Here is a 144,179-nt window from a genome sequence, read left to right on the forward strand (position 1 = left end):
TCTTAAAGGAGCAGTGTGAAGGATGTTAGCGGCATCTAGCGGTGAAGCTGCAGGTTGCAGCCGACGATGGTTGGTTGGTTTAGACATGAGGATCCGCCACTCAGAGGCAGAGAAGCAGGACGTGATTTTACCATCCTAGGAAAAAAAGAATCCACCTCTTTCCTGCATGTAGGAGAATCTACGGTGGCCGTGAAACTGGTGAAAAAATGTGAAAGGCTCTAGAGCAAGTGTTCAGTTTGTCTGTTCTGGGCTACTGTAGAAACATGGCGGGCTCTGTGGAAGAGGACCTGCTCCCTCTGTAGATATAAAGGCTCAGTCTAAGGTAACGTAAAACAACATTCTTATTTTCAGGTGATTAAACACTAATTAAAACATATTTATGAATATTATATTCCGAGTCTGCCGAGTCTGTTCCGCCTGATGCCACTAAATTCTACACACTGCACCTTTAATGAGACTGTAACAGGCCATTAAGAAATGGTTAATTGATTAATTGATGAATTAAGAAAATAATAATGTGAATAATGAACAGTTGCCTTTAAATCCAGCTGTGGTGCTGATGTGTTTACAGGCCTTTAGTTTAGATCAAGTTGAACCTTTTTATTCTGACAGTCAGAGAGTCTCTGTGTTGTATGTTTGTATATTTGCAGCTTGTTTACATCTTGTAATTTATACTGATGTTCATTAATGTGCTCTGTCCCTATCAAATAAACAAATAAACAAACCAATAAATAAATAAACAAACACGATACCATGTATGTGTCAATGCAGTGACTCCAGTTTGGTTCTTTCTTGCATGTCGCCTCCATTTACTCTATTATAAAAAAGATACATGCTTGAATATAGAGCACATATAGTACAACATCCTGGCCAGCCTATTGATTGTGAATAAAAGATCAATATTCTATGAACAAGTTGAAACAGTCTTGTCATTTTGAGTTATTCATTGTTAATAATGTAATAAAATAACTGCCACTAAAGATGAAGATGTGAGTGTGACAGAATCAGACGGACTCAGAGTTTTTGCTTCTCTATACGGTGATCAAAACACCAAAAAGTTTATTGCAAATAAAATAGATATAACGGCGCCGTAAAAGGACCGCCTGCACAAACACAACCAGAGAGAAAGAAAACATTTCAGGTACATTATGTTTCAAACGATGAGGGGATACTGAACTTCCACTGAGCTGAACATGAACATGATCCTTTCTTCTTTTTTTTTTTTATTCAGTTTTTTTTTTTACATCAAAATACAAAACTGTGCATTTCTTAATAAAGCATCAACATCAAGAACATCGAGCTGAATGACGCTGAAAACTTCCAGTCAGAGCGGCTTTTTCTGCAGCGAATCACGACGTAGAGATTTAAACTGTAACCAATCAGACGGCAGTTTAAACACGTCAAGGCTCTTCTGTCTTCAAACTGAACAAAAACCGTAAAATAATAACCGTTATAAAAAGAGGAGAAAATTTATTCAGAGTGATTATTATTATTTTAACAGCAAAAATTATATTAAATATGCCGTTAGGCCAGCTGTCATGTAAATCTATGGATGTTTAATAAGAGCTGAAACGCCGTCATCACTAAGCCAGTTTCTCCCAGTGGTCACTTGTGGTATTGCAGCAAAAAATCCCCCCTGACGTCTGTAAAACTGTTGACAGGACGTCTCGAACTGCAAACATCAGTTATGACTCTTTCTGTTATGAATGTTTTGATCCATGGAGGTTTTATATTTGTAAAAGTTGTGACGTCACCACAATGTAAAAGTCTGTGAGCCGAGCGGGAACTTAACAACACAGAAGATAGAAACTGTTGTTGGTGCCAGGCGAGTTCTTATTTCAGTCCAGTATCCAGCTCTCATTACACATCCATGATGTTTGAACTTGTCACGGACGAGTAGCGGACTCAGACGTCCCGTCTAAACGAACGCAGCAGTTCATCTTAACGAAACGCCAACAGCAACAGTTAGACGTCTTCGTTTGGAGACGGAGAGATATGAGCTGGTGGATTATTCAGTAGTTTATGATCATATTTCCTGTCTGGACCTGCTGTTTTGTTTCAGTTACTGTGGTAACGTACTGATGATACTGACGCTGCTGTTTGGTTCTGATCTGAAACAGGAAGGAAAACAACAACAGGACTTCCTGTCTGTCCGTCCTGCAGAGGGTTTCCTCCTCTTGTTCCTGAGCTTCCTTAAACCCATTAAAGGGTTTTTAGAGAGTTTTTTATTTGAGGGTCTGATGACAGGAAGTTACTGATGTGTGATATTTGTCTCTACAAACTAAACTGACTCGACTCGTTACAGTCTGAAGAAAAACCGCCTCGCATCACATCGCTGTGGCTCATTCTCACAGCTCATTGGACGAGGAGGCCGCAGGATTCCGCCCTTCACGGCCTCTCCACCAATAAGATTTGAGAATGAAGACTGGAAGTGTTCAGCAGAGGAGGTTCAGTCTGCCTCCTCCTCCTCCTCCTCCTCCTCCTCCTCCTCCTCCCTTTACTCCTCTCACAGGCCAGAACTTTAAAACTGAAAACAAGCGTACAAATGATTTCACCAAAACTTTATTTAGCAGCGCAGGTAAACGCTCACCTGCCGTCGGGTTAAATAACTCAACTGTTTAGACTGTGAGGAGCTGAAGAAAACATTTGGTCCCTGTTGGTTTCTAACTACAGCCGTCGTCCATCTGAACCTTTATTTATCCTCCCAGGTAGAAGTTTAACACACCGGCCGGTGTTCTCTCAATGTTTTAGTCTATTTAGAACAAATCAGCCGTGTTCAAAAGCACCTTTAGTTTAAGATTTCTGGATGTTTTTATGCTTCCAGGCAGCCGCTGGTTTCCATTCACAGTCTGAATGTTTCACAACAAGAAAACTTTGATGATGAAAACAGGTTTCAAACCTCTGAAAGCTGTTTGATGGATTTAAAAACAGCTGAAAACTGATGGATGATAAACAGGAATGTTAACTGTAAATGATCAATACTTTGTTTCTACTGACACATTTCCAAAGAAGAATTTCATGTTTAATGTGTTTGTTTTTTCCAGTTTTCCAGTCAGTTGTTGGTTTCCAGTCTAGAAACCAACATGGAAACTCTTTAACTTGAGTTTAGATCCATCAGGATGAAGCAGAAACTGCCTGTAGAGCTGAAATAATCAATCACTTAGTCAAGAGAAAGAAATGAATTGGCAACTATTATCATAATCAATGAATGATTTGAGCTCTAGTGAGGATTCGCTGCTTTTCTTTGTCACAATAAATATCTTGTTTAGACTCTTGGTTGGATGAATAAACTGTTGATCTCACTGCAGACTGTCACATGAAATATTAATGTCCCTCCCTTTAAAGCAGTGTTTCCAAACTGAGGTGTGGGGACCCATTAGGGACTCCTGAGATAAATCTCAGGGTCACAAGGTCGTTAAAGGTCGTTAAAGGTCGTTAAAGGTCATAAAGGGGTAAGAAAGAAAAACACTTTTTCTGTTGCACAAAATAATGTTTATTTTTTTGTATTTAACTTTTCACCTCTTTAGACCTAAAAAAAAAAAAAAAAAAAGCATAAAATTAAAAAAATCTGAGAAAGAAAAACCAGACGAGCAGACACAGTTTGACTTTACGGGGAGCGAAGCCACGAAGGTTGAGAAACACTGCTGTAAAGGAAGTCAAACTGAAATAAGAACCGTCTGTATCAGACAACAACATGACGAAGCTGCTGCGTCTGAGCTCAACAAACACGTTAAAGGTCCATCAGTGAAAAAGCAGTTTGATCACTGCAGGTTTTCAGATTGATATTCTCACCACAGGCCTGATTATCTGTTATTTCCTTTCTATAAGCTGGGATAGAAACCGCTGAACTGACTCACGTACAGTCAGGATTCAGAAGTGTGTTTAAACACAGAACCAACAACCAACCGTATCCAGATAAAAACGGAAACTTTTACCTCAAGTTTTCATGGTAAAATTCTGGCCTTTCACAAAAAAAAAACTAAAACAGAGTCAAAGAAACAGAAGAGAAAACGCGGATGTGAGAAAGCAGAAGGCAGAGTGACGAGCAGCCCGGCAGGAAGGAAGAAGCCTCCAGACCAAGAACAACTTTCCAAAATAATAAGCAGGAGTGGTGCATCAGTTTCACGATCAGCTCCGATAGACGAGATGATTTAAATGTGGTTCTTTGTCTGAAGGCTTCAACGTGAAAAGAAACAAGAAAACCACTGAAGCACCTGTTTTACTGTGTGATTTCTCCACTTTTGAGGCTGTTAAAAGCTAAAACAAGCGCTCCATTCAGACGGTTTCCTCGTCTATCTGAGCCAACGAGCTGCAAACACACAAGAAGATCAGATCTGCCGCTGCAGCTGCTTTGACACTATTGATTATAGAAACACTATTGATCCTATAAACGGACATATTGCTCGGTGTTCCTGTGTGAGTGCAGCTGGCAGGCGGACAGAGGAATCATGGAGGCACCGAGTCTGAACTGTTGTAACCTAACAACCTTTAATTACAACACCGCCGCCGGTAGCACGGCAGCAGCCGTTACCACGGAGACCAGCAGCCGTTCCCATTGTTATCAGAGACAAACACGTTGGCAACATGAGCCCCGTTCCCCCGGCGACAAAGAGGAAGCTGGAGAGGCGGGAGAGGGAGGGGCTTCTGTGAAATGTGGCGGCAGCAGGCTGGATGGGGGGGGGGGGGGGGGGGAGGAGGGGCAGGGCGGGGCGGGGAGGAGCAGCGATGGATGCTACTGGTCCTTCTTCTCTGAGTCTGACGAGTCATCTTTAGTCTCCGCCTCCTCAGGAGAGGTTTCCTCGTACCTGAGGAAGAGGAGGAAGAGGAACACAAAGAGGAAGAACAGACAAGACAGGAAGAGAGAAAAACACACGAATCACTGTCATGTTACCATCAGTCAGCAGAAATCTGTTCACTTCAACATGAATCATTTCTTTAGTAATGAGTAGTAAAGTCCCACAGTCAGCCTGAACACGCAAACACCTCAAACAGCTGTCAGCAGCTGGGGGGGGGCGTGTCTGTGTTTGATTGACAGCAGCTGGGGGGCGTGTCTGTGTTTGATTGACAGCAGCTGGGGGGCGTGTCTGTGTTTGATTGACAGCAGCTGGGGGGCGTGTCTGTGTTTGATTGACAGCAGCTGGGGGGCATGTCTGTGTTTGATTGACAGCAGCTGGGGGGCGTGTCTGTGTTTGATTGACAGCAGCTGGGGAGCGTGTCGGTGTCTGTTTGATTGACAGCAGCTGGGGGCATGTTGGTGTCTGTTTGATTGACAGCAGCTGGGGGGGGGCGTGTCGGTGTCTGTGTTTGATTGACAGCAGCTGAGGGGGCGTGTCGGTGTCTGTGTTTGATTGACAGCAGCTGGGGGGGCGTGTCGGTGTCTGTGTTTGATTGACAGCAGCTGAGGGGGCGTGTCGGTGTCTGTGTTTGATTGACAGCAGCTGGGGGCATGTCGGTGTCTGTTTGATTGACAGCAGCTGGCAGCCTACCGGTGTTACGAGAACCAAACCAGCATCTAACAGGTCTGAAGTGACATCTGCAGGTATGTTTACATGCTGTTTAATGTGCTGCAGCTGAGCAGCTAATTAGCATCTAGCTGCATTAGCGGTGGATGTTTGTTTGGTGGCTCGTTCAGCAAGCTACAGGACAAGACGTGTGTTCATGTTTGTAAGTTAGATAAGAAGGAGACTTTAGCAGGAAGCTAATGTGGGTCGTTGTTGAGTCTGTGGCTGTTGTGTGGTGTAGCAGAATGCTATCAGGCTCAGTGTGACCGACTGCTCTGCTGATAACAGAACGACACGTTATCACTTTATGCAAGTTCACCAGGATGTGAAAAAAAAAAAAAAGAAAAAGATACTTCAATGCTTGAGACGTGTACTATGAACATGAATTTCCAAGAAATTAACATCTATTTATTATTTGATGATATTTCTGCACACAATTTAAACATTTCTAAGAAAATATTGTGACAGTAACTGAGTTTATGTAAAGAAGCCCAAACTAATGAACAGACGGAGGGATGGACGGATGATGGAACCGGTCTGGTTAGGGGGGCTGTTTACCTGCCCAGGTGAGAGAGGAGGGGGAGTGTAAAGAGGGAGGGGGCGGGGCCTCTACATGGAGGTGGGCTGTAACCGACGGCGGCGAGGGGAGGAGCCTGTCGCCATAGACACAGCATCCATGGAGCTAGCCAGGCTGGCGGGCGAGCCGCTGACAGTTGGGAAGGAAGTGAGCCTGGGAGAACCAGGAAGAACTTCCTCTGACGACTCATAGCTACCCACGGGGGAGACAGGGGGAGGGAGGAGAGAGAGGAGTGGATGGGTAAGGAGAGACATGAAATTAAAAAAAGTAGGAAGGTGGAAAAGAAAGAAAAAGTAAGGAAAGGGTGATAAAAGAAGAGGAAAACAAACAGGAAGGAGACAGACAGAAGAGAGTGTGGTAAGTTTTTATGTTAAACTCTAAAGTTAAAAAGCTACAACACAACTTCTGCTAACACTTGAGGAAGATGAAGAGGATGAGATGGAGGATGAAAAAGAAGAAGAAGAGGAGGAGGTGGAGGAGAAGAGAGAAGACGACAGCGAGAGAAAAAAGGGAAGAGGAGGAAGAAGAGCTGAGGTGACGAGGTGAAGGACTGAACACACCGACAGGAAATCAAACGAGAGCTGCTGTCAATCAAAGACGTCACAGTGATGAGGAGGGTGGAGGATGAAGAGACCAGACAGACGGAGGGACCAGCTCATCATTTCAGCTCTGCATTAAAGGATCATTCTGATGATTTTCTATGTTTGTTTGAAGAGTTTGGTCACGTTAGTTTGTTTAGAAAGAAACTAATAACAGCATCATGTTTTCAGTCTCCAGAGAGTAGTTCTGTGTACGGCAGACGCTACTGAGCATGTGCAGGAACGCTGTTCTGTTTACAGCTTGTTGCGCTGCAGATAAACAACCTCTGACTTTGTTTCATGTCTGCGTCAGAGTCTGAACGTTTTTTACCTGATGATTCTCACACTCAGCTCTCCAAACGTCAGATCGACTGAATATGTGAAGAATTGGTAACTAAGCTCCCAATCATCACATGACAACCGGGCTGCGTGGTTGCTATGGTTACTCACCTGAACATCTCTGTGAGTTCCCCTTTGAGCAGCGCTACGATGACGGGGAAGCCGACGCAGGCTGGAACCAGGTAGAGCAGAGCGGGCTGCAGACAGAAGACAGGAAGTCAGTGTTCCTCCATGACGGACTGATCAATACTCAATACTGACTGATTCTAGACAGTCTGAATAAGCATTAATACATCGACTCAGTGGAGAGTCACAACGTGTAAAATATCTTCATTTAAGGATTAAAACCAAACAGGATTTATCAAAGATAGAAGAATTAATGTTAAATATCATCAGACACAAATCATTATTCACAACAGATGATTATAACTTTAAATATAAACATCATAGTATCGTATCTGGAAGAGGTTACATGACTGTGAAAACTACAATATCAATTAATATTAGAACTGATATCAGATGTACAACTATCAAAGACGTATTTGCTTTGATTACAAAATGTAAAGTTTTAGGAAATAAACAAAATTGTCTGAGTGAAGAGAGTGGAGTTATATTCAGCTGTAAACTCGAGGTAATAATGACAATAATGACATAATAATAGTAAATATGACAAACTGCTGGATCACGTCTGAAAATTAAAGTTGAAGATATCAGATATTAATTCTCCATCTCTTCTTTGGCTGCTGAGCTAATGTTAGCTAACGTTAAGGATTAGCTAACGTTAGCTAACGTTAGCTATCATTATCATTTCACAGACCAGCCCTGAACGTCCACAAGATCTAATTAAACAGTTCAAACACCGACGGAGACGTTACTCTGTTGGACTTTTGAACAGAATTAATACACAACAAATAATAAATAAACATTGAAACAATACAGACTTCCTCTTTCTAACAAACCATCTTTGTTTGAGCGTTCAGACGCCTGTTTGTCATGTATGTTTACTAGATAACATTCACTTTATAGTTCCGCTTCCTCACAAAATGAATAATAACTTTTTTATAATAAATAAATGCTGCATAATAATAAATACTGATAAAGCTTTTAAAACCTTGAATTAATTATGTTGTATTATTAGTTGTTTTTTTTTAAAAAATGCAACAAAATACTGAACATACATATATATATTTATTATAATATTATTATATATATATTTTTATATTTCCAACCCTCCAACTAGAAAAACTGGCGGCTCGTAGCATTTCATGTACTGTGAAAGTCTAAAATTGAAGGTCAGAACAGGGATTTGTACCAGTGACCTTCTAGTGCATGACCTTTGACCCCTTGCCTGCTCACCTGTGCATGTTTGAAGGTGTGCATGACGAAGATGGTGAGGCCCAGTCCGAAGATGTAGGCCAGGAAACTGGAGTAGAAATACGTCCTGCTGTTCTTCTTCAGGCTGCAGGAAGAAAGACGAGCATTTAACCAGAAAATCTGACATCATCATCATCATCATCATCAGAAGAAGAAGAAGAAGAAGAAGAAGAAGAAGAAGAAGAAGAAGAAGAAGAAGAAGAAGAAGAAGAGGGAAGGTGAGGTGTTACCTGACGTCGAAGCGCAGCAGCAGGGCGATGAAGATCCCTGGGATGACGATGTCGCCCAGACCCAACATAGCGAAGTTACTGGCTTCAAGACCTTTCTCCAACAAGTCCTGAGGAAACACCACTGGAGAGGAGAGAGAGTCACTCCACTGATGATCAGCTGATCAGACTATCAATAATAACCACGCTGTGACCGCCGAGGCGGCGACTCGTTTAGCAGTCGGAAGGAAGAAGACACAAACTCAAGTCTCACATACTTACATTTGATTGGTGCTTCGAAGGACTTGGCAACCGTTACCATGACGTTGGTACCGAACACCTGAGGAGGAAGAGACGCAGAGGATGACATCATGGTTTGAGGTCGTTAAGTGATTCAGGCTAACGTGCTGTTATCTTGAATAACGAAGGTGATCAGCGTTCAGGTGGGTGTGTTGGCGACCTTCCCAGCATGCACTGTGATTTTCTGTGTTATTTTGTTCTTCATTGTGCTCCACAATGTTTCCACTGTTGAACAATCAGATATTAGTGAGCGTGGTGAGACTGTGAGTGTGTTCGGTGCATGTCGGTGGTTAAACTCAGAGACTTGGAACGGCTTCGTAGCTCTGCTGAACATCCAGCTGCCTCTTTTGTAATAAGATCTAATAAACAGGAAATGGATAAAAGGAGGCTGAGAAGAAGATTTATGAAACAAAGGAAATTTGATCCAGAAGACACTAAACTATCAGCCTGGAGGCTCCGCGAGCAACAAGTTATAAAGATCCTATAACATAAAATAACACAACTAGAAGGAATCCATTTGAAATATATTACTAATCACTAAAAACTGAGCAGTTCTTACATTCATTAGACGTCGCTGCTCTCAGCAAAGAAAACAACCACAAACTCTCCTCTGAAACCTCCCCACACACACACTGCATCCTCTGCATCACACAAACAGTTACTGCATTTGTGATGAACTCATGTTGTTATAACCTTGAACATGTAGTAGAGAGTCGCCTCGTCTCAGACATCCAGCGCTATATGCTGATGTGTTTACCACTCTCCTCGTCTTTAAAGAGTCTGTTCACTTTGTAACTGACATCTCTTTCAAAGGTTTTCATTAAAGGACAAAAAGACAACTTGGTCTTTGTCGGCTTTTTATTTTCAGATTTCAGATTCTGTTTTACTGGTTAAATATTCAGTTATTTCTTTTCACTTCACTGCTACTTAACGGCTTTCAACAGTCTTAAATGTGACTAATCAGGCCAGTTAGTAGCATCTGAAGAGGAAAACATTTGCTCAGCTGGTCAAAGCTACGCTAGGTTTGTTCTTATGTTTTTGTTGAATCAGCTGGCAGTAGTGCAGAGACGTTCCCCTCTCAAGTTTTAAAGTCTTTCTAACCAATCAGAGGAAGCCAAACAGGGCCCAGATCTCACAGCTGTCAATCAATACGTGAACGTACTTCTGATCTACTCTTCTCCTCATACTGAGGCTCCAAGCTAACGTTAGCTGCTGTAATACGTCACTATGGCTTATTCACAGGCTAGTGAGCTCCCATTCCTGCACTAGTCCAACGAGGACGAGCATGTTGTAGCTTTAACCTCAACTTTAACTTTGACGGATGTGCAGCAGTGTTATTTGTGAGTAAATGTGTGTTTATAAAAGTCGTCTCACCCAGAAAACATCGTAGACGAACAGCCCCCCCAGCAGGATGCAGCCGGTACTGACGTTGTTCAGGTGGAGCAGCTCCACTCCGTTCAGGGCGAACGCCAGGCCAAACAGGTTATTGGCTATCCAGTGCTGTGATGTCATAAAACACTGACAGGTTATTGGCTATCCAGTGCTGTGATGTCATAAAACACTGACTGGTTATTGGCTATCCAGTCCCACATAATGTCACATGATCTACTATCACAGCAGATATTCTATTGGCTCTAGTTCTGTGATGTCATACTGCACTTTTAAACCTGATAAAGCTCGTCGGAGTGATAACAGACACTCTTTTACCTTTTTGAAGAGGTACCAGACTCCCACCACGCTGCTGATGACCAGACACACCAGGTTCTTGGTGTCAAACTCATAGTTGACTATTTCTGCAGAGAGATGATGAGAGACGGATATTCATCTTCAACGGTTCAACAGTTCTTACTTCCTTCTAGTGTAATGTGTCCCGGTTTGGAGTTCAGTCACTGAGCTCAACTGTCCCTGTTATTGCAAAAATATTCCCTATGAAAACTGTCTGCAGAGTTCTGTAGATCATCCAGAGGAAAGAGGTGTTCAGACAGAAAGAAGCTGACTGCTGGACTGTTTCAACTGACTGTGTGTGTGTGTGTGTGTGTGTGTGTGTGTGTGTTTCATGGCCTGGTGAACGGTGCACCTGAGCAGCAGGTCTCACCTTCTTTGGACTCTCCGGAGCCCTGAGTGAAGAGCAGCTGGTACTGTTTGTTTGGGAAAGAAGCTGGAAAGATTGCGGACATCAGAGGACTGAGAGACAGAGACGAGAGAGAAGACAGTTACCGACATGACCCGCAACACCCGAATACAACTACATGACGTTTCACAACACATGCATGTGTGTGTGTGTGTGTGTGTGTGTGTGTGTGTGTGTGTGTGTGTGTGTGTGTGTGTGCTTCACCTCATGGTGTGAGACAGAGCCAGGACGCCCAGAACAAAGAAGTAGACGGACAGCAGCAGGTTGATGTACTCCTGAGAAAATACCTGCATCAAAACACAACAACAGATCAATCAGGATGTGAAATTATGGCACAAACGTCTGGACACAGATTGCTTTAATGTGGGAATGTAATAAAATTAAAGAATTATGATCATGTGTAAGCAAACAGGTTCTGATATTTACACACATTTAACGCTTCCTAAGCGCCTAACGGACCGACAGCTGAGGGTGAATATCATTAATAAAGTGTTAAACCGACTGGATGCAACAGTGAACACAAAGCTTCAGGTCCGTCCTGTAGGTCCTGGGGGCCGCCGCTCTGAGAATACACAAACCCTAAACCTAACCAGACCTTCACCACAGCGTTGTCACATAGTCAAGTATTGTTAACAAGCACGTCAAAATACACCAAGATATTCAGGGTTAAAGACGACAGACGGAGACTAATCTGAACACTGAACCATAAATAACGGCAGCGTGTCAGACAATGATAACGTTTATTACAAAGCAGACTTTTTATATATTATTAAGGTCTTCTGCTAAATTTAATAAATCAGCAGGTATAAAAATGTGTAAACTGCGTCATTAAGGCAGACGAGCTGGGAAACATCACATTTATTCACATGAAACTAAAATTAATAGTAAATTATGTTCAACTTTTGCAGGATGAGTTAGTTCCTGTTTATGAGTCATTAGAAGTCATAAATTATCTTTCAGAAGCAGATGTTTACGTTAAATTTAACAACATGTTAACGAAGGTTAATGTGATGATATTCAACGACGTACCAGTGTGAGAGAATTAGTGGCATCTAGTGGTGAAGCTGCAGATTACAACCAAATAAACATGTGATGTTATAATTACACAGTTTGGCCACTATGTGTAAGTGTGTAAATCCTAAACACTGCACCGTTAGCTGATAAATATTTACTGTGACATATGTTTTGAATGCAGGACTTTCACAACAGAACACTATTAACATCATAAAATAACTAAACTACTCTTTCCAGTCAATCATTAACATCAGCCGAAATGAAAAGTCTTCCTTTAGGAGTCAAACTGAGTCGTATGTTGTGATTCAGGAGGAGAATCTGTGCAACAGGAAGCTCAGATCTGTTAAACTGAGTATTATGTTAACGGAGTCTGGACAGTAAAACCAGCCTTCACTGAACTCCAACAACCTCTGAGTGTATTTTCGGAGCCGTGCTGGTTTGTTTTTCGGGATAACGGGCCGTCAGACTAATGGGCTTCCGGTCCAGTGGACAGTCCTCCCCGGTGTTTTGATCCCAGCTGCATATTTCTGGTCCTCAGAACTGGAATTTTAATGTAGCAGAGCAGAACTTAACGAGGAGCGACGGGCAGAGATATGACGCTGCACATAACGAGACGCTTACAGGCAGTAAAGTTACTGGTTACAGTGAACAGAACTGGTTTCTACACACATTCATCCAAAACTGCAGAGCACAGAAGCCTCAAACTGGTTCTTTATTATACTATCATGTGTATCATTAGAGAAGAAGCTAATATGTGTAATTGTGTTATGAGTTCAGCATAAAGACATATTCAGATATTACATTATTTAGAGCACGAGGTGCTTCATTAAGTGATATTAGTCTATTATCAGTTATATGTATTAACACAGAAATGACATTTTAACACTTAACAGCTGTTTTCACATCAGCAGTCGTTCCCTGTCGGTCCTTTAAATAATGATTCCTTCTGTTCTGTTATATCACGTCTAGTTTGCGTGTATTGCGTCTAGTTTGCGTGTAACGTGTCTAGTTTGCGTGTATCGCGTCTAGTTTGCGTGTATCGCGTCTAGTTTGCGTGTAACGTGTCTAGTTTGCGTGTAACGTGTCTAGTTTGCGTGTAACGTGTCTAGTTTGCGTGTTTCGTGTCTAGTTTGCGTGTATCTTGTCTAGTTTGCGTGTATCGTGTCTAGTTTGCGTGTAACGTGTCTAGTTTGCGTGTTTCGTGTCTAGTTTGCGTGTATCTTGTCTAGTTTGCGTGTATCTTGTCTAGTTTGCGTGTATCGTGTCTAGTTTGCGTGTATCGCGTCTAGTTTGCGTGTATCTTGTCTAGTTTGCGTGTAACGTGTCTAGTTTGCGTGTAACGTGTCTAGTTTGCGTGTAACGTGTCTAGTTTGCGTATGTCGTGTCTAGTTTGCGTGTAACGTGTCTAGTTTGCGTGTATCTTGCTGTAATATGAGATTCTTGTAACAATGTGATATCAGTCATATATACAGTGGATAATCTCGCGCCCACCTGATCCCTAACAGAGACGCTGTTATCATCACAGTGAGGATACAGAGAAACTGTCGTCCTGTTATAGCGACTCTGCTGTGACACACTTAAACAAGGAGAAAGGAAAACGCTTTCATGTCGCTTCTTTAAATAACTCTCTGAAGTTTCCGTCCTGTAGCCCAGCCTGAGTAGTCATACAATTGTGGAATATTACTGAGAAGCTTCCTTACAACTGGAAAAGGATCAAGAATAATAAAGAATTAAATAGATAAAGAAAGAAATAAAGAAGCCGGAGGCCTGAATCCAGATGAGAGTTGTGTTCTCACAAACATGTTCATGATAAACGTTGCTGGTGTTTGAACTGCTATTGAACTGTTTTTAAACCCGTAGTGGAATTCGGCGTATGAAGAGCAGGTTTCCACCTCTGCTGCTCTGGTAAAAGGATTCTGGAAGTTACCAGCAGGATGAAGAACTTCCTGTCTCACCTTGAAGAACAGGTAGAGTCCAAACAGAGTACAGCTGGCGATGATGGGGAACCTCGCCGCGTCTCGACTGGTGATGGTCTCTGGCATGTCTGACGCATTCTGCAGAGAGAAACAGACAGATGAACACAGACGGACAGAGAGAGAGAGGGACTGGACCAGTTTCAAACCAGTACAAACTCCATTTAAGCCAGAAACACAGTGGCTGTAATTCTGACGTGTTCATGATGGACAACAGTATGAAAATAAGACCCGAGTTGTAATTAACTGTAATTCTTTTGTTTTGAAAGGAATGATCGTCTTATTTAATTGGAGTTTGATTTGTTCTTTGTCCTGATTGGCTGTTGAGAGACTCTCAGCTGTTTCCCTGAGAGAGAAGCCTGAGAGTCACCTCCATCTATAAACTCCTCTGTCTGCTCCCCCGAGACAGGAAACTGGGACAGACGAGAGGAGGAGAGGAAGAGGAAGAGGAAGAGGAAGATCCTTGTCATTGCGTGTTTGAATATGTTCCACTATGAGTTAAACCTGTTTGCTTGTGGGGTTTTTTTTGATGGACACATGAAGATACGCCCATGTTTAAAGAGTCATAAACGTGTGCTGTAAGTCTCTGACAGCCTCACAGCATCGAGCTCTGTGATTGGTCAGAAACATGTTCAAACAGAGCTGAGAGATTCTGCTGTACGAACACATGCAGGAGGAAATCTGGCAGTAATAAACGTTATGTTATATTTATCAAGTTCAAACAACAAAAACAAACAGTTAGCAGCTAACATCAGAAAAAACATCCAATCTGACAGTTTTCAGGTTGCAATGTGCATTTATCCTTCACTGGTTTTCAAATTAAACGATTAATTGAAGAAAAAAAACCTCATTGATAGATTATTGCAGCTTGTTTGAAGGAGCCTGAATCTGTTTATCAGCTGCGACAATAAAGACTGAAAACTGTTCAGAATAATATTTAAATGATACAAGAATATTATTTTAGACAGAAATTATGAATCATATGGTTCAAAAATATGCTGATCAAGTTTCCCCCAAATTAACTGAATAATTCATCTGTTTATTGATGAGTAGAGCTGCAACGATTAGTCCATTTATTGATTAGTTGAAGTCCAATTTCTCTGATTCCAGCTTCTTAAATGTGAATATTTTCTGGTTTCTTTAGTCTCTGTGACAATAAACTGAAGATCTTTGTGAACAAAACAATGAGGACGTCATCTCTGGGAAACACTGATCCACACTTTTCACCATTTTATAGACAAAACAACTGATCAATTCATCAAGAAAATAATAACAATACTGCAGATACTGAACCTGTGTTTGCAGCTTGATTCATGCAACAGTCAAAATGCTGTTTTATCACACTGAGTCGTTCTTGGAGGTTTATGGATTCATATTTTATAAATGTATTTTTAGAGCCGAGTATCAAAACCTCAAACATGTGGAACCAACTGAAATCAGAAACATGCAGAAAGTTGTCAGATATAAATAAACCTGTTCACTTCAGATATTAAGAGGTTCATTTAAAGTTCACAGTTCTTCAAGTGTGTCTTAAACCAACAGTCAGGAGCCCAAATAAACAGTGAAACCTGTTTTTCTTGCTGTAATCATTCCTCCTGTTCATTCTGACCATTAGAAGATCCCTTCATAATGACCTTACAATGGAAGTGATGGAGGACAAAATCCACAGTCTGAAGCTAATATGAAGCTTCAGCGTCCAAATGAGTCAAATCAAGTAGATATCTTTCAACGTTACAGTCTTTTTAGTGCCAAAGTTCCTCTTTTTGTTACTATACTTCCACCTGCAGCTCAACAGGGAAACACTGTCCGAGGAAACACAAAGAGGGAATTTGATGCTAAAAAGACTGTAAATGTGTCAGATATCCACTTGATATGACTAACTCAGACTGATGAAGCTGAATAGAAGCTTCACAGAGACTTTTAAATGACTGTGTGGACACACTGTGGATTTTATCCTCCATCACTTCCATTAAAGCACATTTGAAGGATCTTTTAATATCCAGTATGAACAGGAGGAATGATTACAGACACCTGACTACTGCTTTAACACACTGGGAACACTGGGAACACTGGGAACAGTTCTTTAATGCTGCAAATTTTTTCTTCAGCAAAGTTCATTCTTGTGTTTCAGCACACATTTATATGTATATTATATAGGAATATAGTTAAATGTATAATGCAAGCAGGATATTGACAAAAGTATTGTTTTGGTATTAGTTTAAAAAAAATCAAAATATTGCATCAGAACAGTTTAGTTTTTCAGGTCCTTCAACTACTTCCTGTGAATAAAGACTGTAGTTGTATCTGATTGAATTCATTAAACAGGTTCCTCTGTGAGTCCTCCTCACACACACACACACACACACACACTGTTATTATATTATATATATATATATATATATATATATATATATATATATATATATATATATATATATTATATTATATTAGCTTCATGCTACACACCTCCAGTGTTCATTACTGTTGTGTTAGTGCTGCAGTGTGTATTTGGTGCTCACAGCAGCTCTCATACTCACTCTGAACCCAGAATCGTAACCATTTTCTCCGAGCTCCTACAGACAGACGACAGACGGACGACAGACAGACGGACGGATGGATGGACAGACAGATGTGCACAGACAGACAGGAGAGAGAGAGCGATCAAAGAGCAGGACTGGAAGCAGGAACACAAAATCAAAATCAACCCAACAAGTTTCAGATGCAGGAAAAAGAACATCATCATTTCTGAGAGGAAAACAGGTTTTAATGATTAAAGCTTCTTGTAAAGATGGCCGACAGTAAGGAGAGAGAGGAAGAACAGAGAGGAAGAGGAAGAGGAAGAGGAAGGATGACACGCAACAAAGTTCAGGCGCCAGATTCAAACCCAAACAACACAGCACATTTTTGTCCCTGCTGGCCACCGTACACTCTCGCTGTGAGCCAATAATTTTCAAGTTCCTTCTACTCTGCACGTTTATATGCAAACACGTCCCAAAGTGGTAAAACTATTTCTGATTGGCTCTTTAAAAATGTAGATAATAACATTAAACGCCTCTGGCAGTTTGTGTTTTACTGTCATTATCAGGTGAAACAAGTCTGGACAGAGACGGAAGCAGCTGGAGAAACTAACTCAGCCACCATAACAAGCTGCAGTCAACACAAGAATAACAATTATTTACCAATTCATTCAATTTGCAGACTTTAAAGGCAGTGCTGACAGTAATCTGAGCGAGTCGAGATGAATCTGACTGAACCTGTCAGACACAAAACTGACAAAACACAAACATACGGAGTAAAAATTAGCTCATAAAACGTCCTCAAATCAAAATAAAGAGCAACTGAACTCATTTTCCATTTGCATATTCAAAAATACATTCAAATCTAACGACTCAGACGCCTTTCACTAACACGTCACTAACACGTCACTAACACGTTGCTAACACGTCGCTAACACATCACTAACATGTCACTAACACATCACTAACACGTCACTAACATGTCACTAACACGTCGCTAACACATCACTAACATGTCACTAACACGTCTCTAAAACGTTGCTAACACGTCGCTAACACATCACTAACATGTCACTAACACATCACTAACACGTCACTAACATGTCACTAACACGTCACTAACATGTCACTAACACGTCGCTAACACATCACTAACATGTCACTAACACGTCTCTAAAACGTCACTAACATGTCACTGACACATCGCTAACACGTCACTAACATGTCACTAAAATGACGCTAAAATGTTGCTAACATGTCACTAACACGTTGCTAACAAGTCACTAACACGTCTCTAAAACGTCACTAACATGTCACTGACATATCGCTAACATGTTGCTAACACGTCGCTAACATGTCACTAAAATGTCGCTAACACGTCGCTAAAGTGTTGCTAACACGTCGCTAACATGTCGCTAACACATCACTAACGCATCGCTAACATGTCACTAAAATGTCGCTAACACGTCGCTAAAATGTTGCTAACATGTCACTGCTCTCCATCTCTGTTCAAATTACAACTTCAAATGAAAGTTATGTAAACAGCAAGTAACAGCAAACTGTCTATAAAATGTCAGGAAACTGCAAATCACATCATATTTTCCTGAAGTGACACAGAAACATCATCAGCTTTAAGTTGACATGTTGAACTTGTTAGCAAACAGCTGCTTATTTACAGAGCAACATTATCATTCATGTGGAGTCGTGTTTCTGTCCAATATTCTCTCTTTTAGCTGTTTCTGGCCTCCACCAACTCCTGAGGGAAATATCTGGCTCTTTATCTGCTAAATGCTCCACTATGTTCACCAGCTAGTCTACAGCTAACTGTGAGCAGGTAGTGTTCAGCGGCTTTTTTACAGCTTTTACAGCGCTGAGAGTGAACCAGAACAGTAAAGTTGCAGCCGGACAGATAAACAATGAGCTGAAACTCACTATAAAGCTCCGTAAAGCTGAGAGGAGCAAATAGTCACATCTGAGAAGCTGGAACCAGAGAATATTTGGCATTTTTGCTTAAAAATGGACTTTGTTGACTAATTGACTTTAATTGACAGTAGTTTTAGTGTCTCGGTCTGTTCTGTTTGAGGCAGTTTGTCTTTATCTGAATCGAGGGTTTAAGAACAGACTATGTAATTTGTGATACTGAGCTATATATATAAAAACTGACTTGACTGACTCAAAAGAATTTGTATCAAATTAGTCTTTACATAATCCTTTAAGGGCTGCAACTAAGGATTATTTTCATTATCGATTAATTTGTCAATTATTTTCTCCATTAATCAATTAGTCATTTGATCTAAAAATGTATAAAATGGTGGAAAATGTTGATCAGTGTTTCCTAAAGTCCAACATGACCTCAAATGTTTTGTTTTGTCCACAACAAACATATTCAGTTTAGTGTCATAGAGTCTAAAACCAGAAAATATTCACATTTAAGAAGCTGGCATCAGAGAATTTGGACATTTTCTTCTTTAAAAATAAAAAAAATCACTCAAAACAATTAATCAATGATCAAACACTTGGTGATTAATGTACCAGTTGGCGATGGTTGCAGCTCTAGTTTGGTGTGAGTTGTGTCGTCAGTCATCATCACCTCCCCGCAGCGCAGAGGATGTGGGACTCTTTTTTTACTGTTACCTAAATCTAACAGTCACAACTGCGCATGTCTGCAAACCCCCCCAAAAACAGAGCAAATAAATCCGCGTTGTACACGTGTCTCATACTGAAGCAGCAGCAGACTCCTCTCAGCCCACACACCAGCTCCTCAACTTATATCCGGCAATATGACGTCACAGCCCGTTAGCACAGGTTAGACTGCAGGTAAACACACCGGGGACACACCGGGGACAGCAGGTAAACACACCGGGGACAAACCGGGGACGGCGGGTAAACACCGGGGACACACCGGGGACAGCAGATAAACACACCGGGGACACACCGGGGACACACCGGGGACAGCGGGTAAACACCAGGGACAGCGGGTAAACACCGGGGACGGCAGGTAAACACACCGGGGACAGCAGGTAAGCACCGGGGACACACCGGGGACAGCAAGTAAACACCAGGGACACACCGGGGACAGCAGGTAAACACCGGGGACACACCGGGGACAGCGGGTAAACACACCGGGGACAGCAGGTACACACACCGGGGACAGCAGGTACACACACCGGGGACAGCGGGTAAACACACCGGGGACAGCGGGTAAACACCGGGGACAGCAGGTGCACACACCGGGCACAGCGGGTAAACACACCGGGGACAGCGGGTAAACACACCGGGGACAGCGGGTAAACACACCGGGGACACACCGGGGACAGCAGGTAAACACACCGGGGACAACGGGTAAACACACCGGGGACAACGGGTAAACACCGGGGACACAAGGTAAACACACCGGGGACACACCGGGGACAGCAGGTAAACACACCGGGGACAGCGGGTAAACACACCGGGGACAGCGGGTAAACACACCGGGGACAGCGGGTAAAAAGTGACCAAAACCGGACAATCAGTTCAACGAATAAAAACACGAGTATTTGATACTTTCGTTTGTTACCGTTTAAAGACTCTGAAGAACAAACATCTTCCGGCGTTAAACACTAAACAGAATATTGATGCAACAAGTTGCGATGAAGACTTTAAACCGCTGAAAATAACCGTTAAATCCAAACAGCTGGAACGTTTTTGTGAACGGAAACAGCTTTTTTTTAGTATGTCAATAAATGTAACACACGCAGCACTTTATTCCACAGTGAACTCCACTTTCTCGGTTTTTAGTTTGAGAAATATATTAAAAATATTTCAGAATCGCCCGGTTAGCGAGCCGTTAGCGAGCCGTTAGCGAGCTAGCTATCCGGCGGAGGCTAACGGCAGTCTGGCTGAAGCGAAGCCTCCACACCGCGGTCGGTTCGGGAGGAAACAGCCGCTGGAGGGTACCTTTGATTTGGAGCAGGTGACGGACCGCAGCGCTCCGAAGAAGATGGGCAGCAGCGCCATGAACACCAGGCTCCCGTACGCCAGCGCCGTGCCCTCCGGGGTGGCCACGAATTTGACCGTGGCGTTCAGCGCCTCGGTCCCGTTGGAGTCCGTGGCGTTCAGGGCGTCCAGGACGGCGGCGGCGACGGCCTCCGGGGCCGAGGCCGGGGCTGGTTCTGCCTCAGACATGGTGGTTCAGAGCTGTAGCTGTGTGGCGGAGACTGACGGACACACGGAGGCTATGAAGCTGAAAGAGTCTCATTCATCCAGCGGCGCTGCTGAGAGTCGATAAGGCCACGTTTCCTAAAGCAGAGAGCAGCGAGGGGCGGAGACCTCTCACTCTGCTGCTGTTTCCGGGGACACAGAGCAGAGAGCAGTGAGAGCGAGACTTCTCACTCTGCTGCTGTTTCCGGGGACCGTTAACAACACTGACAAGCTGCTTCCTCTGTATCAGTAACACAGTTTCCGGATTGTCGCACTTTTCTTCTATCAGTCCTGTTCTCCTGAGGTAGCTGACCAAGCATCCTCCGTCCTGTCCACCAATACCACTCCAGCCCGCTCTGTAATCCTGCTCCTGTTGACCTTCATCTTTAGACAGCTGACTATGTTCATTTGGGCTCCTGACTGTTGCTTTAAAACACACTTGAACAATTGTGAACCCATCCTTTAAGCCAAATAAATAAATAAATGGAAATTTTATAGCACAGTATGTCCATCAGAAGGTTATCTTTGGTGGTGTGGATAATGATTTGAGACACATTTTATAGAAGTAAACTGTTAACTGAATAAATGTAATATAAAATATCTAAATCAGGAGAGTTTGGACTCATGGCTTAAAGATCCCCTCCAGACATATATTAATACTAAATATTGCATATGTCAACGCTGCCGGGAACTGAACTCAGTTTCTCCTCTTATTCTAAACTAATCCTGTTGTTTCCCTTCTTTCTACAGTCAAACAGTCTAACAAGCAAACTTCCTCACTGGGGACAAAATGATTCTGATGATGATTCTGTTTGTTCAGCTGGAGTGAGCCTCCTCTTGACAACAATAGACGATCTCTGCTTTGAGGAACTAGCATTTCTTCCTCGTTGGTGGAACAAGTTGTTCTGACAAACATGCAGCTGCAGCGCTGCAGCAGCGCGCGCAGGAGGACAGACCTGCAAACAGGATGTTTTATACATTTATACACGAGTACCTGGTGACTTACTGCAAACCAGAGCTGGAAAGTAACTAAGTACATTTACTCAACTACTGTACTTTAGTACTGTTGTGAGGTACTTGTACTTTACTTGAGTATTTCCATGTGATGCTACTTTCTACATTTCAGAGGGAAATATTGTACTTTCTACTCCACTACATTTATTTGACAGCTTTGGAGTTACTTTTTTCATGAATGGGTCCCGTTTTATTTGTATTGTGCAGGTAACTGTACAGGTGGCTGTAAACCACTAAGAAATGCAGAACGGTGCCAGTAAAGGCAGAGAAGAAGAAGAAGAAGACTGTAAACATGATGTAAACAATGCAGGAATTAAAATAATTTGCTTTGCAAATGTTTTATGAGGAAGGAAATACATTCAACACATCTGTTGGACCTCCAGCAAACACAGTCAGTTTATGTAAACAGAACTATTGATTATTTATAATAAAACTCCACAGGAAGCTTTAACTCATACAGGAACTAAACAGGTAAATATCTTTTATCTGTCTTCTGATCCTCCAACTTACTTATGGAAGTATAAAATTAAATCACAGGTTAGTATGCATGTAATTCACAACATATATCCACTGATCCATAATCCTGATTGATCCCAAACATCACTTTTATCATTTGTCATAATTCCAATAAGGCCTGAGAAGCTTTTATACTGTAAAAATCAACAGACTTCATATTGTAACATCTTAAGAATTTTAATTTCAACATCAAAATGTTTACTGAATATTAAAAACACACAAACAATAAATGTTAAAACATTCCTGAGATATTCCAGATATTTACATCTGTACATGTTGTGACGACAGAAGAGAGACAAACATTTATACAACGTGTTATTAAAGTTGAATCTAACGTACGTACATTCATTCAGTGACAGAACGAACCAAAAAACCTCCACCTGACAGCAGCAACGTGGACCAGAAACACCTCCATCATAGACTCCTCACTACTTTTATTATTACTGTTCAGAATATAATTAAGGTTGAATTTATCTCCTGAGTAAATCAAGGTCCTCTTACTATCTTTCTCCAGAGCTTTCAAACACATCTCAGTGTTTGGAAGATAATATTTTGTTTTTCTTTGGTGAAAACTTGTGGTACAATATTATTATTACTGATACAACTGATGGATAAAGTTATAATAGTAAGTTGTAATAAACTGGAATTATCTTTTAAAGTCTTTAAATTCTTGTATTTGGCATCTTCTGAAACAAAAAGTATAAAAACATCTTTGATTGAAAAACAACAATCGCTGAGTGTTTGCAGAGTTTAAGAGTCTGTTTGACTCAGATTACAGTTACTGTCACATATCACATGTTCAGATAATCACTGCTGATTGGTTCACTGTTTAAAGGGAAATAAATGTTAAAAAACTGCAGCAAGGAGTCCAAAACAATGTGGAAAATATAAAATCTCTGAAATGAATGAGAGGCAGATGAAGCTGCTGTAGTTGATGATATAAAAGTGATTATTATTATTATTGAGAGATAATAACTGAGTGGAATGAATGAAGGTGTGAATGATGCACTCTGTAACGTTTCAGAGCAGGTTATGATGATTATTTGTCATTATGGAGATACTGGTTTGATCACTGCAGAGAACAGCTTATTCACTTCGGATATGAAAATAAATATGACGTCACCGCCAAAATATAATTCATCTTCAGAAAAAAAACAAACTGAAATATTTCAGCTGTGATTGAAAGAAAAAAGTTTGTTATTTTGGGTAAAAAAGACGGATTTGTCCTTTTATTCCCGTATATAAATATATAATATAATAATAATATAATATAATATATAATAAAGCCAATAAAGTGAAAAGTTTACTGAGCAGGTTCTCTGGATTATTTACACCTGCAGACTCCAGCAGACGATCACAGAGCGGACCGGAGGAACGGCGCCGTCGCAGCCGCGCTGAGGAGGAACAGGAGGGGCGTGGCCTGAAGGAGAAGGGCGGAGCTCTTTAGTCTCACCTCCACAGGTAAGTGGTCGCTCACCTCCAGCACCTGGTGGACAAACAACAACAGGTACGTCTGTGTGCATGTTGAACTTAGGAGGAAATTTTACAGAAAAACTTTTTGCACCAATAAAAGACGAACGAATCGCTGAATTCAGTTATTTGTTAGTTTTCTTCACATCACACACATAACACACCACCACCTCAAGCTGTTTGCACTATAAACACAGTATATATATACATATAGTAGTGAGATATATATCACACACACTGTGGGTGATGTTATGTAATGTGCATAAGAAAACTAACAAATAACTGAATATTTCAATGTAAGTTTCACAGATGTGGTTCAATATATACAAGAGACTTGTTGAGATGTTTCAGTCAGGACCAAAGTGGTTTAAAAAAATGTCTGGTAACGTTACAGCCGTGTAGAAAGAAAGAAAGAAAGAAAGAAAGAAAGAAAGAAAGAAAGAAAGAAAGAACGCAGGCAGACAAACCTTGGTCCTGGTTAGTTTGAACTCTTGGGCAAAGTTGAAGACTTTTGCAGAGAACGGCGAGATCGCCTTCAGGAAGGGCTTCCCATGTACCACGATCCTGACACACACACACGCACACACACACACACACACACACACACGCACACACACACATGCACACACACACACGCACACGCACACACACACACGCACACACACACATGCACACACACACACGCACACACACACACGCACACACACACACGCACACACACACATGCACACACACACACACACACAAACACATACAGAAAGTACAGATACAAATTAATGAAAAAATATTTTAAAAAATATTCATAAAAACATGAAAAATTCACTTCTTTTCTTAAATGTTTCCTCCTGCTCCTCACTTCCTCTCCCTCACATCACCTCCTCCACACACACACACACACACACACACACACACACACACACACACACACCTGTCATATGCACAGCTGGTGTCGTCGGTGACGGTGGTGTCTAATCTGTCTCCGATCAGCCAGGAGAACTTTGTATTGGTGAACAGTCTGATGTTCTTCTTGGTGTGTCGGGTCACGTAGGCGCAGCCGGCGTGGAAATCTCCTAAAAACATCACATTCTACACACACACACACACACACACACACACACACACACACACACACACTTTGCTTTAAGACACACTGGACAAACTGTGAACTTGTCCTTTAAATGCAGAGTAAATGTATTTAGTTACATTAGTTTGAGGTGAATAAACAAGGAACCAGCAGCCAAATCTGAACAAGAATGAGATGAATTTTGCTCTTGAATCAGTCTGAATGAACCTTCAGGTTTCTCTCTTCCTTCCTACCAAACTCTCACCGTGTTGTTCCATTTCTTGCTGACTTCCTGAAAGACGTCGTAGAGCCGGTCGATCTCCTGCACGGCCTTGCCGGGGTCACTGTGCAGAGGAACCAAGATAAAGTCCTTGATTTCTGTGAACAGACGAAAGAAAATGAGAAGCGGAAGCAGAGAAAGAGGAAGAATAAGAATCAGTCAGTATGTGAGAGTTAAAGCCAGTTGTCTTCCTGTTATTCACAGCTCAGGGAGGTTTCTCATCTGTTTTAACTGTCTCTTTGTTTCCTTCACTTGCTGCGAGGAAAGAAGAATCAAGGAAACACGTTTTTAGAGAAAGGAGACGTCTGAAGTGACGTCAGTGTTGGTGAACAGCTGCACAGCTGGATCAGCTGTCAGTCTGCAGATTTAACGGCTCTGATCTTCATCAGGTCACATCCATACGTAGGCTGACACACACTCTCCAACCCGCCCAGGATGATAAACATCTCCAATCAATTCATAATTCAATAAAATACATAGAAAAGAAGCAGGAATATAAAGGCCACACATCAAAAATATCACAAATATCAAAACAAACATCATATATAAACATCAGATTCATCATCACATATGTTCAAATATATTACAAACTAAAGTAAACGGAAACTTAAATTCTTACATAAAGGGTCTCAACACCTTTCTATAAAATATTAACAGGATCATATTATATTTACATATTGTGCAGATGATACTTTTTAACTGCTGTTTTCTAATATTCTTACACTTACGTGATGTTTGTAGAATTATTCTCCCTCAACATAAAGTTTACATGTCTCATCATTTGTAGGAATAATTCAGGGAAAGTTGAAATGATGTAAATGTTCAAACAGACTTTGTTCTCATAGAAAACGCTGTTTCATTTCAACGTGTTTGCTGCTAAAAGACATCAGACTTGTCAGAACGCCGACGATGAAAAGAAACAACTTTGTGATGAATGATGAAAGTTGACGTATGATGTGATATTAATGTTCAGACAAGCTAAAGATGAATTTCTAGTGGACAAATAAAGTTGTTTTGATTTGATTTAGTCTCTCATATCGTCGCCTCCTCAGAACACAAACAGGCAAAATGAAACTTTTCTCTCTCTTGATGATGAACCAGAACCAGAAGAGATGTGAAATAAACTTCATTTGACTGAAGTGTTTTGTTTCTACTGACCAGTTTTTTTGCTGTGGAACTTAACGACAAACGGCCGTCTAACGAAAAAGTCTTTGTTCTGGTACTGATGCTGATCCGTCACGTTGACCGTCTCCGTCCTGTCGGGAGACGAAGAGGAGACGTTCAGAACAGGAAGAAGTCATGTGGTGGATTTACTGGTCTGCTGCTAAATCCAGTTTATATTAGATGAACATTCACAGAGGAGATAAAAACATTTAACAACTAAACTGTTCTTATCTGGTCCAGAGCTGAACATTAAAGGGGCAGTTCACCACTTAATACATCTGTTGTCTGCATTTGAACAAATACCTGAGCAGTTTTATAAAGTACAGTGTGAAGGACTGAAAGAGCTCAAAGAACATGAGAGACTTTATTCTACAGTCTGACAAAATAAGACATCATTTCCAGTTTTTTAAAATCCCAGTCTGAGGTTTGAAATGGAGCAGAGCGCCGTGTCTCACCTGTAGATGAAGACGTACTTCTGCAGGTCAGTAGGAGACTTTCCCAAACTCTTACTGGACACTGCCTTGTAGGTGTAGTCCTCATACCTCCACACACACACACACACACACACACACACACAGATAATTATGTTTATTACTGAGCTGCTAGTGGTGGTTTACTGGTGTACTTTGTCCACAAAATATATAAGCGTCATAAAAGTAGAATTTATCCCAATAAAGTGCTCGGTTATTATATAAAATGTATAATCATTGTCATGCATTACACTGGTTTATGCCTTCAGACCAGTACACATGCATCTGTTAAGAGGTATTTTTGTATTACAGTAACAACCAGTGAACATCTGACATGTTTAAGTATGAGCAGACACACACCGACCACCAGAGTTTAAACATCATAATCACCAATTAATCAGATTGATCTGTGTCAGACGTCACCAGGAGGAGAGCAGCCGCCTCGTTTCACTTATGATGATATTTAAGGTTAAATTGGGCCAAATATGACGTATAAACCATCATCATTAAATATTAAGTATTATTTCCATCCATCATTCTGTCGGCATTTAAGTACTTATATAATTAATATCCACAGTATTAACAGCTTATATTACACCTTTCATCAAAAGTCTTGATCCACAAATCCTTTAATTAATTATGGTACAATTTCATTTTTTTCCTTCATTTCTAAACTGATAGAAAATGTGTTTCTGGTTGAAAGTTTACATCTCGTTACTCTGTTCAAACTGCATTTATCAGCATATTAAATTATTTGTTAAATCATCATAAATTCTGATCTAGTTACTAGAACTGATGACTGCATCTGACTCCACACCATCATTTTAGGTTCAGATTGCTGATGTTGAGGTCTCTCATCCAGACATAATAAATCCCAGTTTAACTGGTAGATATAATTAGATGTAACACTTAATTAAGCCGCTCAGCTGACTGTCAACGAGTTTCAGCATCTAGACAAACTCCAGCCGTCTATTAATACATCTTCATCTTTCTGAACATGACCTGACGTCTGGAAATCAGTCAGACTGGAAAAAGGTTTTTAAACAAAGCATGTTGTGATTTTGGGACCTACAGTATGGAGCTAATGAAGGTCCAGAAAGTGTGTAGCTTAGCTTAGTTCAGAGACAGGAAACAGGAGGAAAAATACACCATCCAGCAACTGCTTTATGTTAGCTAACATGCCAGTCACCAGTCACCAGTCCACCCAGTACATAGGTGGGTTTAGTAGACAGAAGGGTCAGAAACTCCAGCTAACAACCCAGTGAAGCCTTTCTACAAACTCTGGAGGACGCAGAGTGAACATCTGCAGCAGCTCAGCTTGACTTTGACGATCATATTTCAACACAACTGTACCTGAGAGCCGAAGATTTACCGAGAAAAAATAACCAACTGACGGTGAGATGCAGTCCTGGGAAAACAACTATAACAACATCCCTGTCTCAAAAACTCTCAAAAACTCTCATAAACTCTCAAAACTCTCAAAACTCTCATAAACTCTCAAAACTCTCAAAACTCTCAAAACTCTCATAAACTCTGCCATCGCCACTGACTGGTGAAATGTATTCTGGGATATTTGGCTTCCTCAGTCCCAGGGTTTGAGTGAGAACAGGATTCTGGACTTTTGACAACAGCAGTTGTTGGTCAACAAATAGCTTTGATGCTAACTGCTGCTAAACCACAAAGTTTCCTTTAAAATGTCTGGTTGTACAACATGTGACTCAGACAGACTGCGAGTTGTTTGAAGCTGTATTATTTTCAGTTTCCCTCAGTTTCTGTGCTAAACTCAGCTGGTCCTCTAACTGAACAAATCTGTTCCTTTAACCTTTGTGTTCTTCAGGCACATAAAATAATGCTGTTTGGATTAAAGATTAGCAACATAAAGTCAGGATTAAAGTCAGGATTATTCAGTGTGTCTGATCTTTAAGCGATACTCGATCATTGATAAACGTGATGATGACGAGACGTTTCCTCTGGTTGACAGACAGCTGACATGTTATTATAGACATCAGGATTAGTAAAGAGGGTAATTAAAGCTTTAATAATTAAAGGTGATTGTGATGATTCATTTTAATTAGATGTTGTTACACATGCTGATAAAAATCTGTCGTACCTGTTAGTTTCCCTGTTGGAGGCAGACAGCAGAGATATAATATTACCATCAGTATCAATACAGCAGTGATACTGTTACATTCATTATTACACTGGTGCCTTTACTAACTTCAAATAGTGAAAAACGTCAAACATGAAATAAAAATGTCACATTTGATCCTGTATCCAAAAAGGAAAATTTTATTATAAAACACAGCAATATTTTGTACTTTCAGCTGTTTCCTCAAAACAACTGATTAACTGACTGATATGAAGCGACATGATGGAGTCTGATCTCAGTTTGATCCTTCTGTCAAAACATCTTCATGGAAAAGAACTTGGTCTCTTTTTTTCTTATTAAACAGATGAATAATATAGCTACTAAAAGCAAAAACTGCAAAAAAAAGTTTAAAATGCAAAGTGTGTTTGTAAGACTTACTGATATAGACACAGATTATAATATTTAAAGTATTTTCTTCTGGAAGTCTGTTGAGGATCTGCTGCTTAGTGTCAACAGCAGGAAGATAAAAGCTTCAATAAACAGGTTTGTTACAACGTAGTTAAGATAATATGTGACAACAGTCCTCAAGTCAAACATGTTTCCTCCTGCTCCTTCAGCTGGATGTTTGTTTTTATTCATCTGCTGAAGGAGGAAAGTTTCTCTGTTCTCACCTTTGATCTCAGTTTAACACCTGATTTGTGACGTCACAGGTGTGATGTACAGCAGTGCACAGAGGAGGAGACGTCTTGTATCCAGCAGTTCAACTCGTAAAATAAACAGTATTTGCGCATCTTAATGCAACTGAAAAGTAACTGAACTTTTTTTTGAGGAAAACACATAGAACTGAAATCTGTGTTTTCATGTTTTAAAACATGTTAACTGTTGTCATGGTGATAATAAATGCTGTGAGCTCGTTTCAGTCGTCTGTATTTTACATCTGTGTGATCTTTATGCTGCGTTCAGGGGAGTTTTTGGACATTGTGTTTTTATGACAGAGAGCAGAGAGATGACAGGAAATGAGGTTGAGGGACGTTAATATTCATATAAACCAGTAGTTTATACTTTTCTACCTGATGTAAACTAGAATATCCTCTGAAGTCAATGAGTGGATCTTTTTTCTTGATTTAACAGCATTTGGAAGTTTCTTGTTATAACAAATTATGTTACAATGAGAGAAGTTTGTTTTAATGAGATACGTTCATTTTGTGATACGAGATAAAGTGATGTATTGTTATAATAAACATTTCTTGTTACAGAGTAATTCAGTATTTAGTAATAATGAGAGAAGTTTGTTATTATAACAGGAAACTATCTCATTAATAACATGATTAACATCTTGTTAGATCCAAAAGTTTCTTGTTATATAAAAAGCAAAGTGAATATTATTGTGTGATGTGGCAGCAGCACGCCGCCGTACTTCCCTGTTTACGGTTAATTGTCTTTCTCATATTACTTGAATGATGATGAGATGAAACGTTACTCTCTGCAACAGTGTTTTGATGACAGTCGACTTAGTTCGGCTGTAGTTTGAGTCCCGTCAGTCAACTGAACGAAGTTTAGTGTGAAACTGACCAGCTGCAGAACTACTGACATCTTTGTTTAAACCAGTGACTCCAGTACCTTCCACTGTACCTGTTGAGAGACGACAGCAGACTCCTGATGGCTGAACCGTCCGGATCCGTCACATCCTGCAGGAGACAGATATCACAGCGAGCAGCGATCTGCACACACAGAGAGACAGTCAGACTCACAGCGTCGTATCACTGTTACTGTGATTGGCCATGACATGTAAAATGATACTCCAAGGGACGTTGTCCTCCCTAACCAATTAACAACCAGAATGCAATATTGACATCAAGTTGGTCCAATGATAGTTTCCAGATTTCATCTTCAATTCTCTCCACTGTAAGGCAGAGTAGCAGCAGTAGATAGTTCCTTGCGTTAGCCAATGCAACAGCTGGCTTGTTGTAGCAGCCTGAAGGACTCTTTATACATCCATGGAAGGACTGTTAAGGACTGTTGTAAAGCTAATGGGAGAAATGATCTGGACTGTGCAGCGCAGCAGCAGCAGGACACCGCCAGGGAGGCTGGAGAGAGAAGCAACCGGAGAAACAACCAGGAGAGTTTGCTTGTTTGTCATGTTGCTAATGATATCAGACTGGTTAAGCTGCAGCCATAAAGTTCTGTTAACTAACAAACAAGATGACCAACAGTCACAAATGGATGTTATGACATGAATACTTCATCTCCATGATAGAAAGAAGAAGACATCAGATAACGTGAGTCAGATACAGCTTCTCTCTCTCTGTCTCTTTGGTCGCTAATTTCATCTCTGATGGTTAAATGTCTCTGTGTGGCTGCTGTGTGAATTTATCTCCTTAACAAGAATGCAGCAGAAATCATATAATGTGTCACCTGTTGATGTCGTATGATTAGTATGCAGGAGGTCTGGCTGCTTGCTTCTGACAGTTTCTTTGGTTCGTTTTTAAGCTGAGACGTATATTGAGTAATAAACTTATAGTAACTAGAATAACAAGTGTTAACTAGTGGTGTAATGGATTGTAGTTGATCCATGATCCGTACGGATCGCCCCCCACGGTTCGGCAGGCATATGAACTGCAGATTAATTGCAAAATTTAATGTCTCGTTTAAGACAAAGTAAACAAACTGCTGTAAGTACAAGTCATGAACAGACATGACTCAAATCCGTGACACAATACGAACCATGAGTTTTGTGATCCGTTGCACCCCTAGTGTTAACATGTCAGCTTTGTAGACTATATTTTGTATGTCGTGCACATAGATGAGAGTGTGTAAGTCATGTATTTGATACATGCATTAATACTTTCTGATGTGAACCTATATTTTTAGATCTCTGAATGTTTTTAGAGTTCAGTCTTTCTAGTATTCAGCACTGATCTGTTCCTGTATCACATTATAAGCTTTGTGGTACTTTATATTTCTGTATACTAAGAAAATACACAGGAAACATGTGTAAATCATGTGATATATTGTCTGTTTTTGATGAGAACATAAATCTGTTGTCACAATAGAACAATACTGTAAATTTAAATTTCACTTTGTTGGTAAAATCACACATCTGAACCAGTCCATGGCTAAAATGAGTTCTTCTTTGTTTAGACACATGTATATGCTAAAAGTCTTTAAAGAAACAGCCTTTACACCACTCAGGGGTTTTTGTTTGTAAAAGCAAATTGTTTTATTGGCATATAAAATTGCCCCCCCCCCCCTCTGATTTCATCAGGTGGGGGATGATGATGATATAGTTTGATGATATATGTTGTAAGATTTCATGTTTTCCTCCTGTCCTCCCCAATTTTTTGAGTCACCAGCCACCACTGGTGTGTGTGTGTGTATATATATATATATGTGTATGTGTGTGTGTGTGTGTGTGTTCTACCCGTGTCAACGTGTGCATCACTCTGTAGTTTGCTGCTTTCTCATTGTTGAAGTTCTGAACGTTGTAGGCACAGATCCTGAATTCTGCCGTCGCTGCTCCGACCAAGACGGTGAAGAAAAAGAAGAGAAGCAGAGGAAGACGAGGAAGATGAGGAGAGCGCCACTTCATGATTGGACTGTGGAGAAAACAAAGAACACACATGTCATTAAATATTAATATGAAGCATTTGACCAACAGAAAGGAATAAAATAACAACACAGATGATGTTTTCTGGTGGAAAACGTCTACAGACAGTCAACACTGACGTTCATTCTCTGTTCAGTCACAGTCAAAGATTACATATACATTATTGATCCCTGGAGGGTAAATTCTCATGTAGCAGCAGGAGGCTAATAAGTAAGAAAGATAAAAAACTATTTGAATGAAATAAATAAAAACAAAATAGGAAATTACAGATATTAGAGAGATGACATCAAAAAGGCTTCAGACACAATTTACGCACATTACAATACATCCAGCAGCATGTGTCAACTATGAATGAAGAAGGCACTGTGTGTGTGTGTGTGTATATATATATATATATATATATATATATATATATGATTCATAATATGTACCAGGGATACAACAGTGTATATCGTATGTGTCTGTTCATATGGAGACTGTTTTACCTGCATTGTAAAATAGTGTTAGATATGTTATTACTTTTTATATTAGTAGTAATAGTAATCATGATATATGATAAAGGACTAAATCTTTCTAATCCAACGTCTTCACAGCTGCATGCTGCATCTAGAACTGTGTTTCTGAACAATGATGCACATCTGCAGCTGGAACGTTCACCACCTGCATGTGACGCAGGAGCATAAAAAGCTGAAGAGTGTGTGACAGAGTGAACAGAAACAAACTGACAGGCAGGTTTACTGTTTAACAGCCTTCAGAGACTCTTTATAACTCTCAAACTGATCGTAGTGACACAGAAAACAGATTCAACAGTTTAATCCAGTAAACAGTGAACATGTTGAGGATGTTTGGAGTCACTTAGTGAGGAGAAAACTTCATGTTTCTTTCATACTGTTTGTATGAAACCAGCTTTCACTGGAAGATACATTTAGCTGTAATGTTATTTATATGTTGTTTCATTGGTCTGCTGGAAGAGGAAAGTTTCTCTGAGCTCTGTCCTGAGAACGATTCTGTTCTTAGAAGTACGAAGCGTTTCTACGAACGCTCTGACATTTCCGCAGTAATAGCAGTAAGAGTGTTAAGAGCTTCTGAAGATGTTTTTGGTTCCTCCTGCAGGTCGTGAAACTTGTTAATCAATCATCAGACAAGAGTTCAGACCATCCAACTCAGCTATAAACTGCATGTCAGAGTCTGTTAGAATTTGATTAATTATCTTGAACTGCAGATTAATAAAATGTCTCCAGCAGCTATCAGACAACACTGTATATTCACTCACACATGAACATCAGATGTCTGGTGTTTTTCCCAGATGGATGAACTGTGTTGTGAAATGAAACCAAACATGACACAGTGAGTCAGTGACCCTTCACAGGAAAATAAATAAATAAATAAATGACACCATCAATGTTGCAAACAGGAAGAGACACGTAAGTGGAAAAATACTTAGAGACTGATTTAATCTGTCCGAGGCAGAAAGTGACGCTCACTGAAAATGTTTCAAACAAGAGAAACAAACTCATGAACCTCCAGACTGCAGCAAACAGAGGAGAATGATTAACACTTCCTTCCTGTGTGTGTGTGTGTGTGTGTATGTGTGTGTGTGTGTGTGTGTAGTGGGGGGAGGGGGTTAACCGCTCAGTCATTCTCAGCAGGAAGAAGATGACTGATATTAAATATTAACTCAACCTCATTCAGTTCAACAGCTTCATCGGATTATTTTCAAAGCATTAATGGGCGTTAGAGTGTGAATGTGGAGGTGACGTATGACTGTGGCTGAGTGGTTGGACTGGTCTGATGATGATGATGATGATGATGATGAGTGTGAGCATGTCCAGACCTGCAGCACTAAACCAGAGAGAGAGAGTGACAATCCTTCAGCAGCAAGAACCAGTTTGTTGTGACATTTCTCCCTAAAGTTATGTTTAAAAAGGAGGTTCCCAGTGTTCCCAGTGTGTTAAACCAGCAGTCAGGTGTCCATAGTAACAGTGAAAGAGTTTTTCCTTGCTGTAATCATTCCTCCTGTTCATACTGGATATTAAAAGATCCTTCAAATGTGCTTTCACTGGAAGTGATGGAGGATAAAATCCACAGTGTGTCCACACAGTCATTTAAAAGTCTGTGTGAAGCTTCTATTCAGCTTCAGCAGTCTGAGTTAGTCATATCAAGTGGATATCTGACACATTTACAGTCTTTTTAGCATCAAATTCCCTCTTTGTGTTTCCTCGGACAGTGTTTCCCTGTTGAGCTGCAGGTGGAAGTATAGTAACAAAAAGAGGGACTTTGGCACTAAAAAGACTGTAACGTTGAAAGATATCTACTTGATTTGACTCATTTGGACGCTGAAGCTTCATATTAGCTTCAGATAAACTTTAAATACATTTTTTTTGCACAGAAGGAGGACTGTGGATTTTGTCCACAATCACTTCCATTGTAAGGTCATTATGAAGGGATCTTCTAATGGTCAGTATGAACAGGAGGAATGATTACAGCAAGAAAAACAGCTTTAATGTTCATTTGATGACTGTTGGTTTAAGACAGACTGGAAAACTGTGAACTCGTCCTTTAAAAAGGCAACTCCACTAATTTCATTAGCGTGTGTTAAAATAGTATATAAAGCCTTTTGATGATGATGTCACTGATGATGTCACTTGAGTCAGTGTTCAGGCTACATGTGGGCGTGTGGAGTAAGAAGAACTGAGAACAGCAGACCTCTGGAGACCAGCACCAACACAAGTCGCACCGGGTCCAAACTCTACTTAGTCTGATCGGGTCTCGTTTGAGTCTGTATGTCAATATGTTCGATACCCGAGTGGACGTAGCTGCTCTGATCACCGCAGGCGGAAACTGAGTGTTAAGAGCTGCAAAGATTAATCCATCGACAGAGAATTAATCTCCAACTATTTTTAATAATTGAGTCGTGACTTCATTCTCTGCTCAGGACGTCATTACTTCACTGTTTCTTTACACAGCGAATAGTTGTTTGTTGACATCTAGCGCGGCTGAATGTTGTCTGTTCCATTAGAGCTGCAACGATAAGCTGATTAATCCATTAGTTGCCAACTATTTGGATAAATCAATTAATTGTTTTGAGTCATTTTTTTAAGCAGAAAAAGTCCAAATTCTCTGATTCCTTAAATGTGAATATTTTCTGGTTTCTTTGGTCTCTATGACAGTAAACTGAATATGTTTGAGTTGTGGACAAAACAAGACATTTGAGGACGACGTCTTTGGGAAACACTGATCAGCATTTTTCACCATTTTTTGACATTTTATGGACCAAACAATTAATCGATTAATCGTTGCAGCTCTGATTTAGAGGTCAGAAGTGAATGTAAAGGATATTAAAACAGGTTGTCAATCTTTCGCTCAGTCGGCTGCAGGTTTTATTGCTGGTGCAGGAGGTTCAGTTATTTATAGAAATTTGTGTTTGAAGCATTTAAAACATTTTTGTGATTATAACTTTAAATTCACTCCTGGTTCTCAGTCGACCGTATCGTGGATCAGGTCTGGCTGTGACCTCTAGTCAAGGCTACATTAGCTGCTACTAGCATAACATCTGAATCTTTAGAGTTTAGTGAATCCAGTGCATTTTCAGAATAAAAGCTTGATAAAAGATGTTCATTACAATTCAAGCACTGGTGATCATATACACCGGAAACAAACACGTTGTCCAACCACATATGAAGACTGAAGATTGACTGGTTTATATGAGTCCTGCACCAAAACCAGAGCGGCCACGTGAATTATAATTTACAGTTCCACAAATACAAAAACAGAACATCTTGAAATTCAGATGAATTGTCTCATGATGATGGACACAGTGGTGCCTTTTTCTATAAGTCTCTGCAAAACAGAAACCTCCAGATTAAAGAGCAAACTCAGCATTCAGACAACTAAAACAACTCAGGATTCTTCAACTGAAGTTTTCCTGCCTGCAGTTCTTAACTGGAGACTTTCAGACAGTTTCTCCTCAAAACACGTTCATGCTGTTATATTCTGACTGTCATTGAACGCAGCCTCCACAGTTCTGACACTGTGAACAGTTTCAGATGCTGTTCAACAACCCGACAGGCAGCTTGTTCAAAGCAAACTGAGACCTTTAATGCAGCTCTCATCATTTTTAAACTAAACTTCTGTCAACTCATCATTTCAAAAACGTCTTGAGCAGCTAAAGTCGCCTCCGTCTGCAGAGAAAAGGAGGCGCTGTGAGGAGCAGACTGTGTGTTGGATGTATCTTCAGGCTCCTTCACACTTTGGGATTTTGGGGCGTCTGAGACAAAAGTTGACAATCGAGAGAGAAACTTTAGTCGTCAATCTAAAACGGCGTCTCTGATCATACATCCACCACACAAAAAATAAGTTTTGCTGCTGATGACGTCTCTGCTGCGATTCACCGCAAACCCTCAAACTGACATCTGACATGAAATAAACTCACACAGTTTGTTTAGTCTGTAAACGTCTTTGTCCAATTAAGAGTAAATATTGTATTTTATCAAAACTATTTTAAAAAGATGATAAATCTGATTGATGGACATTGATGGAAAACAAGTTGGTCAAAAACATTTGGTGAATAAAGTTGTATTGCGCTTTTATTTTGAAATTTAAACTACACTTCGTGTCCAGTCATGTGACTATACGAGGAAGCTTCAACTAGCAGCTGTAGATACTGGTTTTGCGATCACAGACACACTTAATCATGAAGCTGATACTGAGGGTGACAGCAGTCCAGCAGCCCCTCCCTCGCAGGCCTGGAGGTGGTCAGACCGGTAAAGCGACTTCTGCTCAGAGTTCCAACACTCCTTCAAAACAACAGTCTGACGTCTCCCAGCGGCTCAGTCACACACAACTTTATCTGTGTTTCAACCTTCAAGACTGAATCACAAACTGCCTTTAAGAGTCGTTCTAAAGATGAAGAAGAAGAGCAGAATACATGATTAATAGTTGTAATACTTTATAATTAGCAGAGCTGGAAAGTAACTAAGTACATTTACTCAAGTACTGTACTTTAGTACAGTTTGAGGTACTTGTACTTTACTTGAGTATTTCCATGTGATGCTACTTTCTACATTTCAGAGGGAAATATTGTACTTTCTACTCCACTACATTTATTTGACAGCTTTAGTTACTTTTCAGATGAAGATTTGACACAATGGATAATATAACAAGCTTTTAAAATACAACACATTGTTAAAGATGAAACCAGTGATCTTTGTAACGTCATTATTCCGGCTTAAGTTTGTATTGTTGTTGCATTGAAGTACATTCATTTACTGTTTAGAACGACTAAGTCCAACACTGACAGTCCAACAGTTGCTGCTAAACTCACTGAGACACAAGAACCAACCAGATCCTGAATCTGTCTGCTGGGTTCAAATCATCTGTTGTGTCTCTTAAATCCTGACAAACTATCTTCATTTATTTATGTCGCACCACAACATCCTGTTTCAACAGGAAACGCATCACATTATGAGGCAGCGTACACTTTTACAGGAGGAACATCTTGAGTATCTTATCTGACATTTCCTCGCCGCTTGCTTGACTCGGAAGTCGTTCCGGTCCGCCATCTTGCAAAGCTCCCAGTTATTGGATATCAGTTATTGATCGAACACTGCAGCTGATCAGACTGATCTGATATATCACATGATCACTGAGTGACAGATTACAGATTAAACTCAAGTGAATCACTCACAAGATTTATATTTGATTTATTTTCTGATTCAGCATCTCGTTAAAAATCTGTTAATTAGTCTGATCAACAAACGAACCATAAACAACTTTCTTCATTTATTAGAAGGTTTTTACTTTTCATGATCTGTCGTTTCCTCCGTGAACTTTGATGAAGTCAGAGAGTCTTTCTGTCAGCAGGAAACATTTATATTTTACATCATTTATTGAGTCACAGGCTGAATCCTGAGCGTCGGGTTTGACACTCTGATCATATTCTGGGTTATTAAACCATTAATTCACATGCAGAATATCAATAAATACAGACGCAAGTAATGAATAAATAATATAAAGACATTCTGCCAGTAGAAATGAGCAGGAAACAGCTGACTGACAGCTGATCAGTTGATGCTTCAGAGGAAAAGACGTCTCATCTGACCATCAATGTTTTATAAACACATCTAAACTAAGAAGGAAGGACTCTCCGTCCGTCAGTCACTTGATTTTCTCCGCATCTGTTCATCTGATGGACTTCCTGTTTGGCGGTTGTTCTGCTGAGGAAGCAAAGAGTCGAGTGTGAAGCTGTTTGGATGAGCGATTCTTCAGCAACACCAGAGACCAAACAACCAGCCTGATCCAAACAGACGATCCAAACAGCACTAGTTTCTCTACAGACATGTTTCCTTGTTTCCTTTCCTCACATCCTGCATCTCTCCTGCATCCTCGGTGGGAACATGGATTCAATCTAATAGAATCAGGATGCAGCCGGATGCTTCTGCTGCATTTAACCTGACAGATGATGTAACCAACCAGCTTGTTTCCGCGTGTCAGTTAATGAATTAATATTAACGAGTTTATCTGTCACATCACAACTCAGAAACTCTGATGTGGACGTTTGACTTCATGACGGCCACTAAGTTTCACCTCTTCAACCCTCAAAAATCTGATTGATTAATTAATTTCAATCCTGTTAACGATTATTTTCACAGATGAATCAGTTTATATATAAAAGGTCTGACGTCTTGTTCTGTCTGAGCAACAGTTCAATATATTCAGTTTACTGGTTTTTCACAATTGTTGCTTTAAAAAATGACTCAAACATTTAATTCATGAACAGAATATTTGTGATTAATATTCTGTTCATCAACTTATTGCTGAAACTTTACAAAACTGTAAAGTTTGAAATGTCTGATGTTGAGTTTAAAGACGTGTTTGGTCTGAGAGAATTTCAAACATTTACAGGAGTCTGAATGAACCAGTTTGAGTAACTTCATACTGGTTTCAACACAAGAACAGAAAAGTTTTACAAGTTTTAGAGGTCGAAGGTCATGAAGCTCCAGAGATAATAAATAATAAACAAGATGTATAAACTGATCCAAATACGTCTGAAGTATTTCTGTTTATCATATTTGACTTCATCTCAACAATTTATGATTTCAATAAATGGAAGAAGCTCATATCAGAGTGTATCAGTCAGACCTGGCTGAACTTGTCTGAATGAAATAAAAACAGAAAAAATGTCACAAAAAACAAACAAACAAAAAAAAAACAACGAGAATCAAAAAAACACGAAACAAGAAAACAACAAACACCTGAACCAGACTCACACAGTCCTCACAAACCACTTCAAACGTTTCAACTGTCACACACACACGGACCAAAAACCACTTTAACACACACACACACTGAAGAAACCAGCAGCTGTTACTGGTCCAGTCCCAGTTTAGTCCAGTGTTAGTGGTTTTCTTACCTGTTCAGGTGAGCGGAGAGTCTGTTCAGGTCTGCAGCTGCAGGGTGGAGACTCAACCCGCCGCTGCTGCTGCCGCCTTACATTCTTTACACTCCTCCTCCTCTTCCTCCCCCTGCTCCTCTTCCTCCTCCTCCTCCTGCTCCTCGTCCTCCTGCTGCTCCCCCTCCCCCACCTGCTCGTCCTCCTTCTTCTTCGTGTTTATTGGCGGAACCAACGTTACAGGTGTTTACCGCCACCTGCTGTATCGGAGTGTGTAGATTCATCTATAGAAAAACAAACAAACAAACAAACAAACAACCTCTTCCCTGACCCTGCCTGTATTATATAACCAACCTACTGACTTCTGTATATTATAATAATGTTTCCCATTATTATCGTTTCTTCTGCCAGGTGTTAATTACGTCTCTTCTAATTAATTACTGTTGTCACTGTGTTGTTATTGACTTTTTCTTTGTTCATTTATCTGCTTGTTTGTTACCTTTAACACTAATATGAACAGAAACACAACAGAACTCTCCTGAGATCTTCTCTGACTGTTTATCTGGATGATGAAGCTCTGAAAGCTGCTGAAAATATGGACAATTATCAGTCAATCTGTCATATATATATACATGAACATTAAATTCTGGTACTTATATATAACTAGAACAGGAATTTGTTCAGATGTTTGTTCACATTCATTTTAACATTGTCATGACCACTTTTAGTTGGATTTCCTCTCCTATGCCTCCGTACATTCCTCTTTGTTGATTTAATAACTTTTCTAACCTTAAATCTCTTTCTTTGACATTTTCTTGATTTAAATTCTTTCTCAACATTTTAAAAGCTTGATTTTGTTTTTTCATTCCACTGAAGCACAACGTACCTTATGTTTATACTGCAGCCTTAAAATGCTCTTACATGTATATATATATATATATACATGTATAATATAATATACTGTAATAATATAACACTCAGTCTGCATAGTGAGGACTTTTACTTTTGATACTTAAAGTACAATTTGCTGATTATACTTTTTTGGGGAATTCAGGACTTTTACTTGTATCGGCGTATTTTGAGACTCCAGTATTTCTACTTTTACTTCAGTAAAGGATCTGAATGTTTCTTCCACCACTGTTCATAACATCAGAGAGAAAAGATGCAAATCAAATATGTGAAGATACCACATTTTAAAGCATTATTCCAACCCACGACTCCATGTTTTTATAGCTGCACCATCTCATCACATGTTAAATTTCTGGATGTCTTGTGCATCATTTTATTTATACACAATATTTACACATTCAGAGATTCTGCATTTTGCAATGAGGGAGAAGGAGGAGATTTTGTTTTAAGGATTTCAATGAGATACTTTTAACCTTTTTGTGGTAAAAACATATTAGACAAAGTATTATTCAAGGTAGAGTATTTTATATACATCTGGAGGGAATGCAATAAAACAACAAAACAATAAAAACAACTCCTTTATTGTCACCAAAAGATTGTTAGTTAGACCCTACTCGTCTCTGATTCTTTATATGTATGGAAGCTCATCATTGCCTTAATAATTTGAATTACACTGACAACTTAATTTTCAAATGTAATCACTACTGAATACTACATGTTGAAATTTAAATACCAGTGAATTTACTGTACAGAAATATTTGACTTTGTAAACCATCTTTCTGAATTTCACTTTGTGAAACTCTCAATATTCACTTTCAAGCTGTTCAATTTCAAAAACTTTACTTCAAGTATATATTTATTTTAGGGTTCTTACATTCAGATAGAAAATTCTGATGTTTAAAGTCGAGATTAAATGAAAAAAATACCTTCTTTTTTTTTTTAACCCTTTAGATCACATCTCAGTCATATTGTACACTTATATAACAATATATGCCAAAAAAAAAAGCAAAAAAAAAACAATTTCTTTGTATTTTTATATCAAAATTCAATCATGTTTTCCTTCTGTAAAACAAAATATAACGTGTGCTTACGTAGGTTTGAACCAACCAGTTTCAATATATATAATAATATCATGACATCCAGCCGTCAATCAACCCTCAACTTTTAGCGGCACGGAGCTGAGGTTCATTACGACACGTCCACTTTTCAACGTTCAAATCAGATTCCTCTAAATGTTACGTCCTGTCTGTCCTGTTTCACTCAGAAATACATCACAATACAGAGGTTAGATACTCTGGTTGCTCTGTGTCAGCCAGCTTAATTAACATCTAAAAATTCAAGTCAGGTCAAATTTAAATTTAAAATGTAAAATTCAGATGTGAACATCCTGTTCTTTAGTGTCCCGGATGATCAGATCTGAATTTTACATTTTGAATTTGACCCATGGACTGTATATAAATATGGACGTGGTCACCGTGACGTCACCCGTTGGTTTGCGAACTGCCATTTTGAAGCCTCGAGTGTAGAGATTTGACCGTTGCCATCTTGGATTTGGCCGTCGCCATGTTTGATTTTTGGAGCCAGAAGTGACCATATTTGGACGAGAGGGTTGAGCTGACCATAGCACTAGCTGCTAGCTTGGTTAGCACGGTGCACGGTGCATCATGCTAATGCTAATGCTAATTTTCGCTAGCGAAAAACAGGCCTAAAACCGTTAAAACAAAATGTACACACCGGCAAAACTGATCATCCGACTCACTGATTGGTCTTTTATTAAAACCAAACGCTGAACAAGACGTTTTTTAGGCGACCACAAAGTTCAACTAACTTCAGTGAACTGAAAACACAATAATAAATAGCAACAGCTAGGCCTATATGCAATGGTTACGTTACGTAAGCAACGTTGTCGCCGTGGTAGTGCCTTGTCAATCACAACGTAGCCACGCCCTAAAGCACACCCTGCTTTATCGTCAAATTTAAATTAAATGGGACCATAATTTACAAAATGAACATCATGCTGTATTGAAGAAGACATGAAACTAGTGATTGAGACCATAAACTCATTAGGAAACAGTTTACTGAGGTAATAAATCAAGAGAGGGGTAGTAGAGTCATTTTCTCATAGACTTCCATACAATCGGACTTCTTTTTGCAGCCAGTGGAGTCGCCCCCTGCTGGCTGTTAGAGAGAATGCAGGTTTTTGGCACTTCCGCATTGGCTTCATTTTTCAGCCCATGAGGTTGCCGCTTGATTTGACCAAGCGTAATTTTCTATCTGAATGTAAGAACCCTAAAATAAATATCAACTGGAAATAATTTTTGAAATTGAACAACTTGAAAGTGACATCAAGTGATATTCAGACCACATAAATTCAGAAAATTCAGGTTTTCAAAGTTAAATATTTCAGTGCAATAAATTTCAACATTCAATTTAAATCTCAACATGTAGTATTCAGCAGTTATTTCATTTTAAACTGCAGTATTCAGTTGCTGATGTACATTATTAAGGCAGTGATGAACTTCCATACCCAGCGTGTCCTCGCCGCCCCCTGCTGGACGCAGCGGAACACTGCAGCCTCCCGGGCCGCCTCCTCCCGCAGGCTGCAGCCGGGGACGCGTCCAGGAGTCGGGATAGAGCGACAGGACGGTCCAGCCTGACGTCTTCACCCGCCCGGAGCTTCAGGCTGTAACTTACACCCACCGAGCCGAGATGGAGAAACAGGAGCGGGGACAGTGAGCTTCAGCTCCGGGGTGAGTTTATCCCAAAACACGGAGCGATAAATGAATCAACAGCCGCAACTCAGCGACTGGAAACAAACTTGTTAGCTTGTTGGCTAACTTTGCGGTGATGTGAGCTAACGGTTTTAGCCGTTATTCAGTCATCTGTGTGAGGACACGGTGACAGAAACGGGCTTTAAACTGTTTAGTTTAGTTTGACATTTAAACTTTAATGTCGAGGAGCTGAGATGGATCAACAGCAGCCGGACAGTTATTAGCAACAAGCTGCGGGTGAGTTGTTCAAACCCGGAGAGCTAATTTAGCTTCACGTTACTGTTGTCGGTAACGTGTCAAACAACCGACTGTAAACATCAGATAACGAAGCTGCAGCTTCACAACATCTCATCCACAGAGTCGCTGCCTCACCTGAAGCTCACCTGGAAACTTATTTATCCAACAGAGCTGGAAAGTAACTAAGTACATTTACTCAAGTACTGTACTGTAGTACAGTTTTGAGGTACTTGTACTTTACTTGAGTATTTCCATGTGATGCTACTTTCTACATTTCAGAGGGAAATATTGTACTTTCTACTCCACTACATTTATTTGACAGCTTTAGTTACTTTTCAGATGAAGATTTGACACAATGGATAATATAACAAGCTTTTAAAATACAACACATTGTTAAAGATGAAACCAGTGGTTTCCAACCTTTTTGGCTTTTGACGTCTTACAAAAAGCAGTGTGTAGTCGGGGTCACATTTCACATGAGTTGTTAACAGCTCCACCAAATAGTGATTTTTCCCTCTAAACTTCTCACATGCTTTCATTTCAATAAATGTTCAAATGATCCAATATTTCAGCAAAAATCAAAGATTAGAGAAAAAGAACTTTGTTTTTTCTTCTTTCCTCTCCCATTAATCATCTCACCACCCCTCAGATTTATCTGCTGACCCTTTGGAGGGGCCCGACCCCTAGGTTGGGAACCACTGGACTAAACTAGCTAACTGTATATAAAGTAGTGTAAACTAGCTCCACCTCCAGCAGCTACAACAGTAACATGCTGCTCTAACACTGATGCTTCACTATTAATAATCTAATGATGTCATATATAATAATATATCAGTCAGAGGGACCAAACCACTACTTTTACTGCAATACTTTAACTACATCAAGCTCATAATACTTATGTACTTTTACTGCAATACTTTAACTACATCAAGCTCATAATACTTATGTACTTTTACTGCAATACTTTAACTACATCAAGCTCATAATACTTATGTACTTTTACTGCAATACTTTAACTACATCAAGCTCATAATACTTATGTACTTTTACTGCAATACTTTAACTACATCAAGCTCATAATACTTATGTACTTTTACTGCAATACTTTAACTACATCAAGCTCATAATACTTATGTACTTTTACTGCAATACTTTAACTACATCAAGCTCATAATACTTATGTACTTTTACTGCAATACTTTAACTACATCAAGCTCATAATACTTATGTACTTTTACTGCAATACTTTAACTACATCAAGCTCAAAATACTTATGTACTTTTACTGCAATACTTTAACAACATCAAGCTCATAATACTTATGTACTTTTACTGCAATACTTTAACTACTTCAAGCTCATAATACTTATGTACTTTTACTGCAGTAAAGTACTTCTTCCTGCTTCAGAAGTTCAAATCAGATCGTCAGTAATTTAGTGGTTTTCTGTTCACTATCAACTCTTAAACCACAACAAGGACATTTTATAATTGTTTTATAACATGCAGCTCTTTGTCAAATGTTTCTTATGTGTAATAGTGTGCAAATAAAGTTAATTAGTAATTAGTTTTTGGAACAAATAGCCAGTAAATCATTAAAAAATAAGAGTTATGTATAAAATCAAATCATTTTCTCTCCTGACTGAATTGTTTAATTAGTCATCAGTACATGAATCAGTTCTTCACTCTGCAGAGCTTCGGGTCTGTTTAGTCAGCGAGCTGGAGGGAAGATAAACTCCGCTGATGTCTTCCAGATGTTTGTCTTCCTAAACGGAGACACCTGATGTGTGTGTGTGACTGTAGGAAGCTCAGCCTCCGCAGACCGAAGCCTCGCCGTGGTTGTTTCCTGGCTGCAGGCTGACGGAGCAAAACGCTGCATTATTAATGTGTGACATGATTTCCATTCAGAGCGGCTGCCGGCGCTGAAACCGGAGCCAAGTCCACCTGCTGGTTCACATGTAGACCAGCGAGCAGATACTGAGCTCAGGTCTTAGTCTGAGAAGTACTCGGATACTTTACTGCAGTATTATGAGCTCGATGTATTTCAAGTATTGCAACTGTTTATTCATCTTCTCGTCTCTTCAGGTCCTTCCTCGTCTACGAGGTGGCCGGGTGGCGTCATGGCGTCCCGGCTGCTGGACCGTCTGAAGCGCTCGCTGTTTAAAGACGGGCAGGGGGCGGGACCCGAACAGGAAGCCGGAGGCGGACAGGAAGAGGAGGAGGAGGAGGTAGATGAGGACCGCTGGGAGGCGGAGCTGGAGGAGGAGGAGGAGTGCGTGACGGAGAGGCTCGGGGGGACGCTGTGCTTCGACAGCGCAGGAGGAGGAGGAGGAGGAGGAGGAGTGGAGGACGGAGCGGAGGGCGAGGGGTCGGGGCTGGACAGTGACTCCGACTTCCTGGGAGAGTCGATGGAGGAGGGGCTTAGCAGCACAGGTGAGGTGACGCTCTGCTCGTTAACAGGTCAGCAGGTCGTTTGCTCTTCCTAAAGCTGACTCAGCAAAACCTCTTTAACCATCTGCCAATTAATCAATCAACCATCAGAGAATTAATCAGCAATTATTTTGATAATTGATTAATTAAGTCAGAGACTTTGCTGATTTTCCTTCATTAAACTAAATTAAATACAGAGGTTTGATGACATCACGGCGGGCTGTCATAGACACAAGAGAAACCAGGAAATATTCATGTTTAAGATGCTGAAAATGAAGAATTTTAGCTTTTTTTTCTCAAAGAATGACTCATGTTACGCAGCTCTGCGTGTCATGAGTTGTTGGTTTTGGGTTGATCGATGCCGCCTGTTCATGAGACTCAATAACGAGACCTGAGAGTCAAAAGAAGAACTTAACTGCTGCGAATGAAAACCTGATAAAACAGGTCGCTCATCATTTAAGAGGAACTGAGAAAACATGGCTGCAGCTGTAAACAACGTCTCACTGCAACATTCAACCTGATTATTAGAGTTTCTTTCATCATGTTCATAAATCAGAACAGACGGTTTACATGCAGCCGGTCTGTTGGATCTACACAACGTATCTGTGACTCTGATCACAAATCATGATTGTGAAGAAGGACAAAAACGTCTTGTTGTGTACATATTATTACTTCCATAGTGGACTGATAAACACCAGACCTATAAGACAACATATAAATACAGTATATTGCCAATAACACCTCAGACATGAGGTATATACATGTCAGTATTTATGTCTAATGTCTCTTTATTAACATTACGTTTATATTCTGATGGAAGACAAACTGTCTGTGTCTGTTTTGTACTACAGGCGTCAGCTGACTCATGTTAAATGACACTGAGTGACTGTGTGACACTTCAGTTATGAGGCATCTTCTATTTATAGGTGATGTTACACCGTCCCAACTCTCACCTGGACAAACAGCAGCAGAGAGACTCCCAGGCTGCTGCTGATGTACCATATTATATAAATATATATATATATATATAAATGATGAATTTTATTCAAGTCATTACTTCCCAATAGATGAATCATTGATCATCCTTCTGTTGTTTAATAATGATCATTGACGATGTTTCCTCAGGTGTCAACAGTGTCGTCATAGACGCAGTTCGGCCGTTGTCTCGCGCTACTCTGCTAATAAAGTTACATTTGTTTTTATTTGTCACATGTTCTTCTTTTGTCTTGTCCGGCGGGGAAAGTACATTTCTCTCCATCTCGCTGAGCAGATGTAACGCCATGAATTTAACTGATCAGTTAACTTGATCAGTTTACTGATCCAGAGATCAGTAAACAGCAGAAAGTTCATCAATATATAAAAGAGCAGCAGTTCTCAGTGTTTCAGCTCCATGTAGAGAAAAGCAGCTGATCTGACTTTATAACTACGATTAAACAGACTCAGTCACCTGACCCGTCAGTCACATGACCCGTCAGTCACATGACCCGTCAGTCACATGACCCGTCTGTCACCTGTCTCGTGCAGACACCAGTTCTGTGGGCGTGTCTCCGGTTGGCCCCTCCCCCTCCTCCCTGCTGACGCGGCAGCTTCAGGAGAGCTGGAGGAACCTGCGTGGGCTCAGCGGAGGAGGAAGCCCCGCCCCCGCCGGGCGGCGGCAGACAGACAGTTTGTTATTCGAGGTGACGGACGCCAGTGTGGTGCAAGATGGCTCCTCCAAATACGTGGTGAGTTCAGACGATCAGAAACATACAGGAAGTACTGAAGAAAACTTTGAAAACATTTAATATTTTGAGAAAAGTCATAATATTATAAAAAAATAATAATAATAATAATAATAATAATAATAATAATAATAATAATAATAATAACTTTATTTATATAGAACTTTTCTAAACAAATGTTGCAAAGTGCTTCACAAGTTAATAAAAACAAAATAAAATCCAGTAAAAACACACTCTGAACACTGGTGCATTATGGGAAATTACATAAAATTATAAAATAATGCTCTAATTTTACAAGGAAAAGTTGTGATATTATTATTATTATTATTATTATTATTATTATGAAAAATTACAAGATTATGAGATAAAATCATAATGGTTCTAAGAAAAAGTTTCCAGAAGGTCAAAATTTAAAAATATAAAGTATTTCTAGAAAAAAAGTGATATTACAAGATAAATTATAATGTTATGAGAAAAAGTTGAATTCATAATTCTATAAAATATAATTATAATAAACAACAGAAAAGTCATATTAACAAACAAAACTGAAGTTTACAAGAAAAATTCAGCTTTGAGAATAAAATGTTAAATTACACGTATTTACACTTTCAGTGTTTTTCAGTTTCCGTGTGTTTGTTCTTCTTCTTGTGGGTCATAAACACTAAATTATCCTCGTAGAAGTTTAGAGATGCAGCGAAGTCGTTCCTGTTCACCACAGTGAACCTCGTCTGATTAAGTTTTTCCTCCAGATTATTCTGGACTTACAGGTGTTACAGATTGTGAGTTTTTAGTCTTCTTCAGTCACGCTGGTGTGTGTGTGTGGTTGTACCGTCAGTGCTGCAGCAGCTGTGTGTGTGTGACGTGAACCGTAGTGCACAGCTGGATAAGTGAAAGGTTTGACCTTCTGTTGGAGGACAGAAGTCTTTAGGATTCGTCCTCTGAGGAACATGAATGTTGAGATGTTTCAGACCAGCAGGTGGCGCTGCTGCTGGTTCTGGACTCAGGATCAGTTGGTCTTGTGTCTCTCCAGCTGTACACCGTCCATGTGATCCAGTCCGGCGGCAGCGATAAGACTCCGGCCATCATCACCCGCCGGTACTCCGACTTCCAGCGCCTCCACGCCACGCTGCGCCGTAACCACGGAGACCAGATGGAGCGTGTTTGTTTCCCACGTAAGTACAGGTTACGTCATCTGTCCGAACGTCAAACCTCGATGCTGTTATCAATAAATGTGGGAGGGAAACAACAATTAATATGTTGATTATTTTCTTCATTAACTGATCAGTTGTTTGGTCCATAAAATGTCAGAAAATGTTGAAATCAATGTTTCCTAAAGATGATTATGATTGTCCACAACACAAAGATCTTCAGTTTACTGTCATAGAGACCAAAGAAACCAGAAAATATTCACATTTAAGAAGCTGCAATCAGAGAAATTGGATATTTTTTCAAAAAAAAATGACTCAAAAAAATTAATCAATTATGAGAATAGTTGGTGATTAATGTAATAATTTGGCTAATCAATAATCGACTAATGGTTGCAGCTCTAGAGGGGAACATCAAGGTGTTTCTGCTCCTCTTCCTGCTTCCTGTTTATCGCAGCAGTTATTGAAACTTCCTGTTTGAATCCTCGTAGGAAAGAAGCTGCGTCGGAACTTCACGGCGGAGACGATCGCCAAGCGGAGCCGAGCGTTCGAACAGTACCTGTCTCACCTGTGCTCGCTGTCCGCCCTGCGGGGGGCGCTGTGCGTCCGCCAGTTCTTCTACCTGAGCGACCTGCAGACCGGACAGCTGCTCATCAGGTAACAACACATCATCGTCGGCGTACGGTCAGAGATGAATCTGACATTCAACCGGTACAATAATCCAAAACATGTCAGAAAATAATCGGAACATTAATGATCATTTTGTTAATGTAAAGGTAGAGAACATTAGCCTGTTAAACTTCCCAAAATATGTGGAATCTTTTTTCCATTTAACTCATAAAGTAGAAACTTTCATCTGAACTCAAGAAGCGTCACAAGACCCCGAATTCTGTCCCTTCATGGTACCGATTCAGAGCTACCAGATATCAAAACATGAGCTCCATGTTTCAATAATAAAGTAGGAAACCATGTTGTTGTCTAGTAAAAGATCAGATCTGAACCAGTAAGAATCCAGAGTGTTTTTATCTTCAGTTCCTCTGTTTTGTGCTGAAAGAAGAAACCAGGAGTGAAACGAGCAAAATGGTTTTGTCATGTGAGCAGTTCTGCCTGATGATGTCACAGCAGACGTTACTGTGGAGAAAAAAACTGTATCAAATGTAAAAAAACACCAAAAAACTATTAAAGAGGATTAAAGAGACTAAAGAAACCAGAAAATATTCACATTTAAGAAGCTTTAATCAGAGAATTTGGTCTTTTTATTCTTAAAAAAATGACTCAAAACCGTTCTCTCTGATGTTACATTTATTCTGTTCTCACTCTTTTTTTATTTTCTTGCACAGTAAGGAACCGATAGTCAGTATTGATAACGTACCAGATCAATTAGCAGTATTAGCAGTATCCGTCCTGCTCTGGGAGGACAACTGAAACTAAACAGCTGATCGTTTACAATAAATTACTTTCTTTTGACATTAAAATAACAATAAATTATAGGGATGCACGATATTATCGGCACATCATCGAGCTCTAAAATGAAATATCAGCATATCGGATATATCAGCAGATCCAATATTGTGCATCCCTAATAAATTATATTTGAACCTTTGACCTGTAAATATAAAGTTTATATATGTTTAGTGTGTTTGCTTCTGAATAATTTGGTAAATAAATATAAAGACTTTCTAGTTTTTCAAGTCTTGTATCTTCAGAGTTTGTCTTGTCTCGTTGAGGGTGGGACGTTACCAGGAGGCCTTGGGTCCGCTGCTCAACGCCAAGAGACTGCAACACAAACTGGGCTGGGCGAGTTACTATGACAACCAGGCTCAGACCCCACCCCCGGCCTCCTCCCATTGGTTCTTCACTCTGGTGGGGCTGTCCTGCTGTTTCCAGGAAGTGGACCAGCTGGAAGAGGCTCGGGATCACTGTGACCACGCCCTCCGTGTCCTGACCCCGCCCACTCCGCCGCCGCCAGAGACTCACAGCGGCACAGCAGAGGACAAGCCCCTCCCACAGTCTGACGCCTCACAGGCGCACGTGGACAGGCCACACCCCCTCCTGTTGCCGCTGTTACGGGCGGTGGTCCGGCTGTCGTGGCAGACGGGGAAAGACAAGCGGCAGTGGGAGGAGCTTCTGCAACAGCTGGAGGAGCAGAGGGCGGGGCTAGACAATCAGCCAACCGTCAAAGAGTTCCTGGTCAAACACAACCTGCAGGAAGGCGAGGGGGAGGGCTAAACACACACACACACACACACACACACACACACACACACACACACACACACACACACACGGCGAGTACAATCACTATCCTACGACGGGCGTCACGACCAGTTCAGAGAATAAGGTTGGAATATTTAGAGGAAAAAGTCGTAATCTGAGAAAAAAAATTAATATTTCAAGAAAAAGTCAAATATTTTGTGTAAGTTGTAACAAAGTATTTAAAAAAATGCTGCTTTGAGAAGAAAATGTCAGCTTCTGATTGGACGGTGCAGATCTGATTATATGTTCTTATATAATGTTTAACTTTCTTAACAAAATTATCACATTTATTAGACGGCTACGTCCTTTATTATTATTATATATCTCATAATATTATGACTTTTTCTCCAAATATTTCAACTTAATTCTCTTAAGTCTCATTTTTTTAATCCAAACGTGTCTGATATTCTGTTACACTATGCATCATTTATTCAATCCTACTTTTAGAGCCTGAAACTGGCTCAGCGACGCTCCGATGAGGTTTTTTCACAAGTTTTCCTGCTTTATTCCAAAGTGCGAGTTGCAGCTCTGACTGCACGATAATCCTAAAAAAAAATAATCCCGGAGCCGTATTCACTGATAGCATCAATTTAAGAGTTGGTTTTAGAAATGTGTGACAGGAAAACATCTCAGCACTTAGAGAACCTTCAGCGTCGGGATGATGGTTAGAATAAAGACTTTGTGTTTGATCTGAGCCAATAAAACCAGTTTAACAGACACAGACTGACTCCACCGGTGAGGTTTCTAGTTTTTGACCAATAGAAACGTTCATGTCGGTTTCTCAGTGAACACGACGGTGGAAATATTAAAAAGTTAAAGTAACAATCTTAAAGATCTTCCGTTGCGTTCTCTCTGGCGGCGCCGTGTGGCGGTGAACGGTAACTGCAGCTGTGAAATCTTTGAGATTATTACTTTAAAGTATATTTCTGGATTCCTCTAAACACTGAAACAGATAATTTCCCTCCGTCACTCTGAAGCTGGATTTATTAACAGATTTTGCTGTTTTTTTAACTTTTAGACACAAATCGAGACCAAAACAACTGTGATTGGTCAGTTTAGGCTGTTTGTGTTGATGCTGGTGGAGATCGTTGAGAGTGAAGATATTTAACAATATTTTTATTGATTTTTTAAACAGTGAAACAGAGTTTACAGGCCTCAGTAGACGGGTTACCCCTGAATTCCTCCGGGACCGCTCTGACGTGACTGCCGGAGCTGATCACGGCCGCTCGATTCCACCGGCGCCGCGTTGCAGAAGCGTCCCAGAAGCGGAAGATAGGCGCCTCGTCTATTTTTTTATGGAGGCCGCGTCAAGCAGCACAGAGCAGATCGAGCTGGACAGGAAGTCAGACACAGATACAGCATTGAGTGTCCGGTATATTTTCAAAATAAAACACCCCGTGGTCGTATATCAACAATAAACGTAATTAAGTTTCTGAATGTGGCTCAGAAGATTATTTTCTATGTTTGATTAACAAAACAAACATCTTTGATTTTAGGGACAAAAAAATGATTTTATTGCACTTTTTTCAATCATGAGTCAGCAGGTTGTCTGCATGTTTCCAGGATGTAACAGTCAGTTCAGGATCAGGAGGTTCCTGGTGGTAAATATGTGTTTTACATGGATGCGGTTGCTATGGAGACCTGTGGTTTCACTGGTTCTGCTGGATAAGGGACAAAAATAGATGTGAAGACTTGATTTACATCAGCAGCAAAGAGGTTTTTGTTTCTGATGTGGAATCAATAAAATAATTGATAAGGGACGACACAAAGTTATTAGCACATTAACCTTCACGCAGGGAAAAACTCTACAGCGATGAATTAGATCAATATATAGTTACAGACTATGCACGTGTACAGATTTATGCACTAATCATGTCGATGAGTGTTCAAGCTGCTGATTGGAGGAAACTGTTCACATCATCAATCAATCATACAAAATGTGATAATTGATTTGTTTTGGGTTCAGATATCTTCCAGCGTCCAGCTGAGAGCACTACTCACGTATAACGTTCTGCACAGTTTATATTCAGCCGCAGCTCTGTTACTTCCTGCTTCTTCTTCTTCTTCTCTGCTTCCTGTAACTGGACTGATGAGAGCTGGACGTAGATGTTTGTTTACAAAACAATATATATTTTTTTCTTCTGCTGATCATTGCGAAGCTTCAATGAACTGTAGCTGCTGTTGAAATGATGAAACCGGTTTATAGTTTGATGCTCTGACATGAGTCACATGACGTGTTTCAGCCCGAGATGATCGTTTCTCTCCCGGCGGGACGCAGATGTTTTATCCTCCGGTCTTTCCCTCAGTGTTTCCTGTTTGTCTCCACCTCATTAACAAATAATAGAAGCAAAATTTCCTCCTTAAAAATGTGGATTTTCTGATTTCTGATATCAATATTTCACTATTTGTTGCTCAAGAAAACCCAAATCATTCAATATTTGCCCAAAATAATGTTTCTACTAATCAGACACAAACAGAAACCTCAAACCTTATTTAGCATTTATAATCATTTATAAACATTAATAAATGGTTATAACTCACTATAATGTAGTTATAAACAGCTGTGAGGCTGCAATATAAACATATGAATACAAATATAGTAAAACAAAATGTAATAAATAGCAGATATATTGTTGAGTATTTGTTGTAACTTCATTCTGGTGAGTTATAAACATTCAGCTTTTCATTTACTGCTGCCTGCTTGTGAAATGTTTTTACTTTAAAGGTTTACATCACGTCACTTAAAGACATTTTCATCATTGAAACTGTTTGAAATGCAGTTTGAGCTCCGTCATGTTTTTCTTTAAAAAAGATGTTTATTTCAAAATGACACAAATATCATCTTCTTCTATCAAACTTCAGCACGTTCACCTGTTTGCTGTCTGCAGACATCGAGGTGAAACTGGTGTGAAACTGGTGTGAAACTGGTGGAAACGCAGCCTCTCCGTCATGTCTAGACTCTTTTTTTTTTTAAATGTGGATTGAAGTGTAGCAGCGCTGCTTCATAGAGCTATATACAAGTATATTTTTAAGTGTATTTTATGGAATAAATCTGTTACAAACTCCAGATCTGTCTTCTTTCTTCATTTCTCCAGTATTTTACAACACAGCAGAGACTCACGGAAACTGGTTTTTACATCAGACTGGTGTTTAGAGAACGTTGGACTGGACTGAAGATTGAATTGAATTGTTGAACAGTTTGGTTTCACTGAGATAATCTGTTAGATTCTATAATTTATCTTTTACATTTAAAGAATAATTCTGCTGATTTTCTATATTTGACAACAATGAACTGATCTACTGACCAGTATCGTGTTTGTATCAAAGCTGCACTGGGTCACATGTTCCTTCATCACGTTGGTTTGTTTAGAAACGGCTCCAAAGACTAACAGCATCATGTTTTCAGTCTCCAGAGAGTAGTTCTGTGTACGGCAGACGCTACTGAGCATGTGCAGGAACGTGGTTCTGTTTACAGCTTGTTGTGCTGCAGATAAACAACCTCTGACTGAGGAACTTACAGTGTCGTCGAAGGTTTTTCACTCATTGACGTGTTTTTAATCAGACGGTTGACCAAAAGTCGTTACTGAGTTCAGAAATGAAAGAATCAGTATTGTGATGATGTGACCTTGTTCTTTAAGGATGTTTTACCTTTTATCAACTGACAGTTTATGATAAGTTGACATTACAGGAAAAAGACATCAGTCATTTCAACAACAGATTATTATTATTATTATTATTATTATTATTATTATTATTATTATTATTATTTCAGACATTCTGACTCGTTAAAGCAGGAAGAGCACAGCTGTAAACAACAACAACGATGGCTCCCAGTCAGCATGTTAGTGAGTGAGCACACAGCCGTCATTAATGTTTTTAATATTTATATTGTTTTATAACTTCTGTTATTTTTGTCCAACAGCTGTAATGTCACATGGTCACCAGCAGATGTCGCCCTGCTTCAGCACATCATCATCATCAGTTTTACTGTCAGATTCCTCGAGTGAGACGTTGGAACAAACTAAATATTTTATTATTTACTGAACTAGAAGCTTCACTGCCTTCAATGTTTCTGTTCATGTGACAATAAAAGCTCTTGAATATCTTTGTGGAGACATTTCTAGAAATATTAACGCACCTTTTCAGACAAATGTGATGGCGAACGCTCTGACTTCTGCCACTATTTCCTGTTTCTCTCTCTTCCCTGCAGACACCTTGTGTGTTTTCCTCTCTGGCTGCAGGTTTAATGATCTTCCTCCTCCAGAACAGAGGATGGTCTGAGAACTCCTCACCAAGAGGGATCTTTCTGCCAGATCTTCCTCCTCTATTTGCATTTATCTTAAAGTGAATGAAACAAATCTCTGAGCGTTTTATTTCTTCACTCTACCTCACATCCTTGTTTTGGTTGTTTTATTGGTGATCTGAGAAATGCTGCTTGATAGTTTCAACCTGAAAGCTCCCGACACCATCAACAGCATCTTTAAATCTATAAATATTAAAAGGTTTCGTAGTACAACTTTGTTTTCTTTGACCCTGTAGAGGTCAGTAATGAAGCTCAGAGAATCCAGGACTGAAATGGTGAGATGTGTACATGTCAAGTCAATTTTATTTATAAAGCACCAAATCATAAAAGAAGTTATCTCCGGGCTGTTTCCACATAGAGCAGGTCTAAACCGAACTCTTTAATATACAGAAACCCAACATTCCTCCACGAGCAGCAGCCAGTAAAATCACTTTAACAGGAAGAAACCTCGAGCAGAACCGGACTCCGGGTGGACGACCTGGAGCTGCTCCATAACAACCATAACATCAGCCGTACTGAGATATGTGACTCAGTCAGCTCAGTGAACCCAATTTAAGAAGCGTCTTTTACTTTATAAAATGTGTAGATATGTTATCTACATTTGTAAATACTGACCTCGCTGTTCAATTCATTTGATTAGCAGAGTGGCTTTTTGAGTGGTTCTTGGATCTTTGGCTACTTTTCTGACTAATTTTCTTCCTGCCTGGTCAACAATATTAGGAGGAGCTCCTCTGCGTGGCCGGTTGATGGTGGAGTGTTAATGGTCCCAGTGGTGCTTATGGGAGTAGAGGAATCAGTCGGCTGCTCAACAGTCTCACTCTTTGCCTCTAATCATCATGAGATGGATATGTGACAGTTTGTTAAACCTTTTTAAAGGAGTGGAAGCGCTAACAGCCACATGCACTAACCAGCTGATTCTAATTAACACAGGTAAGAGGACTAATTAGTGGAATCACCTGATTCAGAGCTTTTTCCTGTCATTCCAATTTAATGCACATAACTTTTTTATTGATCAGACTGTTAAGATTTCTTTAGCTGTGTCTCTTTACTGACCAATGTTTGGTCTTTATTTCATGAGTCGCTGCACTGGAAATATGTTTAATGAAAAACAAGCTGACATGTTGAATACTTATTTCCCCCCCCAGTGTATTTTTACCATCGTGTTGTAATGCAGGAGACTCAGATCCTCCATCAGTTTCATCTCTTTGCACCTTTTCTCCGTGACCTCCAAATTATAGTGAGTCTATATTTCTCGTCAGGCTATAATCAATATTCTCAGATGCCTAATCCGTCTGTTGTGCTGTAACTAGAATGCTGATAATGAATAGTCTCTCTATGTCGGTTTCAGACATGGTTGACTCCAGGCTATAGTGGCATAATCTTTTATTTAGGCGAAATCAGCTTGTAAATTGTGTCATAGCCACTGATTGTCTACTATCAGTTCTCTATGTAGTCTGATACTTGGCCTAATAGTCCTACTGTTGCTTTAAGATTGGACCTTCTCTCAGGCTACTAATTAATTATATTGTCATTACTTGACAATATAACAATAATATGTATGATAATATAGAACCACTATGTAGACTATTAAAAAGTGTCCTGATGACTTCTGTTGTGATTTAGTGCTTTATAAATAAAATTCAATTGAATTGAACTGAATTAGATCAATGAATCAAATCTCAGTTGACTGGCACACATTCACGTTAGCTGCCTCCACAAGTCGACGTTAGAATAACACCAAAATAACAAAATACCCCAAACCCAAACAGCAGCAATGTTTGTGTGTAGTGGTGCTGAAATCTCATTAATTAACATATTCTGTTATTTGTTTAGCAGATGTCAATATAACCTGTAACATATTTTACAAACTGCAGATGGTGAAATGACTTGAACTAATTTTCAGTCATAAGATTTTTTTTTTTTTTTTTTTTAATCCCTGCAACAGGAGACTGTGTTGAGTTCAGTGTTTTATTACAGCATGAAAATAGATTCTGAGATATATGGTATGTATTGTTTTCCACAGGTGTGACTCACTCTGACAGCTGCACGGTGATGAAACGTCACTGAGTGGTGCAGATGGAGTCTCATCCTGCACTCAGAGTCGGTCCAGGTGGTTTTTAATGCTGCTGCTTCTCTCTCTCTCTGCACAGCTGACGAGGGTTATAGCCGTAAATAAGCCCCCGTCGTCCTCCACAAAACATCACCATGGTGACAAGGCCAAGAGCTGAGAGATCAGCTGCTGTAGAAACACCGGTTGCTATAGCAACGGTCACAGAGCAGCACTGAAGAGCCAACATGGCTGTCAGTGGAAAATCCAAACTCAGAGCTGTCAGTCAGCGTTCACAGCTGTTTCCTCACACGTCACCCCCAAAGACACTGAAGAGCGAATGTGTCACAACCTTTTAAAACATATATACAACAAACAGCCTCAACACTGAAGGAAGTAGCCTTTCACTTCCTGGAAGTGACCTACTGTTTTAATTACATACAGCTTGAAGCTGCATCGTTTGGAGTCAACGTTCAGCCTGTCCAATCAGCAGACATCATGTTCAGCCCTCAGTCTCTCTCTACTGTTGTTTCATCTGCTGTTATCAGTCCTTAAATATCCAAACAGGAAGCACCTCGACAATGTTGTTTATACTTGCACTGTAAAAAAAACTTACTGTAATTTTACAGTAATTAACTCGCAGTAATTGACAAGTAACTTACTGTAAAATAAATTACAGTAAATGTACTGTAATTGCAATTGTAAAATGAAACAGTAATTTAATGGTAGTGTATCTACTTTTACGGTAGCTGTACGTAACTGTAAAATAAAATACAGTAGTTTTACTGCACCAGACATAATGCAGTAAATTGGATCACAGTTATTCATGTAATGCTGCAAACTTTCAAACCACAATTTAAATTTCAATAAATGAGTACAGGACCAACTCCTTAACCCTTTCATGCATGAATTATGATAACTTCAGTCAGGATTTTTATTCTAGTGTTTTTATTCCTCTTTAGGCATGAAAAAAAAAATTAAACACGCGTTTTTCAAGGAGTTTGTCCAACTTAGTGAACAGATGATTAATTGTCATTTTCTCCAAACATAAAATCAATACTTGGAAATTTTAACAGTTGTATTACTCCTTAGTTGTTATTTGATGTTACAAAATTTTATTTACCTGCAAGGGTCTATTACTATAGAAGGATCAGCAAGATATTCCTGAGCTGTTGAGCCGACAGGCGGCCATCTTGGTTTTGAGTAATTTGTGTTGCACTTACAAAGGCCGGCCAATGGATGGCAGCGTATGGGATGACACACTAGAGTCCACTGTGTTGGCTGATGTGCAACTATACCATTAAAACCCCATGCATATATAAGAAAACGGCTTTTGAACAGCTGTCCGCTGTAGTGACCACTATGCATGAAAGGGTTAAATGACAATTATTTATTGACTGTTGAACAGCAACTACGTTTTAATAAACTAAGAAGCATTGCTTCATTTCACCAAATCCAGACTGTCCAAAGCTTCAAATGAAGAAAATATCAATGAAAACCAAAATGTCACCAAAATCAGAATTAGATTTATAACCTCAAACTGAGTAATTTAAAGGATTAACGGATGTGAATCCACCAAACGAAGGCTGGAGTTTATACAACATGTAATATTTAGTCAAGATCATTTTTGGTGACGTTAGAGGAATTATATGTATTTGTTGACTTAACATGAAATTTTAAGGCGTTGCTTTCATTCATATTTTTAAACATTTCAATAAGGAGAGATCAGGTGGAAGTGCATCATGATATTTATTGATGTTAGCGACTCCATCGATGTGCAGAATCTTCATAAAGTCCACATGAAGGCAGGAGATAGACGGGTCCTGCTGGTGGATCACGGAGGTCACGGAGGGCGCTGACGGGGGAGAACGGCAGCGATGCAACGATATTTAAAGAACAGGAAGAAAGATGATTGGTCAGATACGGTGACGTGAAATAGACGCAGTGGGACATGTATATAGATTAAGTTACATTTCACCTTGTAGGTTGAAATTATTGTGTATTTTGGTGTTTAAGAATTATCAATTGTACAAAAGGCTGAATTAATGTACAACTACAGTTATTATCATCATCACTGCTGCAGGATTTGATAACGAAGGTTCACATTAAGCTGCTACACCAGTCGTCTGTATCACAGTCTGTTTAAGTCGACGAGGAGGATCAAGTTCAGTCTAGTTTTAAAGTTCTCAGACGTGCAGACTGAACGGAGACAGCACACATGTGTGTCTGTGTTTTCCCATCATGCTTTGATTCCCCAAAGCTGCATTAGGCAATATTCTGGGAGCCAGCTGTCCTCTCACACTGGATTTATAAACTCTGTGCAGCCGAGCGTCTCGTCCCTGTTTGTCTCCATATCAGGGCTGAGATGATGAATCATTAATACTAAACTTTAATCCTAAAATGACTTCACTGCGTAGTTTTTGTTTCGTCACAACAAATAGAAACAAACATTTTAGAAATCTCCAAAATTTCCTAATAATTTCCTGATGAGTTTCCTGGAAATAAACGATGTAATTTGGTAAATTATACAGTAAATAACGAGGCTGAGGACTGACAGTCTGTAATTAATGCAAAGCAGCTCAGTGGTCGACACAGTTCAGCACGGAGCAGGATTCATGTTTCCAACAGTAAATGTAGAATTAGGCAAGGAAATTTCTATTTTCTCTATAATTAGTTACCAAATTTAAGAAAACTAAGGAAGACATTACAGATCATTAAAATAAAGTCTTACTGACATCACAAAAAATGAGAATTAACTGTTAAATACCTTCAAATTACTTTTTCCAGGGTATTAGAGTAAAATTAAAGGAGTTGTAAAATAAAGTGTTAGTGGAATAATCAACATGTAAAACTGTTATCTGTATTTAATAATTAATAATAATAGAAACTCAGTTCATTGAAATAAATGAAACTGCAAGTGTGGTTTGAAAATGATGATTTCACTTCATTATTAATAATTATATAATCGTTTTAGTCACTAATATTAATGTCTAAAGAGTCTTTTAAAGGGTCTTTCCTCTGATTTTTACCCGTCATGCGGCGGTTAATGTACCCCTGATGATGTCACAGTGATGTCATCAGGGTTTATTCCAGACTACAAAGTCTCACCAGAAGGTTTTGTGTTACAAAGAGGAGTTTTAAAAGAAAAAGATGTTGCTGTAGGGTCTAACAAAGAAATGCATTGTGGGAAACGTAGTCACAGAAAGTTAAACTCACAGCAGATGTGTTTCAATGTTCACAGTTTACTGACGTTGTTTTACACGAGTTCTGGGTGACGAGATCCATCAGACGTCTCTCGCTGCCACTCAGAGACGACAGTTTCACGCACGTCATGATTCACATTTCATGTACAGTTGTGAGGTCACAGGGTGCATGAAAACAGAAATACATAAAACCTCGTCAAACCAGTCACTCAACGCTTCCTGTCTCATCATGAGCTCATCACACACACACACACACACACACTCATAACCTCCCTTACTGCTGTAAGACGTTACAGCGCAGATGTACAGAAGACCAGCAGTCCAGACTTCATCCAGGACTGGACTCCCAAAACCTGAAAAACAAAACCTCAAATACTAACTTTTACTCCGAGAGAAGAGTGAAAAAAGAAAGAAAAACTTTTTAAAAACTTTGTAATCTAAGTTTTAATCCTCAAGAAGGAAAATGTGAGAAGAAAGTAGATTTGTTTTTATACTTTTACTCTCCGATAACCTCCTTAAACAAAAAGTTCAACACTTTGGAAAATATGCTTTTTCTCTTCTATTCTCACACACTGTAGTATAGACGGTGTATATAACCAGATATAGATGTTAATCAGTGAGCTTTACAGGTGTTAGCAGAGCCAGGCTAGCTGTTTCCCACCGCTTTCAGTCTTTATGCTAAGCTATGCTAACCATGTCCCGACACACAGACATGAGACTGATGTACATGTATCTTAACATCTCCGTTTTGTTGAGACAGAGCGAATAAAAGCCGAATTACAACCAGAATTCCTCTCGAACCTTTTCCAGAAAATCATTTGTAAAAACACAAATAAGTAAAATACAGGTTGGAACAAACATTCAGCGGTTTGTCTGGTGGTTCGCTCTACACATCTCAACAACAAATGATCTAATGATGTTGTTTGTTCAATATTTCAATTTAATGAGCACATTTTCCCATTAGCTCGAGCCCTTTGTTGATAATAACAACTTTATTTGTAAAAAAAAAAAAAGCAGCTCAAAGTTTTTTAAAACAAAAAGGAAATTACACACATCAAAAAAGACCTAAAAGATATAAAATGAAGATAAAAAACATGTAAATGTACTTAAGATGGAAAATAAAACCCACCTGATAATACAAATAATACAAATAATATAAAATAATATAAAGTGAATACACAGGATGCATAATATGGAAAATAAAACCCGCTGACACATAAAATAGAAAACATACTGAAAAATAATAATAATAAAATAAAAACAAAGTTAAAACATAGAAGTTATGAAGTAAAATAGAACATTTATAAAGAAGTGCAGTAGTGTTTCAGCAGACGGAGGTAAAGCTGAAGAGATGAGTTTTAATTTTCTGCTGCTCTCTGATTGTTGGGGCGGTTTCTGTTTTTGGGCGTAATTAACGAAAGATATTTTAAACTCCAGGAACAATTTTTATTTTTTGCCGAATGAACTTTGGACAACAAACAAAAAAAACTGGAACAATCATGTTTTTACCAACTCAGGTGACATATTCATGGTTTTATTTCCTCAAACTTGAACTGTTGTAACATCTTGTCGACCTGCTTCAGCGCTCTTCCCAGTTTCAGCCTCTTTGCACTGGTTACCAGTTTCTTTTAGAATGCATTTTAAAGACTTTACAAACAGACGACATCAGCGAACTCAGTGATGGGCAGCGTTCGGCTCTGAGGTCAAAGGTGATGCAGCTAGTCTTATTTGTTTAAATAATACAACTCTGTCCTGCTGATTTTAAGTTTATTTTATTAGTTTCACTTATTTTGGATGATTCATTTGTAAATTTCTTTGAGCTGATCTTTAACTGTGTGCTTGTATTCTGCTGTTCTTGTGTTTTTTTTTTGCTTTAATACACTATATAAATAAAAGTATCTCATTGAGTTACAGAAGCTAATGACATCAGGACATCTCTCTATAAGCACATTTCCCAAAATGTTGAACGTTCCTTTCAGGTGAATCAAAACAGGACACAAGTTTAGAAGAAGTTGGCAAAATCTCATTAAATGTTTGGAGAATCAGTCACAAAATGTCTTAAAACCTTATTTTTCTTTTCTCCAGCAGTTCTCTTCAGTGTGGGAGGATTTCTGAGACTCAGAGCTTTTGTCAGAGCAACAGACTGAAGCTAGCTGCGCTCAGTTAGCTGCTTAATGAAGCATTTTTAACCCAGTTCCTCGTCTTTATCAATCAAATTCAGCTGCTAGTAACCTGCTGCTCTGACTGATCAGAGTTATTTATCTCCGTTATGTTAAGTAAAAGTCCAGAATGTGACTTCAGCACTTATGACATTTTGGGCAAATGTTGACATGTTTGTTCTATGCTAATCAGGAGTTAGCATGCTAGGTTCAGACTGTAATAATAAAGCTTATTTGCTAACAGTTGATTGTACACTAACATCTACATACTGTACATACAGTAGCATAGCAGGACATTGGTGAGAAGCAGAAGTAATCCACTCAAGGCAAAATAAAGGATATAATATATAAAAAATTAATATGATTATAAAATATACTTTTACATCATACAATGTAGATCGTCCACAAACCAAAATTACACAATATTTTTTGGCTAAACACTACTATCAAGTTAGTATCAAACTTTATATTCTCTTTCTTGCATGGCCACACACACACACACACACACACACACACACACACACACACACACACACACACACACACACACTTCAGGATATCTTATATTTCCTCAAAACCCCAACAGAATATGAAAATAAATGGGCATTTCCTTATATTTAACAAAATTGCATTGAACAGTTTCAGTATTTGACACATTATTACATCATAACATTTAACCCTGATTAACTTTTTTTTTTTTTTTAGATTAATCCACCAAAAATATCCCTCCATCCATATCTTCCAAAGGTACCTGTAATCATATTATTATTATTATTATTGTTATTATTATAGCAGCCCATGTGACAAGATAGCAGATCTATCACCAGTGTAACGAACAGTTGTCCGTTACTCCTCCACTGTTCACATGACGAATCAGATGACAAACTCAATTTAAAACTACCTGAAGTGAATCACTGAGAGTCTGACAGGCTGGATAAAAACATCCTTAAATAAAGTACCTTCATTTGGTTGAATTTGCTGCTGATATCTAATTCTTCTCTTCTTCTAACTAAACTTTAAATGTAGTGATATGTACCTGCTTTAGATGGCAATATTGTGTTTCCACAATAACTGTGAAGAAATGAAACGTATTAAGAGAAGCTCAACATTTTAGGTAAAAAAAGCACAATTTGCTTTCTTGCTGAAAATGAAAAGACAGATACGAGTTGTTGAAGGAGAGTAATTATAAGCACGTCACGTTTGTGCGAGGCTATTAGAAAAGTAATACCTTCACACTTATTTGAAACGCTGTCCTGATTAAATACAGTAAGTGTGCAAGAATGATACCACTCTCATATCTGTGCATCAAATATGAAACTACACTAGATGTTAGCTTTCTTAGAAAAAGACTGGAAGCTTGTGGAAACGGCTAGCATGGCTCTGTCGAGTTAAAAATATCCACCTACCATATTAAAACTCCTTATTTATCTTCTACTGGTCCTTTATGCAGCCCCTCAGTTCAGCCTCTGTCTGAAACAGGCTGTTTTAGCTCCTGTCTCTTTAAGGCCCGCCTCCTGATGAGCCCACTCTGCTCTGATTGGTCAGCTTCAGGAAGCTTCCTCCGGCTCCGGAGGCTACGTAAACAAACTATAGTAGCAGGATTTCACTTCTTTTTCTCCTTCTTTACTCCAAACGTCAACTTCTCAAATCCATAAAAATAATAAATTGTGGTTTTATATGCTGGAATATTTCTAGCAGTTTCCTCCTGCTTCTGGTCTTTGCGCTAAGCTAACCACCTCCTGGCTGTAGCTTCATATTTAACAGTCAAAAATTATAGCTGTATCATATCTTCTCATCTACTCTAAGCAAGAAAGTGAATTTAAAGTGAAGTGAAAAGCTTATTTCACAAAATTTGAGCTTTTCTTTTTACGATAAAGAATCTAGTGATTCTGATTTTTGGCATAGGTCACAACAGACCAAACGTTATGTGCTAAACAAAGATAGAAATCATCTTCAAGCAGCTATAATCAGTAAATGCAGCAGAATGCAGGACTAACTTTTCCAAAATGGAAACTCATTTGCACTCAGTGCCGCATGGAGACTTATGAGCACTCGTGGCTTCTCTTTTATTTACACTCCAGACCTGTGAACACGTGGAGATTTTTAAGTGGTAAAGAGAAACTGGAGAAAGAACAACAGTGTGGTGAAACAGCATCTCAGAGGATTTAGAGGCGGTTTGATCATAAAGGTGCAGAAATGCTCCAACAAGCGTTCAGCGAGCAGAGCCTCTCGATAGTTTGGTCATTTTGAAGAGTCGACCGTGACATTTTATGGCACACAGACGGAAACAAAGGCAGTGAACCAGAAAAAAAGATGGAGACACGTTTCCACAAGGCAACACAACCAATCGTGTGATATTTCAAACCAGTCACAGGCGGTCTGGTGTGTGAAGAATCCGACCAGTCCACCCAGTGAGTGTTAACATTGCAGTTTGAAGTCCTTTCATTTGTTCAAAACTGCAGAAATGAATGTCCGTAGGGAGAGTTGGATCAGAGGTTCTGGTCAGACAGTAGAGTTGGTTCAAATGGAATCAGTTTCTTCAGGGTTGGTAGGATTGTCATATTTATTTATGCTTCATGTTAATTTCAGACTTTTGCCTGGAGAGCATGTTGGTAATTTTCCTCCTGAGTCCCAGTATTAGATTTGGCCACATTTACCTTACTTTCAGTTCTTCAGATGTTAACAGATGTCTGACACATTAAAATAAGTCAGAATCACCGATCAGACGGAGGTCCAGATTCACTACGATAGTGTTGTGAGACCAATTCAACTGTATTTTGTCAATTAAAGTTCTACTGAAGCTTAAATTGTACGTTCAGCGTGTTGGTCTGTATGATGCTGATCATGAACGTCCAGGTGGACGTGTGGACATGTGTAGACGTCCACATGCAGCCCAAAATGTCAAAAAATCTGTCTGTTCTTCTGTCTGTCCTGCTGTCCTTCTGTCTGTCCTTCTGTCTGTCTTGTCTGTCCTGCTGTCTGTTCTTCTGTCTGTCCTGCTGTCTGTCCTGCTGTCTGTTCTGTCTGTGTCCATGTTGGTTTTGAAGTAAAGTCCTGTAAGGGCTTTAAGCTGCAGCAGCTAGGTTATTAACTTGGACTGACTGTAGATCTCTCATCACTCCTGTTTTACTGCATTGGCTACCAGTGAAGCTCAGGATTGATTTCAAGATTCTTTTAATCACTTATAAAGCCTTACATGGTTTAGCTCCTGCCTATATTTCCAAGCTACTAAGCCCTTATATTAGCAAGCGGTCACTTAGGTCTTCCAACCAAAACTTGTTGGCCGTACCACGTGCCAAACAAAACACCAAAAGCGACTGTGCTTTTGCTGCACCCAGACTTTGGAACAATCTCCCCACTTCCATCAGATCAGCTGAGTCTGTTGACTGCTTCAAAAAACACTTGAAAATCTACTTTTTTAGAATGGCTTTTTCATAACATTCAATAAATTCAAGTGTGTGCTCTGGGTGATGACTGTATGCTTGCTGTGCTCGTATGTGTGTGATGTCTGTATGTGTTCTTGAATGTGTCTTTTATGGTTTTTGTGTCCCAATGTCAATGTAAAGCACTTTGTAACCTGTGTTGAAAAAGGTGCTATATATAAATAGTTTTCCTCACTTACTTACTATATGCTAGTTTTAAAATTGCATAAAAGTCTGTGCAGTCACAAAGAGATGCTAGTATTGCCAAACTCACTCTGCAGCTTTTAGGCTCTTTTAGCTCAAAGTTTTGGTTCTTCAGCAGCAGACAGGCTGTTTAGTTGAGTCTTTCAGGCTCATACCAACCGCCAACAAGCTCTTGTCATTTCAGAAAGTTTATTGCTTGATTGTCTGACTTGTTTCTTAAATGTTTTTGGTTGTCTGACTGCTGTTTGTCCCCACTAGCTATCCTGCTTACCTGCTACCGTAAGCTAACCAAGCAAGAGAGCTCACAGACTCGTGAGTCTTAATACTTCTCTATAAAAGATTATTGATTTACAGCAATATCCACTGGGAGCCGTCTTGCTAAGTGTTGCTAATTGGGTGTGTCCTTGATACATATAGCTTTGTCTTCAAAGAATAGTAGCGCCGCAACGATTAGTCAACAATTAGTCGATTAATCGATGAGTTGCCAACTATTAAAACAATTGCCAGCTGTTTTGATAATTGATTAATCATTTTGACAAATGTCCAAATGTGAATATTTTCTGGTTTCTTTAGTCTCCACAGTAAACTGAATATCTTTCGGTTGTGAACAAAACAAGACATTTGTGGACGTCATGTTGGACTTTGGGAAACACTGATCAACATTTTTTGGACAAAACAACTAATCGATTAATCGAAAAAATAACTGACAGAATAATTAATAATAAAATTAATCATTGGTTGCAACCCTACAAAATAGTGTAATTTAATTTATACACTGTAAAGGAAGACTAACGACAACTTTGGTAAAGTTGATAGTGATCCAAATAAAGAATAAAGAATGTATAATTGATAGATGCATTGCAATTTCACTAGTTATTGTGTTCTGTCATTAACTAATTTTAGAACTGGACTTTACACTTTTCAACACACAAATCTTTACTGAATCTGGACCTGAGTGTCGGACCATTGGTTTCTATCGAACAGCGGTGTTGTTTCCCATCAGACAGTAGTAACGGACAGCAGAGGACTGGGACAGAGCTGACTGTCCGTCTCCACTCTTGTCCCATGAGTTAGCAGCTCCTCCACAGTTGTCCAATCATCGAGCAGCTTGCTGTTTCTCAGCCGGTTCTGCTTCATGTGGCTCAGCTCCAGCACCGTCTGAGACGACAACGACCCTTGAACTCCGCCTGCCTGCTCCTCCCCTGCTCCTCGCCTCTCTCTGTGTTGCCGCGACAACGCCAGGTGGCGTCTCCTCTCGGTCCGGTTCCAGTACCGCCCGGCCCATCGTCCATCCTCCCCTTCATCATCACCCTCTCTCTCCCCCTCTCCTCGCACCTCCTCATCTGTTGTGACCTCGCTGCGCTCCCTGGCCAATCGGTAAGCTCGGGCTCTTAGCAGCTGGTTCCTGACTGACTTCTGATTGGACAGCCTGGAGCGGGGAGAGGGTGGAGAACACGGGCTCCGTTGCGGGGCTCCCAGTGTGCTGTAGAACGGAACAGAGGAACCTTTAGGGTTGCCGGTGCGATTCCCGAGAGTCTGAAAGCCTCGCCAGTCTGACGCTCCGCTGGAGCCCGAGCCAGGACTCTTAGAGAGAGAGTCCTCCTCTCTGCTCCGGCTGGTGCCCTGGCTGCTCCTCATTGCATTCTGATGATTGCTCAGACTGGTTCTGTCTATGCTGAGATGACTGCTGAGGGGACCGGTGGGGTGACAGTTACTGGGATAACTGGCCCTGCTCCTCGGCCCCAGCGTGTTGCTGGCTGCACCTGGCTGGCTGTTCAGCAGTCTGTCTGGATCAGGCATGTTGGGGTGACTCGCCCTACGACGGCGTTGTCCTTCACTCAAATCTGTTATTGTTTGACTCCGCCCTGGAGCCTCTATGGTTCCGCCTCCTCCCTGCTGCTGCTCCAACCATAGTGCCCTCCGCTGGCAGGGCTCAGTACGACAACCTGCAGACACGAAGAAGAAATCAGGCCCTGAGTCTTAGATTACATCTGTAAGTGTTTAAATGTCTGTAGCTATCATGCCCTTAAACCTCTTGGGACAACTCTACACTCAGTACAGTGATATGTACAAGCCCCTGTTCAGTACCATGTTGGACCACCATTAGCTGACTCAACAAGGGACCTGTAGCTTCTTGGTGTTAAACAAGACAACAAAAAGACATTGGTGCTTCATTCAACTGCCCTGGGGTAATTGGAAGACTCTCTATCCCATGAACACTGCATTCATATTCATCCCAAAGGTGTCCAAAAGGTTTGTCACAGGATTGTGGTGCCAGTTTCTTAATGTTATCTCACCTGAATGTGCCTCAAACCACTCCTTGGTGATTGTTGTATAGAGCAGTCAATACAAGACAGTAGAGCAGTGGTTCTCAACCTTTTTGGCTTGTGACCCCTTAAAATAAAGCAAGGTCTACCTGGGACCCCTCATCAGACGTTGCATTATCTACCATTTAAATGAAAGGGGACTTATTTTGTTTTGTATAACTTTCAGAAACTTTAGGAGATAAAATACAGTGATTCACAATAAATAAAGCAAACATTTAAGGCAACCTGAAAACAAAAAAATATGTGTCAGAAATACAATACCAATCAACAGAAGGCACAACTTTCAATTCCCTTGAATGAAACGGTGTGTCCAAGCTTTTGACTGGTACTGTATGTTTTTTCTGTTGTTCTATCCTGTGTTAGCACCTTGCGATCCCCTAGATTAATCCAGTGATCCCTAGTGGGGGTCCGATCCTCAGGTTGGATACCACTGCAATAGAGCTCGATCTTGATCAAAATACCTATCATCTTCTTTGAAGGGACACAATGGCCATTAATGGATTGCACTGGTCAATGCTAATTTATGTTTGCATGTAAAGGTTTTGGTTATTGCATGATTGTATACATAAACACCCTGGAGTTCAAGTCTTAGTGGATGAACACATAATCCTGACTTTGACTGTGCTGTTCGGTCAGGAGAGCGCAGGCTGAGCCTGCACAATGGAAACATCAACCATAAGAATAGAAGGCCTAGCTGGAGCCATTTGATCTTAGACATCTCAGAAGAAGTTTAGGGATGCACTTTAAGTTTCAGGTAAGTTTTAGATTTATTTGTCTGTTATGGATTTGTTTTTGATTGCTTGAATATAACTTCTGTCATGTGTTTATCAGTGGTGGCCAATCATCTAGGGAAGAAAGGCTATTAAAACATGTTGAACATAAATTCATTATATATTACGAAATAACTATGAAATAAAAAATGTTTATTCATACTCTGTGTCTCGTTATCATGCCAGCATTTATTAAAAGTGTGTTTTCAAATTGTATTTGGTTCATTTCTGTGTGAATATGTACACTTCCTGTGTGAGGGGCGTCGGCTTTTGGCAAGCAGGTGACCTGATGTTGCTCTATAACTGGTGGCTTCAGATTTTCTGCAGCTCTCTGTGCCCTGGATATGCCCATTTTTATTGGTAGCCTATAGACACACGAGTTTACTGTAATGTCACCAGTGAGATGTGTGCAGGTGGATTTTCAGTGTTTTCAGAACGCTAATGTTATGAATGTTAAGAACATCTGTCATGTACAACGGACCAACAGTAGGAATTATATGCTAACGTTACTTTATAGTTTTCATATTAACATTACTTTATTGTTTTGTTGCTAACATTACTTTGTTTTGATGCTAACGTTACTTAATTGTTTTCAGCTACCGTTACTATATTGTTTTCTTGCTAATGTTACTTTATTGTTTTTTAGGCTAATATTACTTTGTTTTCATGCTAACGTTACTTAATTGTTTTTTAATGCTAATGTTATTTTATTGTTTATGTGCTAATGTTTCTTCATTGTTTTATGCTAACGTTACTTGCGTGAGGGGGAGCTTCTGTGCTTTTGTGCTGCTGGTTGATGTTTGGGACACATTCAGCTACTTTTTCACTACCTGTAAAACTAACTTTGTGTAGTCTGTGTTAGCGTTATCTCTGCTACTTGTTGCCATTTCTTACTGGAATATGAGTCATATGTTTTTGTTTTTGTTTAAATATTGCTTTGTGTAGGTTTGATGGTGTTCACATACCCAAATAAAGTTCAAATTCATTGATTGGCAGTACCTTATTGTTGCTTAAAAAAAAAATCACCAGCCGCCACTGGTGCTTATCATGTGTTGCTTAGCAACAGCAACACACCTCTGGCTGCATAAAAAATGCCTCAGTGTGATTGGGACTATAGCTGCAGGGGGAAAAAGCATCATGGTGCACCTTTCTTTTCGGAGTCCAGTGTGATCACCGACTATGTTGGTGTCAGTCTCTTCAGAGTAGCTCCGCACAGATCACACTAACCATGCTCAGGGAAGTGGTTCAGTGTTTACAGAGCTTTGCAGAGGAATTTAATACTTGCCTTGTTGTGGTTGATAACAACACCTGCACTGTGTATTTCCATACTCTCATATAATTGAGTGAGTAAGCATAAACACAAAATATTCACAGACTTTTACACAGATAAGATCACAACAATTACAATTATTATCCAGTTCAATATCTAGTTCTAATATACCCTCTACTGACTATGGCATTAGATGGATAGTTTATGGAGATTTTATCCATTTTTTCATAAAGGTTTACTAACCAATGGAGGGGGATGGCGGCGAGCGGTGGCGTGGTAAGGTCGGACTCCTCTCAGCTCTGTGGAAGTGAACTGTTGTGGTGGTGCTGTTACCCACAGTGCAGCGGGATGACTGCGGAGCTCCAGGGTGGGTCATCAGAGTTGTCTCAGGGATGGACTCCAAATCCCAGCGTCCTCTCTGCTCTCGAGGGGAATGGCCTGAGCGCAGGTGGTGAGTTTGCCGGTGCGCGTGGCTCCCGTGAATCTTATGCAGCCGTCTGTGCTCCCCGGTGCTGACACTGTGGAAACCTGAGTCGCTGGGCTCAGAGGAGATCAGGGACTCAGAGGAAGAAGAGGAACCTTGAGAGGAGGGGGTGTGGCCCGGCAGTGATGACATGGCGTCTGTTTCGGCTTCAGAGAGCGCCACTCGGTGGTGTGGGCTGTCGGGGCCACATCCCAGCCCGCTGTCGAGCTCGCTGAGGGGGAGGTAGCCGAGAGGACGATCAGGCCGCCAGGGAGGACGATAGTCAGACTGGAGAGAAAGAAACTTTGAATTATTCTTTTAGAAAGTCCAATATTATACAGGTACAAAGAATACACCCAATCAGTAGAGGTACGTGCGAACTCTACCAGGATAAATTATCTACATGAATAAATAAAAACAAGACTAGATCAAAACTTAGTATATGGCTGGACCGTGTATGGGTGTGCAAAACTTTGGCCAGTTTGTTACAGGGATAGTCAGTGGTCGTGTCTATAATGTGAATTCCTGGATATTAAATTATTCATCTGGAGGCTGCAGTGGAAATTATAGATGAAAGTTTTGACAGCATTGGATGCAAATTCAGAGGCTCACCTCTGTCCAGTTACTGCAGTTACAGCAAGCGTACCTACACTAAACTGATACGGCAGAATACACGAGTCTTGAGTTTTACCTGCAAGATTCATATTTTAATGCTGCTGTTCATTGTTTGTGATGTGAAAACATCAAAAGAAATACAAACTTTGCGTCCTGGTATTTAGTTCAGTTATAAAATTCAAACGCACCACAGAGCGTCTCTCCTGCCGGCTGTTGACAGCGCTGTCAGGGGGACAATGTCAGTAAATTTGAGTATAATACGGACTTTGCTTATCCTGTGTAAATGCGACGCATGAAACACAAATGTAGGGGGGGTTAATTTCTAAATCACATGAGATCCCCTGGTAATACTTGTCCCGTGTGAATAGGGTTATGAGTGGAAGCGCTGTAAACACCCCCGATGACGTAGTAGAAAACTGTTCACGCTGATTCATTTTAGAAGAGCAATGGCCAATGGGGAAACTCCAACATTCAGCCGGCCGAGTGTCAATGGTGTAACTTCATCACTCACTCACTCAGTCACTCACAGACAACCGCATGTGTGGGGCTGGCATCGCTGTTGCGGTCCAGCCAAAAATAGAGACAGGATAAGAGAAAAGGGAATGACTGAGAGAGAGACAGTTGATTGAGGTGTTGCTGAGAAATAACACGGTGGGGATACAAATATCTCAAGTGAGCTACCTGTCTGGGGAAATTCTTTGGCTCCATTTCCTCTGTGTTGTAGCAGCCAATCAAACAGCTCTCTGAGTTGGGTTGGTAGGGCAACGATTCTGGACCCTGGAAAAAAACATGTAACAATCAGGACAGAAACTAGTTTTACAGCATATAATAGTATACCGTTAAATGAATTAGAATTTCATTCACAATAGAACAGAATAGAATACATTAAATCACCTGGTAGTCCAGTCTGTCCAGGTGATCTAAGCTGTAGGAGACACTGGGCAGGTAGTTGTTCCCTGGATGCTGGTCATTTGACCCTCTGGACAGGTAGCCATTGGGTGGATAGACATCAGGTGACATCATCATGTGACTACTGGCTGGATACATGTCTGGTGACATGGTCATGTGACCATAGTAGGGCCTGTGAAGAGGAAGCGAATTTGTATGACACAGCTTTGGGATCACCTAAGTTTACTTATGTTCAGATGAACATGACTGAATTTGGTATGATACATGAAATATTAATTCCTCAATGAATATGTATAGTCTTCACCCACATTCATAATTATAGCATGTGTTGCACTGACAGCTGTCTCAGCAGAACAACCTTCCACTCATGAATATTTATGAGAGCACCAAGAAGACTCAATCCATCATGCTGATCTTGCAAACTGAACCTGGCCCCCAAAGCCTTATGTACAAACCATCATCCCTTCAACAGAACCAAGAAAACTTCTACTTCTTTTCATACATTTCACTTGAGTCCATCATTTAAGCCCATTCCCAAACTTTTACAGCTGTCCTACCCTGTTCCCAAACATTTGACCTGCTCCCAGATTCTCTTTGCATTTCACAACTTTTACCCCACTTCTAAACTTTCATCCCAGCCCCAAATTTATACTTTGGTCCTAACTTTTTACCCCAATCCCCAACAGTTTATCCTCAATCATAATCCTTCACCCCATTGCCAAAGTTTTTCTCCATTTCTATTTTTATCCCACTCACAACCTTTTACACCAGATACAAGGCTTTACCTTTGACTTTTGTCCCTCCTGTTAATTGAATTCCCAATCATTTAATGGCATTTAATCAGTTAGGAGTCTTTATCACATGAAGCCTCATTCCCAAATTTATCTGATTCTCTGTCACCTTGGTTTGAATATTTCACCCAGTCCATGACTTTTACAATAATCACAATTGTTTAACTCACTGCTAACTACTTACCCTGAGTTATATCTCATTTACCCTATTACAAACGTTTCGCCATAGTCCCAACCTTTTTCCCCAATTCCTACTTTTTAAATGCCTCCTAAAACCTTTTACCCCAGTAACAAGCTTTAACCCAGTCCCAACTCTTTTCTCAGTTCCTAATCATTCACCTAATTTTCATTTTTAGATTTAACCATTTTCCCAGTACCAGTATTTTACCCTATACCCAAACTTTTACTTGGATGTGAACCTTATAGCTTATGCCAGTATTGTTACCCTGAACCTATCTGTTTGCCTCACTCCAAACTACAGTACCCTCAATCACGAGCCTCTCTCCCACTCACGAACTTGTATCATTGTCCAAAAATATCACCACATTTCCACTCTTTTATTCCTCTCTCCCAACCGCTTACCCCATCTACAAGCCTTTACAAAGTCCATAACTTTAACACTTAACACCCGTTAGGAGCATTTACTCAATATGAGACCTTTTACTGCAGTTCTTAGCTGTTCAACCTGGTTCACCCAAACATTTTCAAAGCCTCATCTAAATCTTCATCCTTTATAATAATAATAACTAGTAGTAGTAGTAGCAATTACTACTGCTTTCTTTATTTGCATGTATTTACTCAAAGCTACTAAATGCTTCACATAAGAATACTAAAACTGATAAAGCAAAAAATATATAAAAACTTTAAAGTTTGTTGCTGTGTCTCCAGTTTCTCCACCTTTACCACACAGCTGAGTCACAACAATCTGTCCAGTTCCCAAACTCTCAACCACAAACCAAACTCTTTACCCTGAAGTGTTTACCCCAGGAGTGGCCCCCGATATGCAGCCTTCCAACAGTACCTACCCAGCACCGTAGCCATCTCCCTGGCCTTCCTCTCCCTCCATCAGTCCCATGGCCCTCAGGGCCTCCCAGTGTCTTTCTGTTGGAGCGTTGCACTCAGTCGCACAACGGGACCGCCGCCTCCTGTGACCCTGGCCCCTTCTGCCGTCCACCTGCACAGTGATTGGCTGGCCATATTCATCCACAAAGTGCAGCTCCTCCCGGTGTCGGTGATGAGAAGGTTCATGAGTCTTGACCTGATGAGAAGGAACACAACATATCAGATGTTGGACAGCACAAGGAATAAAAGGTAGGCTAGAGGAATGCTTTACTAATTTATGTCTTCTCCATGATTGGGGTTTTAAGAGATAGTTGGTAGCAGGTTGTTTTAAGGATCTGAGAAACTACAAACGATCCTGCTTTTTCTGTGCTGTAGTATTGATGAAGAATAGAAGAAGCATAAACGCACAGTGGAAAAGTGGGAGTTTGGCCTCTAATAAAAGGTCAGTTTGTTCTTTTGATCTAACTTTTTGGCATGCCTGACTGCAGTTGTGTTGCACAACATGGTTTATGATTCACACGGTCTTTATATAAAAAAGATTAAGCAATTTAGTAAAGGTTGGAGGCTGTGTGCCAGCAAAGAAGAGATTGCAGGTTTCTGGTCCAGTTAAACAGAAGCTGATTTCAGTGATGATTTCCTCTCATTCTGACTGAAGGTGTGTTAATTAGTGGAAACAGCTGCTATATTGTTTTGCTACAGACCCTCAGTGACTCATAGTATCTTCAAGGGTCTAAGGATCGAGGATGTTTTATTGAGCTATATAAATAAAAACTGACTTGACCTGTCTATATTCCTCAGTGAGATGAGTCTAGCCAAAAGAGCTTGAAGCTACAGCACATATCTCCTCTTCGAAGGAGCCCGCCATGTTGCACTGCCATGTTCATACGGTAGCCGAACCAAACACTGGCTCTGGAGAGAGCCTTTCAAGCAGCCACTGTAGGTTCTCCTGCACGCTTGGAAAGGGAGGGTGAGGGGTATTCATTTGGTTGCAATCTGCAACCTCACCACTAGATGCTGCTAAATCCTACACACTGGTCCTTTAAACATGGGTCCAAATATACTCAGTTACTTTCCACAACTGAATAAACCTGATTCTCAAACAAACAAGCTGATGCTGTAAATTTAAAACAGAGAGCTGCAGAAAAAAACAGCTCTGTAATGTAAAAACCTGAAACTGAGTGTCACCATTCTGTCAACTCAGGACATAAACGGACGGCTCAGCCCCTAAAGGACATCCTGTCATTAAGTCTGCTGAGTCTCAGCGACGTCGTGAACTATAATAGTGATAGTTTGTGTCGTAACGTCACGTGTGAAAGTTAAGATGCAGTGAAGTTGAGGAGATTCAGTCTCAACAGCAGCACGATGTAGGTCAGGATGCAGCAGCCCTCTGTAACCCTGGACTAGTACTGGAGTCTTTACACTCTCAGTGCACGGCCCGAGGCCTCACACACACACACACACACACACACACACACACACACTGACACTGACACACACAGAGAAATCAGAGAGTGAGAGTGATGTGCTGTACCCTGGAGAAGTGTGTTGCGCTCCAGTGCACTTTGACAGTAACACGGACTGATCTCTCTCTCTCTCTCCCTGTTCATCTATCTGTCTCTCCCTTTTTCTCTCACAGTGTTTTTTATGATGCTTTGACTGAAATTTTCACTCAATCTCAAAGTACAAAACTCTTGTTCTCGGCACAAAATCACACTTAGCATGCAAAGTGTTGAACGTACAAAGCTTTCAGAACCGTATCAGACTATTAGATTTGTATATTTTAGTCACAGCATTTGAAAATGAAGCAGTCTTTATTAAATCATGCCTTTAAAAAATAAAAACAGTCATCAGATTAGAGATATGAAGCAGTAATTCAACAAGTAAAAGGGTTTCAAACTAAATTCCATGTAAATATTTTTATAAATTGTACAGAAAGCATTCAAACATCACATGTTATACAAGAATCTCCGCTGCCGTCCACGATGCAAGATGCAGAAAAAGAGGCCCGAATGTCTTTAAACATTCATGCAAAATGACATTAAACACATTCAGCAGAGCATCAAAGACACCAAACTGTAACCAAAGTGTCGATTACTGTAAATTAAACGATTAACTCACTATATGAACACGTCTGTATTGTTTTCAAAAGCTTCCAATTCTATCCAGGTTTGAAGAAAATGTTTTGCTAAAAAAAACAAAATGAAGGACAAACGGTGCATATGGACCTGAATCATGTTACATCTCATGTAAACTGATGTTCCTCCTTTAGTTATTCAGGCTGGTTGATTAAAAAAATATTCAGGAGGACGATAGATTGTGTAAGCTGTGAGCTGGCTGACGTGGAAAGTGAGTCACATCTTCTCTCCTGTATTGTGCAAAACGATGATGATGATGATTTACAGTTTATCATGAAAACTCTGAAATATTCTGTTGTGCAATTTAATTAACTTTATTTTGATTTCTCCAGTCGGTTATACTTATTACTATACATGTTTTGTTGAAGACATGAAGGTCTGGAAATCTGAAAAACATGTGAAAATGTTCTTTGCAGCGTTCAGGATCTGGTTCGTATTATTTTGTGTTGTTTTGTTAAGTTGGTGCAGGCTGGACGCAGTTGCATGAATGACACTAATGATTCAATAAGCTTCATGTTCTCTCACACCAGCAGATTCAAATATTCAGTTTTCATCTCTCCAAACTCTTTCACTTCCATTTCAAATCACCTTTGCACTTTTTCAGGTTTATATTCATAATTAAATAAGCAACACAATGTGATTTTGCTAGTTTATTAATATTTTTGACCTACATAAGTATAGTTCTGTATTGTTGACACTTTAGTTCAGTTACTCTGAAGTTGTACTAATATCATTTTCTATATTATTTATATATATATATATATATATATATATATATATATATATATATATGTACCTGCACCTGGACCCTGGACTGTACCAACCTCCTGCAACAGTGAGGGGGGTTTGTGAGCCTTTTGTTTGCAGTTCATTTTGTAAATCTTAATTAGAGTCGTAGTGTTTAGATTTTGCTCACTTAGTACTGAGTTAGGAGCGAACTGTCTGTGTTGTATTTATTTGTAGTTAATTTAGTTATTGTGTTTGTCCAGCCCTCGTGTTTGTAAAATGGTTGGTCAGCCAGTCTTTTAGCATTTTTTAGGTAAATAAAAACCCACCTTTTTTGCATTCTGTGCCTTCCTGTGAACATTCTCACTGTAGGCTGCAATAAAACATGATGTAACAAAAAATGTGTTCTATTTTAGTGTAAGTGCTTTTTGTTGGTTACTGGTTTTACTGCACAGCTTCGTGAGGATGTAGAGTCGACTTCCACAGGCGGTGCAGAACCATTAGCCCTGCTAGCATTGCCACCCATTTATGTCAAACTGTCAATCTCTATACAATCACATGACACAACGTGCTGCTCCGCTGCCTTACATTCTGCCGACCTCACATCCCAAACACATAATACCAAGAGTGACCTTCTTCTCAGCTCAGACAGATCACACATTTCAACACTGTCTCCTACAAATTACCAAATTACGTTGCGTTATCAAACATAATCTCTGCCTGGATGATGATCACAGTAATGAATGAAGCTACATTTCTATGTGTCTCTGCAGTGGGAGGGAGGAGGTCCGGGTGGATGCAGGACTCTGACGTGAGTCCTGTGTGTGTTCAGGTTTGGTTCAGGTTAGTGAAAGATGCTGCTGTGAGCTTCAAGACACTGCAGACTTTTTCTGTATTAAAAACATAATTAGGAATGTGATTTAGTCATATATGAATATAATTTCTAGGAGACGGAGTTGATGGATGATCCCTGTTGATCCACACTGAGACAAAACACAAAATCAGCATGATTGGACAAAATGTTCAATTCACTGTAAGCCAATCCAGTGTGGATTAGATTAGTTTTAAATGACGGCCTGTCAACCAGTGATGGGAATCTCTTGGAATCTCAGAACTGGATTAGATTTCAATTCTTGGTCTCACAATTAGATTCAGAATTGATTGAATAAATGGAAAGGACACATACTCAGCACATTTCCAGCTCTATATTTATATTCTGGGGCTCTACTGGAATATCTTCACATGATTTCCAGTTAAAAACTCCTTATTGATCTTCTACTGGTCCTTTATGCAGCCCCTCAGTTCAGCCTCTGTCTGAAACAGGCCGTTTTAGCTCCTGTCTCTTTAAGCCCCGCCTCCTGATGAGCCCACTCTGTTCTGATTGGTCAGCTTCAGGAAGCTTCCTCCGGCTCCGGAGGCTACGTAAACAAACTATAGTAGCAGGATTTCACTTCTTTTTCTCCTTCTTTACTCCAAATGTCAACTTCAACAAATCCATCCGTACATGTTGGAGCTGAATCACATCTGAAATATGAGCAACAACTTTCACAACAAAGATTACAGAACAGACACACGTTTGTGGGCGTGTGCGAACAATCTGATGTCATCAGGAGGAGGAAGTAAAGGTAACTTTGCAGATGAATTGTGTCGGTGCGTTCAAGAAACGCCTGAAAACGCAACACCTCAACACTCAAACACTTTTAACCTTCTAAGCACTTTGTTTATTGTTGCACTTCTTTCTTGTTGCATATAGTGTTTCTTATGCACTTGTGTACTTCCTGTTGTTTCTTACTTTATATATTAAACAAAAGCTTCTGTCCAGCACTCTCTCATTGTGCTTGTACCTGGTCAGCTGACTGTACCACAGTTCTTTCAGAGTCACTGTCCTGATTTATTTATGGTTTATTCGATAGGGACAGATACAGTGTGCACGGACAAACTGAGAACAGCTATCTGATGCAAGTATCACAGCGTTTATAGCAGATTCTAATTTGCAACACAAGTGCTTTTGTGAAAATAACTTTGCGGTAAAAAGAAGGTAAACTGAGTACAGCAAGATACAATAAAACACACTATGTTAGCGGTAACATAGCGACAGAAAACTAGACATGACTACAGGTTTGTTGATCTCTTACAAGAGGTGAAGCTCTCCATCAGAGTTCCAGGACTTTTCCTCCTTTCACAGAAGAGGATAAAAGGATAAAAGCGTCTCAAAGGACTAAATGTAAATAACAGAAAACCACAAAAAGCAGAATATGTCCCTTTCAATGACTGAATAGCTGTCAGATGAAGTAATAATGTCCTGAAGTAATAATTGCAATATTTTCCCTGAAATGTGCTCCAGTGGAAGCATAAAGTATAATGGAAATACTCAAGTCCCTCAGAACTGTACATAAGTGCTGCATGTGAGTATTGAGTTATTCTGTTGATTTTCTTAAATTGAATTTATTGAGAGCTGTCAGTAGCGTCAGCATCTTTAATCTGATGTTTTCCTTCCAGTTATGTGTTTTGATCCAGCAGCTGTAAAACATATTTTTTTGGATTTTGAAATATAAAATATCTGGTTCTACTAAACAGACTGATATTGATCTTCTCATTTGATTCTTCATGAGACATTATTCTTTTTTTTTTTTTCAAACTAAATCCTGCCAGACAAGACTTCCAATGATGACTAATCTGCAGCAAATCAGAGTGCTCTTAAAAACAAAAGACAGAGAACAAAATCGTTGTTATGCTCTATTGCTCTGTAGAAGCAGAATAATAACACGTTTCCGAGAGTGCTCCAGCTTCGTCTCCTCAAATTAGTCGTCCGCTGGGAGGTTTTCTTGGAAAGTGTTTGTCTGTTAGCTCTCCTCCTTATTCCTCTCTGCATGTTGTGGTGAGAACTCACATCCCCGGTAATTGTTGTTTTCTTGCGTTTTCTTCCCTTGCGATGTTCAGTGACGAGCAGTTTGTAGCTTAGCTGTGTTTCCATTTAGCGCCACATCTCCTGGCTGAACGCCTCGATGATCAAAAGGCTCGACGCGCTCTTTAGACACGCGGAGCTGAACAGTCTGCCACGACGACAGCAGGACCAATGTTTTCTGGCACATGTTCATCTCCTCGGTACGCCGGAACACACGATTATCTGGATACGCATGTCAGAGGAGCTTTCATCCTCTGGTGCACGTAAACAAACACCTTATCAGATGACCAGCGGACCTCTGACAGGCTCAAACAGCACAGTAGAAACAGAAACACACAGAGACAGAGAGAGCAGCGAGATCATAACTGGATCTGATGGCTGCTGGGTGACCTGATCTGTGAGATGGCTGAAGACAGGCGTCACATACTCTCACAACACAAGACATGAAACACAGAATATTCATAGACTATAACAACATGTAACATATCAGTTTACACACAGTACTGTGCAAATTTTAGATGTTTAGATTCTTCTCCTTAATGCAGCAGCATCAGGAGGCGTCTGATCATCTGCAGCAGGACAACAAACATCCAGCCAGAGTCATAAAGAACCTCAACATCAACCAGAAGAACAAGGAGTCCTGCAACAGATGGTCTCTGATCATCATGGAGTCAGTCTGAGATTAACATGAAGAGACAGAAGAAGAAGAAGAAGAAGATGCAGGAACAACCAACCTGCCGAGAACCTGAAACACTGAGAACTGCTGCTGTTTTAAAGGCAAAGCTGCTCACAGCAGATATTGATTAACTTCCTGCTGTTTACTGAACTCTGGATCAAGTTAACTGATCAATAACAACTATTCAAAGCCTCCTCACTTTACTGTTAGGAACTTTTGCACAGTACTGTATGTGAGACAGAGAGAGAGAAATAGCATTGTAATTAATTGTCACATCCTGCCTTCTAGTGTTTTTTTGGACTCTTTGTGTTTTTGTGTTTCCTGGTTTGATTTCTGTTTAGTCTTTCTGGTCATGTGGGTTTTCTTGTTATATTTGGGTGATGGGTTTGGACTTGCCTTTTGTTTTAGCCTGGCGTGTTGTATTCTTGGGTTTAGGTTCATGGTGGTTCTTGGACGGGTTGTATTTAGAGTATTGTGTGTTCTGGGTTTTGGTTTTCTGTTTTTTTGTGTTCATGTCCTCCTCAACATCAGCCCTGCCTGCTCCCTGTGTTTCCTCAGCCAATCGGCTCCCTGTCTGTTCACTCCCCTCTCCACCTGCACCTCATCTCCTCGTTAGTTCAGTTTCTTTTTAAGTCCTGGTTTTCTGTTCAGTCTTTGTTGGATCTTTTGTTATACCTGTTCTGTCTTGTTAAGTCTGTTCGTTTCGGAGGTATGCCCGTCCTGTCAGCTGTTGTTTGGATACTCACGCTGAAATAAAGCGGTTTTCTTCAGTCCTGCTTTCTGGGGGTCCACACATCCCTGCTACACTGTGACATTAATGTGCAAAATATTCTTTAGTTGCAGCCTGAGAGGAGTCAAGTCAATAAGCTGTTAGCTAATCATCCATCAGAGCCACCAACGTATCATCTCAGGTTGTAGACCAGGAAGAGAAAATTCTCCTTTAATTGATGTGATCATAAAACAAACAGACTTGTATTATACTGTATCTATTAATAATAAACAGACATGTATGGATCCCTCCATATTCCATGTTTTCAGATAAAATCTCGCAAAACAACACAGTCAAACCCACAGCTGGTGGTCGTCCCATCAGTAAACATGCTAGCAGATTAGCTCATTAGCGGTAGTGCTAGCTTGTTGGTCACATGACCCTGGCCTTGCAGGTCATAGCAGTCTGTCTGTTATCTTGTAGTTCAGCTTTATAAAAGGATTTGAATTTCATAACTTAATAATTGGCTTTACAAGACGAAGGTGAAGTATTTAGTAAGGCTGCAATATTTTCATTATCAATTAATCTGTCGGTTCAATTTAATCGATCAGTCGTTTGGTCCATAAAATGTCAGAAAATGGTGAAAAATGTGAATCTGTGTTTCCCAAAATGTTGTCATCGAATGTCTTGTTTTGTCCACAACTCAACAATATTCAGTTTACTGTCATAGAGACTCAAGAAACCAGAAAATATTCACATTTAAGAAGCTGGAATCAGAGAATTTGGACATTTTTTCTTTAAAAATTACTCACAACAATTGTTAGCGGAGCAGTGAAGCAAACACTGCAGCTCCTCACAAAACTTCAACCTGTGAATGTCTGTTCCATGTTTCCAGCTTACAGGACGCTGCGGCAGAGACGCTGCTCACTGCTGGAGACTCTGACTCCATCACACACCAGCGGCCGTTTCCACCACAAACACCGAAGCAGCGACGTCGGTCAGTAAATGACGATGGAAGATGCCTCTGCATGAACGTGGTTCACTGTTTTACTCTCACATGCTTTTCTTTTTCCTGTCAGTCAGACGGTGACCTTCATCAACACCAGTTAGCTTCACTCAGTGGATGAAGGACACCAGTCAGTGATTGACACAGTGAACTGGAAGAAGAGCCTTAAAGGGGACACGTCACGCTTCTTCTTCTTTCTGTCATTTAGTAGTTTAGTAGAGCGAAACTTCAACTGAAGTAGCTAACTGTATATAAAGTAGTTCAAACTAGCTAATAATAATATATATCTAATAATATATCAGTCAAAGGGACCAAACCGCTACTTTTTGCTGTTAATACATTGGTACTTTTACTTAAGTAGGATTTTTGTTTTCAGCTCTAGCTTTCTTTTAACATGTGATCCATTTGTGAGCTGTGAGCCTCTGCTCAGGGTGAAGAACATGGATCTCAGACACGACACATAACAGATAACAAAACAGTTAATATAGAAGTTAAACTGAAGAAAAGCTAAATCCTGTTCAGTCATTTGTTAATTTACATGTATAAATCAATGAGTCAGGAACCCCAAACAGTCAGACTGTCGACCTCCGTGTCACTGTTAGAAACATACTTCTTTATGATGGCGTTCTTGTAATGTGCCAATGTTTTGTGTGTTTGTGTGTACATATATGTGTATGTAACTGTGTGTGCATCGATATACTTCTACATGTGTAAGTATGTTTTTGTGGAGGCATTTATCCGAGCGTATACCTCGTTTTACCTCTTCAATAAATTGTTCCTGGATCTTTTGCTCTGTCTTACTTTATTTTATCGTCTGTACTTTTACTCATTTATCTTGTTTTTGTGGCCCTGTGCAGCACTTTGTTACCTTCATTTTGTAAAGTGCTATATACATTGAGTGTATCGTTAGAGTACGTCGTTACAGTTTTACATCTCTCCTCACACATTTGTAATAAGCAATATGAAAACAACATTTTAATTGGCTCTGCGAGATCTTTCAATTATCTTCATGCATAATTTTTAATTACCAGCTGGGCCTTTAACTCTATAAAGTAATTAGTTTAACGTGGAGAACCTCATATCTTCCAGTATCTCTCTCTCCTCATCCTCCTCAGTAACACAGAGATAATGGCCTCTAGCCTTCAGTCAGCTATTGTCTGGCTGCACTGGTATGATCTAGGTTGGTGGATTTGTGTGTGTGTTGAATGTACACAGCGATCTAACAGAGAGCAGTTCATCTCAACAACCATCAGATCTCGTTATCTCCCCCCCCCCCCCAAAACACACACCTGCAGAAGGTCACTCACCTTGGTCCGAGTGAGACGACAACCCATCCTGACTTTTCCTCGGACAGGTACGAGTTAGGAGGAGAGAGAGAGAGAGAAAGATGGGGGGAAAAAGAAAGAAATGGAAAGAAAAATGGGGGGATGAGGAGAAAGAAACTACAGAGGAGAGGCAGGAAAAGGTAGAATGATGGATAATGAGAACAGAAAGATATAGAGAGAAGAGAGAGTTTGTTGAGCCTCGTTCGCCCACCAGCTCACATCTCCAAACTCTGATAACCCACAATCCCTGTTAGCTGATCAGCTGTCCTCCTGCACCTCAGAGGAAACTACAGCTCCCATGATGCCGCGGTGTAAACAGCAGCAGCAGTAACAGCAGTCGGTGGGCAGCAGGTCCATCGCATTAAACCTCCCTCTCTCTCTCTCTCTGCTCAGGAATCAGAAAGCAGTGAAGGAGAAGGAGAGCAGCAACAACAGGAGCAGATAGGGGCGAGCGAGGCAGAGATGCTGCTGAGAAACTGAAAGAGAGAGAGGGAGAGAGAGAGAGAGAGAGAGACGGAGGAGTGAAGAACAGACCTGTCCTCATCTGACAGTTTCTTCTTCTTCTTTCTTATCCTGCTGTCACTCTCTCTCTCTTTCTCTGCATCTCGGCTCCCTACCGGCCAATCACAGAGCCCGGATGCAAGGAGGAAGGCAGGCGGATGCTCTGATTGGTTGAGAGCAACATCAGTTTAAACATCCATTCAGGGTTTTCTTTCTCTCCTCTCTCTGTGTCTGTCCTTCTTTTTCCTCCTATCTGTCTCTTTTCTTCCTACTCTGCCTTTTCCTCTCGTCACCATCTGTCTCAAAATGCCTTCCTCCTCCTCCTGCGCTTTATTCTCCGTCTCTGCCCCCAACCCTGACTGATGCTGATATTATTCTGTGTGTGTGTGTGTGTTCAGTCCTGACATAATGTGCGTTACCGTGTGATTTGGCTTTTTAGGCTTTGTGTGATTCATGGTTTTTATTTTAAAATGGGCCATGGAATATTCAGCGTGTCAGTAACACTGTGTACTCTGAGTATGCTGCTTATTTTTACTACTGTACCTGTGACGGCTGTGTTTTATTTTAGAGCATCAGGTGTAAAATGTAAGGTTAAAGTGTTTGATGTGCTGCAGTCAAACAGCCCCAGAGGGTTTTATAATAATAATAATAAAAATTTCATAGAACCTGTCATGCAGTGAAAAGTGCTTCAATGTTAAAGGCTTCATATTCTGCTTTTTGTGATTTTCTGTTATTTATATCCTGTTTTGATGTTGGATGTTAAACAGGGTACCGATGTGGCCGAAATTATTGGTACATTTGCCTTTTATTAAAATAATGCACCATTCACCCTGAACAGTGTTGAAATTAAAATATATTTTATTATCAATGCATGTCTATGTTCTGTTTGCAGTGGAACAAAACAAAAAGTAAATAACTGAGTTCATGCTGATTCTACAAAGACAAAATTATTGGTTCCCTTCAGAAGTTGTAAGAAATAATAGATTAGTCGAGATACTTTAAGCAGATTATTGTGTTTTAATTAATATCACAGCTGTTTTGTGCATAGACTGTAAAAAAAATATGGACGTAGCCACCGTGACGTCACCCATCGGTTTCTGAAGAGCGGTTTTGAAGCTGAAAGTGGGCGGCTCCGGCCGTCGCCATCTTGGCAGCGCCTGACTCCGCCTAACTGTCCAGAATGGACAAAGAGGCGGCCGAATGAAGCCTGGTCGCTGAAACAAGCCATCTAGCAGCCAGCAACCATGTCCTTAATTATGGATAGCTTTACAGCTCACTGAAATTATTAAAATATGCACAATATGTTCTCCCTAATCCTTTAAGTATATAACTGGGGACAAAACAAAACACAAACAACAACAACAGATACATTTTTTTTTTAAAAAACAGAGCGAGTCCTCCTCAGATCAAAAGTATTCTATAGTTCAGAAAGTCTGTTTTGTCTTCATCTGTCTGGACAGATTTTGGTCAAACTTTCAGCTTTTCTGTTTTTAGTTTCAAACCTACAAGAAGAATCTTATTTAAAGTTTAACATTTCTCTGAGGTAATAAGAGCATTCAAAGAACTGGACATAGAAACGACATATATAACTGTGTATCATCTGCATACAGGTGTAAGTGGGTCACTTTCACAATACGGCAAGTTTACTTTTTTGTTGTTTTTTTTTAAGATTCTTTTGGGGGACTTTTGTCAATATTTGACAGAGAAGGTATGAATACTGACAAGAAAGATGGGAGGAGAGAGAGGAATGATCAATTAATCGCTAGGTCTGTTAAATATCTAAAATCCAAACACTTTTAATTTACTTTAATGTTAAAATGAACTTCAATGTCTTAACTTTAAGAAGCTACAACAATCAAATGTTTGGCATTTTGGCTTGAAAACTGATTTGAATAATGAATCATTTTTTAAAATAGCTGTAGATTAATTTTCTGTTGCTTGACTGATTGATTAATTGGCTACTTCTACACCGAAGATCCTCTGTAGAAATCAGACTGAGAAGTGCCAGAGGGGGACTTATTCAAGGAGTCTGAATAATATGAGTCCTTCAACAACCTTCAAAAATCACAGAATCGCTCCATCAATTGTTCAGAATGAAGAAACAAGATGATAATTGTTTTTGGTGATGAGCAGCTGAGAGAAACAGGAGGTTGATTACAGAAGAGTGAGAGGAAGCTGGTGAGACGGAGGGAGTTACATAAGTCAAATTAATGCAGATTAATGAAGCTCCACCGACTCCAGGGAGACCTGAATACTCACACACTCACTGACACTATGTAACACTTTGGTACACATAAAACTCACTGAGAAAGTTCAACCTCAACCAGACTTAAAGCTGCATTCATTAATTCTTTTTTTCGTTAGTGTTTTTGGTCACTTAGAGGCAGAAGACTGACCTTGGGATTCCACCGGGCGCGTTCCGGCTCCGACGCGGTTTTGCTCCGTCCTCTGCTCAGCTTTCGTTGATTTGGTCATTTTCCTTGATTTTTGTGCTTCTGCTATGGTTAAGTAGGCTACGTAGTTAAATGGTTTCATTATTCGTCTGTTTTAATTATGTTTATTGTTGATATATGACAAGGAGTCTGCATGGGGTGTTTTATTTTGAAAATAGACCGGATGCTCAACGCTGTTTCCGTGTCAGACTTCCTGCCCAGCTCGATCTGCTCTGTGCTGCTCGACGCGGCTTCCGTAAAAAATAGATGAGGTGCCTATCTTTAGCACAGCGGAGCGGAGAGCCGCTTCTGGGACGCTTCTGAAACGCACCGCGGTGCGCCGGTGGAGTCAGATACGTTGACTAGAGTGGCCGCGATCATGATCATGGAATGTGTGCTCTCGATTTAAAGGACCAGTGTGTAGGATTTAGTGCCATCTAGCGGTGAGGTTGCAGATTTCAACCACCTGAATACCCCCCCCCCCTCTCTCCAAGCATGTAGGAAAACCTATGGTGACCACAAGAATGTGAAAGGCCCTCTCTAGAGCCAGTGTTTGGTTTGTCCATTCTGGGCTACTGTAGCAACATGGCAGCCTCCATGGAAGAGGACCCGCTCCCTCTGTAGATATAAAGGCTCAGTCTAATGTAATGAAAACACAATTATTCTTATTTTCAGGTAATTATACACTAATTAAAACATACTTGAATATTTTATTCCATTTCTGCCAAGTCTGTTCTGCTTGATGCCAGTAAATTCAACACACTGCACCTTTAGTAATTCGTGCTCTTGATTTAACTACTTCGCCTGTTCCCATTTTGTAGAGGACACCAAACACATTCAGTCAGCTGGAAGTTGATGACTCAATGAAATGTGATCCCATTTTAACAGACAACAGGTTTGTTACAAAAATGCTGTTTGAGTTGAGTTTCTAGTGATCTAACTACTATAATATAAACTATGACGATGGTGTTTGGTGTTGCGAGGGCCTCGTTTATTTGTGATAATGTAAATATGACACAAGAAAGAATAAGCTCCAGGAAGAGACGTGGATGCAGGAAAGAAACGCAGCAGAGGTTAGGATGGAAAAACAGAAGTGAAGAGAGAAAAAGAGGAGACAGAAGATAAAAAGTAGAAAGTTAGATAAAAAGGGGTGATGGAGAGGAAACAAAAGGGAGAGAGAGGGCAGCCAGAGGCCACGCCACAATAAATTTACTTTGGCTTCAATGATCTCTCTTCCTCTGCTAGTTTTTCTAACTCTTTCTCCTCATTTAAGCTTCTTCACTGACCTAATCTCTCAGTCTTTCCGTCTCTCTGGTTATGTCTTTCCTTTCCCTCCCTCTGTTCTTCTCAGTCAGTTCCTCCATCTCTCTCTTATTTCTTCTTCTTACACTTCTTCCTCTCTCTGTTATCTCTCTTTCCTCTTAACGTTTTGTCTTTCAGTGCTAACACTCACCCTGCCGGGGGGAAGGTTGTTGGTGCTGTGGCCACCAGAGGCCCGTCAGCAGTACACTGAGTCCACTGCAGTGGGACTCTCAATCTCTGGCTGGAGGACCCAGACAGGGCCGCTACAGTGCTGGCTCACTCCCTGACTTACACAGTAGGAAAGGTCAAATCCAGGCTGACAAATTTACTCACAGGGATTAATATTACATCATTTAGCTAATTTAACTTTAATTCTGCAGCGAGTGACATTCTAATAAACTGCATCAGCTGTTAATGTGCACTGTCACATCACTTTAAACCTGCAGTAACAGATGTTTTGGTTGCTATGGGGACAGTGGACGTTGATATGTTGAACTTGTTAGTTTGGAGGCGTGTTTCTGGCCTGCTCTCGCCGTGGATGGACTGACCTCCTGGGGAAAACGTTGACCCGCACTATACTTGGTTGTACTATAGAGCTGAAATTTGACTGACAGAAAATTAATGGGCCGCAATTCTGATATTCGATTAATTCTTTGTCATTTTTTAATGCAAAAAAAGCAAAACATTTTCTGGTAGCAGCTTCTCAGATGTGAATATTTGCTCGTTTTGTAGTTTTCCATGATAGTAACTCAACATCTTTGTGTTGGTCAGACAAAACAAGTCATCTGATGTTCACTTGGGCTTAAGGGAATACATTGAGTCACTCATTAGGCTGTATGTCCCTTCCCGTCTGCAAATTAACGCCTGGTAAAACTGCTCGTTGTTCTGTGATGGCGGGATGAGCTCCCAGCGCCACACGGTGCATTCAAGAAACGCCTGAAAACTCTGTGAACAAGTTGAGCCCCTTTAAGCTTTTTAGCACTTTTACTGATCGTCTCACTTCTTTCCTGTTGTTTATGGTATTTTTTATGCACTTGTCTACTTCCTGTTGTTACTTACTTATATATATACTTACTCATACATAAGTAAGTATATAAACTTAGCACAAAAAGTAAGGAAATGTGTGTTTGGTAGATTATTTCTTTGTTGTAACGATGCTTCTTGGCAATAAATCTGTTGGAAAGTCTGTTTATTTCCCTTTTAAATGGAGCCACATTTGTAAGGAACATGCATTTGTAGGATGAGCAGCAGAGCTGAGTATGTGGGTTGCGCCCATGAAAAATTTGCCAAATCTTCTCTGCCGATGCCAAACAGCTTATTCTGCCGATGACTCTTGTTTGGTGTTTGGTGGATTGGATGATTGAAGTTTGGAGAAACAAGACATACTGGCAATTTAACAATTTAACTTATCGCTTGTAAGTCACTTTGGATAAAAGCATTTAACATTTTATATACTGAACAATCAATGGATTATTAAAGAAAATAATTACAGGATGATGGAATAATACAACCCGTCCCTCAGTCTGATAAAACACAGCTTTACAACAAATGAGCTCAATAGAAACTAAAAAAGTCTTCAAACTATTTTTTTTAACACAGAGTCCCTCTTCAAGACTTTGGCTATGATTTAAACTTAATAGGCAGGCTTATTAGTGAAGTTAGATGTCTAAATTTGTTCATTGCACAAGGATGTCTAGTTAAGATGGACTAATTTGCTATGAATTCTGGGTAAAACTTTTTCACACCCCTCGGGTCCGTTCACTCCAGCAGAAAATGTTTTCCTTCCGGTATTTTCAAGGAAAAGTTTCAGAACATGTGAAGGACGTTTTACTGGGAAACGCCCAGTGTAACCAAGGGCGACAAAATCTTCCTTAAAATCTCAGTGCTGTACAGACCTTTAGCACTTTGGCTCAATACGAACTGGTTAGTCTGGCTCAGGATAGTTTCCTTGGATAAATGAAAACAGCTGACAACATCCTCACCGCCGTTTCCAACAGGTTACTGTGGTCTCTAAAAAATGTTTCCCTTCTTTTTACTCGCTCCACAACATTGTCAGCAAACCACAAATTGTTGCCATGTTTTGCCGGTTTTTGTCAATGGAACTGATCAGCATGATGCTGTTACATTAATCAAAGAGCAGAATTACGACTGGTCTAACACTTAAGACCAGTCTAAACTCTCTGAGATGGAGGATGGAGCACCTGCCAGAGAGGTTATTGTACTTAAGCAGAGTAAATTTCTAACAAGTTTGCTATTCATGAAATTGCGTAGACCTTATTGATGTGAGGTAAACCTGGGCTTTTGGGGAGCCTCGGGGTCTGGGGCCCTGGGCCAGTCGGTAATCTCACTTTCCTGCATAAACTGATTAACCTTATCGGCTGCATGTTAACACTGATCGTCACACATTAACATGTAAAAATGTGCATGTAATGCAAGTCAATACACCCAAACACATCTGACTAGTCTGAGATCTCTCCTCTGTTGCTGTTCCTGAGGTTTCTTCCATTTTTTTACAGTTACAGTTACAGTTACAGTGGGAGTTTGTGATATTGAGCTGTTTAAATAAAGATTGTTGACTCGAGCCCGCACAAAGTGAAATAAAGAAGAGAAAAGAGTGATAGAGGAGGCAGAGAGAGAGAAGAGAGAAATAAAATCTGACACGATCATTTTAATAGAAGAGCAGAAATGCTGTTTAGCTGCAGGGAAGAGCTGCAACCAACACACACACACACACACACACACACACACACACACACACACACACACACACACACACACACAACCTCTCGGTCTGCAGTTTTGCAGTAAATGTAGCACCAGAAATAGCCTGAGAGCAGTAAGAGCAGTTAGCAATGAATATTTCAGCTGTTCTCTCTCTCTCTCTGTAAATCTCTCTCTCTCTGTCCTTTTTCCTCCACTTTCCACATTTTCTCTGTTTTCACCTCTTTAAACTTTTAATCTTCTTCTGCATCTCCGCAGGTACGTCCTCCTTCTCCTCTTCTCCATCCCTACCGTCTCATTGGTTTCCATTAATTCACTTATATGAAGGATATTAGATGGATCTCAGTATAAATGTAGTGACAGCACTTAATGTCTTCTTGTTTGGGATAAAAAGAGAAAGACAATCATCTTAATTATCTTTTTAATTTACAAAAAAAGTCAAAATAACAAAATAAAATAACATTATATTGAGAATAATTACACCAGATATTTGACTTATCTGGAGAAAACTACCTAATATGAGATAATTAATTCATTATTATGAGAAAACGACTCTGTTATTGTAAGATAATTAACTTCTTGAGATAAGAAGACACAGAAATATATATTATTATATATTATTATTATTATTATTATATAATATTTATTGTGGCCACAGCTGCTATCAGCTCCAGAAGTGACTCAAGATAAAGGAGTGTTGACATGATAACAGGTTAATGATCTCAAAAAACTAAACGTTTTCTAAAGGTAACAAGATTATTACGCCGTTATCTTGAGAAAATGACCTTTTCATGTTGAGAAATCAAATCTTTTGTTTATTTGTGAGACATTAAAATGGGATTAAAAGACTTTCAATAAGAGTCATCTAAAGTTAAGTTTAGTTTGATGGGAAAACAAACAGAACCACAAACATTGTCAAAAAGAAGAAATGAGGTTTATTTCTTTATTAATCTTATATACAGACATTTACAGCAAAGTTATTGAAGATATGGTAATTTCCTGTTGTCTAAGACAGTGTAACAGAGATGTGTAAATCATTAGAGACTCTGTCCAGTTGTTTTTCCAGTCTGAGCGAGTATACGGTGTACAGTAGATATATATTTGTGAAAAGATCAAAGAAGCAGGGTGTCAGCTTTCTCCTGCATGCCGCTAAACACCTAAAAACACTTAACGATAAAAAAAAATGTCTCTCATTAATTTTTTGCTTTTATTTGATCTTGATAGTGGTTTTTCCATGAGATGATGATACTGTCTATCTAAGAAATAGAAATGCACTGTTACCACCTCCGCTCTGCAGATACAAATCATCAACTGTCAAACATGAAGAGGCGATCTGAGAGCGCCTGCTGTTGTTCAGTTTTGTGAGTGGCCTCTCTTTGCAGCACTCAAAACCTTTTTTTTTTTTGGTTTTCAGTACAAAAGCAGCTCGGTTTGATGTTTCTGTTAGCGTGTTCACAGAGTTCACACGCTGAAAACTTAAAATCTTAAAGTCACATCAAAACTTTTATGCTGTTTCCTTTTTGATAATCTTTGTGCATTTTCAGACTGTTTCAGTACGTTTGTTAATCGTTCTGTGATGGTTTTATTAGCGTTATAGACTTAAAGCCCACTCAGGTAAAATGTGCTTGGAATAAAGACACTTTAAGGGGTACATTTACTTTACAGATCTGAACACTTACATGTTTCCTGCCCAATTCAGTCTGCTCTTCTATTAAAGGAACTATTTCTTGACGGACAACAGTGTATCCATCCACCCAGCGTCTCAAGCTACAGCACAGGTTGCCAGATACAGTCAGCGGCAACTTTGTGATGAAGAATTTCCAGGCAGCTTGGGTCTCTCTCCTGGCATACTGAAACAATACAACCTACACATTGAATGAACATAAACCCTGTTAAACCAAACAAGAACAAACAAGACTGAAGATAAAGAGGAAGTCGTCTGAGTCGTGGTGCGAAACTGGAAACGAATCGGTGAGTTTGGTGGTTGGGGTGTTTCTGGGGGGTATCCAGGCAACTAAAATCCAAGTTGTCACAAAGCTGCACAACATCACTGCAATGACTGTTGTTCATCAAGAATTAGTTCCAGCACATAACTCCTCAAATACACACCTGGAGTCAGGATGTGGTTAGCTTAGCTTAGCATAAAGACTGGAAGCAGTGGGAAGGAGCCTCGCTCTGTCCAAAATTTAAAAATACACCTACCAACATCTCTAAAGCTCAGTGATTAACATTCTGAATCTCGTTTGTTTTGTATACAAACAGAGATATACAAAAAAACATTTTAGGGGCAGATACATGTTGGGACGCAACAGCCGGTGCTGGACTGTTGTTTATGTAGAAATAGTTCCAGCACGTACTGTAACTCCCTAAAGTCACAAAAACTATCATTTTTACTTTTCTGTTTGTGCAAGGATTAAACAAACGAGATATAAAGTGTTGATTAGTGAGCTTTGGTAGGTGTATTTTGTAAACTAGCCTCTTTATGCTAAGCTAGGCTAACTACACCCTGATCCAGCTCTCTACTTAACACCCGACGGGGAGACTGACGTTGATCTTCTCATCTCCCTCTCAGGCAGAAAGTGAACAAACATTGATTATCTGATGGCTGCTGATGGAAAAATCACAACATCTCCTAAACCCTCCATTCTCAACCTTAAACATCATTTTTCTTGTATATTTGTTTACTCTGTATGAATACAACACATCTAGTGTTCATCAGCGACTGGTATCTTACTGGCAGTAATGTTTTTGTATTCCAGGCAGGTTGAAGCAGGTTATGCACACATTATTTGACCCAGATCTCGGCCCAGACTACATGCAGATGTTGTGAAAACAGCAGCTGAATTATTCATTGACCCATTTTGCTCTACAGGGGGATAGATGAGAAAGTGTTTGTTACCACAGGGCGGATTAAGAAGGTAATGTGCAGTCAACGCAAGAGTGATGAGGTGAAGTGATCTTATTGTCTCCTCTTCTTGTACTCCCTCCTCCTCCTCCTCCTCCTCCTCCTCCTCCTCACAGCCTCAGAGTTAGCATCCCAGTAAGACAGGCTAAAAGCAGAGAAGGTGAAGATACTGAACCACCACTAGTTTCTATGTTCCTGTTTGGTTTTCTTGCTACATCTTTCTCCCTTTCTCCCTCCTTCTTATCTGTAGTTTCTTTCGTCTCATCCACCACCTCCTCCTCCTCCTCCTTCATCTTTTCCTCCTCCTGTCCCTGTTTTGTTGGGAGGATTTTTGGATGGTGGGTGCCTGCGGCAGGGGTGGCTGGTTGTGAGAAGTCCTCAGAGTCCTGTGAGGAGAGTGTGGTGATGACCGGCTGGAGGGAAGAATCAGTGGTTGGAGATGGACCCTCCTCCTCCTCCCCCTCCTCCTCCCCCTCCCCTTTAGGCGGGGCGGAGGGATCAGATGTTGCAAGAGGAGGAAAAACTGTCATATCCTCATCCTCATCCTCATCCTCATCCTCTTCATCTTCGTCCTCCTCCCTGTCAGCAACTAGAGAACACAAGCAGCAGAAAATTATTTTTTACAACCTTTTTTGATCGTCTCTGGAGCTCCAACTAATGTTTATGTTCATTATCAATTCATCTAAGGGCTTATTTTTATTTGTGTTTTCATTATTTGTAGTGCGTTATCTATGTGATTCCTGATTTCCTCTATTTTTGTATAATCCTCATACTAAATTGTTTCAGATCTTCAACCTGAGTAAACACAAAATACAGTTTTTAAATGATAATTTTATTAATTGAAGCAAAAAAGTTATCCAACACCTGTATCCCCCTAAACTTAATAGCGGGTTGTGCCACCGTTAGCAGCAACAACTGTAACCAAACACTTCCAGTAACTGGAGATCAGTCTTTCACATCGCTGTGGTGGAAGTTTGGCCCACTCTTCTTTGCACAGCTGCTTTAATTCAGCCACATTGGAGAGTTTTCCAGTATAAACTGCCAGTTTAAGGTCCTGCAACAGCATCTCAATTGGGTTCAAGTCAGGACTTTGACCAGGCCACTCCAAAACCTTAATTTTGTTTATATTGAGCCATTCAGAGGTGGACCTGGTCTTGTGCTTTGGATCATTGTGTTGCTGCATAACCCAGCTGCACTTGAGTTTCACATCACAGACTGATGACTGGACGTTCTCCCTCAGGATTTTCTGGTAGAGAGCAGAATTCCTGTTTCCCTCAATAATGGCAAGTAACCAGGCCCTGAAGAAGCAAAGCATCCCCACACCATTACACTACCACCACTATGCTGGACTGTAGGTGTGTTGTTCTTATGTAGAATGCTGCGTTTGGTTTATACCAGATGTAACAGCACCGCTTTCTTCCAAACAGTTCCACTTTCGACTCATCTGTCCGTAGAACGTTCTCCTAAAAGGTTTGAGGGTCATCAAGGAGTGTTTTGGAAAAACTGAGATGAGCCTTCATGTTCTTCTGGGTCAGCAGTGGTTTTCAGCTCGCCAATCTCCCATAGATGCCATTTTTGGCCAGTGTCTTTCTAACAGCAGAGTCATGAACACTGATCTTGATTGGTGTGAGAAAGGCCTGCAGATCCTTGGATGCTGGTTTCAGGTCTTGTGTAACTTCTTGGATAAGTTGTTGCTCTTGGAGGAATTTCGGAAGGTTGGCCACTTCTGGAAAGGATCGCCAGGTTTTCTCCATTTGGAGATAACGGCTCTGATTGTGGTTCTTTGGAGTCTCACAGCATTAGAAACGGCTTTGTAACTCTTCTCAGTCGCCTCCTTCCTCATCTCCTCTGGTTCAAACCTTTTAACCAACTTCACATTGCTGAAAAAGTTTTATTTAAGTGATGTGTAGATTGAGCAGGGCTGGCAGTAATCAGACCTGGGTATGTTTAGTCCGACTGAACCCAATTATCAATGAATTTATGTAGATTAGTGGATTTAGTAACTACAGAGTTAAATACTTTTTCACACAGGCCCAGTTGATGTTGGGTCACTTTCTTGTTTGTATAAATAAAATGATCATTCATTCTGTTTACTCAGGTTGTCTTTGTTAACTGTTGTTTGAAGATCTGAAACAATTTAGTGTGAGATATATACAAAAACAGAAGAAATCAGGAGGGGAAAACATTTTTTCACAGCACTGTGGTTGTGTTTTCTGCATTTGGTCATATTTCTGTATTAACAGTGTGTATTTATTGTGAGTGAGAACTACAGAAGGGAGTAACAGAGCAGTAAAGAGAGCGTGTCGTACCACAGAGGTTGTTTTCACATTTCTGGAGGTTATCAGGACATTTGGAGCACCAGTCACCTTCAACATATGGCCTCTCCTCTTCATAGTTTCCTCTGGATATGCACAAAATCAAACACATATTAAACACACACTGATACATCATGACTTCATACTTCTAAAGAATATACTAATAGAGTGACTGAGGAGTAATATCTTTGTTTTAACCAAATCAAAGAGTTTTCACAACATTTACATACTGGACACACACTATGTGAGGAAAAAACCATCTCTGTCCACAAGGGGGGGTGCTTGTTGTAGAGGTGAACTGGTGGCAGCAGGATTGATAGTATCAGCAGCAGTAGCAGTAGTACTAGAATGGTAGTAGTTGCAGTGGTGGGGCAGTACTATAGAGGTAGTAATATTATACACAGTAGTACACAGTAGAAACAGTAGTGGTAGTAGTTGCAGTGGTGGGGCAGTACTATAGAGGTAGTAATATTATACACAGTAGTACACAGTAGAAACAGTAGTGGTAGTAGTTGCTGTGGTGTTGGCAGTACTATAGAGGTTGTAGTAGTACTATAGTAGTAGTACTGACGCTGGGTAGTAGTTGCAGACCAGGAAAGTGACTCTCTCCCATTCCAGTCCTTCCATATTGTTACAGACATGGAAGGCACAGCCGACTCTGTGTGTGTCTGCCCACACCATCTGTAACACACACACACACACACACACACACACACACACACACACACACACACACAGGTAAATTCAGGTAATCCAGTCTAAAAGTACATATGTGTGTATAAATACGTGTGTGTATTTCTCACCTGTGTATAGTGTCCACACATCTTATCTTCATCACAGCTGTTGTTCTGGTAGTCATAGTCCAGACGTTCTAAAGCAATCGATGACATTAGAATACATTATATACTTATAAACAAAGAATATGTGCTCTACCTCTAGTGAAAGATGTAAAAGCAACAATACAAAATACAATCAAAATTTTACTGAAGTAAAACTGAGGAAGTATTATCAGAAAGTGCACATAAATATCAAATAACTGCTGCTATGGATCACATCACAGGGACATCAAGGGGTCCCTCAAGGATCAATATGAGGCCCCCTAATATTTACTCTATACGTAACATTTATTTTCCAACTCAGGACTGTAATATTTTTTTTTATTTGGATGATACCATCTTGTACAGCAGAACAAGCACCTCTCTGACCTCCAGACCTCTCTGTTTGATTTAAAACACGTTCTAAACTCAAATAAGACTGAATGTGTTCATTTTTACAAGAACACAAACGGTTGATGTTCTCGCAGCTAATACAGGCTCTAAATGGACAACTAACTGACACAGTACAGCACTATAAATACTGATTGTCCTACAAAACTCATGTTGAACTGTCACATCTTGCCTGGACTTTGGGTGTTTTTTTGGTCTTATGTTGTGTTCTGTGGAGTCTCCTGGTTTTGCACGGCTGTTTAGTCCCTTGGTTCATAAGGGTTTTCTTGTGTGATTTGGGTGGTGGGTTTTAGAGGACTGCATCATTAGTTTGTTGGGTTGTGTGCTTGGGTTTGTGTTTGTGGTTGGTTTTGGATGGGTTAGTGTAGATGGCATTGAGTTTGTTTTCTGGGTTTTTGTTCTGTTTCCCTTGTGTGTTCATGTGCTCCTCCACACCTGCCCTGCATTTGGACTCGTTAGCCCTGCCCTGCTGTCTTCCCCACACCTGCCCTGTATTAGCCTCGTCAGCCCTGCCCCGCTCCCTGTGTGTCCTCAGCCAATCAGCTCCCTGTATGTTCATTCCCCTCTCGAGTTCTCCACCCATCTCCCCACCTGCACCTCATCTCCTTGTTAGTTCAGTTTCTTTAAGTTCTGGTTTTCTGTTCGGTCTTTGTTGGATCGTTTTGTGTTGTTTCTTCTGCTAGTTCTGTTCAGCTCTGTTTGCCTGTCCATGACCATCCACAATTAAAGGAGTTTTTCATCATATCTGCATTCCGGCTTCTGCGTTTGGGTCCACTCCTGCTTCCCCGAGTCTGACATTGAACATCTAAACTGGTTTCCAGTAACACCTCACTACTGGAATGAACCGCAACACAGCTTGAAGTCAGAGACACTCGTTCATCTGAGGGACTTTTAGTTTTACTGGCTGAATTTTTCATAATGTTTGATGATTGTTTGATGATCAGGTCTTGAGTATTGATTATGAACAACGGCCCCTTCCAGAGTGTTATACTATTATAAATTACATATATATGATTGTTGATGCATTAACTTGAGCTGCTCGATGTTCCACTTTCTTCACCAGCTAGTCTCTAACTTTGTCTGTTTGCTGCTGAAGCTAAAACTTATGTTGTGCTTTTGTCTCAACACGGAGGACCAGCTGCTGAAGTGTTTGTTCCTACAGATGCTGCACTCTGATGAATCCAACTCACCCAGAAACCATTTCTCCAGAGCCACTCGCAGGTCCAGAGGCCCAGTGCCGGCGAACAAATTCTCTCCGGTGTCCTCCAGTTCAGGGTTGTGGTTCCAGATACATTTAGCGGCGTAACCTTCTGCGATCACCTTCAGGCTCGTGTCCCATTTCTGCAGAGAACCAGTGAAAGTTATCATGATTAGTTTTTGCTACAAAAACTCTGGAAAAATGTTCTCTGAGGTTCAGAGCAAATACACCCTGGAGCAATCAGTGAACTGTGGGTGTGTTTACATGATGCTGTGCTTCTTGCTTTCACACCTGTTTAGTTCAGTTTGTTTGGGCTGGTGTGAAAGCCGTGAGTCACACTGTAGACCCGCCTCTTCACATGATCTCTGATGTACTTTGTTTGTGGTGTGAAAGTAAAAAAAAAAAAAAAGTCATTTCGAATTGTTTGTTTAATTTGAAGGTCTTGTTGTGTTTTCACCAAATGTTTTCAGCCATCTTGTCTTTATCAGAGTGAAAGCGAAGCAAACAGACCACAGGATGGTGTGACAGCAAATAAATGAAACCAAAAGCCAAACTAACATTAAATCCATCTGCTGACGATGAACTGTCAAGAATGTGATCTTACAATCTGTACGAGCAACATACAGATTTATCCAGAGCTGGAAAGAAACTAAGTACATTTACTCAAGTACTGTACTGTAGTACAGTTTTGAGGTACTTGTACTTTACTTGAGTATTTCCATGTGATGCTACTTTCTACATTTCAGAGGGAAATATTGTACTTTCTACTCCACTACATTTATTTGACAGCTTTAGTTACTTTTCAGATGAAGATTTGACACAATGGATAATATAACAAGCTTTTAAAATACAACACATTGTTAAAGATGAAACCAGTGGTTTCCAACCTTTTTGTCTTTTGACGTCTTACAAAAAGCAGTGTGTAGTCGGGGTCACATTTCACATGTCTATGAGTTGTTAACAGCTCCACCAAATAGTGATTTTTCCCTCTAAACTTCTCACATGCTTTCATTTCAATAAATGTTCAAATGATCCAATATTTCAGCAAAAATCAAAGATTAGAGAAAAAGTCCAAAAACTGAAAACAGATTTGTGTATCAGAACTTTGTTTTTTCTTCTTTCCTCTCCCATTAATCATCTCACCACCCCTCAGATTTATCTGCTGACCCTTTGGAGGGGCCCGACCCCTAGGTTGGGAACCACTGGACTAAACTAGCTAACTGTATATAAAGTAGTGTAAACTAGCTCCACCTCCAGCAGCTACAACAGTAACATGCTGCTCTAACACTGATGCTTCACTATTAATAATCTAATGATGTCATATATAATAATATATCAGTCAGAGGGACCAAACCACTACTTTTACTGCAATACTTTAACTACATCAAGCTCATAATACTTATGTACTTTTACTGTAGTAGTGTTTTCCATGCAGGACTTGTACTTGTAATGGAGTACTTTTACTGTATTGGTACTTTTACTGAAGTAAAGGATCTAAGTACTTCTTCCACCACTGGATTTATACAAGATCATTTAGTCTAAAACCCCCCTAATACTGCATGTGGACTTTATTTAGTCACATTTTTTACATTTTAAAATGCGCCCAACCCTCCAACGAGGAATTTCTAACTACAAAGCTATAAAGAGTTTTTTTCCCCCCAATTAGGGAGTAGAAAATCCCAAACCCCAACTTTTAAGTTGTAATTGAATCCAGCATAAAGAGGCTAAATCTTTAAGTCTTTTTCATCATGCTGACTTTTATAAATCATCTCACTTTGTGGAAAATTACACTCAATGTGACTGACTGTCCTTTCATGTATCGTGTGTTGTGCTGTAGTGATGTAAGACGCCCGCTTTACATAAAACCTAAAGAGAATTCACGTGTACATCTGTCGTGTTCACACAGGAAGTGACTGAACTCATGAATTGAAATGGATCCTTTTGTGACTGTTTATTTCCTTTTAAACCTGTTTTCAGTTAGTGTGATAACTTGTAGCTGTATCGTTGTTTTACGGCCTGTACAGCTCTCTAAACCTCAGGGAATGTACTGCACACATACTGTAGGGCTCTTTATTAGATTATTATATAACAAGTTTCATGTCTCTTTATTATAATATCAGATCTTTGGTGCTGTTGAGATGGCGGCGGGATGATTTCTGAAGTTTTATGTGACGTTAAAATGGATGTTTGGCCTGTGAGCTCGCTAGTAAAGTTAATTTGACGGCCACGTTGTTGAAAATGATCTGACATTTAATATCATATGAAGGAAATGTGGAAAAAGGCAGGAAAAGGAAAGTAAAATATCAATTTGGACGAGTAAACGCCACATTGTCTCTGACCCTGACTCCCATCGCTCACAAAAGCGTCACTGTTATCACCTCGAAATCATCCAACAAAGCTTCAGATAATATTCTTTTGTTCTGTTTTGTTTCACATTCAAATAAAAAAAACCCTGCAGGATAACTAAAAAACCACAGCAGGCTGCATAAGAGTTTATTTCCTCATCACTCACGTATCCCTGACCTGACCTCTGACCTTGACCACAGCCTGACACCCACCACGCTGCCTGCCTGAGGGACACGTTTCCTTCCCATCATGCCTGTCATCATGTGTCATCCCTGAGTGTCGATTGATTCGATCTCTAACAGGACGAGTCGCCAAACATTTTTTAAAGTATCGTCTCTCAGCTCTTTAGAAAAACACAGTTTGGGACGATGCATCAGGTCTTTAGCTCCGTCCTTGATTGTGCTTATAATTTTCATACTGCAACGTTTTTTTTCAGGATATGTGAGATCCTGGTAGCCAGACAAGTGTCAGAGAACAGTCTTATCTCCTGAACAGCCCTTTGGTAATGTTACACAGATGATATCATTCCTTTTGGAAGACAAACTTTGGCCTCAGAGTCTCAAATCTAATTTGTTGCTGCCAAATCGGTTTAGCAGACGGTAAAAGTTAAGATTCATTATTTTTAGTGGACAGTACACATTGCACAACAGCCTCTGTGTACTTTTATTATTAGATTTTGTTTTATTGTAAATATACTGTACATTACAGTGAGGATACTAGGATGATATGTGAACATGCAGCGCATGTCGTATACTGGTGTATTTCGACATGTCGCAACAAGCAGTTCCTCTGAATAAAACGGGTCTGAAAGGAGATTAAAACAGAGAAATAAACAAAAGGAGGATGGATAAAACTCGTCTTGCGCCGTGTCTTAAAATGTTTTTGTTCGCTGGGCTTGTTTGCTGATGTTTATTTATGTCTGACGAGCTGCCAGCTCGCTGGAACAAGCAGTCGGATGTTTCCCCGCCTGAGAAAAAGCTGATTGTTGCCGCAGAAACAACATGACACAGCAAGAGAATATAAGTGATATCGAACAATACATTTATTTATTAGTTATTTAAAGGATATGTCTGGTGATTTTCTACATTTTTCTTCTTGCAAAACAAATCTGATGAAAACACCTGAACCAGAAACTATTAAAAACACGTCAGTGAGTCACACCGCTGCACCGGCTGACATGTTCCTTCATCTCCATGAACACACGCTGTATTTTATTTGGACTCAGTCACACACACACACACCGTCCTGCTGAGACAAATACTCACTAGAGCACCAAATGTGGATTCATCCACAGCTGAAAATAGTCCCCAAAACATAGACTATTTCCTCCTGTTTGTTTGTTACTGAGCCTTTTTAAAACATGAAACTATATATTTAAAGTCTTCATTAGGAACAAATGGACTAAGAGCTGAGAGAAACAGACTCAGACTACATGATTCGTTGTTTTGTAGTTATTTCTTATGAAAACTGTGCTTAACCAGGAGCATGATGAACGCTCATGATTGATAAAAAAAAACACAGACTGACGTCTTAAACTCAGCCAATAGTTTTCATCTCATGGTTTGAGTCATTGTTGCTAAGATACCAGGAGAATGAACAAGAGGACCCTGACTGAGAGTTTAATAATGCAGTGTGTGTGTGTGTGTGTGTGTGTGTGTGTGTGTGTGTGTGTGTGTGTGTGTGTGTGTGTGTGTGTGTGTTTATTTGTCCAGTGATGACACACAACACAAACAATAGTCAGGGGTCTCCTTCACATTCCTCTCTCTCTCTCTCTCCAGGCTCTCTCAACATCTGGTCTGTGTTATGAGTTTCAGGTCATGTACATGGTCATGTAGTAACACACACACACACACACACACACACACACACACACACACACACACACACATACAAACACACACACACACACACACGCACACACACACACACCACCTCTGTGTCGGCTGTACTGGAGGTCCGTTCCGGTCTGTGAACAGCTGATTTTTGTTTCTGTTCATCTCAGCAGAATTTAATAATCATGAGTAATTTCTGTAACTATAAACTAATTATTCATTCATTCATTCATTCATTCATTCATTCATTCATTCATGTCAATGCACGGTTCCAGAAAAAGATGTGATTCATGAACAAAATAGGATTCGGTTTAGTTTCCTCGTACACGTTCCCATGACTCAAGACATAGATAAACAACAGAAATAGATGATTTGTCAACTCCAGTTACTCAACAATGAACAAGTAACATGAGAAAATAAGATCAGAAGCCATAGATAATAATTTACTATCAATCAGAAGTAGCTGTTAGGCTCTAAGTCATCACTGATCTATCTGATTGATTTTCTGTTCAGAAATCCATCACTGTGTTGAAATTAACACACATGATCTTTTTGTTATTACATCTACAGCTGTGTTCATATTACATTCATATACTTAAAGCATAAACGTAATACTAATGTATATGTACCAATGTTGACAGTGCACTTGTTCTGGCCAAGCAGCAACCTCCAGTGTTGAAAAATGAAGCCAAACTGCAGTTCCTTGAATGACCACTTGAAGCTCTAAAAGTGAGTCAATCATAGACCCCCATGTTAAAATGTCCAACTTTACAGCAGAAATAAACATGTTTACAGTCTGGTACAAACAACGGTTTTGGTCTCTGTAGCTAATTTCCTCTTTCATGACAACTGTACGGGGGGGAATTTTTTTATAACTCACCCGTTTAAATTTTATTAAGCCGTAAAGTTCTGCATAATGAAGGACATGGCTGCTTTGACTGACAGGTCCGCCAGCCGCTAGGTGGCTTGTTTCAGCCATTCGGCCCCGCCTCTTTGCCCATTTTTGATTGGCTGGGAGTTAGGCAGCGTCACGCGCTGCCAAGATGGCGACGGCCAGAGCGGCTCACTTTGAGCTTCAAAACCGCTCTTCAGAAACCAACGAGTGTCGTCACGGTAACTACGTCCATGTTTATATACAGTCTGTGGTTCTGGCACATAGATTAGAGTAGGTGTGACTTTATTGTCATTGTGAAGGCGACAGGCCAATGAAATACAGTTAGCATCTTACCAGAAATGCAAAAATAGTGTAACACATGTGGACATTAATTAAACTGCTGCTGGAGAATGCTATTGTTGGTTTTAAATGTCTAAACTTCACAAAATATCCTTGTTACACTTTCCAGATTTGATTAGCTGTTTCATTGACTCATTGAGCGTATTAATGTGTGTTAATTTTAATGTCATTGTTTTTGCTAGACAAGCTTGCTGGCTATAGCACCTGTTCCATTAAGTCCAGTTCAGACCAAAGATTCACAACGAGCCCGTCTCCGCTCGACTGAAACCGGCTGAAGGCGTCGCCTGCGACTCAGCTTGTCAAGTCGCCATTGGCTGGTTTTAGAACGTAAGGCACGTCACCTGGCAGTGGACAGAGGAAAAGAGCCTTGACCCTCCGTTTTTTTTTTTCGTGTTTTCACTGTTTCATTGATAATAGAAATGCAACTGTAACTCACTGTCACTAACCTCATTTGTATTTTAAAATGCTACAAATTATATCCAGCTACAAAGAGCACGTACAGTTACAGTAAGCCTCGAGGTCCCCACTAAACTTTGTCACACAGTACTGAGTGAGTTTGTAAAACTTATTAAAGGACAAGTTCCCAGTGTTTCCAGTGTCTATAACCAGCAGTCAGGTGTCTGTAATCATTCCTCCTGTTCATACTGGATATTAAAAGATCCTTCAAATGTGCTTTCAATGGAAGTGATGGAGGCCAAAATCCACAGTGTGTCCACACAGTCATTTAAAATTCTATGTGAAGCTTCTATTCAGCTTCAGCAGTCTGAGTTAGTCATATCAAGTGGATATCTGACACATTTACAGTCTTTTTAGCATCAAATTCCCTCTTTGTGTTTCCTCGGACAGTGTTTCCCTGTTGAGCTGCAGGTGGAAGTATAGTAACAAAAAGAGGAACTTTGGCACTAAAAAGACTGTAACGTTGAAAGATATCTACTTGATTTGACTCATTTGGACGCTGAAGCTTCATATTAGCTTCAGATAAACTTTAAATGCATTTTTTGCACAGAAGGAGGACTGTGGATTTTGTCCTCCATCACTTCCATTGTAAAGTCATTATGAAGGGATCTTCTAATGGTCAGTATGAACAGGAGGAATGATTACTGTTGTTTTAAGATGGACTTGAAAAACTGTGAACGCATCCTTTAAGGTTGCAAAACTTCCATTTATATGTCTGCCAGTTTTATTTGGTAACATAAAAGCAGAGCAGGAAGTAGAGGGCTTTGTTAGAAAGTGCAAGTATGTGGCTATTTCCTGGAGGCAGTGCATACCAGTGTAGAGCTGCTACAAATCAAACTCTAAAAAGTCAGAATATTAGAATAATTTGTTTGTTTGTTTTTTTGCCAGCTCTCCTCCTCTGTTGCAGTGGAAGTGAGGCTCCTGAGGGTGTAGTAACATCAGGGCGACAACAGGCTGCAGTTAGCGCTGAAAATATCAGACATTTCTTCAGTGTTGGCTGGGAGCAGAGTGATGATTCACCGAAGCTCCTTCCCTCTGAGTTTATTTCAGTGGTTTCTAACCAATAATCAGCCCAATAATCAGTAGAGTTTGTTGTGTCTAATCTTTGGATCTCACTTGAAAAAAAGTTTAGCTCAAGGACAAAACTTCTCTTTGATGTTCAGAAAATAAAAAGAAGTTCTGAGCAGCAAAATGTACGTTAATGCGGAGAACAATATATAGTGCACACAAGGCTCGCCATATACGTTCAAGCTGACCCCCAACCTCTTCATACCAGCCAATTACACCATTATAATCTCTCTACATCACCCAAACTCCCAAAAATAGGTTTTGGGCTGAACTGGTTATGCCTGGCGTATCCAGTTCTATCCAGTCATGCTCTTCTATTTTTTTAGAACTGCACCTGGTCACTTTACACCACTATTTCCAATCCTTTCTTGTACTTTTGTCCGGTGCTCTGACTGTGATTGCCTTTAACATACTCTGATATTGTGAGGTATACATTCAATATAATGATTATCAGTTTTTGTTCTGACTGGTTAGACTGGTTAGTCTGCTGGTCTCAGTCCAGTCTTCTGAACACTTTCTCTGGTTCTTGTAACATCCTACAGACATTTTTTTCTTTCCAATGAAAACAGAAATTTGCCACATTTCCTCCTCAGTTCATTTCAACACACTGACCTCCCTCCTCTTCCCGTTCTGTCCATCTCGTCTTACTTTCTCTTCTCTCTGTCTTCCAGTCCTCTCCTCTTCCTCCCTCTCTTTTCCTCCCTCTATTATTATCTCTCAGTTGTTCTTTTCCTTGTTTCCTGATGTCCTTTTGTCTTTCTGTCTCGCCCTTTCCTTCACTCCCTCTCTTGTTACTTTACCTCTTTCTCTGCACTCCAGTCTGACTGAAAAACAGAAAGAAAATCAAGAATATGGAAATGTCCCAGTGGGGCTTCCATACCGGAGGAGACAGGCTGAGACCTCTCCTGGCGCGCACACACACACACTGAGCACATACCTAAGCACCACACACACACAGGCATCGCTTTGGGCGCTCATTCATTCACCTAATTTTCATTTCTCTCTCTATCTAAACATTGAGCTCCCTCCTCTCTTCATCTCTCAGCTCTTTCCCAACCGTCTTCCTCCTCTGTTGCTCGACCCTGACTCCCTCCCTGTCTGTCTTCCAGGATGATTTCCCTGCTGCGTTCCTCCTCTGACACTCATGTTATTAACTGGAAGGAAACACCCGTCTCCTCCTGGAACCCGGGGCCTCCATTTACTCAGCATTTGTGGTGTGTTTAAAGCAGTTGTCTCATAAAAAATGATGATCTGTTACCCTGCATGTACAAACATTTTGTGTTAGAAGCCTGTTCTCAGTGCACTGAGCAAATTAATAAAGATTTTGAGGATTAGCACTGGTCGGCCACAAAAACCGTAGGAGGATATTATTGAAATGGATCTCTGCCAACATTTGCTGATTAAAACTAAGCAGAGCTGAAACTGGTGGGAATGTTATTAGTTTTGCAATTATTTGGTCATAAACCAAAGTGTTGAACAAATGAATGTTTTAATGATGGAAGTATTAAGATTCATCCTGAGGGGGACATGAATGTCTGAACCGAGTTTTATGGTAATTCATCTCATAGTTGTGGTGATATTTAACAAACATGTCAACCTCATGGTGGCGCAAGAGGAAACATCGAGGGGTCAGTAAAGTCTCTAGAGACCATAAATGTCAAAATTTCATGGCAATCAATCCAATAGTCGATGAGATATTTCAGTTTTGGACCAACCCACCAACCCAGAATCATTACCATCCACACAGATCCACATCTAGCGTGGCTAGAAACCATTATTGTGTCCCAATTAGTTCAAATAAAACAGAATCAGTTTTGTTTTATTGATTCATTTGTTTGATAGTTTGAACATATTTTTAAAAGTCTAACCAGGGACTGTTAGATGCAAATTAGCTTCTAAACACCCTGTACTGTTACATAAACTAATACAATAAGAATAAATAAACCACATTGTCATTACTAAAAACAATGGACAGAATGTGCAGGCAGAAGCTTTTTGCATTGATTTTTTTACATACCGGATGGTTTAAATTAGAGTTTTTCCTTGACATGTTTCTTATAAAGATTCACAGGAAAACTATGTATTGATTGTTTATGTGAAAACGTGAATTTCCTTTGCTGCTATGGATGGTTACAGCAGATGTATCTCGTTAACTAATCAGTCTAACGTCTGTGTACTTTCGCCACCTGCGTGTGGTTGATGTCTAGTTTTGGGGGGCTCGCTGTGGAACAACTCGGCCCAAAACATCTGCGCATTAGATAATCTTTTCTGCAAAAGTCATGGTGTGCAGGTCTGATTAATACTGAGTTCAGGACAGAGAAAGTGTTAGCAGCATCATTGTTAGATGGTATTTTAGACCTTTTAAAGGAAGTTTAAAGGAAGATATCGTGGTTTGTTCAGCCTGATGCTTCACATGCTGATATTCTGCTCCCGCCATTTATTGGGTTTAATTTCACGTTGTGGATGTTTATAGTTTCTGCACAAACAACAGAAGGATTGCAGGATGCCTGAGGTGGCTTCACTCACACAAACACATCGTTATAAGAATGTGTTCGTGTGAGCTCTCCGGGCCAATAGGTGCAAACGTGCAACAAACAATGATGAGTATTTGCTGTATTAAACTTAAAGTTTAAAGTTAAAGGTCACTGAAAGGCCGCTGAGATATTGGTTTCATGACAGGCAAATGGACTGAGAACACTGTGGGAAAAAAATACACTAGAGGCTCTTTTTCCTTTATGTGTGGAAAGACGTTTTATCTCTTCTTGATGAAATATGAAAAACAGACTGGTGCTTCGGATAAAGACGAATCCTGTCTGACCGCTCGGCTCAGGAGACCGCTCACCTCAACAGCCTTAAAAGAGGCTTGTTGGAAATGTTTCAGTACCAACACTCAGGTGCTCTGTACATACTATTGTGCAATCACGTTTAGCTCTCTGTAAACTGAAATCAACTTCTTCATAATATGATAAAATGGCTTCAAAAAGTTGTTATGATTTTTAGCAGTAAGATATTTAGATCCAAACTTAATAAAATGACTCACATGGCAGCTGTGGTTCAAACTGGAACAACCACAGTCAAATACGGTCTTAAATCCTCAAATGGTAAAAACTTGCCACAAGCTTTTTTTTTTTATATAAACCAGTCAGAAGGGCACGTCGGTCATCTTCACATCTCCATAAAGAGTTAAACAAAGTGCAGCTTCTCTCTGGTCCACTGACCAAACCAAAACAACCGACCGGCCCCGACCTGCCCGAAGCTCCGAAACTCAAAACCAACACAGAGATTTTATCTGACCTCCAGTTCACCTGGAAGACCAACCGAGAGTTTCAAACTGTTCTCTGGTCGGAAGAAGCATCATGATTAACGGAAAAACTTTAAAATAAATCTTACAAGAGAAGAAGATCAGGTGACGGCAGGATTGAGATTTAATTATATAAACAGTAACGCTGGATTTCATGCTTCATCTATTCCCTCATCAGTGTGAGAGCGGGTTTAATCTAACACAGGAATGATGGACAACTACTGTATGGAGGTGATTGCAGAATGTAAATATGTTGAATGGCTATGGCTGTAAAAATGTAGATCATAAATAATATCAAAAATGATTATAACTTTAATAGCCACCAGAAACAGTGACATGTCACTTTTTTTTGACTCATTTCTATTTTGTTTATGCAACAGCATGTGTTTTTTGGAGTGTAATGAGTGTTACCGCCTCGCGGGGCCACTAACTAAATTATAGATCAGCTCCAAAATGTATGATCATCAAGTTTGGACCAAATCTTTTTCATGTGATCTCTGGAAAAAAAGGTTTATTTGCCAAGAATGATCGAAGAAAACATTTAATTTATGACAAGAACAAAAGAACTCATGCCAAACTCAAATTACAGCGCAAGAGTCTTTCAAAGTCTTCAACTTTACCAAGAAACACATATGAACAAAGTGTCCACAAAAGGCGACTGTCCAATAGCTGACTAGAGAACTGGAGAGTCGACACAAGTATTTTTTTAAAGTGGTTTTTTATTTAAAGTGGTTTCAGCAGAGTGATCTGGATTAAAACAAGGGACACAAAAACCAGATACAAACAAGGATAATTAGAACAAGACAAATACATCAAACATGTGTGTTTGTGTTCTGGCAACGTTGAGAAGAAAATAAGCAGAAACAAAAAGACAATAACAAAAAAAACTGAGAGAAGGGTGAAAATATTTTAGTAAAGTATGATCAGTTCAATAACAGGCTGAGGATCTACTTCCCTTCTCTACTACCCCGCGGTTGTCTATGAGTGACTGAGTGATGAAGTTACGCCATTGGTCGGCCGCCCGAATGTTGGAGTTTCCTCATTGGCTGTAGCGCTTTCCAAATGAATCGGTGCGAGATGATGGAAGCGGAGGACGGCAGCGACGCAGAGCGACTGTGTTTCTGCTCTGAGCTCTGACGCTCTCAGCTCTGCTGTTAAATGTTGTGAAGTCATTCAACTCCTGTTGAAACAGACATGTACCAGCGTCTCTGCGTCTCCTCCTCTACCGTCCAGTGTGATCAACTCTCCGGCTGGCAGCGCTGTCAGCAGCCTGCAGGAGAGACGCTCCGCGGTGCTTTTGGATGTTATAACTCAACTAATACCAGGATACAAGCTTTTTATTTCTCTGATGTTTTCACATCACAAACGATGAACAACAGCATTAAAACACGAGTCTTGCAGGTAAAACATGCGACTCATGTGGCTGTTATATGGTGCGCTTGATTCGACTGTAACTGCAGTAACCGGGCGGAGATAAGCCTCCTGAATTTACACCCAAAATGCTGTCAAAACTTTTATTTATAATTTCATTGACCGGGAAAGAATCAGAAAAAAGGCTCAAAGTGGCCTGAAGGAGAGTTTACAGATAATTAAAATAGTTATAATTAGAATTAAAATTAAAATTAATTCTCTTTCAAATCAAACATCCCAAGATATGAGTGGAAAATATTGTTCTTCCAACTGCATTTATAACCTTTTTTTTGTTTGTTTTACTCAAACATAGTTTAACCTTGTCATGTGATGCTACTTCACTACACTTTACCAACGAATATTATCCAGGAATTCACATTGAATTAATTTATTTATCTTCTACTGGTCCTTTATGCAGCCCCTCAGTTCAGCCTCTGTCTGAAACAGGCCGTTTTAGCTCCTGTCTCTTTAAGGCCCCGCCTCCTGATGAGCCCACTCTGTTCTGATTGGTCGGCTCCGGAGGCTACGTAAACAAACTATAGTAGCAGGATTTCACTTCTTTTTCTCCTTCTTTACTCCAAATGTCAACTTCTCTAATCCATCTGTACATGTTGGAGCTGTATAAGATTATAGAACAGACCTTTATGGACCTTTATGTGACAAGCTGACGTCATCTTGTTGCCAAGGTAGCAAAACCTTTGTAAACAAAGCGTACAGAGCAGGTTGTATCCCTGGTTTTTGTCTTGCAGGCAGCATTTTCAAGTTTTGGTACTTTGACCATGTTTAATATTCGACATCAGAACAGAATATAAACAACAGAGACCCACAAAAAGTAGAATATGAACCTTTTAAGTTAAAGTTTGAGGTACTTGTATGTTACTTGAGTATTTCCATACTTAATACTTCTACTGCCCCGCATTTCAGATGAAAATATTGCACTTGAGCCACGTAATTTGCAAAAAACAGGCACATCCTGTTTCAAAAAGATGCAGAAAAACTAGTCCGCACATTTGTTACTTCCAGGCTGGATTATTGCAGTTCCTTATTATCAGGCTGCTCTAACAAGTCTCTAAAGACTCTTCAGCTGGTCCAGAACGCAGCTGCAAAGCTTTGCTACATTGGTTTCCTGTAAAATCCAGAATAGAATTTAAAATCCTTCTCCTAACTTACAAAGCTCTTAATGGTCAGGCACCATCATATCTTGAAGAGCTCATAGTACCGTATTACCCCACTAGAACACTGCGCTCCCAGTATGCAGCTTACTGGTGGTTCCTACAGTCTTTAAAAGTAGAATGGGAGGCAGAGCCTTCAGCTATCAGGCTCCTCTCCTGTGGAACCATCTTCCAGATTCAGTCCGGGGTGCAGACACCCTCTCTATGTTTAAGAGTAGGCTTAAAACGTTCCTTTTTGATAAAGCTTATAGTTAGGGCCGACCAGGCTCGTCTTGGATCAGCCCTTAGTTATGCTGCTATAGGCCTAGACTGCTGGGGGACTTCCCATGATGCACTGAGCTCTCTCCTCCTCCTCCTCCTCTCCATCTGTATGTATTCATGTACCATTAACGCATGTTAGTAACTTGGCTTCTTCCCCGGAGTTTTTGTGCTTTCACGTCTCACAGGTTCCGAAATGATCATGGACCCCTCGGTTATGGACAGCAGGCCTCCGAGGACCGTGGCTGGCCGCGGTGGTGGTGTGGTCCTGCTTGACACCCATGCCTGCTATTATTATTATTAGTCATATTTCTAATGCAATTATCATTGTTATTGTTGTTATTGTGTTATTATGCTTCTCTGTGTCTCTCTCCCTCCCTTCTTCTTTCTCTCTCAACCCAACAGGTCAAGGCAGATGGCGTCCATCCCTGCTTGAGGTTTCTTCCTGTTAAAGGGGAGTTTTTCCTTGCTGCTGCTCATGGGGGAATGTTGGGTTTCTGTAAATTAAAGAGTTCAGTCTAGACCTGCTCTATGTGACAAGTGCCCTGAGTTAACTTCTGTTATGATTTGGTGCAATATCAATAAAACTGAATTGAAAAAAATGTCATTTTTGTTTCCCTACATTTATTTGACGGAGAGAGTTACGACTTTGCAGATAACGATTTTCCATCAAAGCAGTGTGTAGTCAGGGTCACATTTCACATGTCTATGAGTTGTTAACAGCTCCACCAAATAGTGATTTTTCCCTCTAAACTTCTCACATGCTTTCATTCAATAAATGTTCAAATGATCCAATATTTTAGCAAAAATCAAAGATTAGAGAAAAAGTCCAAAAACTGAAAACAGATTTGTGTATCAGAACTTTGTTTTTTCTTCTTTCCTCTCCCATTAATCATCTCACCACCCCTCAGATTTATCTGCTGACCCTTTGGAGGGGCCCGACCCCTAGGTTGGGAACCACTGGACTAAACTAGCTAACTGTATATAAAGTAGTGTAAACTAGCTCCACCTCCAGCAGCTACAACAGTAACATGCTGACCACAAACTCCTAACGTGTCAACACTCTGTGCTGATACCACAGAAACATACCAGTGGAAAATTAATCAGGATCCTTTCGTCATGGTCGTGGTAAACACATGAATACGACCCGGGGAAGTGACGCAGTTCAGATGACGTCTAATTAAGGTGACAAATTTCCATATTAGGAGGAAGTGGGTAAATTGTTGTGATGATTACTGTTGCCATGACGATGAAAGTGGCCTTTAAGGAAGTAGTAACTTTAATCCACCACATGTTTCTCTAACGTCTCTCTCTCTCTCTTTCTCTCTCCCTCTCTCTCTCTATATATATGCAATTTTAAATGTATATATTTTTCAAAAATGTATATCTCCATTGAAAAAAATGACAATTTAACATAACGATGATTGGTGATGGTTTGCTTGTTCACAAGTCATTTAAGTTACATCTTTACTGAAACAAGTCCACATTTACCTACAAAATATGTGCTGATTTAAACAGTGCCTCCTAATATTACTGTATTTTTAAAATATCATACATGCCTTACACCTACAAACAAGGCCTATTTTCAATGGTGTATTTTTATACGGGAGTTTGGTACGAGTGGCGTTAAGTTCAGAGGTTGTTTAGTTGGAGCGTGCCCCAAGCGCCTTCAATGGACACGCCCCCAGCGTTTCAGAGCATCCCCATTGGCTATTCAGGAGGAAGCGTCAAACGTGGGACAAAAGTGTTTGTGCTCGTAGATTTGGTTTGTCGCTGTAAACTCGGGATTCGCACGTACAATTGAGTTCTGTGTGAACTTATTTCACCAACAAACAGATTTGATGTGTAACTGCAAACCTTCATGCAAATCTTGTTTACGCACTCACACTTAGAAACTAAAATCTTTTTCATTTTGTTCATAAAACGTCATGCAGAGCTGTTCAGATATTTTTTACACATTCAAACATTTTAATGTATTCATACAAAATGTTTTCACACATTCAGATATGGTTTAACCCCGTACACATCCAGCAGTTACGGAGCAACATTACCATTCATGTGGTATCGTGTTTCTGTCCAATATTCACTCTCTTTTAACTCTGTTTTTGTTCTCCACCAACTCCTGAGGGAAATATCTGGCTCTTTAGCTGCTAAATGCTCCACTATGTTCACTAGCTAGTCTACAGCTAACTGTGAGCAGGTAGTGTTCAGCGGCTTTTTACTGCTTTTTCTCTGAAAACGACGCTATGAGACGCTGAGAGTGAAGCAGAACAGTAAAGTTGCAGCCGGACAGATAAACAACGAGCTGAAACTCACTATAAAGCTCCGTAAAGCCGAGAGGAGCTGCAGAGTCTCTGATAATTCTCTGTAGGTTCATCGCTACGAACTACGACCAACACATTACACACTGACACATCAGACATTATTATAAAAATATAGATTACAGCTGCTTTAAAAATCTGATCTGCTGATGTGCTACAGATTCATACCAGGATGTTTTCTAGCACACTAACACCAACAACAATGATGGGTTACGAGCTACTGGATTGGACATCTTTATATGAAACTTTTAAATAAATGTTTCTACTTATCTCAGAGTTTCACACAGTATTTCCTCTTTCCTACAGGTTGATCCTTCCACATAGTTTCGGTGTGACTTGCTGAGGTTTGGAGTTATTAGATCATCTACGTATAATGACACTCAGTGGTTGGTTGGAGCTGCTCCAAATGCTACAAAATTAAATTAGTAAAACTCAACAATAGCGTCTCTTTCCAAGTACAATGACAAGCCTGTGACGTCTTGAGGCCTGTAGATTACGGATGAACCTCGCTGTTAACAGTTTCATTGAGAACTTTTATACTGCTTCCTCTGACTTGAACCTTCTGCCATTAAATTTAAGTTATTGCTGCGGAAACTTTTATCTGATCACAGGCATAGTTATCATTCTTAGCATTTTGTTTGCTGTTGATGTTCATGTTTGGAATTTGCAGCATCAGCACTTTGGGCAGCGGTTAATGTTAACAAAAAGATGAGTCATCTTAATGACACATGATACGAGTTTTAGTGACGCTCGCAGTATTTAGTCATCTTTAAAGCCACTTCCTGATAATAATAACACATTATTACTCAACCACTATGAGTGCTCAACTGCTATGAGTGTCTGCTACAAGATTCAAATTTAAATTAAAGTTCATTTTTTGACCTTGAAAACAGCAGAGATTGCTTTCATCAAACTGATGAAGGTGAATGAAGGTCAAAAATGTACTTTTAAACTTGAAGACTGTGGACTGTTATGTTAAAGGTAGTAAGTGCACCTTGAGTTGAGATTGTTTCGTCTAACTGAAACATTTTAGTCAAGTTGAAAATCTGAACTTCTGTTTTTTGACTTTTATCTGTAATTCCCACTCAGTTTTTCAGACATTTAGTCAAGTTGTAATTCAATTCTATTGATCATGAGGAAAGCTGATGTTTTGTTTATTTTTGGTCACTATATGAAGACAACGTGACGTTCAGGAGGTTGATTACAGACTGTGACGTAAGGTGTTTCATATTAGATATGCACTACAAGTTATTAATGTTAACCTGTTTACTGTAAGGTGAAGGTCAATACCAATATTAGAGACTCTGATCACAGACATTTGAGATTTTATGTTGATAATTAGTGCCTTTTTTTTATCATTTCAAGGCCAAACTATGACAGATATTTGGTGTTTTTACTCAAATTTTTACTCTTCTTATCAGAAGATATAAAATAAATTCTCAAGTCCAAAATAACCTGTTGAGTTGCCTTTGACTTGCCATATTAATTTAGAAGAAATACAAGTGAATTAATTACTAAAATATGCACAGACAATCAAAAGCCTTTTCAGATTTTCCAGCATGTATTGCTGAAGCTGTTGGCAGAGAGGAAACTGACATTCAATGGACAATATTGAATATTAGCTATATCAGTATCACTCTCACTTCACTTACTTCTTTCTGTTGATTATTGTCAACATGGAATGACATTAATCAAACTGATTATGTTATGATTATTCTGCTGTTACTTTCAGCTAAATGCCTCCAAAATCACCACAATGAAAAGTAAACTGATTAAACGAAGCTGTCCTGAAATGGCCCGCGGGCTGCAGGTGTCTTACCAGAGGCATCATGGCTGAGGCGCTGGGTGAAACCTGTCCTCTGTAATGGTTATGAAGCTCCACAAGCAGCTCCTCCTGCTCCTCGCTCAGAAAGCTCCAGGCTCCAGGAACCGCCAGGGCCACCAGCAGTAGCCATGTCCAGAGAGGAGCTCCCCTCGTCGGGCAGAGGCAGCGGCGGCTGGACCCCCTCCTTGGCCTGGAGCTGGGAGCTGTGGCCTGGACGGAGGCTCCATCTCGGGCAGTCCGTAGGGTCGAGGCCCCCCCCTGGGTGGAGGAGACCCCCTGGAGCTCAGAGAGGCTCCACTGGTGCATGATGGGAAACAGGGTCCTGAGGGATGTATCCTTGAGTGGTCAGTCCAGCAAAGTGATTGTGATCAACAACAGAGTGTGTGTCTGTGTGTGTTCACAATAGGCTACTTGTCTTTGTATGAGTGTGTATGTGTGTTAAGACTCAGTTAAAGTGTGTGTGTTCCCTCTTCAGTGCCTCGCTCTCTCAGCTCTGCCGATCTCTCCTTCTGACCCGGCTTTAAGAGTTAGAGGATCCTCCCCTGCACACACACACACACACACACACACACACACATGCACGCCACAGTTCACATTTCACACACTGCACCGACTGGTACGCACAACCCCCCCCTCAATCCTCTTACTCTCCATATTCTTCATGTCCATCTCTTTCTTTTCTCTCATCTCTTTTTTTCCCTCCTTCTCTTTGCCTCCCTCCTCTTATTTCTCTCTCTTCCTTTAGTCCATGTTGCTCAGGCTACTAAACAATGTGCCTTAAAGGATCAGTCTGGTGATTTTCTATATTTTTCTTCCTGTCACCAAATCTCATGTTTTTGGATCCAAACCAACAACGAACTGATCTACTAACAAGTATTGTGTGTGTATCAAAGCCTGATATATCTTATTATTATTATCTTATTAACCTCAGTTGACTACTTTGTATCTGTATTTGTGAATGCACTTTAAAAGTCACTGCTGGAGGATCCACAATGAGCATTTTAACCAGACAAAGACATTTAGGTCACTTAGTGTGACAGTGATGATTTGTCAAATGTATCCTGAGGTACAAGAATGCTAATTTAAACCCCTGATGGTGTCATTAGTCACTTTATTCCATATAACTTTATTGCAATGTTTTAAATTTTTTGACGCAAGTGTACGTGATAAGTATTTAAGTCAAGAGGCAAGATGGCGGCAGGTGGAGCAGGGTGACTCTGTAACATCTGTCCAGGGACTACAGATGGAAAATAGCCTCTTGGCTAACTCTGCCACATTTACAACAATGTTTGTCATGTGCACCATCCCTGTTAAATAAACCAATAAATAAAATCAAACACAGAGTGAAAGGAAGAGAAATGAAACAACTAAATGAGAGAGAGAAACATTTTACACAAGAACGGCACCTACTTTCCCATTTTGAAGTGACGTCAAGTTCTTCAGAAGAGTTTGTTTGTTTTCTTAGGAATGACTTTACCCGGCTGGCCGCTGTTCCAATACTTGTCAACTCCTACCCCCTTTTTATAGTTTATTGATAATCTTGATTCTAAACATAAATATTACAACTTTCTGCCTCGGTGTTCAGAATACACAACTCCATCAAATCCATTAAATTAAACAGAGATAAAACATTTAAAACAAAAACAAAAAGGAAACAGTCAGTATAAAACAAACAAAACACAAATCAGAAACAACCCACACATCCTGTCTTACCACCAGTTCCCCTCTCTGATCATCCATCCCATATCCATTCAGTACGTTATCTTTAAACATTTGTTTAAACTTATTAAATGTTCTACATGTTTTCATTTCCTCACTTCAGCTGTTTCGTTAATTAACTCCTTTGACTGTGATACAATGATATTTTACATTAGTCCTCACTAATTGTTTCTTGAACATACAAATTCTTCTCATATCGTGTTGACTTTCTCTCATTTGAAACAACTTTTGGATACTATTTTGTAATAATTGATTTTTTGCTTTGTTCATGAATTTGAAGTTGACCAAATCTTTATATTTTAGAGCCTTTGATGTAATAAAGAGTGGGTTTGTTGGTTCTCTACAAGTGGTTTTGTTCACATTTGTTATGGCTTTCTTTTGAAGGATGAAGACTGGATTAATGTTTGTAATATATGTATTTCCCCACATCCACAGAGTAAGTTATATATGGGAGTATAAAGGAACGGTATAAAGTGTATAACGAAGCTTGAATTAGAAGATCTTTAACTTTATATAATATTGCAATTGACTTTGATATTTTAGCTTTGATATAATGTATATGTGGCTTCCAGTGTAATTTTTTATCTATTGTCACTCTAAGGAATTTAATTTCAGACACTCTGTCAATTTCTACATCATTTGTCATGAGTTTCCTGTCAGAGTTAGTTAAATGATTCCAAAGATTACGAATTTAGTTTTACTTAAATTTAGTGTTAGTTTGTCAGAATTAAACCAACTCTTTAGTATTTCCACTTTTTTTTTCACTGTATCCAAAAGTTGTTCCAAATTTTTGTCACAACAATATAAACTTGTGTCATCTGCAAATAATATAGTTTTTAGTGTTTTGGGAACCTCACATATATTATTTATGTACAAAATAAACAACAATGGTCCCAACACTGAGCCCTGGGGAACTCCACAAATAACCTTTCAGTAGTTGTGAGTTACAGTTATTAATTTGAATGTATTGATACCTATTCTCCAGCTAACTGCTTCACCAAGAGAGTGCTACCCCTCTAAGTATCAAATGCTTTTTTGAGATCCAGGAATACCCCCACTGCATATTTTTTATTTTCTGTTGCAGTTTATATTTTCTCCACAAGTTCTATGAGTGCAAATGAAGTTGAGCCAGCTGACCTGAGTGGTCTGGAGGGTTTGTAGTGGTTCAGAAGTTCAGATAAGTATTTTGGGACTAAGCCGTTCAATGCTTTATGGACAAATAATAGTATTTTGTTTAATAAATTAATTATTTCATAAACTGCTGGCCAGTGAAGTGATCTGAGAACTGGAGATATGTGCTGAGCTTTTTTGGTTCTTGTTAGAACCCCAGCAGCTGTATTCTGGATAAACTCAAGCTGTCAGACTGATTTCTTAGACAGACCTGTAATCAGAACATTGCAGTAGTCCAGTCTGCCAGAGATAAAAGCATGTACAATTTTCTCGAGATCAGATTTTGTGACATCAAGTCTCTGATCTTTGTGATATTTTTAAGATGGTAGAGGGCTGATGTTTTTATTGACTTAATGTGAACACTGAAATTCAGGTCTGAATTGAGGATGACGCTGAGGTTTCTGGCGTGATTTTTACTTTTCAATGACAGACTTTTGTCTGGTGACGACATACTTCTTTCTTCCTTTGCACCAAAAACAATGACTTCTGTTTTATCCTCATTTAACTGGAGGAAATTTTGGTGCATCCAGGTACTGATTTGTTTGATGCACTGTCCCAGGGAGTCTATTGAGCTATAATTGTCCGGTGACACTGCTATATACATCTGCATATCATCTGCATACATATGATATGAAACCATATTAAGTAACAGAGGTCCCAGAATCGACCCTTGGGGGACTCCACACATTGCTGGGATGCGCTCTGAAGTGCAACTACCAATCGATACAAAATAGTCTCTGTCTTGGAGGCAGGACTTGAACCAGCTCAAGACTATGTCAGAGAGACCAAAACAGTGCTCAAGTCTGTCTATTAGTACATGCTGATTGATAGTGTCAAATGCAGCAATGAGGTCTAATAGCACGAGGACAGAGACCAGAGTCAGTGTTGAGATTAATGTCATTTAGCACCTTGATAAGTGTACTCAGTACTGTGATGGGGCCTGAATCCAGACTGGAAGGTGTCAAGAAAGTTGTTTTGTGCCAGATAGTTGGAGAGTTGTCTAAAGACAACTTTTTCAATAATTTTGCTGACAAATGGCAGGTTTGATATGGCTCTATAATTATTCAGCACTGATGGATCTAGATTGGCTAGAGCATGTATATGCGCTGTTGTAGAAATTATTATCAGGATCAATATTATTCTCCATACCTTGTAATTAATGTTCTGTGTGTTCAAAAGTTTTCAGTCCCAGTTTCTCATATTCCGTAATCCGTGTTGGTTGTGATCATTATTTCCAGATGGAAATAATTCACATCTGTCCACTATCTCAGATCTTGTTACTCATTCTGATGCAGTTTTAATTCTTGCTGATTTCAATATTCATCTGAATAAGTAAAGCCTTTCTGGCACTTGTTGATACTTTTGGATTCTCTCAATTTGCAGCGGTAACACCCTTCATTTGATTTCATGTCTCGGTTTGGGGCTTTCCTCCATTTTTTAACAATTACAGGCTTTTTGAGTTTTTGAGTTTTTCCTTATTTGAATCGAAGGTCTAAGGATTGGGGGTGTTGCTATGCAGATTGTAGAGCCCCTGAGGCAAATTTGTGATTTGTTCTATTGGGCTTTATAAATAAAAATGGACTTGACTTTCCATCCTTTCCCTCTATTTTCTCCCCTCTCCCTTCTCGTTTTCTTCTGTCCTTCATCTCCATTTCAGGTTGCTTTATTAGCATGTCATATAAAGACATCAGTGTTACCAAAGCAGATAATAGAAAAAATGTAAAATAAAGGTAAAAACTGGTTATATAAGAAAATATATATACGTAACCTCTTACATGTCCTGTTCATAATAGTATACACCCAGTTTGTACAAATGCAGTCATATTAGAAGCTCCATACAGTTTATGGAAGTTTTATCACACATATTAAATGTTCTGTATTTGTCATTAAAGGCAGTTAGATGTGTGTTTGTGGCAGCAGGTTACAAACTGATCTGCTACTTTTGTCATTTTCCCCAAGTGTAAAGAACGTTTTCATCATCAAGCAGGGACACAAAGCCTGAGGAAGCTTTTTCAAAACTTTGATAGTATTTAGCTCGAGTGGTTTTATATTCTGGACGCACACTTTAGAGACAAATTTGTATCTCTGTCTGGATGTCCAGCTGGTAGTGGTTACAGATACAGCCACTCCTCTCTGTCTTCATCCCCATTTCCATCTCTCTCCATCTTTCCTTCCCTGCCCCCTCTCCCTCCTTCCCTCTCTCTCTCTATCTCCTTCTCTCTCCCCTCTCCCTCCTTCCCTCTTTCTGTCTCTATCAATGAAAAGTTTGTTGAAATGTGGGGAAGTCTGGCATGGACTCACACACACTGAGTCATTGACCAGCTGATACTTAGACAGTTTATGACTCATGTACACTTGCGTCAAAAAATGTAAAAATGTTGCAATAAAGTTACTAATGACACCATCAGGGGTTTTAGTGAGCATTATTGTATCTCAGGATACATTTGGAAAATCATCACTGTCACGCTAAGTGACCTAAATGTCTGCTCAACTTGAATAACTGCATTTGAATCACATAAATCAAATTTGTATTGTTTAACTTGAATAATTGCATTGAAAACCTGAATGTGAATAGCATAATTCTAAATTGAATTAAATAGTTTGAACTGAATTCCAATAAACTTGAAACTGAATATAATATTATGAAATTGAATTAATTTGTTCTGAAACTGTATGATTCTCACTGAAAATTCAACTCTCTATTAAAGGTGTGCCCCAATACAAATATATTATTCGGCAAAGCACAAAAAGTGTCTCTAAAAATTAAAAGTGTCATAAAAACAAAAGCAGGATTTTTAAGACTCTTTCCACTTTTATTCGAATACAAATATAGATACACATAATTTTGCTGCCTCAACAGATACAAATACAAATACTGGGCTCTCTGAACATCCCTACTCTCCATATAATTCCACATTCAGTTCTTGCAATTTAATTTCAGTTCACTGACACACATCCTGTCGTTGAGGAAGAGCAATCGAGTGCAGATTCACAGAACTTTTCACGTACTGAAATGATTATTTTCTCTCAATGCTAGATATTTCAAAAGCCTAAAGTGTTCTCTCTATTCTATGTAAAAACTGTAGTTTTATGTCTTGCCGTTTCTGAGAAAAATAACCTTATTTGAGTTTTGCATCTGATCCGTTGCCACGGTGACATTTTGCCTGAGTGGGATGGCCCAGTCCCAGCCTCATCCATGATCGAAAGAAACGTTCTTCAGCTGGCATCAATCCCTACAAATTCAAATTCAGTTTCTAGTGACACATATTTCTGCCCATACAGGAGACCTATGATTGTCCCCTAACCTTAACCCCGTGGTCATTATTGTAGCCATGACAACGAAGGTGGTCTAACTTTCAGGAAGTAGTAACTTTAACCCACCCAAAGTGATCATTTTAACCCAAATCATCATCTTTCCCTAAACCTAACCAGACCTGAACCACAGCCTTGTCACATCATAAAACATCATTATTGTTTAACAGTGATGTGTGACGGTTTTGGAAAACACAGACAGATGATGTCGTCCTGCTGATAGAGACGCCAGATTAGACAGATGTGTCATTCTGGAGTCACATGATCAAACCACATATCTGTAGGTTCAGATTTGTTGAAATATAAATATTAGGGGTGTGCCCGAATACAAATACGTTATTCGGCAAAGCATAAATAGGTCTTTTTATGAACATTTATTTTGTACAAATATTTTAAAAAATATTTGCGTGCAGTTCGGTTACATCACTATCTCAGTGTCTCTCCTCTGCTCCGCTGTGACGTCTATCAGCAGGTCTCAACGAGGGGAGTCACATCCACCTGCTACATTACGCACATTTCCTTATTTGGACATCAGTCCTGGAGTTGGGGGTGTTCCCCAGAGATAAAATTGAACTACTGACACACGCAAAGTGCTCTCAAGGGACTCTCCATAACCTGTTGTTCCCTTTCTCCTTTCCACAATGTTTGGTGGCAATAAATGAAAAGTGCAAAGCAATAATTGACTTTAAAGTTCTTCTCTACATGTTACAGGCTGTGCTGTCTGTGTGGTATGGGTGTATAAATAGGTAGAGGTCTGTCTGCAACGAGGTGATGAGTAAAGTTTTAGCTCAGTAATCAGCGCAGTCATCTATGATCTGGGAGACTCCAGTTTGAGACCCGGTGTGGGGACCTCCTTTGTAAGGTAGTTTATTCATAAACACTTTCGCACTTTGATATCCTAAAATTAAAAGCATCATAAAAAAACAAAAACTGTATTTTTACACCTATTTCCACTTTTATCCGAATACAAAAATAGATACAAATACAAATACTGGGCCCTCTGCACATCCCTAATAAACATAGACCCAGAAATGTGCATTATACATCCTCTTTAAATGTCAATAAAGTTAAATGTCAATAAAGTTCAGGCTGATGAGTCATTGACTGAGTTAAGATGCAAGAAAAGAAAAATCTACTAACTGATGAAAGTTAATCTTTCTTTCTTAATCAGACCTATGATTTACAAATATCTTCTATTCATTCTATTCATCATTCAAGTCATTGTAAAATGGAGTTGTATGGAGCTGTAGTGTTTAGGTGATGCTTCCTCCTTTAAGCCCCCTCGAACAGAAATAAGAGCACTGGAACGTCCTTCATGATGGTGGACTGGATCGATTTCCAGTTCATGCTGCAGCTGTCAAGTATATGTAACTGTAAATGTGTATGAGCTAATGTAACCGTACTGTAGTTGTAAGCTCATATATGAATTTCAAAGAATAATTTCCTAAAATGCAATTACATAAGCATTACCTACACTCTGGCATTCTGTATATGTGGGTCTATATGTGTGTGTGTGTGTGTGTGTGTGTGACAGGGAGGTCAGGACACAAATGTGCTGGGTCTCCCTGCAGACTGTCAACATGAGGTCGGTGTTATGGAGCAAACGCTGACCCCACTGGATTCAGTTTCACACATTCACCCCCTCTGCTTCCTTCAACACACATACACAGTGAGGAATGTGTTGTACAGTGAAATGTGAGCCTGTGGGTACAGCTGGGTGTGTGTTATGATGTGATGTACTTGGCTGAAAGACTGAAAACACTGCTTTGGCAGGTCACAGGCTCTAATTGCATCTGTGGACGCCAACTTCGAAACTCTGAACACGATGATGCTCTGCTTTTTTGTTTTGCTTCGTTGTTTCCTTTCATCATGTTTTTTATCAAGTTCACACAACAAACATGTCTGAAATCTGGATGAACCTGAATGTGATCCTTTAGTTTGAGCAGATTAATCATCATTAATCACACTGTTAATGTCATCAATGAAAAGAGACGAAAAATGTCCAAGACACAAACTACATTTAATAATAAACTTCAAAAACAAAAACTATGATGAAGTTTATAACAATTTTCATCAATGAATAAAAACTAAACAATATTGTGAAAACTGGACAAATGTTACTGTTTACATACAAAGTCTTATGAACGAAATGCATGACTGGTAAAAGAAATATTTGGCTGTTTGACTTGTTGAATTAATAGGCAGAATCTTGCATTTCATTATTTTTAGTTACAGTTACTTCTCGTAGGGACAAAAGTAAATTTATGGACAACATTTATTTACAATCCCTTTGAAAATTAGAACAAAAGCAGCCACAAAATGCTAGTTGGATGCTAGTTAATGTTATGTTTGTGTTTGTAGGTTATCATCAGGAACGAGTTCAGGACTAATGTCAGCTGCCATCAAATCTTTCTCTCAGTGTTCACTAAAGGAATATTACTGCATGAAAATTGATGTTTTATCTGCTCATCTCAAGCTAAACCCAGACAGTGAACAGGTGATTGAATCCAGCTTCTAAGTGATCAGCTGCTCTGCAGTGGAGAGCACGGGTCAGAGGCGTTTTTTTTAGGATTTTAAAACATCAGTGACAAAGCCAAGATCATCCAGGATCTTATGTTTTTTTATGCACTACTTTAATAATTAAAATCCTGAGTGATCCTCTGTCCTCTGAAACTCTTACAATAACCCTGATATGACATAAACGCATCAAAATGAAACTAAAACCAACAAATAATAATAATAATAATGGCTAATGACTAATATGTGACAAAACCTAATGTACATTTTCATCAAAAGACTAAAATTAAATGACAATCAGGTGCCAGAATTAACACATTTGGTTTCTTCAGATTCAGAGAAATGTGTTAATTCTTGCCACCTTTGAGATAAAGAGATCAGGACATTCTGAATGTCCGGAATCCAGTTTACTCACTGAGAACAAGATCTCTTTCTAATGACAAAAAAAAAACAAAACACACAGATAACAATCGAAGAACAAATGACAAGACTCACAACAAAGCTTTAGTGAATCGCATCCTGTAAGATCTTCCTTCCAGATTTGTGAAACTTGCAGGGTGGAGTAGGAGTGTCTAGTGTCAGTTGTTCTTTTGTCCTGCAGTCTGCTCCAGCTGGAAGGTGGAGAAGAGCCAAAAACAAGTTTACTCATGTTTGTTCTGATGTGAGGAGTTTCCAGAGTGAGATGGGGTTGAACTCCTTAGGGACAGAAAAAACACGTCTCTGCAGAGTTGGTGTGAAAAGACTCAATGTATGAAAACGTCGAATCAATCAGCAGGGAAAGAATTATGCATTTAAATATAAACCAAGTTTCTTTTTTTTCACACAGCTCTGTGGAGGAATGAAAGTACTGATGCTGAAGTTTTGCTGCTCACAATGTGAATGTTTGGTCAGATCGTTCATTCACTTTCCAGTCGACAGTGTAGCTTTGGTTTGATGAAGAAGTACAGAAGAGAAGAAGTTACCTATATATTTATTTATTTAAACCTCATTACTTCTTGAAGAAGGCCTTATACATTATAATAGATAATATAGCTAGTAATACTATCCTGTGGCAAGTATAGTATTTGCATTTTTACCAGGCAAGGCAAGTTTATTTGTATCGCATATTTCAACAACAAGGCAATTCAAAATGCTTTACATAGAGCATAAAAGTCATTAAAACAGAATATAAAAGCAACACAAGTAAAAAGACACATAAAAACAATTACAAAGTTAAATTTGGAAATAAAAAGAAGCTGAAAAGGGAACAAGACAGATAAAAGAAGAGAATAAAAGAAACAGTGCAGTGTAAAATATTAACCCTTAATGTGGTTTAATAAAAAGCAGAAAAATCTTCAGCCGTGATTTAAAAGATCTACAGTTTTCTGGGAGTTTGTTCAGATATGTGGAGCATAAAAACTGAACACTGCTTCTCCATGTTTAGTTTTTACTCTGGGGACAGAAAGCAGACCTGATCCCAGACCACCTGAGAGGTCTGGATGGTTCATAATGTAGCAGCAGATCAGAAATGTATTTTGGCCCTAAACCATTCAGTGCTTTATAAACCAGCAGCAGTATTTTAAAATCAATTCTTTTACAGACAGGAAGCCAGTGTAAAGATCTGAGAACCGGAGTTATATGATCCACTTTCTTGGTCTTAGTGAGGACTCGAGCAGCAGCGTCTGAATCAGCTGCAGCTGTCAGATCGTTTTTTTTAGGGAGACCTGTGAAGACAGCGTTACAGTAGTCGAGTCTACTGAAGATAAACATGGACAAGTTTTTCCAAATCCTGCTGAGACATAAGTCCTTTAATTCTTGATATATTCTTCAGGTGATAGTAGGCTGACTTTGTATTTGTCTTAATGTGACTGTTGAAATTCAGGTCTGAGTCCATGACTACACCAAGATTTCTGGCTTGATTTGTAGTTTTTAATATTATGGATTGAAGCTGAGTGCTGACTTTTAAATGTTCTTCCTTGGCTCCAAAAACAATTACTTCAGTTTTATCTTTGTTTAACTGAAGAAAATTCTGGCACATCCAATCGTTGATTTGTTCAACGCACTTACTCAGTGCTTGTATCGGACCATAGTCCCCTGGTGATATGGTTATGTAAATTTGTGTGTCATCCGCATAACTGTGGTAACAACTTTTGTTGTTTTCCATAATCTGAGCTTGTGGGAGCATGTAGATGTTGAACAGGAGAGGCCCCAGATTGGAGCCTTGGGGAACTCCGCATGTTATTTTTGTCCGCTCAGATGTGTAATTACCTATAGACACAGATACTACAAAGAGCACTGGGCTTTACTGCCTCACTCACTGTCTGGGGGCTTTAGCAGAATATTTACTGGATGTTTTGCCCTGGGTTTTGCCTGTCAGCCTACATGCAGGTTGCGCTGCCTTTTTGCAACTCAGGGCTGAAGAGACACAATTCTACCTTCTCTGCACTGTTTACAGAGATTTCAATGAACCTGGAACTGTGAAAGTGAAGGGAACAAAAATAAGATTTCGAAAAGTGAGGAAGACAAGCCCATCAATGCTGTACTAGAACAACTGATGTCAAGGTACCATTATGATATTATTCTGGTTAAGAGTGACGATGTGTTCAGAATGGATGAAAAGCTAATTTTAGAGTCAAAAGAAAGACACAAGTGGACGTGAAAAGATGTGAGCATTAAGATGGCTCTGCTTTACTGACATGTCCTAGCAAGCCTTGACAGTGTGATAGTGGGCCAACGTGGACAGAACCAGGACCCTGAAACTGAAGCAGCTAAATATTAAACTATGCTTTTCCTACTGTGACATGTCAAAATGTCTTCCATGAAAGAAGTCCATCCTGAATCTGAGTGACTCCATTTTACTTGTAAGGAAGTACAAGTGAAACACAGACACGTGCATAAAGTGTGTGCAGGATTATATTTTACCATGTAGTGGTTGTGACCAGCTTGCACTGTTCAAGAAGAGAGGTCCGCAAACCCAAACAACTTTAATCTCAGCTGGAAAATATTAAGGCAAGAAAATTTAGTAGAATCCACACATGATTTATTTTGCTCTCACAATACTTTTATCTTTTTTTATCTTTTTTAATTTATCCGGTACAATATTTCCAGCCTCAATCTGGGTACAAATAACATGACTTTACACTGTCACATTTGGTGCAGGTGACACACCAATCCTTCCCAGGGAAGTGGCATTATATAATACGACTTTATTTCCTTTTATAAGGTGATTTTTGGCTTATTAGGAGGAGGTGGGGTTGGGTGGATGGTTACATAATCAGCTGGAAAGCTGCAAAGCAGCAGGAGAGCACTGTTCGACATCACCAACAAGACATTTTTACCCTCATGTGCGAGAGATTTTTAACATCACATCTGGCATTTTTGACATTTTTACTGTGTTTTACTGTTTTAACCCAAACCATGATATTTCCCTTAAATTGGTGTATCACTTGCATGCAATTTGAAAGTGTAAAGTTGTGTTTTTTATACGGAGATTGTGAGACTGGGGTCACATATCACTCAGTCATAGATCTCATGTCATGGAGTGAAAATAATAAATTGCGAGTTCAATTTAATAACTCATGCACTCAAATTAATGATTAGTGTGCACAAATCACTCACTCATTCTCTTGATTTAATATCATGTTATCTACTTTTCCTCCTCCCTTCTTGTAACGGGATGACATCCAGTTTTCACATCAAAGCTTTTATGGAAAAAGAGTCTGTTATCCTGTAAAATATCTTTAAGTGAATTTTAAAAATAACAACAGTCAAAACGTGAATTATGTCTCAGTCCAAAATCAAAATAAAGTCATATTAAATCCAATCAATTCAACTAATGGCATAAAAGTGTTAAGTAATGCTGAATTGTCCTCCTGTTCTTCCTCATGTACATATTTCAGGATGAATATATTAAACTAACAGGTGTCCAGTCTTAAAATGATGGATGGTTCACAGTTTGGGAATGAGTTGCAGCCCCAAGTGAAGGAGTTCAAGTATCTTTGCGTCTCACTCATGAACGTGGGAATGATCCAGTGTGAGATCAACAGGCGGAGGGGTTTCAGTTCAGCAGTAATGCAGGCAAGGGCGTAATTTCCTCTGGGGATGGAGGAGATGTGATATCCTCACGTTTTAAAATTCTATTTCTGTTCCCCTTTTACAGTTTCAGATATTCTTAAGAAATCTCTCAAAAAAGCTTTTACACACAAAAGCAAATTCCATCAGACACAAACACAACAACTCATGTGTTAGTAAGACACACTGAGATAAAAACACTAACAACAGGCAGCACATGAGGATCTTTTTATGGCCGTCTGTGAAGTTACATCACTGTTTTAGTGTGTTTATGTAGTTTTAATAGTTGATAGTGTATAAATGTGTATATTGTGTATGTGTAGTTTTAATAGTTGATAGTGTATAAATGTGTATATTGTGTATGTGTAGTTTTAATGGTTGATAGTGTATAAATGTGTATATTGTGTTTATGTAGTTTAATGGTTGATAGTGTATAAATGTGTATATTGTGTATGTGTAGTTTTAATAGTTGATAGTGTATAAATGTGTATATTGTGTATGTGTAGTTTTAATGGTTGATAGTGTATAAATGTGTATATTGTGTTTATGTAGTTTAATAGTTGATAGTGTATAAATGTGTATATTGTGTTTATGTAGTTTAATGGTTGATAGTGTATAAATGTGTATATTGTGTTTATGTAGTTTAATAGTTGATAGTGTATAAATGTGTATATTGTGTTTATGTAGTTTAATGGTAGATAGTGTATAAATGTGTATATTGTGTTTATGTAGTTTAATGGTTGATAGTGTATAAATGTGTATATTGTGTTTATGTAGTTTAATGGTTGATAGTGTATAAATGTGTATATTGTGTTTATGTAGTTTAATAGTTGATAGTGTATAAATGTGTATATTGTGTTTATGTAGTTTAATGGTAGATAGTGTATAAATGTGTATATTGTGTTTATGTAGTTTAATGGTTGATAGTGTATAAATGTGTATATTGTGTTTATGTAGTTTAATGGTTGATAGTGTATAAATGTGTATATTGTGTTTATGTAGTTTAATGGTTGATAGTGTATAAATGTGTATATTGTGTTTATGTAGTTTAATGGTTGATAGTGTATAAATGTGTATATTGTGTTTATGTAGTTTAATGGTTGATAGTGTATAAATGTGTATATTGTGTTTATGTAGTTTAATAGTTGATAGTGTATAAATGTGTATATTGTGTTTATGTAGTTTAATAGTTGATAGTGTATAAATGTGTATATTGTGTTTATGTAGTTTAATGGTTGATAGTGTATAAATGTGTATATTGTGTTTATGTAGTTTAATGGTTGATAGTGTATAAATGTGTATATTGTGTTTATGTAGTTTTAATAGTTGATAGTGTATAAATGTGTATATTGTGTTTATGTAGTTTAATGGTTGATAGTGTATAAATGTGTATATTGTGTTTATGTAGTTTAATGGTTGATAGTGTATAAATGTGTATATTGTGTTTATGTAGTTTAATAGTTGATAGTGTATAAATGTGTATATTGTGTTTATGTAGTTTAATAGTTGATAGTGTATAAATGTGTATATTGTGTTTATGTAGTTTAATGGTTGATAGTGTATAAATGTGTATATTGTGTTTATGTAGTTTTAATAGTTGATAGTGTATAAATGTGTATATTGTGTTTATGTAGTTTAATGGTTGATAGTGTATAAATGTGTATATTGTGTTTATGTAGTTTAATGGTTGATAGTGTATAAATGTGTATATTGTTTTTATGTAGTTTAATGGTTGATAGTGTATAAATGTGTATATTGTGTTTATGTAGTTTAATGGTTGATAGTGTATAAATGTGTATATTGTGTTTATGTAGTTTAATGGTTGATAGTGTATAAATGTGTATATTGTGTTTATGTAGTTTAATGGTTGATAGTGTATAAATGTGTATATTGTGTTTATGTAGTTTAATGGTTGATAGTGTATAAATGTGTATATTGTGTTTATGTAGTTTAATGGTTGATAGTGTATAAATGTGTATATTGTGTTTATGTAGTTTAATGGTAGATAGTGTAGAAATGTGTATATTGTGTTTATGTAGTTTAATGGTTGATAGTGTAGAAATGTGTATATTGTGTTTATGTAGTTTAATGGTTGATAGTGTAGAAATGTGTATATAGTGTAAATGCAGTCAGATGTGTAGCTCTCTATAGAACGTACTACAGTGTATCTACAGGAATGAGTCATAGAAATGCAGCAGGAAAGCTTTCAGTGGGCTTTATTTCTGACAGCGCGTCTTGTTTTTTGGTTGAATATAGATGTATTTCAGTGTGGTTATGATCTGTATGAATACATGTTAGTGTTTGAACATAAACCGAAGAGTTTGGAAGTGAGGATGTAAACATGTCAAATGTTTTGTTGCTTGTTTGTGTTTGAATGAGAAAAGTATTGAGGACATTTGAAGGCTCTAGTCACTGAATGCTTTCTGTGTGAAAACTATGCAAATGTGTCACAGTTTGATCCAGAATTGTTGCTGTTGTATCGACTGTGTGAAGACTTTTAACATGTGGACTCAGTATTGATCCCTGGAGGTAACCTATCAGAAACAACTGTAATATTAAAACACGCTAAAATCATACCTAAAGTCACTCAGTTTGATAAAACACAGTTTTACAACAAGTGAGCTCAATCAAACCTAAAATGATTAAAGAGCTGGACATGTGGAAAAAAGAAAAATGAGCGTTGGGATGGATCAGGGTGATGGTGGGGCCTCCTGTGCTATACATTCTATTTCCTCACTCTTTTTAAGTTATTTGAAATGATGAAATTTGTGGCTGCAGATCGAGCAGTGTTGAGGCTGTACTTGTTACTACATCACACCTGAAAGTCAAATCAAATCTGCAGGAAGCTTTAGCATGAGCCCGCCGCCGCCGCCCAGCATACCAGGGTTGCCAGGTCTTTGTTTTCCCTGGGAATTGGGCTACTTCGGAGTTGAATTTTTTTGCCCCCTGCAAATTACATGAGTAACATCTATAAATAAAAAAATCCATATTTTAACTGAAAAAATGTATTTATGCCCAAATCCTACCAAACTGATTCCAAATCAGCACGCACACATGCCATCCATACACACCCATACACACACAAACACACACACACACACACACACACACAAACACATACAATGGCACACTAAACATTTATGGCGTTATTTGTAGATATTACAATAAATGGCAATGGTAGCAATGCTATCAGACTTTAAAAGCAGTGTATATGGTTTGGCAAAGGCATATTATACATATATATATCCTGCTCAAAAAAATGAAGGGAACACTTAATCGTCATAGTATAACACCAAGTCAGTTAAACTGCAATCCATTTAGGAAGCACAAGTGATTGTGAATCAATTTCGCCTGCTTTAGTGCAAATGAAAGTGACAGCAGGTGCAATGAAGAGGCAAAAGCAAGACAACCCCCCAAAAAGGGAATGGTTTTGCATGTGTGCTCTCTCCTGATCCTTCCTGACTGATTCTTCTCTGGTTTTGTGTTCTGCTATTCACTACTGGTAGCATCAGGCGGTACCTGCAGCCCAATCAGGTTGCACAGGTAGTCCAGCTCCACCAGAATGTCACATCCATATGTGCGGTCGCAAGAAGGTTTGCTGTGTCTTCCAGCACAGTCTCAAGAGCATGGAGGAGATATCAGGCGACCGGCTGTTACACAAGGAGAGCTGGACAGGGCTGTAGACGGGCATCAACCCAGCAGCAGGACTGGTATCTGCTCCTTTGTGTGAGGAGGAACAGGAGGAACAGGAGGAACAGGAGGAGCTGTCAGAAACAGACTCCATGAGGGTGGCATGAGGGACGATGTCCTCTAGTGGGACCTGTGCTCACAGCCCAGCACCGTGCAGCTTGATTGGCATTTGCCAGAGAACACCAGCATTGGAAGGTCCGCCACTGGCACCCCGTTCTCTCCACAGATGAGAGCAGGTTCATACTGAGCACATGTGACAGGCGTAAAAGAGTCTGGAGACACCGTGGTGAACGTTATGCTGCCTGTTTGGCGGTGGGTCAGTTATGTTCTGGGGAGGCATATCCTTGGAGGGTCACACAGACCTCCATGTCATAGCCAACAGTATCCTGACTGCTTTTAGGGGGTGAAATCCTCAGAGCATCTGTCAGACCTTACGCTGGTGGAGTGGGCCCTGGGTTCCTCCTGGTGAAGGATAATGCCCGGCCTCATGTGGCCAGAGCGTGTAGGCAGTTCCTGGATGACGAAGGCATCGATGCCATTGACTGGCCCTCTCGTTTCCCTGACCTAAGTCCATCTAAGCACCTATGGGACGTTATGTATCAGCGCATCCGATGCTGCCAAGTACCACTACAGACTGTCCAGGAGCTCCCTGATGCCTTGATCCAGGTCTGGGAAGAGATCCCCCCATGACACCATCTGCTGACTAATCAGGAGCATGCCCAGATGTTGTCAGCAGTGCATACACTGAGTCACATTACGAGTTGCTGTGATAAAATTCTTGCAAGTTGGATCAGCCTGTGATTTCAATTTTTTACTTTGATTTTCGGTGTGATTTTGAATCCAGCCCTCAATGGGTTGATGATTTTGGTTTCTACTGACCATTGTTACGTGATTTTGTTCTCAACAGTTTAAAACAATGTACATCAGTAAAGATTTTCAACTTGAATAATTTGTTCATCAAGATCTGATGTGTGATTTAAGTGTTCCCTTAAGTTTTTTTGAGCAGTGTATATTGGGCTGGTTTTGATCCATCATGCTGGTTTTGTCCCACAGACGTGGCAACCTGGTGTGTACGCCACTCCTGTAGTCACCGTTTGCAACGCAGCTGGATGATGAGCATAGCAGCAGAAGTGTTGCTGGTTGTTCAGCAGCTAAAAAGTCTTTACAGCTTTCCAGAGGATGGACATTTACATCAGTAATGGCTGAAATTCATTTTTAAAGACAATCTTCCCTCCGTTATCAGCGAGTGGTTGTGTGTGTTCAGCACATTTTACGTAGAAGTTTAGAGGGAAAAATCATTATTTGGTGGAGCTGTTAACAACTCATAGACATGTGAAATGTGACCCCGACTACACACTTTTTGTAAGACGTCAAAAGCCAAAAAGGTTGGAAACCACTGGTTTCATCTTTAACAATGTGTTGTATTTTAAAAGCTTGTTATATTATCCATTGTGTCAAATCTTCATCTGAAAAGTAACTAAAGCTGTCAAATAAATGTAGTGGAGTAGAAAGTACAATATTTCCCTCTGAAATGTAGAAAGTAGCATCACATGGAAATACTCAAGTAAAGTGCAAATACCTCAAAATTGTAGTAAAGCACAGTACTTGAGTAAATGTACTTAGTTACTTTCCAGCACTGCAAGACGAGAATAAATAACAGCTCTGAAGAGACAGAGGAGGAGGTCTGAATGGAATTCCCCTTCAGACACATACTGGGAGTGATGGCAAACTGGGCTGATGTGAAATCCTCCGTGTACCTCCCAGCTGCACTGTGATGGGCTGACACACACACATACATGCACACACACAGATCCATACATCATGTGAATAGTATGTGATTGTGTGTGAGTGCAGTGAGCCCAGCCCATGTGATTCTGTTGTCACTGACTGGCTGGTAATGGCTAACAGATGAGCCTGTGTGTGTGTGTGTGTGTGTGTGTGTGTGTGTGTGTGTAGGGTGTGGACCCTCTTAGCCTTTTAGAGAATGATTAGTTTGGGGACCTGGAGCCAAATCACACACACATGCAAGCATTATGCAACAGCTGAGCAGACCAATATATAGCATGTCCCATGTGTGTGTGTGTGTGTGTGTGTGTGTGTGCATGGAGCGTCTGTAGTGCACATGCCCAGTGATGATGTCATGGGTACAGGAAGTTGACCACTCCTTAGAGACAACGTCAAACCTCCACAACGCTGACCAGTCTACAAACACCTCGCCCAGCACTCACACAGCAGGGAACTGGTTTCATTGAAGTCTTACTGGGTTCACTGGTATTAGTGGTTTAATCTACAGTATGTCAGTGTTCTTACTGGTCTTATTGGATTAATTGGTTTCACCAGTTTTCTGGTTTTACTGGACTAATTGGTCACACTGGTATCACTGTTGTCACTTGTCCTTACTGGAGTCACTAGTGTCACTGGTTAAACTGGTTTGAGTGGTCTCACCAGTTTCTCTACTCACACTGGTTTGACTGGTGGCCCTTACTAGAGTCTCCAGTGTCACTGGATCCCCCAGGTCCATTGGTTTCACTGGTCTCATCAGGTTTGTTTATGACACTGGTCTCTTTTTTTTACTAATATAACTGGTTCTAGTGATTTTTACTGATGTAAATCTATGATTTACTGGTTATACTGGTTTCACAGCTCACTGGTGTCTTTGGTTCTTCCTGGATCCATTGATTTCAATTTGGTCTTTGGAGGGGTTTATTGGTTTCCTTGGTGTTACTTGTGTCACGGGGTTTAGTCACACTGATTTCACTGGGTTCATTGGTTTCACTGATGGTTTAACTGGTTAGACTGGTTTCACAGATAAATGGTCTCATTAGTTTCAATGATGTCTTTGGTTCTGTCTGGGTTCATTGGTTTTACTGGTGTCACTGGTCTCATTTGTACCAAATGTTGTCACTGGTCTCACAGTGTCGACTGGTTTCAGTGGTTTTCCTGGATTCAGGGGTATACAGCCCAGATAGCATACAGTAGTGGGCCACTTCAGGCAATGATGCGGCACTGCTGGCCTTCTTCTGGCCCGGATGTGATGGATGGATGCATGTGAGCCTAAATGGCCCACGTGTAAAATAGCAAATATGGCCCAAATATCCCAAATCAAATGATGTGGACCAGTTCTGGTTTATCTGGTTTCTTCATGGTTGACATATGGCATTGCTATGGCTTGCTTGTGGCCCAGATCTGGGAACCAGGGGCAGACAGCCCAAGTGCCATAATTCCGTATGGTATGTGGGCTGGATCAAAGTGCTGAAAGTGTCGGGTGTGGGCCGGATCTGGGCTTTGCTATCTGGGAAGTAGGACACTTAACCTCCTTCTGCTGCAGATACTTCCAACATGGCGGCACGTCCCTGTAACCATCTGTAACCACTCTGCAGACAGACCTCGTTTCATCCCACAGCAAGTGGATCCACATTTTACATCTTAGTGACATCACAATGACTAATAGATATATTTTATGATTATTATAAAGAGATAAAGACATTGATGTTAAGCCCTTAGCTCTCATTTCCACCTTGTATTAATATACAATCTGTATCTGGATTTCTTGATAATGATAACATCAGCATGCTAACCCGTTCACACTGACAATGTTAACATGCTGATGCTTAGAAGGTATAACGTTTACCAGCGTTTCATGTGGTATAATTGTTTGCACCACTGTCGCAAAGACAACCGGAGCGCTTTCTGTTTTCCTGAGAGTGTCACTCCGAGAGGCAATGATCAACACCACTTTGGAAATAAGAGAGAAGAAAGATGCATGTTCACTGAAGAGGTAAATTGAAATTGTCGCAATTTTATATTGAATTTGGGAACAGCTAAAAGCTTTTGTAATGATGTGCACTGCATGATAATAACATAGTCTGAGTAAACAATAAACTACAGCAGGGGTTGGTGTCGGGGTGGAGGAGGAGTAATGTTAGTTTGTTCATTCATTCAGTCTATAATGGAGACATGAAAAGAGATAAATATTCTTAAGTATGTGTTGAGAAAAGTGAACGGGGTTGGTAGCAAGTTTATGTTTTTACAAAATGAAAGAAACTGCATAACGGAGACGGTGTTGACATATTTTCTGTCCAATAATTTTCACATGAACAAGTAGATCAGCCTGACTGGATACTTATCCAGTATATTACAGCTGTAGGGCTGCTAGCTTAGCTAACTGATTTCTAAAGGGCTTTCTTTCTTTAGCTACGTTAGCTAACAGGAAGAAAGTTTATTCAGGTAGTATACTCAATGCAACTAACACGTAGTGTACACAGATAGAAGTGGTGTGTCATCAGATTTGCCTGTGCAATATTCCACATTTATCAAACAGCAATAAGACAATAGGAAGAGGTTGGCCACCTAACAAATTATTATGAGATATAGCTACCGATAGCTACTGCGGAAAACAAAAGAGCTATCCTCTTCCTCTTCTGGTTGTGTGATGGTTGATGTGTGTGCCGTAAATCGAGCCTTCATTTTCCTGGGAGATGGTAGCTGGTGGCGGAAAGAATCACAGCGTGACAGCGACGCTTACAGGGAAACAATCTGAACTCCGATGGTGTCATTATTCTATAGCCATCATTACACTGTTCAATCAACATTTACTTCATATTGATAAGTTAAAGTAAAAAATATTTATATTTCCACTTTAATGCAGTTCATTGTTGTACTCTTTAGATTACCTAATTAAATAAAGATTATAGTATACTATACTATACTATACTATACTATGTTGTTAGTCTCAAAGGGTTTAATGTAATGAACTGCTTGTTAGTCATTTTGTTAAAAAGTTCATTCCATTCTCTTCTTACAAATTCTCTCCTTTAATTCCTCCTCCCAAAAATTGTGATCTCAGATTTTTGGGCCACAAACCAAAAAGTCTAATGTGGTCTTCATGCAAACTAGAACCTGAGGCAATAAATGGCTTAGAGGGGAGGGTGTTTGTGTCATGGATGCAGTTTAAGTGCCTGAAATTTACCTCTGTACTCATCTAATGGAATTTAAAACTCTATTTCACTGGACCCATTAATTCCAAGAGAAGATAAAAAGTCTGAGACAGTTAAAACCGATGTGTTGGTGCTGAGCTGCAGTAAATCCCCTCTGACTGACTTCACTACAGGAAACAGAGCAGCTGAGGCAGATTGCATCACCACATGTTTGTCTTACTGTTATTATAGTTCAGACTGTGGAGAGAAAGTCCAACAGACAGGACAGGAGGCTCTATTTGAACACTTCTGAAATAAATGTTTACAAAGTGATGTACAGAGATGGAGCTGCAATGATTAGTTGATTGACAGAAAAATAATTGGCAACTATTTTAATAATCGATTAATTGTTTAGGTCCTTCTTTTAAGCGAAATGCCCAAAATTTGATGGTTTCAGCTTCTCAAATTTGAGTATTTGCTCCCTTTCCTTGTCTTACATTACAGAAAATTTAACATCTTTGGGTTTTGGGCTGTTGTTTGGACAAAATAAGACATTTGATGACATCATTGTTGATTCTAAGAAATAGCGTTGAACATTTTTTCACTGTTTTGATGTTTGATACACCAAAACAATTAATCGGAGAGAAGAGAAAAATAAAAATAAAAGAATGTAAAATAAATGCTGATGATTAGCAGGAATATTGTTTACCATAATCAGCGTCTTAGTTTAGCATGTTAGCATGTTAACACTGTCAGATGATCACTAAACACAAAGTACAGCTGAGGCTGATGGGTATGTCAGGTAGGTAGGTATGTAGGTATTTGGTCATGAAATTAAAACTTTTATGTGATGGTGGCACTGAAAAAGTGAAAAGTTAAGTGATCACCAAGGCCTCAAAAAGTAGTTGAACCACCATTTGAAGAGTAAGTGATGCCAGATGCATTGTCAGTTGAACTGAAAATAATGAAAGCAATTTATAGAAAGTTGAAGTGTGTGCACAGTAAAAAAAAGGACTGAAAATAGTTCAACTCTCAGCTGAAAGCAGTTGAGGTGCATTTGCTGAAAGCATGTACAATTTCAGTTCAAGCCCTATAGAAAGCCGAGTTGTCAGTTTATTTTGTAAGAGCAGAGAGCAGTTGAATTATCAGTTGAACTGTGATTTAAGAGTAAGAGATGAAAGTAGAAATATCAGTTGAACTGCAAACCATAAAAGCAATTTAAATTGCATTTGACATGCTGGAGAAAGTGTCAAGAAGGGGCTGCAAGTAAGGTTTCAGTTTAAGTGAAATCTCTGAAAGTAGCTGAATTGCCATTTGATGGATAAGAGATGAAAATTTAAATATGAGTTGAATTGCAAGGGATCAAAGCAAATTTAATTAAGAGAAAGTTAAATGTGTGCAGCATAAAAAAGCGCTGAAAGTAGTGGATCTCTTAGTGAATGAAGTTATGAAACCTGTTACCTGTCACTGAAAGCAGTTAGAGCTTCAGTTGAAAAGGAAGTAATGAAAGACACTGAAAAGTCAGTGTGAAATGTCAGCTGAGGTGAAACGATGGAGACAGTCAAAGTGTCAGTTGGTTTGTAGGCAGTGACAGCAGTTAAAACGTTAGTTTAAGTGCAAGAGCTGAAAGTTCTAAATAGTTTAAAAGTACAGTTCAACGTATTTAACATAGTGCATATATATCATAACAATGTAGTAAAACAGATTGAAATGATGAAAAGGCCAAGTTATAAAGCTACATAGAGTGATAATAGAGACAGAGTAGAACTGAGTGGAGTGACAGTGGAGTGGAGAGAGAAGAATATGAAGTATGAATTTTTCTCATCTGTTTTTAAGACTTGTTTGGAATAAACTCAAGTACACATTCACAGCAGTTAGTCATGATGCATTCATCAATACGGACACATCCAGAGACACACCCTGAGAGGAGGAGAGGAGGGGGGAGGCGAAGAGACGGAATGGATAAAGGAAGGATGGAAGGAAGGAAGTGAAGGAGGGGAAATAGATTAGGGTGACCCAAAGAGAGATGGAGGAAGGAAGGAAAAGAGAGGAGTTAAAAGGGAGGGATGAGGGAAGTTGAGAAGAGAGCTAAAAGAGGGGTAAAAAAGAGCGAGAAGGAACGATATAGAAGGACAGTGACAGTATAAGAGGAAGAGACAAGGAATAGGGAAACTCAGGAAAGGAATTAAGGGAGCAAGAAAAAGAGGAGGAGAAGAGGCGAGAAAAGATGTAAAACGGTAAGAAAAGCAAAGATATAAGTAGAAATGAAGAAGGAAGGAAGGAAGGCAAATGAAGGAGGAAAAAGGAGGGATGAAAGGTTTTGGGGTAGGGGAATTAAAGAAGGAAAGTCTAAAAGGACAGAGGAGGAGGAAGAAAGAAAGTGAAGGAGGAAGAAGACAAGGAAGGTTTGGGAGTGAAAAGTGAGACAGAAAAGAGAGAGTAGAAGAGATAGTGATAGAAAAGAGACAATGAACATTTTAAGAGACAAAAGAGAATCAATGGATGGAGGGAGGAACAGGGATACAGAGAGAGGAAGAGTGATGGAGGAACAATGAAAAGGTCAAATAAAATAGAGGAACCCCACCCAAATAGAGAGGGGGGGGGGGGGGGGGGGGGGGGGGGGACGGGGTTGTTAAGAGAGAAAAAGAGGGGAAAGAGAGGGTGAAATGATGATGTACAAGAGGGAGGTGAAAAGAAAATGAGGAGAGAATGATAAAGGAGAGGAGAAAAAAACAGAGGAGGGAACAAGATGAGAGGAGAGGAAACAAGGAAGAGAGAAAGGAAACAAAAGAGGTGATGAAAGATGAGAGAAAGGAGAGGAGGAGGAGAAAGGGAGTCCCACCCTGAATGACAGAGGAGGGGATTTCTGCTGAAGCTAAATGACAAACAGAAACAGAGTCAGAACTAAATCCAGTCAGTTTTTCTCCACACTGACCTCCAATAACTGAAACAGTGAAACTTTCTTGTCACATCTCTGACAATTAAAACTCCATTAAACAGATTACATGCTATGTGAAAGAGTTAGCAGAACTTAAAAACTCATCCTTCATATGAACGGATTTGGAAAATATCGTGCTGTCGTGGCTCTAAACTTAAACTCCCTGACTGTTCAGTTAGCTTTGTTACATCTGTCAGACAGGACAAGTTATAACTTAATCATTTTTGTTAGAACATGGAGCCCAGTGAGCTCATAATTACAGCAGAACTCCCCACCTGAATCTGAGCATACGTCTAATGAAACTGATTAACTGAAACACCTGTGTAGGTGTGGAAGGCCTTTAACAATTTTAGCAACTGCTACCTTTTATCTGCTACCAACCAGCTGTGAAGCAAAGGTTTGGTTCAGGAACTTGCTCCCAAAGTGGGGGTAGTTCAGTGAAAAGCCACAACAACACACCTTAAGTTAGGCTAACTGTCGTCAAGTCCTGTAGTGGAAAAAGCCTGAAAACCACCACAGCTGAAGTCCAACTGAAATCACATGTAATCATCCCTCTTTGCAGTCAAAAGTAATGTTTTTGAATATTGGTAAGAGTTTTATATTAATAGGTCTTAGCTCGAGGGGCATGTCAGTATCTGTGTTTGATTGACAGCGTATGGCAGGTGAGTACTGGTGTTTTTATTTTTATGTTTTATTTACTTGAAATGGAATATCTTAGGCTAGAGTATTTTTACTCTTACTTAATTAAAGGATCTGAATACTTCATCCATCACTGAACTCCAGCTACATAAGAGGATGATGGGATGGTATTTATTTGAAAAATTGCAAAACTAGGAGGCACCATCATGAAACCAAAGAATTTAAAATATAAATCAATCAATATAAATCCCTTTTGGTTTCAGATTTTTTTCTCCTCAAATATATTGATTGTTACAGCTTTAAATGAACTGTAATATATTCATGTTGTTGTCTGAGCAAACATTTAGACATTAGTCAGGCTCAACCCTGAATGACCTTCTGATTTGTTTAAAAACAGAATAAATCTGTTTGGTTGGTTAATTAGTCTGTAAATTAGACCAGTGGGTCTGAGACTATGAGAGCAGAAGAGCCAGAGATGCTATTACTGCTTTTTACCATTTTATCTTCATTTTTTCATCAATGTGAGTGAAACAAATAATCTTTTATCATTAAGGTGTTTGTTTCATGTCTCTTGAGCATCCTTGAAACACAATCATGGATCCAGATATCGTCATACATGATCGTTTAGCCTTGAATGATACAACATGGAGACTGAAATTTACTTATTCTTCACATGAAACATGGGGTAGACATTATAAAAAGGGGAAATATTTTTGTGTGATGGACATGTCTCATGATCCCCAAAATCATCTCTGGAGGTCCCTGCAGGATCCTGAGCCCCAGCTTGAAAAAAACACAGATTTGTCTGATGATGATTAAACACTTTGGTGCTGCTTAGAGCTCCTATACTGCCTCCTTCTGGCAGCTCCAAAGAATTACACAACTAGAGCTTTAACCCTGAATAAAGCCGGAATCTCACTGTTTATTGAATTAAAGGCTCTGAAATTTAAAGGTTTTGTTGACTTTAAAATGGTTCAAATTATGTAAGGAGGCAAAAAATCAGTTATTCCCCCGTAAAAGTTGTTTAAAATGAGAGAAAGTCGATGTGTTTTGAGAGAAATTTGCATGTTCAAAAAGCACTGAGTGAGTGCTGATATAAAAAGTCATTGTATTTCAGTGAAATACAATTCAAAAAGATATTCTCTCATTTGGTGTTGTGATGATGGTGGTGGAGGGCGCTGTCTAACACATCAGTCCTAAATCTCTCATAGCAGCCAAGGCCTGCTTGTTGCATTAACTGACAAAGTTTTGGTGATTCAACACTCAGGTTTTACTGATGCACATAAACATTTGAGTGATCTTGCCTGTCAGCTGACAGCAAATGTGAACTCTGAATGGAACAAGTGCTTTGAAGTCACTGGAGTAAAAGTACAAGTAAATGTCTAGAAGGGGTCACTGTTGGTGGTAAATGCCCTAGAAATGATGATGTGTCCATGAAACACATCCTGCGTAATACCAGTAGTGAGACAGCAGGTGATGCTCCAGTGAAGTCACACAGTGATACTTACAAGCCTTTGTGCAGTAAAATATGTAGGGATAAACACAAAGTATGTGATGACAGTTAGTGGTTAATGCCCTGGAGGTCATGATGTGTCCATGAAAGTAATCTTGTGTAGCCCTAGTACCCAGCCACAAGGTGGTGCTACAGTGAAAACAAATATTGCTACTGATAAGCCACTGTACAGTCAAGTATTGAGAAGTAAAATCAAGATATGTGATGCCACAAATATACTAAGAAATGAGTGTTTGGACAGAGATCCAGTTAAGAGTACTCATCACATAGATGATTCATATTCCAAAAAGAAGTGTTTTGGCGTAATGAAAAAATCAGACAAATTTGCATCTTCAAACAACTCATCTGTTTTGATCAATGAAAGAGAGAATGTAAGAGTGTCCAATTTGAATGCAGATGAAGTTACTCTGATAAGTGGGTCTGAGGCTTCAAACTTCAAACTCACACAGATAAAATACAGGGAGCACTGGCATATTTGAAAGAATGCAACAAATGGTATAAACATGCAAATCAAGCAAATGTGAGGAAGAAGCTGACGATGATGATGATGATGATGATGATGATACATCAAAACGTGTGTAAAGACAAAATCCAAAGTGCTAACGTACAATTAGAAGATGAATCCACTGATGAATCATTACATGAAAGACAGCAACATGACATGTTCATGGTCACATTTGCAACCAGTTGATATTGCACAAGAAGTTTTGGATCTGCACTTTGATGACATTTTATCTGTCACACCAGCAGAAGGCAACAATCCTGTGAGATTATTAACTGAAACCAACAAAGCAAAATGTTTCCCACCTCTGAAATATTAACAAACAAAGATTCACTTGGAAGCATTTTAAACTTTGATGAAGGATATGAATTTCTGAAATCTATACGAGGTACACCTGCTTGTTGGCAATCTGTACAAAAGGATTTATTTGTTATGGTGAGACAACTGGGTATTCCAAGATGGTTTTGCTCATTCTCGTCTGCTGATTTGTGATGGACAGAACTTCTACAAAGTATAATGAAACAAGAAGCCCAAAAATGCATTGATGACCTGGACTTGTCTGACACATTGGACATGTTAAAAAGGAATCCTGTGACAGCTGCAAGAATGTTTGATGGTTCCACTGTTTCCTATCATGTCGCCAGCTCAGCCAATTGGTAAAATAGTTGATTACTTCTATCGTATTGAATTTCAATAGCATGGAAGTCCACAAACCCATTGTTTGTTCTGGGTTGAGAATGTGCTTCAAATTGACCAAGATGATGAAATATGTAGCATTCATGGATCAATGTGTGACATGTGAAATGCCACCAGAGACAGATCAGTAAATGTATGAAACTGTGTTCATTGTAAAACAACACAGCAAAAGGCACTCAAAATATGCAAAAAGAAGGGAACAACTTGTAGATTAAAATTTCCACGCCCACAAAGCAACAAGACATTTATCACAAGAGGTAATCCTGATGACAAACAAGATAAGAAATGCAATAATGACCAGTGTGATAAAAGTAAGGATTGTGAAACTTGTATCAAAGAAAAACAAGAAATGCAAAGAGAGCATGCAGCAGCTACTATGAAACAAGTGAAAGAACTGTTCAAGTTCACTGTTGACTCTTTGCTTCTATTGGTATATTTCAAGAAATATTTG

At 39.6% G+C, this 144,179-nt stretch overlaps 5 protein-coding genes and 1 long non-coding RNA gene across 10 annotated transcripts; 2 read left to right on the plus strand and 4 right to left on the minus strand.

Annotated features, from left to right (window-relative positions):
* Positions 1 to 1,206: 1,206 nt before the first annotated feature.
* On the minus strand, positions 1,207 to 20,828 carry hm13 (histocompatibility (minor) 13). 3 transcript variants are annotated; one of them, XM_067593522.1, is made up of 12 exons: positions 20,446 to 20,828; positions 16,531 to 16,566; positions 13,976 to 14,074; positions 11,211 to 11,293; positions 10,971 to 11,059; positions 10,583 to 10,668; positions 10,250 to 10,375; positions 8,858 to 8,915; positions 8,600 to 8,720; positions 8,352 to 8,454; positions 7,107 to 7,192; positions 1,207 to 4,805 (listed from the first exon to the last, which is right to left on the minus strand). In XM_067593522.1, exons 1-12 carry the CDS (start codon positions 20,671 to 20,673, stop codon positions 4,733 to 4,735), a joined length of 1,188 nt encoding a protein of 395 aa, XP_067449623.1. In that variant the 5' UTR covers positions 20,674 to 20,828; the 3' UTR covers positions 1,207 to 4,732. The 3 variants fall into 3 exon arrangements, with proteins under 3 accessions (XP_067449623.1, XP_067449624.1, XP_067449625.1); XM_067593523.1 differs by lacking the exon at positions 16,531 to 16,566 and having other exon boundaries at positions 20,446 to 20,827; XM_067593524.1 differs by lacking the exons at positions 1,207 to 4,805; positions 16,531 to 16,566 and adding an exon at positions 6,096 to 6,270.
* Positions 20,829 to 22,376: 1,548 nt separating this feature from the next.
* On the minus strand, positions 22,377 to 39,912 carry LOC137185197 (deoxyribonuclease-1-like 2). Of its 3 annotated transcripts, XM_067593525.1 has the most exons (10): positions 39,773 to 39,911; positions 32,176 to 32,350; positions 30,387 to 30,475; positions 28,776 to 28,787; positions 26,651 to 26,737; positions 26,190 to 26,287; positions 25,017 to 25,129; positions 24,617 to 24,774; positions 24,156 to 24,252; positions 22,377 to 23,704 (listed from the first exon to the last, which is right to left on the minus strand). In XM_067593525.1, the coding sequence occupies exons 2-10, from the start codon at positions 32,341 to 32,343 to the stop codon at positions 23,573 to 23,575; spliced, it is 954 nt and encodes a 317-aa protein (XP_067449626.1). In that variant the 5' UTR covers positions 32,344 to 32,350; positions 39,773 to 39,911; the 3' UTR covers positions 22,377 to 23,572. The 3 variants fall into 3 exon arrangements, with proteins under 3 accessions (XP_067449626.1, XP_067449627.1, XP_067449628.1); XM_067593526.1 differs by lacking the exon at positions 28,776 to 28,787 and having other exon boundaries at positions 30,375 to 30,475; positions 39,773 to 39,912; XM_067593527.1 differs by lacking the exon at positions 28,776 to 28,787.
* A 3,315-nt stretch (positions 39,913 to 43,227) lies between these two features.
* snx21 (sorting nexin family member 21) lies at positions 43,228 to 54,283 on the plus strand. Its single transcript, XM_067593528.1, has 6 exons — positions 43,228 to 43,410; positions 45,750 to 46,097; positions 47,619 to 47,818; positions 48,846 to 48,987; positions 49,452 to 49,617; positions 50,688 to 54,283. Exons 2-6 carry the CDS (start codon positions 45,785 to 45,787, stop codon positions 51,187 to 51,189), a joined length of 1,323 nt encoding a protein of 440 aa, XP_067449629.1. The 5' UTR covers positions 43,228 to 43,410; positions 45,750 to 45,784; the 3' UTR covers positions 51,190 to 54,283.
* A 6,529-nt stretch (positions 54,284 to 60,812) lies between these two features.
* LOC137185200 (uncharacterized) lies at positions 60,813 to 77,609 on the minus strand. Its single transcript, XM_067593529.1, has 5 exons — positions 74,725 to 77,609; positions 72,894 to 73,080; positions 72,681 to 72,776; positions 71,165 to 71,672; positions 60,813 to 68,500 (listed from the first exon to the last, which is right to left on the minus strand). Exons 1-5 carry the CDS (start codon positions 74,772 to 74,774, stop codon positions 67,554 to 67,556), a joined length of 1,788 nt encoding a protein of 595 aa, XP_067449630.1. The 5' UTR covers positions 74,775 to 77,609; the 3' UTR covers positions 60,813 to 67,553.
* A 2,163-nt stretch (positions 77,610 to 79,772) lies between these two features.
* On the plus strand, positions 79,773 to 83,279 carry LOC137185415 (uncharacterized). Its single transcript, XR_010928863.1, has 3 exons — positions 79,773 to 81,912; positions 82,808 to 82,909; positions 82,996 to 83,279. It is a non-coding gene; the product is annotated as an uncharacterized lncRNA (long non-coding RNA).
* Positions 83,280 to 92,111: 8,832 nt separating this feature from the next.
* On the minus strand, positions 92,112 to 116,574 carry LOC137185201 (peptidase inhibitor 16-like). The gene is made up of 6 exons (XM_067593531.1): positions 116,061 to 116,574; positions 98,836 to 98,986; positions 97,223 to 97,290; positions 96,991 to 97,100; positions 96,414 to 96,505; positions 92,112 to 94,693 (listed from the first exon to the last, which is right to left on the minus strand). The coding sequence occupies exons 1-6, from the start codon at positions 116,370 to 116,372 to the stop codon at positions 94,215 to 94,217; spliced, it is 1,212 nt and encodes a 403-aa protein (XP_067449632.1). The 5' UTR covers positions 116,373 to 116,574; the 3' UTR covers positions 92,112 to 94,214.
* Positions 116,575 to 144,179: the final 27,605 nt, after the last annotated feature.

This window comes from Thunnus thynnus, chromosome 6 (assembly GCF_963924715.1).
Source record: "Thunnus thynnus chromosome 6, fThuThy2.1, whole genome shotgun sequence".
NCBI lineage: Eukaryota > Metazoa > Chordata > Actinopteri > Scombriformes > Scombridae > Thunnus > Thunnus thynnus.

Excerpts from the sequence above, each read along its gene's own strand:
- hm13 (XM_067593524.1), bottom strand. The coding sequence starts at position 20,673 with ATGTCTGAGGCAGAACCAGCCCCGGCCTCGGCCCCGGAGGCCGTCGCC. Across the intron at positions 14,075-20,445 it reads TCACCTGCTCCAAATCAAAG|AATGCGTCAGACATGCCAGA; the intron begins GTACCCTCCAGC and ends TTCTCTCTGCAG. Across the intron at positions 10,376-10,582 it reads TCTGGTACCTCTTCAAAAAG|CACTGGATAGCCAATAACCT; the intron begins GTAAAAGAGTGT and ends ATGACATCACAG.
- LOC137185197 (XM_067593526.1), bottom strand. The coding sequence starts at position 32,343 with ATGAAGTGGCGCTCTCCTCATCTTCCTCGTCTTCCTCTGCTTCTCTTC. Across the intron at positions 25,130-26,189 it reads GTTCCACAGCAAAAAAACTG|AAATCAAGGACTTTATCTTG; the intron begins GTCAGTAGAAAC and ends GTCTGTTCACAG. Across the intron at positions 23,705-24,155 it reads TCAAACTAACCAGGACCAAG|GTGCTGGAGGTGAGCGACCA; the intron begins GTTTGTCTGCCT and ends TTTGTCCACCAG.
- snx21 (XM_067593528.1), top strand. The coding sequence starts at position 45,785 with ATGGCGTCCCGGCTGCTGGACCGTCTGAAGCGCTCGCTGTTTAAAGAC. Across the intron at positions 46,098-47,618 it reads GGAGGGGCTTAGCAGCACAG|ACACCAGTTCTGTGGGCGTG; the intron begins GTGAGGTGACGC and ends TGTCTCGTGCAG. Across the intron at positions 47,819-48,845 it reads ATGGCTCCTCCAAATACGTG|CTGTACACCGTCCATGTGAT; the intron begins GTGAGTTCAGAC and ends GTGTCTCTCCAG.
- LOC137185200 (XM_067593529.1), bottom strand. The coding sequence starts at position 74,774 with ATGGGACTGATGGAGGGAGAGGAAGGCCAGGGAGATGGCTACGGTGCT. Across the intron at positions 72,777-72,893 it reads TGGACAGACTGGACTACCAG|GGTCCAGAATCGTTGCCCTA; the intron begins GTGATTTAATGT and ends GTTTTTTTCCAG. Across the intron at positions 68,501-71,164 it reads GCCGCCATCCCCCTCCATTG|GTTGTCGTACTGAGCCCTGC; the intron begins GTTAGTAAACCT and ends TCGTGTCTGCAG.
- LOC137185201 (XM_067593531.1), bottom strand. The coding sequence starts at position 116,372 with ATGCACCAGTGGAGCCTCTCTGAGCTCCAGGGGGTCTCCTCCACCCAG. Across the intron at positions 98,987-116,060 it reads CCTCAGCCATGATGCCTCTG|AAATGGGACACGAGCCTGAA; the intron begins GTAAGACACCTG and ends GGTTCTCTGCAG. Across the intron at positions 97,291-98,835 it reads TCTGGAGAAATGGTTTCTGG|AACGTCTGGACTATGACTAC; the intron begins GTGAGTTGGATT and ends CGATTGCTTTAG.